General features: G+C 51.4%; 7 protein-coding genes across 24 annotated transcripts; 5 read left to right on the top strand and 2 right to left on the bottom strand.

Annotated features, from left to right (window-relative positions):
* Nucleotides 1–17,411: 17,411 nt before the first annotated feature.
* SAMD11 (sterile alpha motif domain containing 11) lies at nucleotides 17,412–35,472 on the top strand. 7 transcript variants are annotated; one of them, XR_014779891.1, is made up of 14 exons: nucleotides 17,412–18,296; nucleotides 19,348–19,439; nucleotides 22,482–22,663; nucleotides 23,227–23,277; nucleotides 27,584–27,708; nucleotides 30,481–30,570; nucleotides 30,725–30,859; nucleotides 32,278–32,440; nucleotides 33,324–33,439; nucleotides 33,560–33,638; nucleotides 33,719–34,209; nucleotides 34,372–34,483; nucleotides 34,651–34,761; nucleotides 34,879–35,019. XR_014779891.1 is itself a non-coding variant. In XM_084785336.1 (14 exons), exons 1-14 carry the CDS (start codon nucleotides 17,780–17,782, stop codon nucleotides 35,119–35,121), a joined length of 2,484 nt encoding a protein of 827 aa, XP_084641462.1. In that variant the 5' UTR covers nucleotides 17,412–17,779; the 3' UTR covers nucleotides 35,122–35,472. The 7 variants fall into 7 exon arrangements, 6 of the variants coding, with proteins under 6 accessions (XP_084641462.1, XP_084641461.1, XP_084641463.1 ...); XM_084785336.1 differs by having other exon boundaries at nucleotides 27,617–27,708; nucleotides 34,372–34,493; nucleotides 34,879–35,472; XM_084785335.1 differs by having other exon boundaries at nucleotides 34,372–34,493; nucleotides 34,879–35,472.
* NOC2L (NOC2 like nucleolar associated transcriptional repressor) lies at nucleotides 35,225–49,817 on the bottom strand. Its single transcript, XM_084785345.1, has 19 exons — nucleotides 49,659–49,817; nucleotides 49,396–49,545; nucleotides 47,852–48,026; nucleotides 47,636–47,764; nucleotides 46,183–46,303; nucleotides 46,006–46,096; nucleotides 44,566–44,644; nucleotides 44,363–44,473; nucleotides 42,747–42,860; nucleotides 41,778–41,966; nucleotides 41,479–41,618; nucleotides 40,314–40,425; nucleotides 39,220–39,333; nucleotides 38,708–38,809; nucleotides 37,486–37,629; nucleotides 37,254–37,367; nucleotides 36,846–36,981; nucleotides 35,839–35,937; nucleotides 35,225–35,624 (listed from the first exon to the last, which is right to left on the bottom strand). The coding sequence occupies exons 1-19, from the start codon at nucleotides 49,682–49,684 to the stop codon at nucleotides 35,524–35,526; spliced, it is 2,247 nt and encodes a 748-aa protein (XP_084641471.1). The 5' UTR covers nucleotides 49,685–49,817; the 3' UTR covers nucleotides 35,225–35,523.
* Nucleotides 49,817–56,202, top strand: KLHL17 (kelch like family member 17). 2 transcript variants are annotated; one of them, XM_084785347.1, is made up of 13 exons: nucleotides 49,817–49,913; nucleotides 50,458–50,675; nucleotides 51,605–51,864; nucleotides 51,951–52,072; nucleotides 52,219–52,440; nucleotides 52,852–52,968; nucleotides 53,162–53,375; nucleotides 53,612–53,756; nucleotides 53,841–54,008; nucleotides 54,379–54,467; nucleotides 54,583–54,656; nucleotides 54,872–55,053; nucleotides 55,289–56,202. In XM_084785347.1, exons 3-13 carry the CDS (start codon nucleotides 51,654–51,656, stop codon nucleotides 55,515–55,517), a joined length of 1,773 nt encoding a protein of 590 aa, XP_084641473.1. In that variant the 5' UTR covers nucleotides 49,817–49,913; nucleotides 50,458–50,675; nucleotides 51,605–51,653; the 3' UTR covers nucleotides 55,518–56,202. The 2 variants fall into 2 exon arrangements, with proteins under 2 accessions (XP_084641473.1, XP_084641472.1); XM_084785346.1 differs by lacking the exons at nucleotides 49,817–49,913; nucleotides 50,458–50,675 and adding an exon at nucleotides 50,833–51,060.
* Nucleotides 56,203–56,327: 125 nt separating this feature from the next.
* PLEKHN1 (pleckstrin homology domain containing N1) lies at nucleotides 56,328–65,060 on the top strand. Of its 2 annotated transcripts, none has more exons than XM_084785349.1 (16): nucleotides 56,328–57,115; nucleotides 57,208–57,307; nucleotides 59,886–60,032; nucleotides 60,135–60,215; nucleotides 60,296–60,368; nucleotides 60,517–60,644; nucleotides 60,724–60,837; nucleotides 60,943–61,023; nucleotides 61,644–61,719; nucleotides 61,863–62,011; nucleotides 62,143–62,277; nucleotides 62,497–62,643; nucleotides 62,802–62,942; nucleotides 63,108–63,320; nucleotides 63,736–63,784; nucleotides 63,865–65,060. In XM_084785349.1, exons 1-16 carry the CDS (start codon nucleotides 57,033–57,035, stop codon nucleotides 63,966–63,968), a joined length of 1,821 nt encoding a protein of 606 aa, XP_084641475.1. In that variant the 5' UTR covers nucleotides 56,328–57,032; the 3' UTR covers nucleotides 63,969–65,060. The 2 variants fall into 2 exon arrangements, with proteins under 2 accessions (XP_084641475.1, XP_084641474.1); XM_084785348.1 differs by having other exon boundaries at nucleotides 63,105–63,320.
* PERM1 (PPARGC1 and ESRR induced regulator, muscle 1) lies at nucleotides 64,452–79,143 on the bottom strand. Of its 4 annotated transcripts, none has more exons than XM_084785341.1 (4): nucleotides 78,722–79,143; nucleotides 66,820–69,177; nucleotides 66,098–66,223; nucleotides 64,452–65,878 (listed from the first exon to the last, which is right to left on the bottom strand). In XM_084785341.1, the coding sequence occupies exons 2-4, from the start codon at nucleotides 68,891–68,893 to the stop codon at nucleotides 65,766–65,768; spliced, it is 2,313 nt and encodes a 770-aa protein (XP_084641467.1). In that variant the 5' UTR covers nucleotides 68,894–69,177; nucleotides 78,722–79,143; the 3' UTR covers nucleotides 64,452–65,765. The 4 variants fall into 4 exon arrangements, with proteins under 4 accessions (XP_084641467.1, XP_084641470.1, XP_084641469.1 ...); XM_084785344.1 differs by having other exon boundaries at nucleotides 66,098–66,220; XM_084785343.1 differs by lacking the exon at nucleotides 78,722–79,143 and adding an exon at nucleotides 78,505–78,709.
* Nucleotides 79,144–79,298: 155 nt separating this feature from the next.
* Nucleotides 79,299–83,543, top strand: ISG15 (ISG15 ubiquitin like modifier). Of its 2 annotated transcripts, XM_084785351.1 has the most exons (3): nucleotides 79,299–79,715; nucleotides 82,127–82,350; nucleotides 83,012–83,543. In XM_084785351.1, the coding sequence occupies exons 2-3, from the start codon at nucleotides 82,348–82,350 to the stop codon at nucleotides 83,492–83,494; spliced, it is 486 nt and encodes a 161-aa protein (XP_084641477.1). In that variant the 5' UTR covers nucleotides 79,299–79,715; nucleotides 82,127–82,347; the 3' UTR covers nucleotides 83,495–83,543. The 2 variants fall into 2 exon arrangements, with proteins under 2 accessions (XP_084641477.1, XP_084641476.1); XM_084785350.1 differs by lacking the exon at nucleotides 79,299–79,715 and having other exon boundaries at nucleotides 82,114–82,350.
* Nucleotides 83,544–85,361: 1,818 nt separating this feature from the next.
* Nucleotides 85,362–117,791, top strand: AGRN (agrin). Of its 6 annotated transcripts, XM_084785333.1 has the most exons (39): nucleotides 85,362–85,672; nucleotides 87,436–87,697; nucleotides 96,929–96,976; nucleotides 103,184–103,399; nucleotides 103,470–103,694; nucleotides 103,784–104,008; nucleotides 104,137–104,343; nucleotides 105,285–105,503; nucleotides 105,575–105,769; nucleotides 105,855–106,055; nucleotides 106,138–106,286; nucleotides 106,372–106,477; nucleotides 107,594–107,710; nucleotides 107,788–107,952; nucleotides 108,088–108,231; nucleotides 108,321–108,445; nucleotides 108,518–108,623; nucleotides 108,707–109,036; nucleotides 109,140–109,277; nucleotides 109,703–109,830; nucleotides 109,947–110,061; nucleotides 110,144–110,263; nucleotides 110,378–110,722; nucleotides 110,820–111,012; nucleotides 111,168–111,383; nucleotides 111,771–112,000; nucleotides 112,091–112,225; nucleotides 112,392–112,488; nucleotides 112,573–112,737; nucleotides 112,910–113,021; nucleotides 113,233–113,244; nucleotides 113,473–113,589; nucleotides 113,740–113,932; nucleotides 114,016–114,103; nucleotides 114,290–114,313; nucleotides 115,084–115,116; nucleotides 115,354–115,578; nucleotides 116,034–116,137; nucleotides 116,374–117,791. In XM_084785333.1, the coding sequence occupies exons 1-39, from the start codon at nucleotides 85,466–85,468 to the stop codon at nucleotides 116,529–116,531; spliced, it is 6,195 nt and encodes a 2,064-aa protein (XP_084641459.1). In that variant the 5' UTR covers nucleotides 85,362–85,465; the 3' UTR covers nucleotides 116,532–117,791. The 6 variants fall into 6 exon arrangements, with proteins under 6 accessions (XP_084641459.1, XP_084641455.1, XP_084641456.1 ...); XM_084785334.1 differs by lacking the exons at nucleotides 85,362–85,672; nucleotides 87,436–87,697 and adding an exon at nucleotides 95,914–96,468; XM_084785329.1 differs by lacking the exons at nucleotides 114,290–114,313; nucleotides 115,084–115,116 and having other exon boundaries at nucleotides 85,364–85,672.
* Nucleotides 117,792–118,317: the final 526 nt, after the last annotated feature.

The raw sequence follows: 118,317 nt of genomic DNA, 5'->3' as shown, positions 1-118,317 counted from the left end.
GGTACTGGCAATCTCATTAAAAAGATCGAACTAGCGCTGGAGAGTTGCCTCAGAGGTTAACCGCACTGATTGCTCCTCTGGAGATCTTGAGTTCAATTCACAGCAGCCACATGGTGGCTCCCAGCCATCTATAGTGTGATCTGACACCCTCTTCTGGCCTGAAGGTGTACATGCAGGCAGAGCACTACATAATGATAGATAAATAAATCTTTAAAAAAAAAAGAAAAAGAAAAAGAAAAGAAAAAGAGCGAATTATTTCTTGGTGGAAAAACTCTTTCCACATCCCCAGAGAAATTGGAAGTCTTATCACAGGAACCTGCATGCTCCTAACATTCCCGAGGGAGAACCAGGGACTCTGGGGTTCATTTGGTTTCACCCTGAAGCACATGGACTTCCAACCAGAGAAGCGCGTACTTCCAGCAGCACTTGGCAGAGGCCACAAAGGGGGGTGGGGGTGCTGGTCCTGTGTGATAGTTCACTCTGACTTTGTAGTAGCCAAGAGGAGTATGGTTCACTGTAAGTCTCTCAAAAGTCAGGGAGAGGTAAGGGTTGGGGTGTCGTTTGCCTCTACGTGCTTTGGGACATTTCTCTGGATCTTGTGCTTGGACTTAATTCTTCACACATGGTGTCCATCAGTTCAAGGCCCTGGCAATTCTGAGGTCACGTTCCCCCACAGGCAAGTCATCTCCTTGTACAGTCTGCGTGGGGGAAGAAGACATTTAGGGAAGGGGCAAGTCTCTCTGCAAAAGCTATAGACAAGCCATGGCCTCTGAAGCCTCAGGACCCTGAGAAGGCAGTGGTCATTGACTTCAGTTTCTATGTGAAGACACCCGTGGGGCACCCAGCCCACTAATAATCTGAGCAGAAACCAACAGTTACCAGTTAATCATCTGAATTCTTCTGCCACAAGAAGAAAGGAGAAGGACTGACTACAGGGAAAGGGGAAGAGTGACAGCATCCTCAGTGAAAAGGAGCCATGTACCTGCAGCTTCTATAGGTCTCCATGGCTGTACTACATAATACTACGAAAAGGCCCTAACATCGTAGAGCCCTATGGTATTCTTCAACCATTTGCAGATGAAATAAAACTATTTTTTTAAAAATTTATTTATTTATTATATATACAATGCTCTGTCTACATGTACACCTGCAGGCCAGAAGAGGGCATCAGATCACATCATAGACAGTTGTGAGCCACCATGTGGTTGCAGGGAATTGAACTCAGGCCCTCTGGAAGAGCAGACAGTGTGCTCTTAACCGCTGAGCCATCTCTCCAGCCCCTGCAATAAAACTATTATTAAGCTGGGCATGTGTTACAATAAATTTGTATCAGTACAGCCTAAGAAGGCTAAATAACAATGAAGAGTCTGAAGCGTACTTTAAAATGTCAGCACTATGTGCTGGGCAGACTCTAACTAAAACAAATCTACCCGTAAAATAAACAAACTACTCAAAACCTCATAACGTACATATACCCGAAGCACTTGCTACTATGATGGTGCTAGGCAATTTCTCTCCTTATCCTTGTCCACTCTCTCTCTCCCCTAACCATCCTCTTCCTCCCCTTCCTCCTTGGAAGTCCCACCTTCCACTTCCTGTCCCTCTGCCCAGCTGATTGGCTAAACAGCGCTTTATTGACAGTTGTTACATACACTCTGCATTCCTCCACAGCCATGGTAGCGCACACCTTTAATCCCAGCACTCGGGAAGCAGAGGCAGGTGGATTGCTGCGAGTTCGAGGCCAGCCTGGTCTACAAAGTGAGTCTAGGACAGCCAAGGCTACACAGAGAAACCCTGTCTTAAAAAAAAAAAACCAAAAAAATCAAAACTATTTATTAAAGAACCACTTCACCCATTAACAACCTCTACATCGTTTTTGTTGTTGTTGTTGTTTGTTTTTGGTTTTGTTTTGTTTTGTTTTCAAGACAGGGTTTCTCTGTGTAGCCTTGGCTGTCCTGGACTCGCTTTGTAGACCAGGCTGGCCTCGAACTCGCAGCAATCCATCTGCCTCTGCCTCCCGAGTGCTGGGATTAAAGGCATGCGCCACCACGCCCGGCTTGGTTTTTGGTTTTTCAAGACAGAGTCTCTCTGTGTTAGCTTTGGCTGCCTGGACTTGCTTTGTAGGCCAGGCTGGCCTCGAACTCTCAGCAATCCACCTGCCTCTGCCTCCCGAGTGCTGGGATTAAAGGCGTGCGCTGCCACACCTGGCAACATCATTATTTATTACTGCCCCCACCCTATCTCTAACACAAGCCTTTATTTAGCCTGTGAATCCCACTACCTGTACCTACCCCCTAGTCAATCTAAATCTAAGTGTATTATTTATTTTAGCATTATCAAGTCTCTCAGTCTAGTCTATCCTATGATCAGGATGATCATCAAACTTCAAATACTACCTATGGAGCCCAAACAATTTCCTACAAAGTTATGAAAGCCATTATTCTACTGTGAGTACTTCTAATAAATGGTTCTTTCTCACTCCGAACTGTAATTATAACCCAAGAACCAATCAGACTTATCATTCCAGCCATAATATGATTTATTTCAACTCTAGCAGAAACCACCCAAGCCCCTTCAACCTCACAGAAGGGGACTCCAAACTGGTCTCAGACTTCAGTGTTGAGTATGCCACCAGACCATTCACAATATTTTTTATAGCAGAGTCCACCAACATTATCTTAATAAATGCTCTTTCATCAATTGTATTTCTAGGCCCACTTCACAATATAAACTACCCAGAACACTACACCATAGATTTTACAATTAAAATATTACCATTAACCATCCTGTTCCTATGGATCTGAGCATCATATGACTCACACATCTCCTATGAGACAATTTCCTTCCACTAACACTAGCACTCTGCACACGATACATTTCATTACCAGTTTTTCTAGCAACATGCTCCCTTGCACTTAGAAATATGTCTGACAGAAGAGTTACGTTGATAGAGTAAATTAGAGAGGTCTGAACTCTCTTATTTCTAGAACAACAGGAATTGAACCTGCACTTAAGAATTCAAAAATCTTCATGCTACCCATGCACTCTAATCTAAAAGGTAAGCTAACTAAGCTGTGGGGCCCACATCCCAAAAATGTTGGTTTAAATCCCTCCATACTAATTAATCCCTCAATCCTTCCTATTATTTACTTTACTATTTTTCCCAGCCCAATAGTCACAGTACTTAGCACCAACCTCCTTCTTATATGAGTTGGTTTAGAAATAAGCCTATTAATAAATATCCCACTACTCGTTGACAAAAGAACGCCACAATCTACCGAAGCAGTAACAAAATACTTTATGACTCAAGCAACAGCCTCAATAACTATTTGACATTATACAACTAGGCATATGAAAATTTCAATCACAAACTAACAATATTGTTTGTACCAAAACCTTCATCTCACTAAGAATTAAACTAGGGTTAGCCCCGTCCCATTCGTGACCACCCAGAGTAACCCAAGAGCCCTCTCCTCACAGGCCTAAGTCTTCTCACATGACAAAGGCTGCTCCCTGTCTATTCTACTTCAAATCCACAGACTCCTTAATATTAACCTACGACCATCACAGCCCTCTCAGATCTCATTGGAGCATGAGGAGGACTCAACCAAACACAAACACAAAAAACTATAGCATACTCTCCCTTACAACCCTAACCCTTACACTCTCAACCTATTTATTTACACCATTCTTACAATCTCAGTATTCATTATTCTAATAATTTTTCATTTATATCAATTAATTCAATTTCACTTTCATGAACCTATATCATTACTTACAACACCCCTAATTCTTCTATCTCTAGGATGTCTTCCCCCACTAACAGGGTTCATACAAAAATGAATCATCACAGAACTTCTAAAAAACAACAGTACAATCCTAGCAAGCCTAACAGCCCTAATTGTCCTGCCGAACCTGTTCTTTTATACATGCTTAATCTACTCCACTTCACTTACTGTCTTTTTAACAAATAGTAACTCCAAACTATATGCCCAACACACAAACCTCAACAACCCCTAATTATCTTAAGCATACTCACACTTCCTTTAACACCTCTACTCATTTTATTTTTTAATTTTTTTCAAGACAGGGTCTCTCTGTGTAGCCTTGGCTGTCCTAGACTCGCTTTGTAGACCAGGTTGGGCTAGAATTTACAGTGATCCACCTGCCTCTGCCTCCTGAGTGCTGGGATTAAAGGCGTGCGCCACCACGCCCGGCTTTCTGCTCATTTTATAATAAATTTAGGATATAAAGTCCAAGAGCCTTCAAAGCGCTAAGAAAGCCCATTGTTTAACTTCTGATAAGGACTGTACAATTTCATCTTACATCTCCTAAATACAAATCAGTCACTTTAATCATTTCAATTTTATTAAGCTAAATTCTCAACTAGACTGGCAGGACTTAAACTTACAAAAATTAAGTTAACAGCTAAACACCCCATTTCTGGCTTCAATCTACTTCTCCCGCCTTTCAGAAAGGGGGTGGGAGAAGCCTCAGTAGAGAATTGCTCTATACTTTCGAATTTGCAATTCAATGTGAATATCACCTTAAAGTTTGGTAAAAAGAGGGCTTAGTCTCTGTGCTTAGATTTACAGTCTAATGCTTGCTCGGCCATTTTACCTATGTTCATTAACCACTGATTATTCTCAACAAACCACAAGGACATCAGAACCCTCAACCTAATTTTTAGAGCTTGAGCAGGCATAGTAGGCACACTGGGTATCTGCCTGATCCGCATTCAGACAACCTCAATGCAACCAGTGGTGAAAGGGTTAATCGGCTGTGGCAGTGGGAGCCCTGGAGAGTAAGTCAGGGACAGGCCTAAGGGCAGCTGTGGGCAGGCAGCCCAGATGGGCCTGGCGCCACAGCTGAGCGGCACCAGCCTCAAGGGGAAGCTGCCCAGCTGCCTGGGGACAGCTCCACTCCTGTACCAGCATCCCCTGGTGCCGCCCACAGCCTTCTCACAAACCAAGATGACGGCACTGTTGGCTATCGTCTCCGCTGGGCACTCACCAGCCACACAAGAAACAGCAGAATCACTCTTGCAGGCCTGAATCTGTCTGACCCTGTGAGTAGCCCAGAGATCACCTTCCTGGCTGCATGGATCTGGCACTAAGAGGCTTTAATTTGGTAGAGATGGGACCTGGGCTGGCTGACCACACCTGAGAAACTTGGACTTTTTTACTATGGGTAGGCAGGGTCTACTTAAGCATCCAGGACCCACGAAGTTCACAGGCAAGAAACAGATCAGAGCCGGGAGGTGGTGGCGCACGCATTTAATCCCAGCAATGGGAGACAGAGGCAGGCAGATCTCTGTGAGTTTGAGGCCAGCCTGGTCTACAAAGTGAATTCAAGATCGCCAAGGCTACACAGTGAAACCATGTCTCCAAATACAAGAAAGAAAGAAAGGAAATAGACAGATCAGATGCTTGCTACTTGGTTATGTGACCTAAGGCCTGGTGAATGTCTTGACATTTACCATTGCTTGGGTTTTAGGGGAAGACGGGCAGGCGCCCCCATGTCCCCTGGCCATGGTTCCCTGATGGAATGAATCGAAGAGGCTCCTGGAGGCCAGGGCACCCACACCCAAAGGTTAAGGCAGATTTGCCTTTGGCTAGTACGGGTGAGACAGGAAACAGACATTATCACACCAATTTGTGAAGCCGCTGAGGGAAAAGAGGACACCCTCATGGTTTTCTTTTGTTTTGTTTTTAACGGGGAGAAAAAACACACCTGTTGGCTGGTCATGATGGTGCACACCTTTAATCCCATCACTTGGGAGGCAGATTGTTGTGAGTTTGAGGCCAGCCTGGTCTACAAAGTGAGTCCAGAACAATCAAGGCTACACAGAGAAACCCTGTTTCGAAAAAAAAAAAAAAAACCAACCAAACAAACAAAAACAGAAAAAAAAACCACCTGTTTGTCCTTCATCTTCTGCCTCTGGACCTTGGCCCTGGGCATATCTGTGAGACAGCCATGTCTCCTACCTAGTCAGGGCCCTGCCTCATGACACGCTCCTATAGTACACCGACAGGAAGGCCAGAGCTGTGTCTTCTGTCTCTCCACTTCCAATCACTGTAATGCAGCTCCTTGTCCTCTTCCTCCCCATCATCACCCCTCTATACAAGGCAAGGGGCCCCCTTGAGCATCCCTCTTCAAGCAGGAAGTAGCCAGGCAGGCATCTGCCCCAGCTCCCTCATCTATCACCCTAAACTGCATTTCATGATAAAAATTACGCATACCCAGCCAGTGATAAATGAAATCAGTCTCAAGGCTACCACACAGAGTGTAAGTGGAAGGTCCCCACTAAGAGACTCCAGGCATAGGTGAGGGAAATACAAGTGATTTATGTTTGCATTAATGCACAGCCTGTCCAGGCAATATTAATGGATCTGTATACATCTGCTATGTGTCCTTCCTGTGAAGTATGTATGTTTGCAGGGACTGGGGAACAAACCCTGGAAGAAAAGCTACATGAAATGTGTGGGTGTGGGAACCATGACAGTGCAAAGCATGGTGCAAAGTGAAAGGCCGAATCATCTTAAGAGGGCCAAGCCACAAAGAAAGACCCTCTGAGAGCCCCAGCTGGTACCCAGTGAGAGAAGAAGGCAACTCTCAGGCACACAGGTGAGCGGTAGTGACCTGTGTCTTGAGGCAAACAAACAGATAGAAGCCATTAACATTTCCAGAAGGGTCCTAGGGCCGGGTGTGGTGGCGCATGCCTTTAATCCCAGCAGGCGGATCACTGTGAGTTCAAGGCCAGTCTGGTCCACAGAGCAAGTCCAGGACAGCCAAGGCTACACAGAGAAACACTGTCTCGAAAAGCAAAAACCACAAAATATGCCCATCTACTGATGGCTTTGGGTGCAAGCTGACTATCACACTAAAGAAATCATGTAGGAGTTCAAGACCCAGGAGCATCTCACACTGCTGACTCCTCTGCTTATGTATCTACACAACTGGGAGCAAAAGCCAGAATCCACCTGCAGGTCTCACCTCATCCCAGACTGTACACTCAAGTACAGCTTCGGGTGCTTCCCAGGTCTCATGTGCAGCCAGCTGTATGCACGTCTGTAGCACATGTGTATGTATGTTCAGCCTCAGACACTTCCCTGGTCTTGTGTGCAGCCAGCTGTATGCACGTCTATAGCACACATGCATGTAAGTTCACCCTCAGATGCTTCCCAGGTCTCATGTGCAGCCAGCTGTATGCATGTCTGTAGCACACGTGCATGTATGTTCACGCTCAGATGCTTCCCTATAGCCTACAGAGACCCCACTTTCAGGGGAAAAAAAATAGGTCCAGCATCAGCAGGCTTCATCCCGTCCAGGGACATTTCTAAGATTACCTTCTCACAATGGGGCACTGGTACTAAGTCCTCTTCAAAGATAGGAACCTAATCCAGGCCAAACAGGGGTCTGATGCGTTCAGTATGAAGTAGACTCCCCCCAATCACAGTTAGTATGCTTCAGCAAACATGTACCTCCCGAGACATCCCAGCCAAACTGAGGTCCAAGCTGAAGGACTGCAGGTACTGCAAGTGACAATGAGGTCCCTCTGGCCCATTCCTTGGGTGAAATTTGGGTAAGATTTGCTTAACACTGAGGCAACTAGGCATCTGAGGCATCCTGTGACCTGCTGCACCACATATTACTGGAATATCCATATGCTACAACCCAGCAACATTCAGAAAAGACTTCCAAGACTCCTTTGTGCCAGGCTGCACCTCTGGTGAACAGTGATACCAAAAGATACCAGTCAGGACAGCAAGGAGCCCAAGTAATAATACAAATGTAAAGCTCTGACTCAAAAATACCCAGGATATAGTAACACAAGAAGCACCCAGAATAGAGTGGAAGGTCTCTCAAAAGGAAAGAGGTAGGGCTGGGAGCCCTACTGCCATCAGCAAGCCCACATCAGAGATGGCAATACTGAAAAGCCCAGAGACAATCAAAGGGTAAGAGAGAGCCCTGTCAGGGACTGCGCAGCTTCCACAGCCAATCTGTGGAACTTTGGCCCACAAAAGGGACAAAGCAGAACCTTTCACACAGTGATGTGTTAAACACAGTTTAACCTAGATGAAATGCTCCTCTGGCCTCTCAGCAAGGCTTCAGAGCAAAACACAACAGGGCCAAATAGTTTCCAAGTACCTTCTTAATATCCAGAGCAAAGTGAAAAAATTTTAAATTAGTGTACACTAAACAAAGCCCATGGTTCCTGTTTCCCCATCAAAACTCACCAAGCAGGGGCTGGAGAGATGGCTCAGTGGTTGTGAGCACTGTCTGCTCAAAAACTTACGGGGGGGAGGGGGGGCGAGGGAGAGAGAGAAATACAGAGGAAGAAAGGAAGGAAAAAGAGAAGGAAAATCAGTCAATGAAAGATGAGCCAGGAACAATAAAAATGATGAGATCAGAGACATACAAGTTACAGTATTTGTTGCCACTGCATTCAGGTGTTAAGGTTTGATGGGCTATGTCAGGCAGAAACCTTTGGGAACACTGCTGTGAGAAATGGTAAATTATGTGGCCCAGAAGATATGTGCTGAACTGTCTACATACCCTGGCATATCTGGGACCTATACAACTCACCAAACACCAGAATTTGCCTCTTTTAATAGTCAGTCCCATTTTACAAATAGAAATCAGGGTTAGGGCTGAGTGTCTTTTCAATGCCACAGAGCCAGAAAGTGGTGGACAAAGCGCCCTGGGCAAGTTAGCGCCAAGCCTCTCTTCCATACAACATTGAGCACCAAACATCATCATCTGTACAATTTCTTGGGTAACTCCCAGCAACCAGGAATTAAAGGCTCAGATAGAGATGTGTTGAATGATTATTAATATTAATAATAATTTTAATAAAATCAGTGGTTACTCCTTAACCAGCTTTATACCCAAATAACCACACAGAGAGACCAGGATCTATTTAATTTGCCTGTAGCTCAATGCTGCGCAATAATTACTCCATCCTAACCCTCCATGCTAGCATAGTTCCTCCCATTCAGATTTCCCACATTATTCCTGCTTTTAAGTCACCTCCTTGTCCTGGGTCATTCCTCCTGATGTTTCCTGGTCTTCTCCTGGCTCCATCCAGTCCTTCCTTCTTTCGCCTCCCTCACTGGACTTGGATGTCCCACCCTATTCTCCGTATTGCTCAGCATTGGCTAGTTGGTTTTTATTGGCAATACAGAGAACAAATGGTGACATGTTTACACAAATTTGAGACAGGAGATAGTTAGAATTAACATCACAATGCAAAGTCAGGATTAAAATCAGAGAGAGGGGGAGGAGAAGTCAACACTTGAATGAACAAGGGTAAACTGTACACAGTCCATAAGAACACTATGACTTCAGAGAGGAGTTTAGCTCTAACAATCTTCCTGGCAGAAACCAGAGGCTATCATCATCTTTTCTTCCCTCCATGCCCACTCCTGACCTTTCAACCTTGCTTGAGCCTTTCTTTCCACAGTTTTACCCCAGGCAGCCTGAGATCCTGCCTGCCATACTTCTGTCATGGTCTAGGGCTAGAGCTCTCCGAGCCTTTACATTCAACCACAGACCTCACTCACCTCTGCCCTCTTCTCTGAATGCAAACAAAGAAACCGAGAAACAGAACTCTTTTGTTGTTGTTGTTCTTGTTTTTGTTGGGTGTTTTGTTGTTTTGTTTTTCTGAGACAGGACTTCTCTGTGTAGCCTTGGCTGTCCTGGACTCACTTTGTAGACCAGGCTGGCCTCTAACTCACAGTGATCCACCTGCCTCTGTCTCCCGAGTGCTGGGATTAAAGGGGTGCGCCACCACGCCCGGTGGAACTCTAGAAAGGTACCAGAACCACAGAAAGCTCCTGTTGGCTCAGTTTATTAACAATTAAACTTTATTATACAACCCAACTAACATATACAAGAAGGAAAAAAAGGTTAAAGGAACAAAAGATTAAAACCTCCTAGAATCCGTTCGGCAGGACGGGTCCTTAGGTGTCTCAGTCCCACGAGCTGGTCCGGTCCTTTCCTCTCTCTCCGCGCCTTTTCCTTCTCTCTTTCTACCTCTTGTTTTTCTCTCCCCCACCTTCCCAGTCATATGCAAAGGGCGGTCCCTTCTCCCTTTGAGGGTCAATTAGAAAAACAATAGCCACGGTGAAGTTCCTAGGTAGGCTTCCTGAATTCCAAGCCCAGGAAGGCTCCAAACAGTCTCTCACAAGGTATTCATGGTGTGCCCCAAGGGTAAAGCCCACCAAGACTGCTTCCACCTGAGACAAAGCTTAATCTTTCCTACAAGCTCCTGCTGCTCTACTTGAACCTGCTCTTCATGAGGACCAAGGTCTCAAAATAGCACCAGTATTGCTTTCTTTGCTCAATACTCCAAGACCAGGAGCTGGTCCAGAAAGACACATAGACATTCCCTGCAGACATGGAAAGTCAAGTACAGGTGCTCTGAGCCATATAGCTGGACAACTTAGACAGAGGCTGGTCTGTGAGTTTCTGTAATGAGCACATGGTGACAAAAAGCCCTGTCTTTCACTGAGCTGGTGTGTGCTTGGGCTTTGAGCTTTACAAATGGAGGGTTTGTTTTCACTTAGGAAGGATTGGAGGCCCAGGGAACAAGAAACAAAGCCCTACCCCCATAGTAGCCACAGCCCCCAACTCTGGGGTCACAGCCTGAGGTAGTAGGATGTTGGTTGGAGGGACAAAGGGTCCAACCCAGATATTCCAAGACAAGCAGCCACTCAAAGCAGACGCTGAGTCGCAGCCCCCATCAGACCGTGGCAGCATGAGCAATGGCAGGCCAAGCGATAAGAAACTAATAATTTATGTTTCCAGCTCCCACTGCTGGCGCCAAGGGACGGCTGAGCCACAACCTCCCCCTGACTGGAGCAGCCTCAATCCTTTATTGCACAAATTATTAACGACCAGAAAATGAATGACTGTAATCAGATCAGAGCTGCCAGCACGCTTTATTTCATTTACTCGTATAAATCCTGAAGTCAGGGTCTGCCCTAAGCTCAAAGACCCAGCCCCCTGGCGGCTAAGCTCCCAGGCCATGACAGAGCCATCTTTCCACAACCCTCCCCTAGTGGTGGAGGGCATAAAAAGGCTAGGGAGCTAACCTGGACCCACAACAAGCCCGTCTGAAGATGGACCCTGAGATCTGAACTATGCTGAAGCCTGATCTCTAAGGCAGAGCTACCTAGTGGGGAGGTAGGAGACCAGAGTGATGAGCTTCTGGTCCCAGAGTGTCCCACCACCCCAGCACCATTGTCATCTTCATCTTTCTCCAGCATGAATAGTTATCTTCCTAAGCAGGAATGATCTAGGCCAGCTCTGGGTGAAACCCTGTGACAGTCACAGTTCTCTTCCTGCTTATCCCTTTCTGTATATGCCTCCCCAGCGGAATCTCACCTGCCCTTCCCACCGTCTTCCTGCTGGGCATCACGCCATTGGTGCAGGAGTCAGGACATGAAGATTTCTACGCAGCACTACAAGGAGCCTTCGGTGATCCTCTCACAAATCCACCTCAATATCATTGCCCTCTTGTTATACCAGGGTGTGTAAATTCAGATTTGGAGATCTTATGTTCTGTCATAAATTGGGCTGGCAGACTTCCGATCAACAAGATAAAGCTGTCTCCTTTGAGGTGGGTGTTTTATTAGTCTTAACCTCACTGCTGCAGCAGGGGTTTGGGTAGGGAGTGGAGTCTTCCTGCATTGTAAGGGGATAAACGGTGCTCAGAATAAAAGGGACATAGGTAACTCCAGACTGGGCTACTGGGCTACCTCTACCCAAGGACCAAACAGCACCAGAGAAACCTTGCTCCCAAAGAAAAAAGCCATGCTGGGCCCCAGGCTGGGGACCCAAGGAAGCCTCGTGGGCCATAGTCCTAACGTAAAACCCATGTACATGCAGATTCTGAGTGTGTACTGTGAATATATATGCCTTTCCTCCAATAGTAAACTGGTGGAACCCAGACCACAGGCTCTGTGTACATTTTGTGCAAGGCCTCTCCACACACTCATATCTGGAGCTACAACAAAGGGTTGAGTACATGGCTCCAGAGTTACATAGCACATAGTACCCAGAGTTACATAGCACACAGTACCCAGAGTTACATAGCACATAAGTATCCAGAGTTACATAGCACATAGTACCCAGAGTTACATAGCACATAAGTACCCATAGTTACATAGCACACAGTACCCAGAGTTACATAGCACATAGTACCCAGAGTTACATAACACACAGTACCCAGAGTTACATAGCACATAAGAACCCAGAGTTACATAGCACATAGTACCCAGAGTTACATAGCACATAAGAACCCAGAGTTACATAGCACACAGTACCCAGAGTTACATAGCACATAAGTATCCAGAGTTACATAGCACATAGGTAGGCATTCTTATTCAACAGTATCAAGGGATAGCCTATTTTGACCCCTTGGCACAACACAGGAAAAGAGCTGAGCACAGGTAACTTTGTCCTGACACCCAGTATCCCTCATGGGATAACAAGACATCAGTGGACTCCAAAAGCACCCACCAGGAGGGAGGCCCATTGGCGATGGGAGCCCAGCAGTAACCTAGACAACCCCACCATCATGGCAGGTATTATACATAAAGTAGTGTGTTCTGTGTCATACCCATGTTACATGTTCTGACTGCATTACTGTTCTGTCACATGCTTTTCCACACACTAATGTTTTATATCATGCTACTGAGTCTTGCCCCAAGGCGTATGTCACACTGGGACAAGGGCGTGTGACACACAGAGGGATCTTGGTTATTCTGAAGTCACACCCTGACCACTATTATCAGGCTCTCTTGAGCTGGTACTACCTTCCTGCAGGTGGCCTTCAGTTTCTTCCCGCTCAGTGGACATTACTCAGCCAGTGCTGCTACCAGGCAACTCTAGCTGGTTTTTATTTTATTTTAGAATTTATTTATTTATTATTATGTATATAGTGCTCTGCCTTCTTGTACCCCTGCATGCTGGAGGAGGGCATCCGATCACATTATAGATGGTTGTGAGCCATCACGTGGTTGCTGGGAATTGAACTCATGACCTCTGGAAAAGCAATCAGTGCTCTTAACCTCTGAGCCATCTCTCCAGCCCTCTAGCTGGTTTTTATATATTCTGAGGTTCCATTGGTTTGCCCTCATCCTGAGTTTTGCTTTCCAGAGCCCCAGAAATCAAAACTGCCACAAAGACTTACTGCACACGGGGAGCCCGCGGTAGATGAAACTTTGCCAGCATCAAGAGACCTCAGCCAAGCACCTGGAACTTGGGATACAGGGTCTTAGGTCAATCTGTTTCCCCCCAGCCATGTTCTTGCCTATGCACTGCCTTTACAGGGCCCTCAGATAAAAACACCACACGTACCCCATACACCACACCCCTGGACTACCAATCGAGGTAGTATCTGCTAATGGCAAGGGTGTCAACCCTGATTATGCCAGAATTTTCTCCCACGTATGTCTCTGGGAGAATACCTATAACCAAACTGTTTGTAATATTCTGGAGACAAGAAAGTATGTAAAATCCCACCGGGACAAGTGGCAGAAGAAGGGAATAGGTAGGCAGTGGGGCTACTGTCACACTGGGAAAGATGCCACAAAGCAGGGGGTACATCATTCCTATGGGAGCCAGAAACAGGCATCTCTATCCTCAAGGGGAGGCTGAGCATGCAGAGCAAGTAATGGCAGAAGATCCCTGCTAATGAAACTAGATCAGGATCTATGAGTTGTGTTGGGGTCACTGCATGTCACATGAACATGGTCAGTGAATGCCAATGCACAGAGAACAGCAGTTGGGGGCTACATGCCCCTGAGGCACCCGCTACAGTGCATCTAGCAAAGCAGTGCTTCCCACACACCCACAGGATGGTACTAGTCTGAGCTCAGGCTCATCTACATTTCTTTAGGTGAAAAAAGGCTTAAGGTCAGTAGACAGACCAGCCTCAGAAACATCTTCCTTTCTCCTGAACAACATAGCACAGCCTATAGGCAGCTCATAGCAAGCCCCAGGCCAGGCATGTCCCAATAGGTCAGCTTCTCTGTATCTAAATAGGACCAGAAGTGAACATATTCCTGGGGGGTCTGACACTTTGCAGAATGTCTGAGGGCGCCCCAGCTAATTTACCGCTAACCTCTAACCTTGCAGGTTAACCCATTCCTAGGAAGTCCAACAGCACTACCAACTACACACTTGGACAAAACATGTTGTCTTGGCAGAAAAACATGTGGAACAGAATTTACTTGGTAGTAGTGACTGCAAGTCTGGTATTTTATGTATAAGTTTTGGTATACCTGTGATTGGTCTGTGTTGTTTGTGGTAAAAGCCTATGCATTGTGCACAATCACGCACGTTCAAGTTCAGGAACTTTAGAAGCAGCAATGTAGATGCAGGTTGAAACCCACCTGTGTTTACTATATGCTCTGAGCATGTATATATTTGCTAGTGGTTAAACATATGTGTAAGCAAGGTGTGCTCGCTCACAGCTCTATGTCCACTGAAGGCTGGGCCTCCGTCTGTGAACATGTAGCTCTGAACTTGTCTGTCTGTAGTCTGGGAGGGTCAAGGCCTGCATGGCATGCAGCTCACTGCCACAAGCAGTCTGAGTGATGGGCTGGGACTTTGTTCTCAGTGCCTCTTCTGATCACATCTGTGGTCTCAGACATTTCTCTTCTTACAGCCGAACCTCTGGTTCTCTCTTCCAAGGGACTCTACCACATCTGTGCTTAGTAAACAAATAATTGATGGGAAGATGAGTAAAAGAGAGAAGAGATCTTAAACTGACAGGCAAGCCTTCTTGGGACAGCGGGGTCTGCGGCCAGACCAAGCCCCTCCTATACATCTCAGGTCACAGCCACCAGGGTTATTTATGACTCTCCTCCCCCTCCTGCAGTGGCACTCCAGCTTCAGCCTGAAGCAGAGGGCCCCCAAACAGGGGGCCCGGGAGCATCGACCAGGCCGTGCCAAAGCCAGTGGGTGGGGCCTCCGGGTGGAGGAGGGGCTGTGGTCTAAGGAGTACAGAGGAAGCTGTAGGCCAGGTGGCCCAGCCTAGGGTACAGGTGTAGAAAGCATAATGTCCTCAAAGATGACAGTGATCTTCATCCCAGGAAAAGGAGTAGGTTGGAAGAGATTTCCTTGCCAAGCCCAGGAATGGCACAAAGGACAAGGGGAAGAGTCTTCCAGCCTGAGACCTAAGCCAGGGTCTTTCTTTTTAGGAAGGGAAAAGTACTAGTACTCCCAGTGTGACTGGACTGGTGTGAGGTTAGGCTGGGTGTTTGGGGCAGCCTCCTACACACACACACACACACACACACACACACACACACACACACACCACACACACACACACACACATGCACACACACACACCACACCACACACCACACCACACACATACACACACACACACACACACACACACACACCACACCACACACACACACCACACACACACACACACACCACACCACACACACCACACACACACACACCACACACACACACCACACCACACCACACACACCACACACACACCACACACACCACACCACACCACACCACACACACCACGCCACACACATGCACACACACACACACCACACACACACCACACCACACACACCACACCACACACACCACACACACCAAACACACACCACACCACACACACCACACCACACACACCACACCACACCATACCACACACACACACACATGCACACACACACACACACACACACCATACCACACACACACACCAAGCAGTGGCATTCTAAATCTATGGGTTATGTCCAGACAGTGAACACAGGAGGCCCAACACCTGATCTCAGCTAGGAGCCCGGACAGTCTCTCCACGTGTGCCACAGCTACTCACTAACACAATGGCCTCCCCAAAGCAACAGATCACAGGCAGCGCCTATATGCATTAGACATTGCAGCATCATACCTTAGAAAAGGCACAGGCCACAGAGACAGAGACGATGTTAGGGACATGCTAATGTCCAGGATCCAAGCAAGGTAATGGAGCCAAAGTTTGTGAAGAAAGGAGTGAACACACACTTCCATCTAGCCCCTGTGGCAACAACAGACCATATATGAATAACAGCATTATTAGAAGGATGCCTAGCGCATTCCTCATATGAACGGAGCATGTGTAGACCTCACTCTCCAAGTCAGCTTGGCTGATGGGTGGAGCAGGCCCATGGTTGGTGGGGGAAATAGAATTGCCCCAGTAACCAGCTTCAGGCAAGTGGGTGCTGGGTCACTAGGGGACGCAGGAGGCACTGTTTCCTCACTCCCAGACCCTACTTTGACACTTATCTGTATTTGTACAAATAAGTTGTGACCCAGCTCAGCCTCCTAGGACAAAGTCAGAGGAGGCCAGGTGCATTCCAGAAGCCAAAGGAAAACAAGAGGTGGCTTTCTAGTGGCCCACATGACACACCAACAGCTAATGACGAAGTCACGAGATCTCTGTCTCTCTTCACCGTGCTCTCAAGTCTATACAAACATGCAGAGGAAGGGATCAGGGTTAGTCACACCGCTAGTCCGCTCCCTCCAAGGTATCAAGGTGAACACAGATGTGGGGGGCCCTCTTTCCCAGATTTGGGGATCTTGGGGATAAGAAGTGTGGACATTTGTTAAACCCAATGCCACATCCCCTGTTCCCACGCTGATTCTATTAAGGCCTTCTTGTCCCATTCCGTACACTGACTCTGCTTGTCCTGGAAGTACCATCATAGTCTACACAGCTATGTGTCATCCAAAGACTGCTTAACCTGCCTCAGGTGCTCAACTGCAAAATGAGAAAAAAGAGTCTTCAATATGTGACCAAGTGTACCAACTCTGTGAGAAGTGGGTAGTGAGGGGAAGCTGACAGAGAACCGCTGCTCTTAAATGTTTATAAGAACTCAAGGCCTCCACAACCCAGCCCCCGCAGAAGCATAGAGACAGCCGGGGAAATGGGACTCCATTCCCGTGGAAGCCAACTCACTTGTCCTGCAGGCTACCCCACTTTCCCTTAGGCTCACAGTTGAGGTCTTGCACTCAGCATCCACACCCCAGGGGCTCCTTTTCTCCTGCCCTACTCGGGGTAGCTAGGGGCTGCAACCCTGCTCCGCAGTGTTCATGCCACCGGAGTCTAGTCGGCCTTCACGCACCCCCCACCGGAGCCCGCGCCGGCTGGCCGCGCCAGGGCGGTTTAAATGGGCCAAGTTGTGGCGGCAGCAGAGGCGGCGGCGGCGGCGGCGGCGGCGGCGGCGGCGGCGGCGGCGGCGGCGGCGGCGGCGGCGGCGGCGGCGGCGGCGGCGGCGGCGGCGGCGGCGGCGGCGGCGGCGGCGGCGGCGGCGGCGGCGGCGGATCTTCCAAGTCCTACTGTGAACTGGAGTGTGTTCCCGGGCAGCTGTGGGGCGGGGAAAGGCGGGGCTGCGGCTTAGAACGCCTGCTGAACTACGAGCAGGACTGGCGAGTCCACAACTTCTCACTGGAGGAAAAGACTGGCCTGGGTTAGTGCGGCTGGACTTCAGATGCTCTGCAGAGACCTAGGACCTGGAGCTGCAGACCAAGATCTTAGGCAGTTCCAGGAGCACCATGCCGCCAGAGATTGAGGCCAAGCTAGTCAGCCAGACAACTGTCCAGGGAGTCCCGGCAGCCAGCAAGGCAGCTGCATCAGCTGTGAGTACTGAGGCACAGTAGCCAGCCCAGTGAGGCTTCCTGGCCCAAGACCCAACTCCAACCAACATAAATTGAGCAGGCGACAGAAGCCTTCCATCTGAGTGCCATGCCGGCGGTGAAAAAAGAGCTCCCGAGCCGCGAAGACCTGGCCCTGGCCCTGGCTACCTTCCACCCGACCCTGGCCGCTCTGCCGCTGCCACCACTGCCCGCCTACTTGGCGCCACTGCCCGCTGCAGCAGCCCTGCCCTCGGCCGCTGCGCTGCCCGCCTCAGCCTCCAGCTATGAGGCGCTGCTGGCTCCTTCACTCTGCCCCCCGCGCGCTTACCTTAACCTGCACGAGGCCGCGCCTCATCTCTACTTGCCCGGAGACCCGCTGGCTTTCCAGTGCTTCTCAGCCACCGCATCCGCGGCACCGGATTTCCAGCCGCTGATAGACAATGGTGAGCCGTGTATCGAGGTGGAGTGCGGTGCCAATCGAGCACTGCTCTACGTACGCAAACTCTGCCAGGGCAGCAAGGGCCCGTCCATCCGCCACCGAGGCGAGTGGCTCACACCCAACGAGTTCCAGTTCGTCAGCGGCCGTGAGACGGCCAAGGACTGGAAGCGCAGCATCCGCCACAAAGGTGCGGCCGCGGCGGGGGCTCGAGCCGCCGCCTTCTCTCCAGGTTCCTCATTCCGCCACCTGGGACACCTAGCGTTAGCCCAGAGGGGGCGCTGCAGGTCCAGGGCTAGCCTAGGGGATTACCCTTCTCCCCCAAGCCCTACCTGTCCACCCACCCACGCACAGGCGATTTAGTGGACACAGCAGAGGTCTCTCAGCCTCCCACATCCCTTCAGCCCAGGCCACAGCGCGCAGGGGGTCCGGGCTACCCACGAACCGGCAGATCCCTAGCTGGGAAGGTCTCTGAGGCCTGAAGGCAGGGAAGTTTACGGGAATTCCGGAGAGGCCAATGGGAGGGACGCCCTTTCTCCGCGGGCGCCGAGCCAGCGGTTCCTGGCAGGAGTGGTGGGGTGCACGTGCGGCAAGGGTGCGCTGATGGAGTGGGCGCTAGAGGAGGCTGTGTAGACAGGTGGGGACGGCGGAACCTAACAACATTGGCGGTACTGCCAACCACAGACTGTTTGGACTGTGGGTCCAAAGGTGCGGTGTGGAGGCTCCTGAGCCGGGTTCAGTAAGTGCTGGAGCTGCGCCGGAGTTAAAAAGTTAGGGACAAGACTGCATTCGGTTTAGGGGGTCACGCTCCGCCCCCATGAGGCCTCCCTCTTCCTGCAAGAAAGGGAATGTAGAAGCAGGCCAGACCACCTCTCACCTCATCCGGGCTCAACCTATCTAGCCCCTGCCAAGCTGGGATCCCTTGGGACCAGCTTGAAGAGGTTGGAGTGCTGAAAGAAGGCTGCGAGGCGGGGGTGGGGTGGGGGCAATACTCCCTTGGTCAGACAGGGGCACTATCTTGGAATTTGAGTTTCAGAGCCTCCGCATTTCCCAAGCAGCTGCCGCAAAGGGTGGGACAGGAGAGATTGGACAATGGCGGGTGTGAGAGATCTTTGTGAATTTCGTGCATCTTGGCAGGGAGGAGGGAGGTCTGGCCTTGCTCTGACTATGGCCCTAAAAACCATGCTAATGCTACCTGCACCTGGCCTCTCCCTCAAGTATTTTGCTTGGTCTCCTGGCAGGGAAAAGCCTGAAGACGCTTATGTCCAAGGGGATCCTGCAAGTGCACCCCCCGATCTGCGATTGTCCAGGCTGTAGAATATCCTCGCCTGTGGTGAGATATGAGTTAAGCTGGAGCTTGTTGGGCAGAGGGCTGGGTTTCTGCTTCAAAACTGCTGCTGTGCGAGGGTAGCCTGAGAACAAATAGACCAGGGGGCTACTTTGCACTCTCCCTGACTGTTCAGGGTCTTAGGGCAGAAGTCCCTCCCAAGTTTGATACAGGGTGAGGCGTGTGGTTTGTTGTTGTTGTTTGTTTGTTTCGTTTTTTAAGATTTGTTTATATTTTATGTGTATGTCTGTTTGGCATATATGTGGGTAGGTGCAGCATATGCATGCCTGATGCCTATGAAGCCAGAAGAGGGTGTCAGAGACCCTAGAATTAGAATTAAGTATTAGGTAGTAAGGTGCCATGTGGATGTGTTTTGTTTTGTTTTGTTTTTGAGACAAGGTTTCTCTATGTTATCTTGGCCATCGTGGATTCCCTTTGTAGACCAGGCTGGCCTAGAACTCACGGAGATCCGCCTGCCTGTGCCTCCTGAGTGCTGGGATTAAAGGCATGTGCCACCACGCTCGGCTCCATGTGGATGTTTAGAAACAAACCTGGGTCCTCTGCAAGAGAAGCAAGTGTTCTGTTGTTTGTTTGTTTGTTTGTTTGTTTGAAAGAGGATTTCTCTGCATAGCCTTGGCTATCCTGGACTCAACTTGTAGACCAGGCTGGCCTCGAACTCAGAGATCTGCCTGCCTCTGCCTCCCAGAGTGCTTGGATTACAGGCATATGCCACCACCACGCTGCTGAGCAGCAAGTGCTCTTAAACACTGTGTCTCTACAGTTCTTCCTCCACCCTTGGAACTGTTTCTACTTAAATCGTGGGAATGGTCCATAGCCTTGTTTCTGGATGTCATTCAGCTTGGGCTTTGGGACTCTCTTGGCCCAGATCTGGAGGTCACCAAATCATCTGACACACCTGGGAGTGATGCTGATTGTGGGGTTGTGCTCATTCTGAGGCATCACAGTACTGATTTATTTTGTGATCTGGAATAGTCCCAGGCTTGAGTGTAAGCAACCTATGTCTCTGGGGTGCTAGGTTGGAATCCTGCCCAGCATGGGCCTAAATGTCTGAGTGTCTTGAGAGAATAACCTGGCCAGGGCAGACTCTACCGTACAGGTGTACAGTGAACTGAAGTTTGGGGCTTAGTTAGAGATTCCCACCAAAGGCGGACAATGTATTGACTACATGAAGAACAAAAGAGATTAGGGATCAGGCATGCATGCCCCCATACAAGAAGAGTTTGAGGGATTCATTCGAAAAATATATTACCTCCAGAGGGGGACTAAGGGCACCTGGGGGAGGGCAGCAAGGGTCTTGGTGCTGAACTTGGGCTATACCTGGCTTCATGCAGCATCCCTTCTACAGGGGCAGAGAGAGGCAGAGATGCCCTGATAGGACCCAGTTGACCACCTTGAGTTTGTTTCATTTGGGCTGGTGGTGGAGTATCTCTATGGACTCCTTATGGGTCCTGAGGGTCATGCTGGAAAACAACAGACTCAAAGGGGAGCCACATGCCTACCCCACCAGATCTAATACAGGCCAACAGCCTCAGGCTAGCACATACTAGGTTCATAAAACATGTAGGTGAAAACAGACATCAGTAGGTACAGGGACCAGAGGCCAAATCTCTCCACGGCTGCACCTGCATGTAGCTGGTGCAAGAGAAGGGCCTTCACCAGGCTAAGGTTATGTTTTCTGTTTGGGTGGGAGGAGCCATGCTGCTTACAAACCAGTGCCTGCTGAGCACCCCCGGAAGATGGGGACAAGTAGCCAGGTGCCTCCCTGACTTCAGGTGGGAGATCTGAAGCTCTGAGATGGCACCCTGCTTAACTAGGGTTCCCAGTCCCTATTATGCATGGGAGGCCAACTTTCCCAAGCCTGGTCCTTTCTTAGAAAAGACTTCCCACTGTTCCCACACCATGGCTCTTTCCCTAACCCCACAATCAGGACCACAGTATGCATCAGTATCATAGATAATTCCAGTAGTTGAACCCGATGTGCACATCAATCAGAATCTCTGAATAATGGCAACCCTCCCACTGTATGAAGAGGGCCAGTTCTTGGTTAGGAGCCAAGGGCTGCCTAACAGTTCCAGTACATAAGAGAAGCTGTATTCTCAGTCCTTGTGTATTATCAGGGTGGCCACCAGGGTCCTTGGTACCATTTCTCATAGGTCATCTTTCAGGTATCACCCCAGACCCAACCCCTCATACCCTCAGAAGAGTAGGGTAGGTGTGGAGAGGTACGGAAGGGGCTGGTAGGTCCCTGTGCCCAACTCTGAGTGTGATGGGGCTGAGGCTGGCAACAGCCAGCTGGCTCTAACTCCTTTCCAAGTAGTAGTCTCATGACCCCTTTCTTCCCATTGTATGGAAAGGTCTACATACTTGGATGCAAGGGAGAGAAAAAAAATGAGTCTTATAAAAATTGTACCAATTGGGATAAATGGGACAAAGGGCCCTCCTCTCCAGGTGTCCTATAAACAGTAGGCCTGCAGTTTGCAAGGGACCAGCAGTTCAGGAAGCCACCAATTCCTCTAAGCCCCAGGTATAGGCCTCAGATTGTCCCTAACCGGGCTCTGAAGAGCACTGACAAAATGGAAAAAAGGCATGTGGGTGGCACCTGGAGGGCAGAGCACTCGCCCAGCGTCTCAGGGTTGGGTGGGGGGAGAAGAGTGGCCGCTCACTCGCCCAGCTCGCCCAGCGTCTCAGAAGTGGGTGGGGGGAGAAGAGTGGCCGCTCACTGATGTTTCTGCTTGTGAATGTCGGCAATAGAGAAAATGGACCGAGAACCCAGTCTTAGGTTGCATACAGACCCCAGCAGATTGCAGAACCCATGAAGGGAACTGCTTTGAGAGGCATCCTCTGAGTGTGGAAGGTGGGGCTTACCATATGTGGCTGACTCTACAGAGAAGAACTGGACAGGAGCATGTAGGTCCCACACTATCATCCTTGTAAGCTGCCTACAGCAGTGGGACTTCTGCACCTTGGCCTAGGTCGTAGAGGCTGAGGGCCCAGCCTAACCTAACCCTCTTCCTCCCACCTTCTCAGAACCGGGGACGGCTGGCTGACAAGAGAACAGTCACTTTGCCCCCTACACATGTCCTAAAGAAAGAAAGAAATTCCAATTTCTCAGCCAGTGATGGTGACAGTGATGGAAGTAGCCCAGCCTATGGGCAGCAGCCAGGCCTGAAGCAGGAGGATGACCCACATACCCATATCATGAGGAGAAGGTATGTGGCCATGGCCAGGGCAGGAGACTACTGTGGGGGCAGGGCATCAGAGTCAGGGGTCTGTAAGCATGGTGAGGTGCAGGTAGGTGCAGGGATCTTTCCTGACATCTTATCCAGGCACCTTACTTCTGTGCAGGGGTCACTTTTAGGGACTGCATTGGTAGCAGTGGGGACTAGGGACCTGCACCAACCTGGGCTGATGCTCCAAGTCTCCTTCAGGCAGCTGCTGTTAGGTTTCTCCTTGGAGTGATTTCACATTGGCTGAAGCGGCTCCAGCAACTAGATTCAGTAAACAATGTAGAGGTAGCCGGCAGCAAGGCTACTTTGGGTGCTCCAAGGGAAGCGATGTCAGGACTGTTATCCTCATTCGGTTCTGGTAAGTCCAGAAGCTGACTCTAACCTGGCCAGTGGGAGCTGCAGCACATTGAACTTGGCATGGGGCACTGCCTCTTAGCACTGCCCTAACCACTGGTATAGCAGGGTGCTAGAACCAGACTCATGCACAACCTTCTGTCCAGGTGTATTCCTGGAGCCATGCTGACCCTCTGCTTTTCCCTTTTCAGAGTCCACACCCACTGGGACGTGAATATTTCCTTCAGAGAAACATCCTGCAGGTAGGAGTCCAGGACTGTGAGGCTTCTGGTCACACATGACAGGCAGCAGGGAGGTTTATTACTCTACTTCCCCTTGGACTGTTTGTAAATTCTATGCTGCCTGTCTTTTCTCCCTCCTTTGCCTATGAACCCTTGTCTTATTCACTATCCTAGCCAATATGAACCAATGTGAGCTGAGTATCCACCAGGTTTTCTGTCCTTTTGCACAACCTGGAAGGTGGGTGACAGGATCCCACCTTAGCCTAGCACAGACCTATGCCAAGTGGCACAAGCAGTTCTGAGCAGGGCACATCTCAGTATGCACATATTGTCCCATGATGGGAGTGTCCATTTGTATCCATCTGCTACAAGATTGAGGCTGTAATGCCCAGATATGGACCTGGAGTTGAGAATGGTGATGTCCATGTAGTATCTTGAATATGTGAGAATTCACTGGGCAAAGGGTATCTGCAAAGTTATGTTAGAAGGGGGGATGAAGAGGCTGTGGTGGCACATTCAGGACAGAGGCAGGTGAATTTCTGTGAGTTCCAGAACGACAGCCAGAGCTGCACAGCTGCACAGAGAAACCCTGTCTTGAAAAATAAAACAAAGGAAGGGAGGGAGGGAGGAGAGAGAGAGAGAGAGAGAGAGAGAGAGAGAGAGAGAGAGAGAGAGAGGTGGTGGCGGCGGTGGCGCACGCCTTTAATGCCAGCAGAAGCAGGCAGATCTCCATGAGTTCAAGGCTAACTGGTCCACAAAGAGAGTTCTAGGATAGCCAATGCTACACAGAGACCTTGTCTTGAAAAACCAACCAACAGGGCTGGAGAAATGGCTCAGAGGTTAAGAGCACTGGCTGTTCTTCCAAAGGTCCTGAGTTCAATTCCCAGCAACCACATGGTGGCTCACAACCATCTATGATAAGATCTGGTGCCCTCTTCTGGCATGCTGGCTCACAGGCAGTCAGAATACTGTGTAAATAATAAATAAATACTTTTTAAAAAAAGAAAAGAAAAACCAACCAACAAAACAAACAAACAAAAAAGAAAGAAGATGTGACGAGCAGCAGGTCTGGCTAGGTGAAGGCTAAAGATATCTGGGCCTTGAATGCTAGACATGTTGGAGTTTGTCCTCAAGAAAGAAGACACAGAAGGCTCTTCACCAAGGAAGTGTGCTTTGAAAAGATCTTTTTGGGGCTCGAGAGATGTCTTAGCAGTTAAGAGCACCGGTTGCTCTTCTAGAGGTCCTGAGTTCATTTGCTGGCACCCACATGGCAGCTCACAACTGTCTGTAACTCCAGTTCCAGGGGATCCGACACCCTCTCACATACATACATTATGCAGGCAAAACACCAACACAAATAGAATAAATAAGGGGGTTTTTTATGTTAAAAGAAAGGAAAGAGAATCCGTCTGGAAAAGCAAAAACAAAAAAGCACTGGCTGCTCTTCCAGAGGTCCTGAGTTCAATTTCCAGCAACCACATGATGTTTTATAACCATCTATAATGAGATTTGGTGCCCTCTTCTGGTTTGCAGGCATACATGCAGGCAAACACTGTATATGTAATAAATAAATAAATAAATAAATAAATAAATAAAATGAAGTCATCAGATAAGGACGCTGGAGTTCGAGAAGATCAGTTTCAGTCTCCCAGCTCCTGAAGGACAAGTCTGTGAACACGCTCAGCTGTGATTTCCAGATGGTACAGTCCAACCTTACTCCAAGGAAGCACATCACTCAGGGACTACCCTCATATGACCAAAGCCATATATGAGATGTCTGTCCTGGCTTCTTGTCAGATATGTTATTATTTTATGATTGACAATGCCTGCATCCTAGGGATGAATTGGAGTTGCCAGCTCAACTGACGATTTTTATGAACCATCATGAACACTAATGACACTTTATATGGCTTTTACTTTACATGTTACAGGTTTTTTTTGTTTTGTTTTGTTTTGTTTTTGTTTTTCAAGACAGGGTTTCTCTTCGTAGCCTTGACTGTTCTGGACTCACTTTGTAGACCAGGCTGCCCTTGAACTCACATCGATCTGCCTGCCTCTGCCTCCCAAATGCTGGAATTAAAGGCATGCGCCACCACACCAACTACAACCTGGTACCCCTCAAAAAGCCCTTCAATCCCAACACTCAGGATTGAAGCAGGCAGATTTCTGAATTCAAGGCCAGCCTGGTCTATAGAGTGAGTTCCAGCCAAGACTACACAGAGAAACCCCTGTCTTGAAAAAAGAGGAGGAGGAGGAGGAGGCAGCAACCCTTAGTTTCGAGAGCCAGGATTCTACCAAAAGGGGGAAGAAGACAGACAGCCCAGGGGTACTGACAGACTTCGGCTTACCTACTGGTAGATTTAGTGTCTATAAAGGAAGGTGCAGGTCGCCGAGCCCAGCTCCCTTTTTTTCACCCCTACCTAGCTCTGTGTTCTGCCTTGTTGGCCTGCCAACTCTTTCTTCTGTCCCCAGTCTCCTGTCTGTGAATCCATCTCTGAGTGTTACTTTCCACTTGTCTGTTCACTTGTTTCCAGTGATCCATCTGTCTTTGGTTCTCTGACAAACTCTGTGAACTGCCTGCCGGCCTGCTTGAATCAAACAGAGGGCCTAACTACCCCTTCTGCCTGTGCAGCCTTGGGCAATGCCTCTGGCCACTCAGGGTTCCTAAACTGACAGGAAAGGGAACCAAAGGAACAGGGTGGAACCCCCAGAAGGCATGCTAAACCAGTCTTTTTCTCTTTGTGGCCTCCTCATGATCCTCCTCCTACAGCCTTTTGGCCCTTCAGTGCTCACACACCTCTTCATCCATGCCTCAACCTCCTGAGATACTCCAGGGCGTGGTCCATAACGTGTGATAGGGTGCAGAGGGTGGGTTGTGGCTTCAAGAACCACATGCCAGGATGCGGCATAATTAATTCATTTTCAGTAAGGGTGGGATTTTTTTTCAGATCTGTATAAAATCAGCATAATTTTTCAATGATTGGCCAAGCTATAGGAATAGGTTTTCAGAACTGAGTCTCCACTGGGCCCATAGAACAAACTACCAAGGCAAAATGGGAGATGGGTGCCCCAAATTCAATCCCTATTCTATTGTTATCCATTGCCAGTGACTCTGATGTTACCAGGCTTTTCCAGATACAGGTCCAAGTCAAAGATCTTACTTTCCTTCTGTGGGCCAGGCTGTATTCACAGAGAACAGACTTTCTGCCCTCCATGGGGCCTCTAGAAGCTGGTTCACCTCTTTACCAGTAGGAGATCCCCATGGGAGCCACTTGTAGCCACCGCAGCCTGTGCCTAGTCAGCCAGCAACTCCCTCGTGCTGAGATAGCAATTCTTTCTAAAATCCCCACATTGATGAGGATGCAGGGGATGAGCTTCATGCCAATTAATCCTATAAAGTACTTACGCCCCCACCTGCCCTCTGGGCATGTCGCGCTGGGGTGGGGAGAACACCACATGTGGGCTGGGGCCATCTAGGGTGTCTGCTGATGAAACTTATCGGCTTAGGTGCCAGCCCTGGATTAGCCCAGCTCCAGTCATCCTGGCCAGGGGCTGGGAGCTATTTAACGAGGTTCAGAGTTGATTCCCAGGTCACTTCGCAGACATTCTGCCAGAATCTGAGGCTGCTCTGTCACAGGTGGGCCACAGAGAGCATGTGCTGAGTGCTGGTACCACTGTTCCGGCCCTGGCTTTGGCTTCCTGTTTCTCCCTTCTCTCCTGATGTGGGGGTGCTTACAGAACTTCAGGGTAAGGGATCCCTTATACAACCTCTCCCCTATGGGGCTCTGTGGATGAGTATTCAGCTGACTCCACTAGAAAGAGAAACATAGAGTTAAATGCTGTTATACCAAGCCAAAAGGGCCTGACTAGAAGTCGTGACCCACCCATGGATGGTGTGCCACCTATGCCTGCTGGCATCTGCTAATGAACACGCATCTTGTCAGCTATAGAGCTCTGGTCAGAACTTCAGTCTCCTTATTTAAAAGAACTAGGAATTAGGGAGTATTTGCCATGTGCTTGGGGCCAGAGCTGACAGTACGTATGACAGCTTACCCTCTCTGCAAGCTGCTCTCAAAGGTAGGTCAAGGCACACATTTATCTAAAAAGTAGACCAGCTGGAGGTGTTTGGGTCTAAGTGCCAGATTCTGGCTTCCTTTTAGTGGGTTTAGTTGGCATGCACATATATGCTGTCATTATCCTCATACAGAGGTGTGCACCTGGCCTTGCATACTTGATGAATACTGTCCGTGGACCCTCATGCTGACAATGTGCCAGACTCCCAACCCATTAGGCAGCTCATGGCTTGGCCTGTCTTGCTCTGCTGCAGCCAGGACAACAACCTCCCCACCCTTATATCCAGTGTGCATCGAAGCCGCCACCTCGTTATGCCTGAGCATCCAAGCCACTGTGACTTCAAGAGAGGCAACGTGGAGATTGGCCTTGGACCTGGAGGTGAGGAATCTAAGGATATCAAGGGCAGAGTGGGATTCTGGGGCAACAGAAATCCTGACTGAAGACAGCCAAGTATCCTCCCCAAGTCTCTGATCAGCAGCTCTGGGCCCTGAGCACTTTGGCCGGCAGCCAGAGGCCAGCAGAGGAGGGGGAGGTGTGAGGCTGCCTTTCCCCTGGGGCTACATGTGATGGTAATTGTGTAAATCTCAGGCAGACAGGCAGACAGGGCTGCAGCAGAGGCTGCTCCATTACGGCTTTTGCTGGAGTGAGTTTAGAGTGACTGAGACCCAACACCCTTTCCTCAAAGGGGCAGATATGTAAAGCTCTCCTAAGCTCAGAACTACCCACTGCAGAATGGTTCGTGCAGCAAGAGCATGCTCACTCCTACCCACAGAGCATGTGCAGCCCTAGTTCTGCCTCTCTGGGGACCTGACCTTAAGCAAGGTGAGCAAACTATATATACTAGGGCTCCCAGGACCACAGAGGAAGCTCACCTCTAGAAGCAACAGGAGTTCAGAGAAAGAAGCAGCCTAGAGATCATGGCACTCTTCAAAAAAGCAGACCATACGGCTTCCGTGAAGGCACACTGAGCTTCAGAGGCCGTGAGAGCCTTTCTGTCCTGGGCTCCTAAATGGAAATGTTTCTGGCAGTGGCAAAGGCTGGGTGAGTGTGGTCCATCAAAGTGGACATCCTTATCAAACCCCCATGTGCTAGAAAGGCTTTGAAGGCTGGTAGGGGACTGCTTCTGGAACAGCTGGGGACCAGATGGAGAGGTCCAGCCTGATGGAAGCAGCTGAGCAAGCAGCTGATAAAAATCTAATTGCTCCATTGATTGGGTAGACTCAAGGGAGTCTGTAATGATTATGGTATGCTGAGCTCACAGGCCCTCCTCCTCGTTCCTACACATGGAGAGCGCTGTGTGTGTGTGTGTACTTGTGCACTTGCACACTTCCATGCTTGCTGTGATGTCTGTGTACTGAACATACATATGTCCCTCTGTGATGTTTAGTCATCTGTCAACTACTCCTCCCTTGGCACTGCACTCAGAGGTTCATACTGTGAAAACTGGGAGTGTGTGTGGTGCCCATGTCCCACATTTAGAGTCTTGTCCCTACTTCCTAGGGGCTTTCTTTCCGTCCTTGTAGAGGTTCACGTCTCCACTGTGCCACTGCCTCCTGAACCAGAGCGGACCACAGAGCTTGCAGCAGGTTTTATGACTTTGTGCATCTTTCTATTACACTTCAGGCAGTTAATTTTCCTGCGTGCTGTTAGGGGCACCCTAGTGTGCGGCAAGTGAATGTGGCTTCATTAAGTCTGCCACAGGACTGGGTCTTGTTTGAGGTGCCTCTACTCCATAATCACTTCCACAACGCTGTTACAAGAACCAAAATCCAGGAATACAAAGATATATTCTCTCTCTCCTACCCCGCCCCCTCTGGGTGTGGGGGTAGCCACTGTTAAAGTGGGAACAAACTGCTGTGAAAAGAGCCCTTGTCTAATCCTTAAGGGGATATGTGGGTTGGGACAAGAACAGGTACAGAGTGATTGAGATTAGGTCACAGAGACCTAAGGGACCCTGCCTAGATCAGCTGCTGCCTCTCCTGCCCACTAGTCTCTGATATGCTATTGATGGCTCCAAGTGCAGCCAGATGCTCTTAAACTGTCTGCTGGATGGTGGGACCCTTGTCCAGACAGTGGGTGCTGTCTCTCTCTTTGGGGTAAAGGCTGAGATGTGGCCAGCTAGACCAACAGCAGTGAGGTAGTTGAGATCAATAAGTTATTAGCACCATTCTGTCAGCCATAATGTTGAAATTGATCGGTGTTTTGGCTGCCACATTTCCCCAGCCTGTTAAAAAAATGACAGAGTAAGGAAATTGTTATTTTTTTTTAATGGAATTCAGCTCTGGTGCTGGTGGCAGGGCTTTGCAGGAGGGTGGGCTCACGTGTGGAAGCAGCACTTGCTGGGCATCATGGAGATTTTGGATTGCACAAGGACATTGTTCCTCCACACTCATAGCTGGTGAGGATAAGGGGGGCAGACAGCAACCTTAGCCTGGAGCCAGGATGGCATGGGCTGTTTAGAAAAGACCCTAGCCTCAGGGTCAGGAGCTCAGAAGGAAGCTAGGCACGGTGTTTAGGCTGGTCTGGAATTGAGCCAACTAATGTCTGAGGCTTGACATGTGGGGTATGATCTCTGGGTCCTATAGGGGATATTGGAAGCAAAGGCTGTGCCTGCCTTATATAGGCATAGCACACATAGACTGTCTCTATGGGGTGAGTTGCTCAGCAGTCCCTCAAGAGCCCAGAGTCTGGACATGCAGGTGGGCAGATACGGTCAAAGAGGGAGAAACAAGGACCTCCTTTCTGTGCTACAAGTGTAGCGGAGAGGTTACTTGGGGAAAAACCAGAATGAAGTAGGCTGTGATCTCAAGTATGCTTTCTGAATTTGCCTCTCCCACACGGGCAAAGGGAGGCCACTCAGCTCCCCCAAGGAGGGGCTAGGGAAGCATATGGACTTACAGGAGATTGCCTGGTGAAACCTTGGCATGAACTTCATTACTAGGGCCAGCATCAGGGTTGCTTTGTGTCCTTGCTATACTCCACACCTACTTGTCATCAATGTGGAGTCTCTGGCCTGAGACACCAGGTTGGGCAAGGTCTTAACTGCCAGGGAGAATATGGCGGTGGCTGCGTTTCCAAGCTGAGCTAAGGCAGGGTGGCCTTCCCTCCAAGCCATGAGGCACTGGATGGGGCTCACTCTATCCTCTACAGGTGACCTGTTGGGCAAGAGGCTGGGCTGCTCCGCTTACATTACCAGCGACTGTTCTTCAGAGAAAAAGACCCGAAGCAAGTCCCCTCAAGGTGAAAGCCTGACCCAGGAAAGGGAGACAGGACACAGGAGAGGGGAGGAAGCAGCCAGTTCCTGCATCCTGAAGGGTTCCCCAGACCTTGGGTGGCCTTGACTCCCCCCTTGGCACTCTCTGAAGAAGCCCTCACCATGTGCTCCTTCCAACAGAGACTCTGCTGATCCCAGAGCTGGAATCTACAATGGCCCCCGAGGACCACTACCATCGGCTCATGTCAGCCCTGGGTGATGCTGGCCCCTTTGAGGAAACTCAACGTCTCTATCACCTGGGTGTCCCCACCCATGGTATGTGCCACCCCCCCCCCCAGCACTCCAACCTCAGATGTGCCAATCTTCTGTTATCTTTCCATCCTGTGTACTAAGTTTACCCCAAGAAAAGGATCTGAATATTTGGAGGTCAACACCAAGACCAGTACTGGCTACACAGGAGGTATCCAGATAATGATACAGGCTAGCTGCCTAAGGACCTGTTCTCAGTCCTTCCTTCATTGTTCACCCCTGAGGAGAGCCCAGGTGAGACTGGGACAAAAAAGTTTGCTCACCTGCTCTCTGTTGAAGAGGTGTGGATTCTGTAGCCTATGCTAGGTTCTCCTCGCTCCCAGAGCAGTCAGTACAATGCCACAAATCTGTGGTCATGTTAATATTGTGTCAGACCTTTACAAGCTGATTTTGTTGTCTGGGGAAGGGGGCATGATAGGCAGGCAGCCCAGAAAAAGGTGGCTGTGTCACACGGGGATGTGGCCACTATGCCCCAGGTTGCTTGAGAGAAACTAAACCTGAAGCACGACCCAAGCTTGCAGCACTGTGGAGTCTTGTCTTTTCTAGCAGAAGTGGCTGGGGGCTCAGGGAAGGGGGTAGGATTTCTGATTCTTGTAGAAGGCACTGTCCCCAAGGGCAGCTCAGACACAAAGAGCCTGAATAATTCACTAAATGTTAATAATTTAAAAATCTTTCTAATTGCTTTCCCAGCTCTGCTGGCCTGTGCAGGAGAGGGTGTACAGGCAAGCTGGTTGTCAATCACCAGTGCACAGAGAGTAACTGGGGTGGGATGGGGTGGGATGGGCTTATGGAGCTCCGGGGGCTGGCTTCAAGCCCTGGCTAGACCCACCTCCCTTTCTTAGGTAATTAATTTGTGAACAGGCAGTAGACGTGGAGCTTGAGAGCTAAAGGGCAGAGGAGCCTGCTCCCATCCTGAGTGCAGTGGGGCACATATCACAACCACGTGGCCATGTTTTACTGCCAGTTAGTGGGATCTGATATTGTGACCATGCACTCTATGTATTGCTTTATGGGAGTGACAAATTCTCCTTGTTCTTGCCCCTACAAAGGAGTTACCTGGGCAGCCTTGTATTTGAGGTCCCCTCCCAACCCGATGCGCTGACCTTCTTACACACTCTACTTTGCGAAGGTTCCAGTCTCCACCCGCCAGCACCAATACTCACAAACACCAAGCTGTCCTCCATGGAGCCCTCCTCCCCAGCTCATCATAGTTACCGACCTCCTGATGATATTCCAAGTTCACTTGCCTGGATGCACCCTGTAGCCTTCCCTGCAGATTCACAAAACAGCTCAGGACCCGTGAAAGTCTCCTCCTCCCACTCTGTTCTTGGCTTCACTGGGTCAATGCCCTGCTCACCAAGATAGAAAGGGGAAATCCTAGAGGAGCTTAGCATCTGGGTCACTGCTGTTGCTTCCCTTCCCAGATCTGCTAAGGCTGCGGCAGGAAGTAGCAACTGCAACTTTGAGGAGTCCCAGTAGCTTGGAAATACAGCTGCCCTCATCCGCAGCAGGCCATCGACGGAAGCAAGGCCTAGCTCAGCACCGGGAGGGAGCAGTTCCAGCTACGAACCCATCGTTCTCTGAGAGGTACTAAGGTGGCGTTTCAGCAAGGCCCCATTTCCCCTGTGCTTGTTACTTAAGGTCTAACATATCCTGGAACTTCCTCTTGAATCTCATCCGTCACATGTGTGGGAACATGTCTCACCATGTTCAAGGTCCACCGAAGGAGACTCCTAAAACCACCTGTGCTGAGGAAAGACCCAAGAAAACATTTCTGGGGCAGACTATGCAGGAATGCCAAGAGCCATTTCAACATTCTTGTTGAGCGACTAGCAGAGGTGCCCTGAGACAGCAGAGGGCCTCCCCTCACAGGTAGTGGTGGAACGCAAGGAGTCAGCCACTTACCATCTGGAATTCCCACCCATGGGTCAGCCAAAGCACTCAGAGTTAGAGAGCAGAGAGCGCCACACTGCCTGCCTCCACACCCCACCACAGGCCAAAAACACCCCTCCATGGAGACATCAAAGCTGCTCACAGTACAGATTGTCTCCACAGCCAACTAGTGAAGCCAAGGAAAGTGCTGGGTAGGGGAACCAGGGTTCCTAACCACAAGCCATACCACCTCAACCAACCAGACTGCAGCAGCTGCAGCTGCCTGCCATCTCTAGACAGTGGCTAATTACCCTGCTGTGTGCCCCTCCCCACGCTGCTCAGGATGAGAGGTCACCCCCTCCCCCCAGTAATTACCACTGCAGCCGCCTCCACCTACAGGGTCAGCGCCTCTGTGCCACAGGGAGATTAATTGGTGCTGCAAGCTTGGACAGGGACAACACACAACCCGAAGCCATAACCAGTGACCGCCTGCGGGGTTAGCAATTAGAGGTGGCAGCAGGGGGTGCACCCGAGGCCAGAAAAGGGGGGTGGTGCACAAATGGAACCAGGCACGTGCTCACTATTCTGCTGTCCACAGGGAACTGTCACAGCCACCCCCTTTGCTGTCACCCCAGAATGCCCCCCACATCGCCTTGGGTTCCCATCTCCGGCCTCCTTTTTTGGGGGTGCCCACAGCTCTGTGTCAGACCCCAGGTGAGAAACAGTCGGGTATGTAAGCCCTTTGCGTCCCCGTGTGACCCGCTTTAGGTGCAGAAGGCAGACATACAAGAAGTGCAGAGCGTCCAGCTGGAATGGCCTGTTCTCTTTTCCCAGGTTACAGCTTCCTGCCCCCTGCCCAAGCTGAGATGCTAGCTAGGCAGCAGGAGCTTCTACGGAAGCAGAGCTTGGCTCGGTAAGCACCTGGAAGACCAGTGGGAGTAGTTTTTTTAAGCATGCACAGGCTGACTCCCACTGTCTGTCCTTTTGGTCCAGGTTGGAGATGTCGGAGTTGCTTAGGCAGAAAGAAGTGGGCAGTGCTCACCGCCCACAGCTTCTGGCACCAGAGGTGGCTCTGCATATGCCTGAGGGTCCTGACGAGCTGCAGCGGCATAGCTCCATGCTGGTTTTGAAACACAGCTCAGCACCACTACTGGCCCTGCCACCCCAGGGACCCCCAGGCCCAGGACCCCCTACCCCACCCAAGGAGTCTGCCCGAAGCCACTCCCAAAAGGGGAGTCTTGGTGCTGCCTCAGCCCGGCCCAGCAAACCTAAGGAGACTGGCCTCTGGGCTCAAGATGTCTCTGAGCAGCCATCCAAGGATTCAGATGGAGAGGACCCTGAGATAGCAGCTGCCAGGGGCGGGGCCTCTACTCCCAGCCAAGTCCCATCAGGAGGGACCAGAGCAGAAGGAAAGGGGCTTCTCTCAGAGTCCACACTGCCCCTGGGATTCCCCTGTGGAGCAGTCAGCCCCTACTTCCACTCAGGTGGGCAACTCTAGCCACCCACTGATAGTGGGTTCCATGGGGAAGAAAATTCTTTGTCACTGAGGCAAGGACTTTAACCAATTAAGAGAAAGGTCAACCCATGGTAAAGGAGGCATAGGAACAGAAAAGCACAAGCCCTAGTGACACCCTTTCTATCTCCAGGAACCATGGGGACACTCTTGACTGATGAAGAGACCACAGCCCCTGACGATGTCAACAAGTGGACTGTAGATGATGTCTGCAACTTCGTGGGGGGCCTTTCTGGCTGTGGCGAGTATGCCAGGGTGAGGGGAGTGGCAGGTCTTTGGGGGCTAGGCCGGGAGGACCAGCTCTGGGCAATATCCCAGTCTCCACAATCAACAAAAAGAGACTTTCCTTTTGCTGAGTTATTTCTCCGTGCAAGACACACAACTCTACTTTATGGGCCTACCTTGTCCCCAGGTTTTTAGAGAACAAGGAATAGATGGAGAAACTTTGCCTCTATTGACAGAAGAGCACCTTCTGAATACCATGGGACTGAAGCTAGGGCCTGCTCTCAAGATCAGGGCCCAAGTAAGTATGGCCAGTGTTTTCACAGTCTAGAGAGGGCATAAGGACTCCTTGTGACTGGAGATGGTCTCCCAGGCCCCTTTACCTAGCAAGTATTCACAGAGCCTCATCTCTTTGTAGGTGGCCAAGCGCCTGGGCCGTGTCTTCTACATGGCGAGCTTCCCCGTGGCCCTGCCGCTGCAGCCACCAAGCCTGCAAGCACCTGAGCTCAGCCCAGGACAGCAACCCCTGTCCCCAGCAACCACCACCTCCCCATACGAGGGGGCCTACCTGCCCACAGGCCGAGCCTCACCCAAGCAGGAAAATGGGTCAGGGACCATAGCTCTGCTCCCAGGGGCCACAGATGCTTCCCAGCTTCTCTAACTATCATACTCTCTGATAATCATGAGACTGCCCACACCCAAAGTATCTTTCCTTTTGATTTTAGATGCAAAAATACCAAGAACATTAAACACACACACGTGGCTTAAGAGGAAAGTAATGAATTTACCTTCTAGAGGTTAACTGCAGAGGTCTGCAAACAAACCAAAGACAAAGTAGAGAGGCCATGGAGCCACCCTCCCCACTATCAACTGCGACTATTCTGCAGGTCAGGGTCAGCCTCCTGCTTAGGGCAGCAGAAGGCTCTGCAGAGCCAGTTCCCTTTCAGGGTCAAAGCAGCTCTGAGTACACTTGTTCTGCTGTGCTGTAACAATAAAGCCCTGTCTAACTGTCTCCTGCTGCACAGTTGTTGGCCTCAAGGCCTCCAGGACCTGGCAGGAGCCCTCAGTCCTCTTCTGAGAGCTGAAGATCCTCCAGCTCATCTTGTGGTCCCTGAGCCAGTTGCCACAGTTCACTTGGGTCCACCCCTGTGTCTGGGTCTCCATCTGCAGAGAAAGAAGAGGCTATGTAAATCCTGCTGTATCATGAAGAAGCCAGTCTTATAGGTTACTTACTCATCACTAATTAAGCACAGTATTAATTAAAATTATCAGTATGCGATAGCTGGCTGCCAGAGAATACAGAGCAGCTGGCCTGGTACCCCAGGGAGCGGCACAGGCCTGGCTTAGAGCAGTCTATTTCACAACAGAAACCACTTACCCTCTGAATTGCTGGTACCCTCTTCTTCCTCCTCTTCCTCCTCTTCCTCCTGGTCCTCTTCTTTCATTCCTTGGTGAGCACCTCGGAGCCCAGGTACCCCTGCAGAGGAAGAACCACAGAGGCACATACACCCCACCCCATCCTGACATCCAACAGCAAGGCAGCATGAGCAGCAACACAGGAGAGCTGGCTAGCCCTATAATCCCATGTGGACACCCACCAGGGCCACAGGTCTCAGCAGTGGTAAAGGTGCCACTGGCCCTTTCTGCCACCTACATGGAAGCCCCAGCATGGTGAAAATTGCCAATATTGAGTCCTCAGCTTAAACAGAAGGAAAGGGCCAATGAGTGATATAAGCCGGGCGTGGTGGCGCACACCTGTGATCCCAGCACTCAGGAGGCAGAGGCTGGCGGATCACTGTGAGTTCGAGGCCAGCCTGGTCTACAAAGTGAGTCCAGGACAGCCAGGGCTACACAGAGAAACCCTGTCTCGAAAAGCCAAAAAAAGAAAAATATAATAACAAGAAACAGGTATAAAGCTGGGCGTGGTGGCGCACACCTTTAATCTCAGCACTCAGTGAGGCAGAGGCAGGCAGATCTCAGTGAGTTCAAGGTTAACCTGGCCTACATACAGGGTTCCAGGACCGCCAGGGCTATTACACAGAGAAATCCTGTCTCAAAACAAAAGAAAGAAAAAAAAAAAAAGAAAAGAAAAGAAAAGAAAAGGAAAAACAAACAAACAAACAGGTCTAGGGCCAGAGAGATGGCTCAGTAGTCAATGGTTTAAGGACCTGGGTTTGACTCCCAGCACCCACATGTCATAAGGCATCTGACGCTCTCCTCGGTGGGCACCGGGCACACACGTGGTATAGACATACTTGTAAGCAAACAACACATAAAAATTAAAGTCAACACTACCAACAACAACAAAAACCAGGTCTGCCGACTAGCCAGATATGAAACACAAGCACACACAGAGCTCTTAACCATTCCCACCCCAGGCCTCACCTTTCTCAAAGAAGTCTGTGCTGTCCTCCCCCTCAGAACTGTCCAGCTCAAACAGGTCTTTTAATTCCTTCCTGTCTTCATCCTTCCTGTCTTCCACTTTCCGCCTTTTGATCTCCGGGAAGTTCAGGTCTTCTAGCTTCAAGGACCAGAAAAAGAGAAAAACAGATGAAGGAAGAGGCCAAGAGAGCTGCGCAGAGCTTAGCTTTGCCCAGTCTCACGGGAGCCATACATGGAACAGGTGCCCTGCAGGAAGCAGCAACTTGCAGGCTTCACACAAACTCACTGCCCCGTTTTTTTCCCTCCTACCTCTGTTTCCTTTTCCAATTTCACTGCCTCTGCCCGACCCCTTTTACAAGTACCCTGCTTGGCCATTTTCTACCAGGCCACCTTCCCAGACCCCAGCCATACCCGCTCTTTGCCACTGATCTCCAGCTGGATCTCACGGTCCCTCAGTTTCTTCCAGTGGCTGTAGTACCTGGTGAGAGGGGTCCCCTCTTCACGGGCCTGCTTCTCCCAAGCATCCTAAGGATTGGGTAAATTCAGGACCATGCTCATCCTGGAAAATTCTCAAACACATGCAACACCCTAACTGGTGACCTCAGGTAGCGTCACTCCAACCCAGATGCCGAGCCCAACCCACCACTGCCCGCTGGTCAGACACACTGAAGGTCACTCTCTGGCGAAGGGTTTGGATGTGCTCTGAGTTCTCTTGCACCTTCTCCAGCAGCTGGCGCATTTGCCGGCAGTAGTTGGCCACTTTGCACTCCCGGAGAAAAGATTTCAGCTGCAGAAAGGAAGGACAGACTCAGTACAGCCCCAGTGACTGGACTATTCCCAACCTCACCGGGGATCCAGGCAATGAGAAGCCACGTGGCAAACACAAGGAGACACAGGGCCCGCTACCAGCCTCTTACCTGGGTCTCACAGGCATAAGGCCGTTCACTCATGTGCTTCTGAGTATTACTGCAGCGGCCTGAGAGGTAAGCAGCTGGACGGTTGTGAGAAGCCACAAAACCTTGAGCCTATTTGCTATTTTCATCTTAACTGAAACGCATCTGCTAACTCCTACTCCAGATTCACACATCCATATTCCGAGGACCTTGAGCCCAAAACCAAAGGTGTCCTGACTACCTGACATCATCAGCCAAGAGGACACAGGGGGAGGGCACTGCCACATTATGCCACCAACAGTGATGGAGCACATGTCACTGCTGTATATGTGACTTCTGCCTTCACATTACCTGTGTCTATATATGAGCCTGATCCAGGTATGAGCAGCACCCTCACCACAACGAGCCTGTGAGTAATGGAGCTAATGATCCCTTACCAGTACCAGACAGGGACAAGAGCCCCCTCCAACGAGAGGTGTGAAGATGACTGGGCTGAGGGCAAACAGATTTTCATGAGGGACACAGAAAGAGCTGAAAAGAGGGAGGGCTACATTTGACCTCTATGACCATCTAGGAAAGCAGAATGGGCACCAGACCAACCCAGGCTTCCAGACTTCTATAGGTAGCCCTGGGCCATAGTACGTTCTAGCCAGCCTAGGGAAGGGTCTGTAAATTCTTGAAATCACTGTTAAGTTACCCAGGCCTGGCCCAACTTTGTCAGTGGCTGATAACCCTTTACAAGTTAACTCCACGGTACCCAGAGAGAAACTGCTCAAGCAACCAAGACAAATGAGCACCCTCTCCTGCACTGGTACCAACAGCTCTGGCTACTGTCTTGTAAAACTAAAAGAAGCTTCCCTTTTGTCCCTCTACACAAAGGCAGATAACCTACTAACATATTGTCCAAGTTAGCCACAAAGAAGATGCCAAGGTCTGGACGGGGAAAGAGAGTCAGGTGTTAAGCACACATACCTGTAGGACAGTGGGCAGCACCAACTCTGGGAAAGCGATGCTATGGGCCTGGCTGTGCAGGTATTCCAGGATAAGGTCATACAGCTGCTCCAGCAGACCATCCTGAGGAAGCAGGCCCCATTTCATTGGACGAAGCAGCCCAAGAGCCCATGATCTTATATTTCACCCTTGCTGCTCAATCTCACAGATCTGGGCTATAAAACAGTACTCAGTCTCCCCCAAGTCACACCCACCTTTACAGGGCCTGAGATTAAGGAGCCATTGGTCTATGACTGCAGAAACCTCAATCTTAGTACTTGAGAGGTGGATCTCTGTGAGTTAAGGCCACCCTGATCTGTATAGCAAGTTACAGGACAGCCAGGGCTATATAATAGAGATCTGGTCTCAAAAGAAACCACCGATGTTGTGTAATGGCAGTCCCTACCTTGTACCCCAACAGTCTCTGAAGTCCTTGTAAGCCAACTAAAACACAGCCACGGGCCTCACCCAGAAGGCCTTGAGGCCAGCCTCACCCGGTATGCCTTCTCCTGCAGGTTGGTGTTGGAGAGTTTTAAGATCACAGAGAAGTTGATGGGCCTGGAGCTCATTCGGCCTGGCCGCTTATTGAAGTCCACCTGCTGGAAAATCTACACACAGAGAGTCAGCCCAACCCAGTGAGACCCCTCACGACCAGGCTATACAACTAAAGATAGCTCAAAGCCCACAGACGCCTCCAGGCCCTGTTCACCTTCCAGAGCCCCAAGTACTCTGGAGAAAAGTTATACAGGCCTAGGCCTCAAACCGCTGCATCCCAGGACCGTGGGTATAACCAGCAACAAAGAAATACAGAACAAAGAGACAGGTCTCAGGGGAGAGACTGTGTTTTCCAAAACCCGGGAGTAGTCTTTGCACGCTATACACTACTGCCTTCCCAGGAAAAGACTGAAGTACGATCCTAGCCTAGCAGCCTCTTGGTCCAAGGCTGCCTCCCCAGCTCCCAGAAGCCCACACACAGAGAGCAGGCAAATCAAGGAGACACATGTGCTGCAGAAGCACAGAGGCCTTCTACAGGAAAGCCCCCACAGGAGACCTCATGGAGCACCATGTTTCTGGCAGCTGAACCAGCTACAACAATTAATGATAAATTGGGGATGGGGGATGATCTTTATCTGAGCAAAGGGTGCTCACTAGTATTACTACCTATAAATTAAAGAAAGGGCGGAGACACCCTGTTGGCAGAAAGCTTGGTCTCAACCCGTGTGGTTCACTCTCTCAGGAAACAAGCATCATGCATGAAGAGCCCAAGGACAGTGAATCAGACAGAGGTCAGAATGAGAGCTATGCTGGGCATGGTGGCACACACCTGTAATCCCAGCACCCAGGGAAGTAGAGGCAAGTGGATCTCTGTGAGTTCAAGGCCAGCATGGTCTACAAACACAGAGAAACACCACTACCACCATCACCGCCACAAAAAAAGGGCTATCTAGGAAAACATGGTAATTGTGAGACTTAGAGAGACTCAGGGGGGCCATAGCATTCCAGTCAGAAGTCACTACTGGCAGACACAGAGAAGATGTGGTTTCCAAAAGACACGTGTAAGTCTAACCCAAGCTGTGCCTACACTCACCTCAAGAATGAAGGGCAAAACGGGGATGAAGGTGGCAATGCTCTGGGACAGCAATGTCAGGGCGCGCACACAGTGCATGCGCAGTGGGTAAAATCGGGCAGTGGGCAGCAACCTGGAGAAAGAAAGAGCAGAGCCTTGTTAGGTAGCCAGCCCTAAGCAGCAGCAGCAGCTGCTGACTCCTCTCAAGTCACATGCTCTAAGTATAGGAGGGTCCTAGCCACTCCTACAGGGAGAGCACTCAGAACCCACGAGAACAGCAGTGTAATAGTCACCAAACTCAACGTGGCTCGACAAATGCTTGGACTTGGGCCCTGCCCCCCACCCCCCCCCACGCACCCTGCCCCCCCACCCCCCCTTCCCGCACCCTGCCCCCCCCCACCCCCCACCCGCACCCTGCCCCCCACCCCCCCCACGCACCCTGCCCCCCCCCCGCACCCTGCCCCCTCCCCCACCCCAGCTTTAACTCAGTTTCATTCACTCCTGCCACTTTTCTTCTCCACCCTTTGCTTTCTTGTACCGCCTGCCTCTTTCCCTTCCCAGCCTGGTCTCAGTGTCAGGAGAAAGCACAAGAGGACACAGAGGCCCCTCCTGTCCAGAGAGGTACACAGCACATTCGCAGCACGCCAAAAGCACTAAGAACTAGAACGTCCTTTACCTGCACAAGGGCCCAAGCAGGCTTCAAACAAACGGGCGTTACACTGTGGGCAGATACGCTACTTACCTAAGTGGAGAGTGACCGCAAAGCCCTGTGACTTAAAATCTACAACCACATCATCTTCTCAGGCCCTTCTTCAAACACCACTAAAACCCAGACACAAAAGCTCTAATATTTAAGGTGCAGCCACCCAAGAAAATCCTCAGGGTTAGGGTTAGGGTTTGGTTTTTTGAGGCAGGGTTTCTCTGTGTAGACTTGGCTGTCCTGGACTCCCTTTGTAGACCAGGCTGGCCTCGAACTCAGAGATCCATCTGCCTCTGTCTCCTGAGTGCTGGGATTACAGGCGTGTGTCACCATGACCAGTGCTAAGAAAAGTCTTTGTACAACACAGCTCACAGAAGCTAGCCAATTAGAAACCTCTGCTCTATACCAAGAGTACTGTCAATATCCTGAGGAACTTGCTGCCCCCAACCCACAGGATAATCTAACAAGCCCTATCCTTGAACTCACTTGATGCAGCCAATGATGATCTGTGAGAGAGGGTAGATCAGGGGCTGCAGGACCTCGCTGGAACCAAGGGTACTCAGGACTCGGCACCATAAGTAGAGGCAGTGCACATACTGCCAGTTGTACACAGACTGGTATGTCTCCTGGTGAGAGTGGAGTCCACTTTAAGGGCCCGTTCTTCCCAGCCAGAATCACCCAAAGCTCCCCACAGAGTGCTAAGCACTTTCCCCCATAAAAAGTGGCCTTGGCATGCATTAAGGCCCTGGGTGTGGCTACTGGCTTGGAAAGGTCTGATCATGTACCTTCTTGCCTGTGGTCATGGCATTACGCAGGTGGACTGCAAGCTGGCGGATGTAGAGGAAAGCATGCTGATAGGAGACGCTGGGGTCCAGGGCAAGCAGCTCAGTCAGTGTCCGCTGCATGAAGCTTATGAGAGGCAGGGTACTGGGAGAGGTGAACTTGCAGTTTCTCACATACATGATGTACATTTGCTAACAGACAAACCAAAGTTAAGAGCCACCTGAGCAACCATTGCTCAGTTCCAAGCCAACGCCTAGGCTTTTCCACCAGAACTGCTGTCCCAAACGACAGCAGAGTCATTCCTTGTATGGTTCCCAGCACCCAAAAACTATGATGTTTCTCAGCCGACACACTTTCACCCACCAGACTCAGGCATGTAACCTAAGATGTGCAGAAGAGAGACAGGTGTATGATCAAAGAGGGACAAGCTAAGGACTAGGCGAGGGCAGGTGTGAGGCCTAGAAAGGACGCAGAGGAGACTGAGTCTACACAGCAGGGCTCCAGCGTTGCCCACGTGCAGGAGAGCCACCCCAGGCCTGCAGCTGGACATCGGGGTCTAATCTTGGTTGTGGACTCAGACCTGTTCCTATTTTCTAGGTATAACACTCTCATCCCTAGGGGAAAAGCGCCTCCTCCCCCCAGTGTCCAGAAGACCATGGATGCTTGTCCCCATCACCACCCTATTTTCCTAGTAAGGAAACTGTCATCAGTTTGGTGTCAGGTCCCAATAAGGACCATAAGACACAAACACCATTTGCCAGGTGCTCAGGCTGATTGATTCCCAACACAGACCTTAATGAACAAGACAGAAGACCCAGCCGGGCGGTGGTGGTGCACGCCTTTAATCCCAGCACTCAGGAGGCAGAGGCAGGCAGAGTTCAAAGCCAGCCTGGTTTACAAAGCGATTCTAGGGCAGCCAAGGCTGCACAGAGAAACCCTGTTTCCAAAAAAAGACAGAAGACCCACACTACCTTCAGGATGGGACCAAGGAAGGATTCCTTCTTGTGCCGGCAGACTCTAATGAGTACCAGGAAGGCCAGGACCCGCAGAGACTCTTCACCTGTACTCCACAGAGCCACCATTCTCTGAAAAGAGATACATCGCTGCTTTTCCTGGCCCAGGGCCCTCCATGGCTAGCTGGCATGCCTCAGTGGACCTGCTGCTACTAACTGTTTAAGATAATTACAATTGTGTATTAGCAGTTAGACAATTAAACTCATGGCAATGTTTGACACTAGTTAATATGTTTCTTAGATTGACAAAAACAATTCAGATAAGATAGATGGTCTTCAAAATCCTCAAAGACCTACAGAATATGGCTTTTAAAGTTATTAAATTAAGGCCTTTTCACAATAAGATAGGCCTGATCCTGAGAGCACCCTATTCTACTTCAAAGAGCATCAAAGGCTTCATATGTGGCAAGCTAGCCACTAGGTAAAAAAATGGCCTTGCATCAATTACAGACAGAATACTGTCCAGACTGGACAAAATGGTTGCAAGGAGGTCCATTGCTGAGCTTTGTCCCCCTCGTCTCCCTCCGCCACCCCCTGCCCCCAAGACAGTGTTTCCTGCTGAGCTTTGTAAGGACAAGGTAGGCAAATCCTTTATAATTTCTGCTCCACAAAAAAGTCTGTCAAATATTCTGAGCCAGAAGGCTGAAGATGATGCTCCAACGTTAAGGAAAAATCTGGGGGACCTGTCCAGGCAGCCAAATATCTCTGTCCTATACTTTTGGGGCTACTTGCCTGCATTTCCTATATATTTAGGTAAGATTTATTCCTTCTTATGGTTGAAGACTAAATAGTTAAACTTAAATTGTTTAGGATAGAAATTAATAGATAATACTTTATCCAAGGGTTTACAAATGTAAATCTTACATAATAATTTTAATTTTTTAAATTACATATAATTTGTTATTATAAGAAAAAGAATTTTTTATTAGACTAAAAGGGGAGAGATATAGACATAAGGTTATTTTATAATTCAAATTTGATTTCTGTACCCTCCTCACCCATATTTGGTTGTAATCCTTGTTCTGAGAATCTCCTGTCTCAGTATAAACTCTGCCCCCCAGCTATCCCCTGATATGCCAATAAAGTAGCTTACAGCCAATCACTGAGTAGGGAAAAGAATAGGGCTGGACTTCCTGCCAGCCAGGGGAGGAGTAGATAGAGGAGGAAGTAGGGGATTCAGCCATGGAAGAGGTCCAAGAGACATCAGGAGAAGGAGCTGGAGCAGGAAATCTACAAAGTGAAGGTATCTCTGGTATGTACACTGGGAGGAAACCAGATTATCTTAGCAGGTAGTGGTGGTGCACATCTTTAATCCCAGCACTTGGGAGGCAGAGGCAGGTGGATTGCTGTAAGTTTGAGGCCAGCCTGGTCTACAAAGCACATCTAGGAAAGTCAAAGCTACACAGAGAAATCCTGTCTTGAAAAAACAAAAAAGAATAGAGTAATAACTGACCAGTTATTGTGTTGTAAAGCTTATTATTAAACAAATATGAGTCTCAATTGTTTGTGTGATAGTTGGGTTAAGAGAGAAACTGAGAAACACAGTTTTATAAAAACAACCTTAACAAACATACCTTGAGCAACATTCGGCACTGCTTAGGAAAAGTGAGGTAGTAAGGAACCAAGCTGCTGACATGTTGCAGGACAGCTGCAGACACTGTGGCTTCAGCCAGACAGGCCACCAGCTGGAGGAGAGAACAATGAGGCCCGACTCATTCCGGCCTAAGAGAGCACCCGGCTATCAGACCCTGGGGTTCCTTACCCACCGGAACAGTACCTGCACAACTACGCTCAGGTATGTCTTGACATCCACACGGAGCTTCCCCCACAGTGGGCTACTAGATGGCAGCAGCATCCTGCAGGGAATACACCCACCCCATCCCACAATCCAGATACAAGCCTGCCCAGGCACAAGGGCATATAACCTAACCCCACATAAAAAGGCCGAGGGGCTCCTTACAGCTGGTAGATGCAGAGGCTTAGCTGTACTTTCTTGAGCATGGCCCAGAGTGACAGCAGCAGGAAAGCAACACCCAACCCTTGCACAGGTCACCAACTTGGCCAGAGTTCATAACAACTGCCCTCTAAAATCCTAAGCTATCTTCCCCAGGGCCTTCTCAGATCTATTCCTCTTCTGAGACCCTGTAGCCCCAACCCTACTACCACAAGCATCCAAACTCGCAGGCAGCATCCAAGACCATGGGGCCTAACCAGTCAGCCCTTGCTGCTGCAGGCTATGTGTCTTAGGCCTACACATGCCACTCACCATAAAGAATGTGCTTATGGCTGGGTGGTGGTAACAAGATCTCTGTGAGTTCTAGGCCAGCCTGGTCTACAAAGAGAATCTAGGACAGGAGTGCTACACAGAGAAAGCCAGTATCAAAAAACCAGAAAAACAGGACTGGAGATGGCTCAGAGGTTAAGAGCACTGGCTGGCTGCTCTTCCAGAGGTCCTGAGTTCTATTCCCTGCACCCACATGGTGGCTCACAGCCATCTATAATGTGATCTGATGCCCTCTTCTGGCCTGCAGGTGTACATGCAGGCAACACTGTATACATAATAATAAATCCTAAAAAGAAAAAAGAATGTGCGTATATATTCAATTTCACCCTAAAACTCCAGACCTGTAACTGCTAAATAACTGGACACCTGGCAACAGCAATAATTCCTGTGAGCTTTATGCCTTATTCCTCAGTGTCTGAGTACTTAGCACGTAAGTGTTTACCAAAAGAACAGGGCCCACTAAAGACACCCCACTGTGTAGATACTCCCTCCAGGTATCTAACCCTAACCACCTCATCTGTGGGACACCTCAAGCACCTAATCCAACTTAGGAGGCAACGCTTGTTTCCAAAATCTCACTTGTCCCTTCATAATCACTGCTCCCCAGAGTCTGGCTACATTAGCCACTGACAGGCCACTCAGGCTTCTGCACAACCATCTGGCTTACTCTCTACCCTGCCCACCTGTGGGTGTCCCTGCTGCTTCATTCTGTGCTGCCTCCATATGCACACGTCCTGTCAACGCATCAGCCAAGTGCCCCTACCTGTCACTCGGGTTTTGCTCTTCTGTACTGACTACCTCAAGACCCAGCGGCGATGTCCACCCTCAGCTCCACCATGCCCTCTCTACTGACTAGCTGCTGTCTGTGCTTCCTTAAGACCCTCTGTGATCTCTTCTACCCCACCAGTGACAGAACCCTGCCCGTCCCCTCACCTGCTGCTATCCTTTAGTGTCTTTCCAAACAGCAGCTTCTGAAGGCAACCAAAGAGGTCTCTAATGCAGAAAGTAACCAGAGCATTGAACACTGTAAGGAATAAAAGTGTCACTTGCCTGTATAAGGGACATAGGAGCCACAGTGGAGGCTGCCCAGGTCCCCTGCCCCCAGCTCACCAGCACTATCTGTGACCTGGAACCTGCAAGTCTCGGCAGCTTCCTGGTCTCCTTGAGTGGTGGCTACAGCTGCTCGGAATGCCTGCACAACTTCATGGAACAGTTTGGGAGTAAGGTGGCGCTGAAGGGACAAGAGATCAAGATCACTACGAGAGCAGTACACAGCACCTGGCTCCAGCAACCTGCTCCAAGTTGAAATGATGTTCCTAACCCACGATGTCAGACCCAGAGCAACAGTGGGGCTAAGATCACTGAACCCTGAGCCAACAAAAAAAGGCTTTGAGCCTAGAACCCACTTAGGTAAGCAGAGCCCTGAGCCTAGAACCCACTTAGGTAAGCAGAGCCCTGAGCCTAGAACCCACTTAGGTAAGCAGAGCCCTGAGCCTAGAACCCACTTAGGTAAGCAGAGCCCTGAGCCTAGAACCCACTTAGGTAAGCAGAGCCCTGAATCTCAGGAGCCTGGGAGGAAGGAGGGAAAACCCGTATTACAACCCTGCTCTAGGAAGTACATGGGATTCTCCCTTTTCATCCCTTCCCTGAGAAACCAACGTGAGAGCTGAAGTCTGGGAAAGCAAAGGCAAGGGAACCGCAGCAAGTTTGGAGGACAAACTGCTCTTCATAGAGTTCAAGGTCAGCCACTAGGGTGATTTACACAGTGGTCTCCTGTTGTTTAAGAAAAAAAAAGAAAAATCCCAAAAGGCTGGGTGTGGTGGCATATGCCTTTAATTCCAGCACTTGGGAGACAGAGGCCAACCTGGTCTACAAATCGAGTCCAGGACAGCCAAGGCTACACAGAGAAGTCCTGTCTTGAAAAAAAGAAAAAAAAAGGGGGGGGGGCTGGAGAGATGGCTCAGTGGTTAAGAGCACTGCCTGCTCTTTCAAAGGAACCGGGTTCAATTCCCAGCACCCACATGGCAGCTCACAACTGTCTTTGACTCCAAGATATGACAACCTTACACCAGCACACATAAATTAAATAAAATATTAAAAAAAGAAAAAAGGTTTCTTTATAAATTACCCAGTCTGGGCTGGAGAGATGACTGTTCTTTACGATGACCTGGGTTCAACCCCCAGCACTCACATGGTGGCTCACAACCGTCTGTTAACTATGAATGTGGTACACTAACACATATGCAGGCAAAACAAACAAACACATAAATAAAAACTAAAAAACAAAAACCAAATTTACCTAGTCTGTGGTATTCTCTTACAACAACGGAAAATGAAATGAAACAAACTATGGACCCACCAATAACACGCAGGATCCTGAGAGAGACTGAGAACACTGTAACTAAGGAGATTCAGCTGGAGGACCCTGGCACTCAGGAAGACCCTATTTTGTACTTCCCAGAAACGCTCTCCTTTCACCCACAGTCTCAGGTACCTCAAATGAGGCTAGGCTAGAGAACCCCGCTTGTGGAGATGCAGCCACCCAGATCACACTGCCTCTCACCATTGCCCCCTGCTTCCATCTCTCCACCATGGCCAGGGTCACAGGTACAGGCTCATTCTTCTTCCTCTGCAATCCTCTGGGGAATGTGTCACTGTCCTCTCCTCCATCCTCCTCCGTCTCACTTGCTTCCTGTATCAGATACAAAAGGATGAAGCTGGGGCAGGGTACAGAAGTCATAGGATAGGTGCCACATTGCCCATGTCTGCCACGTTTCACCTCCAGCATGTCTGGCAGGGAGTGGAACTGCTCTTCTTCCTCCTCAGAGCTGTCTGAATCACTGAAGTCCAGTAGGCTCTGGTCATTCTCCTGCAGGAACTTGTAGAACTCGGGGTCTCTGTCCTTCAGCCGAGAGAGCTGGGTTTTGTGCTCAGAAGCACGCCCCTTACGCAGGCTGAAAAATGAGTGTCAGTAAGGCCAGCAAAAAACCAACAAGGGAAGGAGTTTTTTCCATATAGCAAATGAAGCCATAGTATTAGTATGTTCCCTCCACAGTAGGTACCAATGGACAAGCAGGAGAATTTTCTGGAGGTTAAATCATCCATACTCCCATACACAGAGCACCTCTGACACTGTTTCAATACAATCATTTCAAATTCACCATGTGATCAGAGCACCCCCAGACCACGCTCACTCCATTGCTGTAATCTTCCATTACTTCCTAAGGGAACACCTCCAAACCATGTGTGTGCTGACCCTTAAAACTCTCCATTGGCAACACTGCAGCCCACAAAGCTTCAAATCACAACAGCCCTGGAGACCCCCTCTTGTATGTTACCTACTATCACTTCACTGCTCAACCCTGAGGCAGCATCAGACGCCCTCAGTACCACTCTCAGCAGCCTAATCACTTGCCACCTTCCTAGGTTTGTTCTACCACAGCCGCGCTCTACTCTAATTCCTCAAAGGCTGTCCACTTTTTTGTTTGTTTGTTTTCGAGACAGGGTTTCTCTTTGTAGCCTTGGCTGTCCTGGACTCACTTTGTAAACCAGGGTGGCCTCCAACTCTGAGATCCATCTGCCTCTGACTCACTGAGGGCTGAGATGACAGGCATGCGCCACTGACTGGCTGTCCGCTTTTCCTTTGCAGTTCCCACTCAAGCTGTCATCATTTAATATCAATCCCCGCCCCCCCCCCATCTCTGCATCCCACCCAGAGACCTTGTCTGCTCTGGCAAACATACCCTCCAAACTCCATTTTCCCCTTCCACCCATAGTGACTTTTCCTCCAATGCACGCTGGTTTATCCAGGACCAAGTGCTTTTCTTGGTTTAAAGAAAAAAAGAAGAAGCCAGGCGTGGTGGCGCATGCCTTTAATCCCAGCACTCAGGAGTGCTGTGAGTTCGAGGCCAGCCTAGTCTACAAAGTAAGTCCAGGACAGCCAAGGCTACACAGAGAAACCTTATCTCAAAAAACAAACAAACAAACAAACAACAACAAAAGCCAGCCAGGCAGTGCACGCCTTTAATCCCAGCACTTAGAAGGCAGAGGCAAGCAGATCTCTGAGTTCGAGGCTAGCCTAGTCTACAAAGTAAGTCCAGGACAGCCAAAGCTACACAGAGAAACCGTGTGTGTGTGTGTGTGTGTGTGTGTGTGTGTGTGTGTGTGTGTGTGTGTAAGAGAGAGAGAGAGAGAGAGAGAGAGAGAGAGAGGCCTCCGACACTATCTTCCAACGCCAAGACAGCTGACCCATAGTCCTGTGCAGCAACGTGGGACCGAACAACTACTGGAAGTAGATTGCCTTGCGGCGGGGCGGGCTCTCACCTGGTGCGCGTGCTCCCCTGCTCCTTACAACGGACTCTTCGCTCTTCTTTCTCCTGCACAGCAGCCTCCTTGGTGTCCTCCAGCTCCGACTCCGACCCGGACTCAAAGCCCGAGGCCAAGAACTCGTCTACTGTCAACTCCGCCAGTCGCCTGCGGGTTACATCACGTCAAGACCTCTGGCCGCCCGCCAGCCACACTTAAAACGTAGAGAACTCCGAGAGTGAGGGCTGCCAGGGGTCCGGCCGCCCACTTAATCAACTCACCTCCTGGGACAGCCAGACACAGCCATGATACTCAAAGAAGCATGCAGCCAACTTCCGGGCCCAGAATGCCTTGCGCCGCCAGACTTCCTCTAGCAAGCCCCGCCCATCGTAACCGTGCGGGTAGCTTTAGGGTTCTCATGCATTAATTCTGGCAGTCCCTAAGCGGAAGGGTGCCTTTGTCCTCTTGGAGCGACAGGTGTGCTAAGCAGCGACTTCCGCACGAATTAACGAGTACAGGCTGATCGGCTGTCACAGGTCAACGCCCTTCATAAAACACAATAACAACAGTTCCCACCAGGGAAATACAAGGCTGGGCTCTGCCCACTACAAAAAGAAAAAAGAAAAGAAAAGAAAAGAAAAGAAAAGAAAAGAAAAGAAAAGAAAAGGGGGAAAATTTTTTTTAACTAGGGACTGGCCTTTAATCCCAGCACTCAGGAGGCAAAGGAAACTGAGTCTCTGAGTTCGAGGCCAGTCTACAGAGTGAGTTCCAGGACAGCCAGGGCTACACAGGGAGACTCTTGTCTCGAAAAGCAAGATACATACATAGGTAGGTAGGCAGACAGACCGGCCAGGGGCTGTGGATAGAGATGGCTTGGGCTTAAGCGCACCTGCTGCTCTTCCAGAGGACCGAGTTTCAGTTCCCAGCATCCACAGGATGCTGTCTGTAACCTGAATCCCAGGAAATCTGATTCTCTCTTCAGGTCTCCACAGGCACTGCACGCATGTAGTTAATAAAATACACAAACAGCCAAAACACCCATACACGTAAAATAAAAAAATATCTTTTTTCATGTCAAAGGATGCCTAATCCCTTGGCGAGCCTGGGTTGTCCATCCCGACCTGGCCGACCCTAATCCCCTTAGTGCTCAAACACGTATGTGTAGGAGCGCCGAACCAGGAGGGAAGCTGCCTTTCCACACGATTGTAAAAGAGAGGCCTGAGGATAAGACTCGAGGGCAAGCACCCAGCGCGCCCCGAGTGCTATGGAGCTTTGTCGTCCACAGCAAGAGCTAGCAGGTGAGTGCTGCGGTACCCGAACTTGAAGTTAGCTGTTCCTTGGAGGAGGGCAGGGGTAGAAGTGGACGGAGCTCCCCAGCACAGGGAGGCGGGCAGCGCAACGCTGGGGGGGGGGGGGGGGGCCTGGTCCTGCAACCTTGTGTGAAGCTGGGCGGGCGGCGCCGAGAAACAGGGGCTGCGGAGACCCGCCGGCGCCGGTGTGGACGCAGCGCTAGCAGTCTCCCTGCGGTCCGATTCAGTCATACTGCATTTCGCGGTCAGCCGCGGGTTTGGCGGCTGAAGTTATGCAGCCCCGTGGCGAGCGGCCTGCTGGCAGGACGCAGAGTCCAGAGCACAGTAGCCCGGGGCCCGGGCCCGAGGCGCCACCGCCGCCCCAGCCACCGGCGTGAGTGGGGTGGAGGGATGGAGGGAGGGATGGCTCCCTGCAAGAGGCGGTGCAGGGTCTCAGCCCTTTGATTCTCCAGCTGCAATTGAACAGATCTGCAGAATGGGGCAGAAGGGGCTGCTCCCAGGGCCGGGTGAGGCCAGCCTGGTGAGTGGGATCCGGGGATTCACTTCAGAGGTACAGCGTTGGCCAACTTCTCTCCAGCGCCTACTGCGCTAACCCTGAGTGCTGAGGACACCACTCCCTGGGAAATGCCTGCTTCTCCCGGGGCACTAGAAAGGGTGGTGAGCAGAGGAAGGAAGAGGGACGTGTGCCAGCCCAGAGTAGGCTTAGGTTTGGGAAAGAGTCTGCTCTGGCTCCAGGGAGACTCCTTGACAGGAGAGAAAACTTGAGCCCTGGAAAGTGGCAGTGAGTGACAGATGGTCCCTGGTGACTAGACTACTGGGGATAGACTGCAGCTGGCTTGCCTGTGCCCAGAGTTCTTAAGGGTGGATGAGTGGCTCCCGACAGTGTATAAGCACTGACCTGCCCCTGCGGCCTGCAGCCCTGAGACAGATCGAGCTCGGCCCAGGCAGGCCCGGCCTGCAGCCCCCATGGAAGGTGCGATGCAGCTGCTGAGCCGAGAGGGTCACAGCGTGGCACACAACTCGAAGCGGCACTACCACGATGCCTTTGTGGCTATGAGCCGCATGCGGCAGCGTGGGCTCCTGTGTGACATCGTCCTGCATGTGGCAGCCAAGGAGATCCGTGCTCACAAGGTGGTGTTGGCCTCCTGTAGCCCGTACTTTCACGCCATGTTCACAAGCAAGTACCACAGACACAGCCTGGGCAGCCCTGTGGGGGCTCTGCAGGTCTCCCAGGGCAGGCTGCCTGACCCACTGTCCTCACAGATGAGATGAGTGAGAGCCGCCAGACACATGTGACGCTGCATGACATTGACCCTCAGGCCTTAGACCAGCTGGTGCAGTTTGCATACACTGCGGAGATCGTGGTGGGCGAGGGCAACGTTCAGGTGAGGCACGCCATCCCCTCACTCATTACCCTTCGGGGTCTCCAGCCCCAGATCTGTGTGCCCTGGCCTCCCCGTGCCTCTCCTCAGTATCCGGTTACTCTGTGCTCCTCTGGCCCCCTCCTGCCTCACCCATCTTCGTGCCCCAGACTCTACTCCCAGCTGCCAGCCTGCTGCAATTGAATGGTGTGCGAGACGCCTGCTGCAAGTTCCTCCTGAGCCAGCTTGACCCTTCCAACTGCCTGGGCATTCGAGGGTTTGCAGACACACACTCATGCAGTGACCTGCTCAAGGCAGCACACAGGTACGTGCTGCAGCACTTCGTGGATGTGGCCAAGACTGAAGAGTTCATGCTGCTGCCGCTGAAGCAGGTAACGTGTCAGGTGGGGCCCAGCCGACCCTGGTAGCCAGTGTTCTACAGCCCGCATCCTCACGTTTTCTGGTGCAAGTTTCACCCTGTGGTCCGTTCCCTGGCCGCCTCCCCCCAGGCCTGGCTCCATCTTCTCATTCCACCCACTCATTTGCTTTAGACTCCTGTCTTTACCACATTCTAGGACCGTGATTCCCCAGTCTCTGATTCCACGCAGGGCCTAGGGTACCCTAACCCCTCTACCCATCACCAGCACTACTGGAACCAAAATCTGTGAATCTTGACTCTGCTTTGTCCTTCACTTTAAGAACGTTGACTGTGTGTATTTGTGTCCTCTGCCTGATACTCTCAGACAGGGTTTTCTGGGCCCTTCCCTACCCAGACGTCAGGTCTGAGGACCTTTCCCCCCCAGGTGCTGGAATTGGTCTCTAGTGATAGCCTGAACGTGCCCTCAGAGGAAGACGTCTATCGTGCAGTCCTGAGCTGGGTCAAACATGATGTAGACACTCGGAGACAGCATGTACCACGGGTGAGGCCAAGTCCTGAGGCTCCCATGGTATCCAGGAGGCAATGGAGGTGGTTAGGCTGGAAGCGTACTTCTTGGAGTCCGTCACATCTTCCGCTCAGGGACTCCTTTGGGGTGCTACAGGCACCTGACTGGGTCTTAGTGCTGGGCTGAGTGTGCCCTAGGGTCTTGCCTTACCTAGCACCTCCTGCCCTAGCTGATGAAGTGTGTGCGGCTGCCTCTGCTGAGCCGAGACTTCCTATTGGGCCATGTGGATGCTGAAAGCCTTGTGAGGCATCATCCTGACTGCAAGGATCTACTCATTGAGGCTCTTAAGTTCCACCTGCTTCCTGAGCAGAGAGGTGTTCTGGGTACTAGCCGCACAAGACCCCGACGCTGTGAGGGTGCTGGTCCTGTGCTCTTCGCTGTGGGTATGCTGGCCCCTTCTTCCCATTCATTCCTAGGCCGCCTACCCCAACTCAGAAACAAACACAACCCATTACACGTATGCCTTGTGTGTCTCAAAGACCCTGTGGTATGGGGCCCACCAGTGTGGCCCCATCTGTGACCACCCCTGGAGCCTTCATATGTTTGTATTTGGGTTGCACTAGAGCCCCCTGCCTTGCCTTCCTGAGCCCCTTTACTTATATTGTCTACCATCTTCCAGGTGGTGGGAGCCTGTTTGCCATCCATGGAGACTGTGAAGCATATGACACTCGAACTGACCGCTGGCATGTGGTGGCCTCCATGTCCACACGCCGGGCCCGTGTAGGAGTCGCTGCTGTTGGAAATCGACTCTATGCTGTCGGGGGGTAAGCGTAGAAGCTGGGCATGGGTCAAGAGTTTGTCATATGCTTGCCAGGCCATCCTTGATCAGTAGCGGACTCTTCTCCTAGCTATGATGGAACCTCAGACCTGGCTACGGTGGAGTCCTATGACCCTGTGACAAACACATGGCAGCCCGAGGTGTCCATGGGCACAAGACGAAGCTGCCTGGGTGTAGCTGCCTTGCATGGGCTCCTGTATGCTGCCGGTGGCTATGATGGGGCTTCCTGCCTCAACAGGTAGTAGTTTGGGTTAGGGCCCCAGTGGCCTTGCAGGGTTGGCTCAGCAGCAACAGATGAGGCTTGCTTGAGTATGAAGTCACATGATTGAGAGAATAATGTCCTGCCTAACCCAGACTACCAGGTCCCCAAGGCCTCTTCACTCAGGGCATCAGCAGGGCCTTGGCACCATTCTGTCCCTTTTTCTCTCTGGGGCCCTCCCTCCAGTTCAAGCAGCCAGGGGCCTTTGCCTACCCAGCATGCCTTGCTATTCATAGAATCTGTGGTGCTCAGGATGTTAGCCGCAGCATTGTGGGGATGAGGGGACAGTCCTGGGAAAGAGTCACTTGACTGTCGTAGTTGAACATCAGCATCACTCTGGTGCCCACAGTGCTGAACGATATGACCCACTGACAGGAACATGGACATCCATTGCTGCCATGAGCACCCGGAGGCGATATGTGCGTGTGGCGACACTTGGTGGGTGACAGGACCTGCTTCCCGTGGTACCTGCTTTCCTGCCTATCCCCTTCCCACCCACCCCCAAAGCCCCTACACCCTGCAGGAGCTTCGTGGGTATATTGCCTTCCCACAGATGGGAACCTGTACGCCGTGGGTGGTTATGACAGTTCATCACACCTGGCCACCGTGGAGAAGTACGAGCCTCAGGTGCATAACGCACCCCTATCACAGTTTCCTCCTCCCACGTGCTGGGTGGGAGTGGGCATAACCCCATCTTCTGGCCACCTGTGCCACCCAAGGGGTCTGCTTTCCGTACCCCACCCCTGACCCTCAGATACCCAGCCAAGAGTAGAATGTGTGTTGTGGCGGGGGTGGGGTGCCCTTGGTGGGTCTGCCTCCAGCCTGTCCCCTTGTCTCTGCAGGTGAATTCATGGACACCTGTGGCCTCCATGCTGAGCCGGCGCAGCTCAGCAGGTGTAGCGGTGCTGGAGGGTGCCCTGTATGTGGCAGGAGGCAACGATGGCACAAGCTGCCTCAACTCAGTGGAGAGATACAGCACCAAGGCTGGTGCCTGGGAGAGTGTGGCACCCATGAATATCCGCAGGTGTATAAGGCGGGGGACGGGTGGTGAGTGGTTCTGCGGCTGCCGCTGGTTTACTCCAGGAGCCTAGCTCCAGGGGTTGTGCACACAGTACCTCAACAGTGCAGCAGGGCCTTGGGCTCCTCCTGGGCACCTGAAGCTCCTTTCCTGGCTCTGTCCCTACAGTCCCTCCTCTGTGCCTCACGTATGTGGCTTATGCCTTGCCTTGCGGGCTTACTCTTGCCTATCTAACCCCCAGGAGTACACATGACCTGGTAGCCATGGACGGCTGGCTCTACGCTGTTGGGGGCAACGATGGCAGCTCCAGCCTCAACTCCATAGAGAAATACAACCCGAGGACCAACAAGTGGGTGGCAGCATCCTGCATGTTCACGAGACGCAGCAGTGTGGGTGTGGCAGTGCTGGAGCTGCTCAACTTCCCACCACCTTCCTCACCCACGCTGTCTGTGTCCTCCACCAGCCTCTGACACACGTCAGACTGCACAGAGGCCCTGCAGCCTCCTACATGCCTTAAACCCTACGGGGTGGCCCTACCACCTCTGTCTCCTCCACCAAGTGTTAGGGCAGATCACATATCCCACCAGAAAGTTCCTGCTCCTTCTGTCTTGGTCTCTGTGTTCATTTGTCCTTGTTCATTTATTTGTGTGCTGTTTGTTCACTCACTTATTTATTGATTCACTATTTATTGACGGATGAGAACTGCTGCAGCTACCAGTTCACACATGTACTCTCAATTGTCAGCTCCCCTGCATGTAGGGACCACGGAGCCCTTCAGAGTGTCCTCCTGCCTGTCTGCCTTTGTGGAGCAGCAGAGCATCCTGGGGGTGGACACTCACTGAGGGAGGGTAAACAGCGTAGCTAGGCCTTGCAAACAGTAGGGGGCAGAGCAACCAGAGCAGAGGCAAGGGCTTTCTAAGAAGATGCAGACCCCTAGCCAGCGCTTTGCACACAGCACTTACCTGTCTCTGCCAGGGACTGTCCCTGAAGGGCACAAAGCAAATTTATTTCTTTTTGTCTTGTGTATACAGTGTGATGTCGTTTCTGGGTCTTCTGTGGAGCTGGGCACACAACATGCACTTAGATCCTACACAGCAATATGAGCCAACTTGAACAATAAACATATTTCTTGGGCCTTGTGGGCCTGAGGCTGAATGTCCATCTCTGGCCCCTTTTGTACGCTCTGCTTCTGGGCCTTCAGCACAGCTTTGGCTCCTGTCTGGGCAAAAAGGTGAAGGTCGACAGGAAAGTGTGCAGCCAGGCTCGGATGCCACACTAATATCTGGGACTGCAAAATGGCAGAGCAGAGACTGGTATATGGGTTAGCCAGCAGAGACTGGCTGTCATCCTAGTCCCGAGGCTCCCATGCTCGGGGCTGTGGAGGGCATGAGAAAGATCAGCCCCAACTTTATCGTTCCTGTCTTAGGAACCTGGAGGCATGTGGCCTCTTCCTTTCATTTGGTTACTTCGGTCTCGGGGAGGGTTCTGCCTCCCATTCTATGATACTGCACTCCTTGAACAGCCTAGAGTGCGCACACACACCCTACAGTCACCAATGACTCAGGCAGCTGGGATTCATGTGGAAACAGGACGTGTGAGCTCCAGCAGGGGAGGGACAACTGGGAGGAAGGATCCCTGCGTTCAGAGAACCTCAACATCCAGCCACCTCCAGCCTGAACACGGACAGACAGGGTGTATACACACCAAGCCCTCCTAGCCAGGCCTATACAGAGTGTGAGGGCTCCTGGCCCTGTCATGAAATGTCTACCTACCACAAGGCTGCCTGCCTAGGACCTAGGAAACCTCGGCACTATCTAGAAGGTTTCCCTCAGAAAGGGGCCAATCTGGGCGGAGAGGAACCTCCTCCAGCCCCAGGGTAGGGGCAGGGTGTCCTGTAGCCACGCCCACCGGCGGGAGGTATTAGCCGACAGAAACAAGTACCCAGACTTGTCGACCTGCCCAGCCCAAGCCAGCAGCTGCCATCCATGGGGAACAGCCACTGCATCCCTCAGACCCCCAGAAGGCTACGGGCCTCCTTTTCCAGAAAGTCCTCGCTCAAGGGAAACAGGTGAGGGGTGTAGCGGGGCTACAAGGGGACAGGGTCTCCCTGTACCTGCTGCCTGGGCCAGGCCTTGAGCCCCCGGTTTCCCTTGTTCCCAGAGAGGACAGCGCCAGGAAGCTGGCTGGCCTGTTTGGCACCGAGGCTAGGCCTGATGGGGACACCGCAGCTAACAAGATCTTCCACTACATACCTGGGACGGTGAGCGGAGGGGCGTGTCTGGCTGGAGCGGTACGGCACCGGGCCTGGAGTCTGAGTACAACCTTGTGCTTCCCCTGTGTGATTGTGTGTGCCGCAGTATGCGTGAGGATATGGGCATCACATCTCCCAGCTACTCAGGGTCATCCTTGGCGGGCTTGGAGGGATTCAAGTCCAAAATAAGATAAGGAAGTTGACACTGCCCCTCCCTGGGGAACTCACCCAGAAGTCTAGGCTGAGAGTGAAACCAAGACCAGCACTGAGTCAGTGGTGAGCAGGCAGAGCCTGCCCAGTTTGTTGCACACCCAAGGGGTCAGTGGCCACCCTCAACCTCCACTGCCCCAAGCTGGGACTTAGGCCCAACAACTGTGTGTGGCTACAGGCCTCAGTCCCCAAGTGTTACCCACCCCAGCTGTTTCTGGTTATGTGCAGCTCACAGCTACCGTGTTGCCATCTAGGCAGGCACCCATCCCATACAGCAAGGAGCTGGCTCTTGAGTACCTTTAGAGGTCCTGTCATGAGATCAGAGGGCTAACCATTCTGTGGGTCTAGTGGCTGGCTGAGGAGGAAGACACCTTTCCTTTCCCCTTTTCCCAACTCTCGGGCAATACTTGGGAGGAGCCTAGGCTGCAGGTCGGACAGGAACGCCTCCTACTGTACTGTTCTTGGAGAACCACACCCACCCCAGTGGGCCAGGCTTGTTATATGTGCAGCCTCTACCAGAGTTGGGGCAAGGCTCCTACTCTGTACTCTTGGGTGCTGAAGCTAATGTAAACTCCTGAAGTATACCTTTCTCATAGGCTTCCAGGAAGCTAGGAAGAGTGTACCACAGCCTCTCCTGGTCTCTGAGGTCCCAGGGCTCTCTGCAAGCAGGTGCCACCTTCAAAAATCTTGCTGCCTCAAAAAAGTAGAGGAAAAAATGGAGCCTAAAGTGACCAAGGGTGGTATCTCTCCCTATGAGCACATCTCAGATCCCAACTCCCTCTAGTCAGGCCCAGGACATAATTCTGGGAGGAAGTCCCAAAGTTCCAGGGTAGTTGACCTCAGCTAGAACATAACTGGGAAAAGCTAAACATGACGCTCAGGAAATAGAGCCAGAGGAAGGGACCCTAGCCAGGCATGGAACCAGTCCTCCTGAGTGCTGCACCCGAGCTGTGGACTCTAGGTATATTCTGCACTGAGCTAGAGCTGGCCCTGTCACAGCTCCAAGCTGAGCCCTCAGGGGGACAGAGCTCGAAGGCTGTCTGTGCACCAGGACCAGCTTCATAGCCCTTCCAAGCCATGGCCTATTTTTCAGAGCCATCCAGCATTAGTTTCAACACTGGGTGTAGGTGCAGGAAGCCCCACCCAAAGCCAGTAAGATTGGGAGTTGTTTTTTGTCTGTTCGCATTCCTAGGCCTGTACTAAAGTTAGTTCAACTCAGTCAGTGCACAGCAGCCCATACAGGTGGTCTTGGGCAGCTCCCAAAGGCAACATAACCCCTGTGCTAAGCCTGTGGCTCACTGCTTACTCCAGGCCATCACTACCCATTCCTGCCTGGTCTCTAATACAATATAGAGGACTCTTCCAGGACTGGCTAAGAGTTGTTAGATGCTGGGTCTATATCTCTCCTTGCCTCCCAGAACATCCCAGGTCATGTCCTAGGCTCTATGGAGTCAGTCATGAACAAAGTAAAACAAGATTCCTGTTCTCACCTTCTTCCATTCCTATGTCAAAGACAGTCAAGACAAACTAGAGAAGATAGAATAAGCCATACTAAATCAATACTAAATTAAAAGCAAAGGCTGGAATTTTAGGACATTCAGAAAGAAGGTAAAACCTGAACAAAGCTAAAAAAAAAAGGGGGGGAGGTGGGGAGTTAGAGTGGCCTCAGCAGAAAATCACACAGAGACACATATCAGCCTTATGTAATGGACAGGGCCCCAAGTTCAGTCATAGACACCGCCTCAGGTCATCGCCAATGCTTTACCTTCTACTGTAAGATAAGTAATGTAGAGCTGATGAGCTGAGGCCACAGCAGAGACTCACGAAAGCTGACTAGTATCTCTTTCCAGTTCCAATCTCGCAGACATCATGCTGATAACTCAACTTGGGCGATGTTGGGAGTATTTACACCAAAGAAATTAGCAAATATTATAAGCCAGGACCCTGTTGGTTTTGTTTTGTTTTATTTTGTTTTTCATAGAACCATTGCCAGCTCCCGCTGAAAACCTGAGAAGGTCCTGAGCATTATCTTATCCTTATGATATAACTCAGAACACTTTGAAAAGTCCGTGGTGTTGAATGGCCAAAGTCAAATTGTACAGTGTAGGAGGTAAAGAAGACAGGCGTTGAACCCTCCATGTACTAACTACAGTCTGTACCACAGAGCAGACAGCTGTATGGAGAGTTAAATGTATGTGTGTGGTGTGTACATATCCCACTTTTCATGTGAAGCTTAGGTGTGTGGAGTATGCTTGTGTGTGTACTTGATGAATGTGTTCTGTGACCGTGCGTGACCAGAGCTCTATGCCCCAGCTGTGTGTATGTTGCCTGGGGAACTGGCCCCCTCTGGTCCTTCTCTTGAGCCCTGCTCCCCCAGGACATCCCGGGCCTGGAAAATCAGCCAGAAAACCTGGAACAGCCGTTCCTGAGTGTATTCAAGAAAGGGTGGCGGAGGACACCGGTGAGGAACCTAGGCAAGGTTGTGCACTATTCTAAAGTTCAGCTGCGGTTCCAGCACAGCCAGGTAGGGGCAATACTGGGTTGAGGAATGCTTGGGAACCAACATCCATGCCGTCCCAGGGCTGTCCCTCCAGCCTCTGAGACTAGTGGACCTGCTCTCCCCTAGGACATCAGTGACTGCTACCTAGAGCTGTTCCCCTCGCACCTGTACTTCCAAGCCCATGGCTGTGAAGGGCTTACATTCCAGGTGAGTGACACGGATGGAGGGAGGGAAGGACTCTGTTCCCTAGGAGTCCCTGCAGCCTCTCCTATACTGTCCTGTGGCAGGGGCTGCTACCACTGACGGAATTGAGCATCTGCCCGATTGATGGGTCCAGAGAGCATGCCTTCCAGATTACAGGTGTGTGGAGAGTGCTTGGCCACCACTGGACCAGGACCTCTGAACCTGGCCTTGGAGGTCTACTTAGAGCCCTTGGAGAGGAGACTTTTCTGTGGGCTTCTGTGAGTTCTACGCTTAGCCCCTAGCCCGTTTGACTCTTCTGCCCTAGGCCCACTGCCTGCCCCGCTCCTCGTTCTCTGCCGCAGTGAGGCTGAGCTCAGCCACTGGCTCTACCACCTGGAGAAACAAATGGCTCTCTTGGGGGGTCTGCGACGCTGCCACTCAGCACCCCCACAGGTCAGTAGCAGGAACCTGTAAGTCTTTCCCCATCTAGACTCTTTGACCTGCCTTTGACCTGCTCCTCCCTTCTCCCCAGGGTCCTCTGGGGGATGAACTCCCCTGCACCCAGCTATGGAGAGGATCTGAGCGTGAATCCATGGGCAGCGCAATCTGTGCCTCAAGGGTCAAGCTGCAACATTTGCCCTCCCAGGTGGGTGGGGAAAGACCTGAGGTTCAATGAGATAGGAAAAGATCCGGGAGCAGGTAAGGCTGGACTCTAGGTGCCTAACCCCACTCTATCCCCGACTCTATCCAGGAGCAGTGGGACCGGCTTCTGGTACTATATCCAGCATCCCTGGCCATCTTCTCTGAGGAGCCAGAAGGGCTCAGCTTTAAGGTTGGCAATCCCCACGCATACCTGTCCAGGAAGGTGCCTTTTGTGGGGTGGGGGTGGAGACTCTGAAACCTGTATTTCAGGGCCTGTTGGGACAGAGCACAGGGATCCACCCATCTGGCCCCACTGCCCTGGTCAGTCTGGTCTCTGCTCTGGCGCAGAGGAGGAATCTCCACCCTCTAAATCCCATCTCCTCCTGGAGGGATACCCCTAACCCTGGAGTGGGTGGGATGAAACAGGCTATTTTTATGAATCCCGGGTGCGTGCTCCTCCCCCTTGTCTCTGAGCACCTTCTGTGCATCACGTGTGTATATATGTGTGTCTAGGACAAAAACACAACACTGGTGTGTGCTCACAGTCACTGGAAAACACCAAGAGGGCTGCCCTGACGGGGGCTGGTCCCTATAAGCATCTATTACAACTGGCATCAGCTGGTGAAAATCCAACAAGGAAGTAGAGTACAGATGTCCCAGAACAAACAAAGCAGCCTGACCTTTCTTGGAGTGTCATCCTCAGTGCTGGGTGGTCTGGGTTTCCAACCCAGCTCTGAAAGGCGGGATGGAAGGGTAGGGCCAGGGAGAGGCTGAGATGACTCAGGTAAATACCTCATCCTCACTCTACAGGGAGAGCTCCCACTAAGTGCCATCCACATTAACCTAGAAGAGAAGGAAAAGGAGATCCGCTCCTTTCTTATCGAAGGTAGTGTCTTAGCTAGAATCTACCCACTGTTTGGCTGGGCTTCGGGCAGGGGTATGAATTCAGTGGATGCCCCAACTCTTTGCTCTGTGGGGTGAGGAATGTATCTGTCCTGTCAGACTTTAGCTCACCTATCTGTGTGCTAGGCCGCCTCATCAACACCATCCGTGTGGTATGTGCCAGTTATGAGGATTACAGTCAGTGGCTGCTCTGCCTCCGGACTGTCTCTCACAGGGATGGAGCTCATTTGCTCCCTGGCCCAGAGAGTTTCCCAGGATTACATAGACCCACACAGGTAAGGAATAAGCAAGGTTCCCCGTAACTCAGGTTGTGGGCAGTGGTACAAACTAGGGAGCCGAAGGGTAGGTCCAAACAGGGGTCAATAATGAGACGGATCCAGCCACTCCCTTTATCTCTGCTGCTTAGGTTGTGGGTCAAGGTTCACTCTCTTCCAATGGACGAACCAGCTGGAAATTAGAGTGTCCAGTGTTCCCCACCAGCCAGTCCCTCCCTGATTCCTCGGGGCCAACCACTATAGGCTTCCCTGCCCAGCCTGTATCTGTAAGTACCTGAAGGAACCGTATAGGATGGGAGGGGGATAAGAAAACCTGGGATTCTGTCTTCTGGGGAGCACAGGTCCCACTCTCCCTCAGCACTGGTTACTGGACCATAGTTAGTCAGGGCGGGCAAGTGAACTGAAGAAACCTCCATACAGCCTCATAGGAAGTCTGTGGGAAAGAAGCCCCAGAGATCTTCCTGAGTGGTGCTTGGTTTCCACAGAGCCAGACCAACTCAAACTGTGTCACCACTGGCCGAAAGAAGATAGAGTTGAGGCGCAGCGTCAGTAGCCAGTCTCCCAGGGGCAAAACACGAAGGGGAGTATCTGGTTCAGCTGTGCCGCTGCCCCTGCATCTGGACCTGACCAAGGTGAGCCCACCACGTTCCCCGACCCCAGGTCATTGTCCCTCCTGCCTCTACTTCCTTGTTTGTCTAGGTGTTCCTAGAACCCAGAGGCATCAGGGTCTGAGGACAGAAGGGTCTCTCTGCATCTAACTAAGGGACCATTTATGCCCTTCTCCTTGCAGACAAGTGCACTGGACCCAGACAGTGGCCCAGAGGCTCAGGATCACTCTTCGGACACAGCACACTCTCCGCTCTATGCTGATCCCTACACGCCACCAGCTACATCTCACCACAAGATTACAGACATCCGAGGCCTAGATGAGGTCAGTGCCCTAGTAGGTGGCAGAAATGGATATCTATGCTATAGTGAGATCGGCAGATGTCAGAAGCCTGAAGACTATGAAGGGAGGGTGGCTCTGAGCAAGGGATACCCAGGCCTCACAGTGGTCACAGACAAGGTCTTCAGATAACCCACATTTCCCTAGCAGTTCCTCTGTGCGATGCAGACGTCAGCTAGACCTGACCTACCAAGCCCGTTCCCCTCAGTCTCCGTGTCTGTGCCTGTCTCGGACTCCAGCTCCCCTGGGCCTCTGGGCTCCCACTTGCTCTCCAGGAAAGGTGCCCCACAGTCCAGAGCTTCCCAGAGACACCGGGGTTCCATCAAGAGCAGAGGGCCAAAGCCCTCAGATCTCCCTCAGTCTGTAAGTTACATCCTCCACTCTGGTGTGAACGCTCTTGGGTCAGGGGATGTTGGGTAGGGGGTTCTAGGACTCTAAGGAGAATATAGGGCAGAGACAGGGTGTTAAGACAGGAAGCTAGGGGGGCTGGAGAGATGGCTCAGAGGTTAAGAGCACCGCCTGCTCTTCCAAAGGTCCTGAGTTCAATTCCCAGCAACCACATGGTGGCTCACAACCATCTGTAATGTGATATGGCGCCCTCTTCTGGCTTGCAGGAGTACATGCAAGTAGAGCACTGTATACACGATAATAAATAAATAAATCTTAAAAAAAAAAAAAGACAGGAAGCTAGAAGGTAAGGGGAAGAAAGTAGCAAAAGCTTAGAAGGCCGGGTGGGCTTATCTGTGATGGCTTTAAGACTTGTGTCTGTGGCTTCCAGGTCACTCCTGCCAAAGAGGATACACCCAGTCCCCTGCCGCCTCTCCCAGGTGAGTGAGGGTCTTCTGTTCTTCAGGGAAGCGGTACAACTTCCTAAAGGCTGATGACTTGTCTCTGACATCCCTCCTAGATGAAGAGGCTCCTGTCTGGAACAAGACTTCCTCTCCCTCCCACCAGAAGTGGCCGCAGGTCAGGAAGCCTGCAGTGGAGGGGGGATTCATCCAGTGGATCTGATGACCCCCAGGTGGGCTGCTTCTCAGAAATACAACCAGCCAGCACCAACCTGGATAAGAGCATGCAGTTACGCTAGTCCTTTGACCTACATTAAATACACCAGCAGGTTAAGGATGTCTCTAGAAATCTGAGGATAGAAGCACCTCTCAGTAGAGTCCTCAGCTTTAGCAGCCAGAACACTGGGAGGAAGTAGCTCTCCCTAGGAACAAACCCGTAAGGGACATCAGTGTGACTCTGGGTAACCCTGGGGCCTACACCTCTAGCAAAGAAAAGGTGAGCATGCTAGAGCAGGTTTCTACTTAGAAGTGGGGAGCAGCATGAATGTGAAATAGAGTACTGAAAAAGTCAGGTTGTCAAACTCAACATGTGAAGTCAGAGGACATGAGAGTCAGAGGTCGGTAGGGTGAGAGCTGGCACAAGACACAAAGTGACCACTGTTGGGTGCATAGGGCAAGGCTGGCCAGAAACACCAGAAACACCATAAACAAGAAAGAGATTTTATTGGTGCTGTGTCCCTGTGTTACCCTGCCATCCTAAGGACCTTCGTGTGCTGTCTTGCACAGAACCCACCCTGCATTCACTACTGCTGTGTCACTTCAGCCCCAACACCTACCTTCCCACTCCACTATTTCTCTCAGCCTTGGCTTTATTCAAGTTCCCTATAGTGTCAGGAGACAATCCTATGGAAATAGGATGCTATCAGATTTTGTGTATAACCTGTCAAGGGCTCTTGGAGAAACTCCAACCCTACCCTATAGATCCCACATTGCAGGGGCCTCAGAAGCCACCCCAAGAGTTATACCCAGAACAATGGTTCTCAACCTGTGGGTCATGACTCCCTGGCAACCCTCTAGCTCCAAAAATATTACATTATAATTCATAATAGTCAGTAGCAAAATTACAGTTATGAAGTTGCAATAAAAATAATGTTAAGCCAGGTGTGGTGGCGCACGCCTTTAATCCCAGCACTTGGGAGGCAGAGGCAGGCAGATCTCTGTGAGTTCAAGGACAGCCTGGTCTACAAAAAGAGTTCCAGGACAGCCAGAGCTGTTACACAGAGAACCCTGTCTTTTAAAAAAAAAAAAAAGAAAAGAAAGAAAGAAAAATAATAATTTTATGGTTTTATGAGAAACTGTATTAAAGGGTTGCAGCATTAGGAAGGCTGAGAACCGCTGCCCCAGAACATATTTACTGACTTAGGCAGGGCCTAGGCAATAGGCAAGCTGTGCTTGTGGTGCCTTTGGGATCAGGGCCTTGGAGGACCTTGCCAGCTAAGTCTGCCTTTCAATAGGGCAGAGTGCAGGCATGTAGTAGCCTCATCTTGACCTAGACATACCTAGAAGGGCCTTGTTGCTTTAGCACTTTCTGTAGAGCCCTCTTCTGCTGCTCATTTTTCACTTATGACTAGACAAAAGGCAGGGTGCCTAGTGAAGTTGGATTTCAGATAGCAACATAATTTCTTCATACAAGTACATCTCAAAAATTTCATGTAAATTCAAATTTAGCTAGGTGCCCTCTGGCTTTAATTTGCAAATCTGAAAGGAGTCTATTACCCAGCTCCTTGCTCAGAGCCCATTCATCAACAATCCTGAATCTCTACCCTCTCAGGTAATGGCCTTGACCTTAGCCACTGGCAGGACTCTTATGTTGAGTCCAGGAAATTCAGCACCAAGGATACTGGCTCCTTCCCAAATGCCTTAGAAGACAGGTATCAAAGGGTAGAGAGAAGAGTGTCATCTTGTCCTTGTCACCTGGATTCATCCCCATGCTCCGTGCCTCACCAGGCCAGCCTGGCTCCTAGCAGCTGGGGTTTGAGCTGGAATTGGGACTTGATCTTCCACTCTGCCCTCTGCCAACCTGACGGCGGAAGTAGCGGATGGCAGAGATGGTGCCAATGTTGGCCAGCAAGACTGTAAGAGAAGCAAAAGATATCTTGAGTGCCAGCTCTGGCTTTTTCGCTTCCTTCTGCCTACATAACCCAGCCTTCAAAGGACAGTATGTTGGAGGTAGGTTAGCAATGACAAAAGCAAGGTCAAGGAGAGCCTGAACCTCCCATGTACCCGTCATCCCTGCTGGCATAGCAGAAGAGGTAAATTCCTATAGCCCCCTCTATCCCAGGACCTCCAAACCTGTTTTCCAAGCATCTGGGGCATGCAGGTCTGAGGTCCTCACAGCCCAAGTGGCAAAGGCGACAAACACCAGGCACATGTCATTCTGGCTGAATGTCAATGAAGTAAGAGGACTCCGTAGTTCTGCTAGGAGAAAAAAGTACATTATGTGCTCCTTTCTGAGACATGCCTGCCATAGAAAACCTTCTGTCCTAGACAAATCTTTTGAGTCAGATCTTCCCCCATGACTTCTCTTCCTTAAGAAACTGGATAGCATGTGTCATAGTTGAGTCAGAACAATTTGGGAGATTTCCCTTTTGGGTCTTCTGTTCTCTGGTCTGTGAAATGATTTCCAGAAGGGAAAGGAAATATTTTCCCACATTGCCTCAAACAGCATGACTTGAGTAGGAATGGGCCCCTACTACCTGACCCCTAGAAGCTAGAGCAAAGTGCCTAGGAAAGTGATGGCACCTAGGACTGGACTTAGGACAGTGGTCAGTGACAAAGGCAAAACCCTCAAGTGTCTGACCTGAGCTGTCCCATCTCAGTGGTGCCCTGGGGTTGCTTAGGAGCTTACCCTCCCCTCATATAGATACCAGAGCATGCAAGAGTACCCATACAAACACACGTACGAGCAGATGATCAGGGTCATCCCCTGCCCCTCTCCCATGTCTTCTTGCCCTTGCTTCCTGGACAAGGCGTTCTCAGCCCCTGGATGGGACTGGGACATGATCAATCCTTACCTCCCTCCCTGATTGCCAGGCTAAGATGTTCTGCTGTAGCTGGAACAGACTTAGAAGACGCCTCAGGGCCTACTTCCCTGGGAAACGCTGAGGTCTGCAGCTGGTTATGCATGGCTGGTGGCTGTCTGTCCCCAAATCCTTCCTCGGTAAAGAAGTGTTCATAGACCTCAGGGATGGAGATAGGCACTGAATTTCCAGGGGGAGCAGGTACCACAGCCTCTGCTCTTGGGGATGGGACTGGGGAGTATCTCCTCTGGCAACTTGACCTTTGGGTTCTGCTTTCCCGGAAAAAAAACTCGCATGTGTCAGGCCATTGCACTTCATCCGGGGCTTGGATGGCTGCCTCCTCATCCTCTTTATCTTCATCTTCCTCCTCAATGGTATCACAAAAGAAGAACTCATAGGCCTCAGGAAGAGTCACTGCAAAGCAGCTTCCAGGCTCAGGCTCTGCTGAGACAGAGGATATAGGAGGAGGCGGATGCCTGAGGATCCGAGGCTGGGGGAGTCGGGATCCAACCGCCACAGCATCCCAGGCAGCAGATCCCCCACGGCTCCCTGCTGCTGTCCTGGGAGCTGGAGGCCAGTCTGAGGTTAGGAAGGGTGGTGGGCCTTTAGGCTCGTCTGACCCTGACTCTTTATGGCTGGGCACAGCCATGGAGAATCGTACTTTCTTCTTCTTGGGGGCTTGGACAGGACCTGGGCAGGGCTTCCCTGAAGAGTATCCTGAGGACCCTTCTAAGAGCTGCCCTACTGGCTTCTCACAGCATCCCCCTGGAGGCACAGTCACTTCTGTGTCCACCATGGCAGCTTCAGCCTGGGAAATAGGGGATAAAGAAGGCATAACGGGTATAGACACACTTTCTTCAGTCTCAGGCTTTGAAACAGAATGGGGCGGATCTGTACAAAGTACAACCACTGAGGCAGGCATAGAGGGATAAACTTCTGGCTTGATCTCTGAGCCTGCTGCAGATAGGTCCACATGCAGTCCAGGTATGCAAGCAGATGCAAACTCAGCCTTGTCCAGTTGAGACATGGAGGCAGGTGTAGACAAAGCCATGTCAGGCTCAGAGGCAGGTGTAGATTGATTTGAATTGGGTTGACATTTGAAGGCAAGTGTGGACAAAGTCGTGTCAGATATGGAGGCATGTGTAGACAAAGCAATGTCTGATTGAGGCTTGGAGGCAGGTTTAGACACATTTGATGTAGCCATGGAGATATCCAGATGAGCTTCCTGGACAGGTTTTGATACCATCTGTTGCACAGCTCTGGGTGTCTTTCTGATCTGGTCTGTATCTTGTAGACCAGGTGTAGAAAGATCCAAGCCTGACTCTTGTCTGGCCGTCTGTTCAGGAGCACCTATAGAGTCTGACTGTGGCTTATCCTGCTGTGCTTTTGTCCTTAGTGTCCCAGACATAAGAACCTCCTTGGGCCTGGTGTCTGTAAGCTGTGGGGAGCTCATCTGGACAGCAGCAGAGCCCAGAGATCCAGAGCACTTGGTCCCCTTGGCACCCACAGCACGCCTCTTCTTACGACCAGGGTTCTGCAATGGAGCTTCAGGGTTGTCAGGAAGACTCTGGGGGATGGCACTGTGGCCAGGGGTCTCAGAGCTATGAGGGGGCTTACCAGGAGAGTTGGGGGCAGGACCCTGCAAAAGCCTATGCATCTTGTCTCTGAAAGTTGGTGACCCTAGGGAGGACAAGGCCTGGCTAGGACAGATACTGTCTGAGCTGGGGAACGGTAGAGCTTCTGACTGTGTGGACGTGCTAGCTACCTGATGACTGGCCTCCAGAGCCAGGACAGGCTCACACTGAGACCTGCTGACCAATTGCTGAGCAGCCACGTCCTCCAACTCACAGCCCTGTTGTTCCCTCCCTTGGGGATCCAGCTGCCCAGTGAAGAGAGGTGGGGGCCCAGGGGGGCTGCTTCCACTGCTGTCCTCTTGGTCAATGTCACTGGACAAGAGCTCGTCACCAGAGGCCAGGCCAGCCTGCAAGAGGCCACACTCATCAGCAGTGGCTGAGAACTCGGCCCACTCTCGATCACTGAGCTGAACACTGTACTGGAAGTTGTCCATTGCACATCAGCAGAAGTGCTGGAGTGACAGCAAGACTTTGGGCCAGGCAGGGTCTTCACAAATCCAGGCTCCATGCACTAAGTAGCACACACTGCCACCATCCTGTCTGACCTTGTAGCACCTGCTCTCTCCCTGGCAGCCCATTTCAATCTGGAGGAACCACAAGACAGACTCCGCTTCTTCCAGATTCTTCTAATTCATTCTTCTGAGTTAGAAATCTACTTCAGTTTCCACTATTTTCAATTCAACTCCAAATAACATTACTGTGACATCTTGTCACAGTCCTAAAATGAAATATGATTTCATATTAGTGAAGTAAACTAAAGACCAGTGTTAGTCATGTTTGGATGGTGTTCCCTCACATCTCTGAGATCTTTCAGTGGGACTGACTTCTCTTCTCCACCTCTGTACACAGGGCTCTGCATCAAAGACCACCCATCAGAGACCAGCTCCCTTCGACAGTCATTCCTAGCCTCCCCAGCTATCACCACTGGAAGCTAACCTCAGAAGAAAATCTGTAGTATCCAGCAGGTGACTAGCCTTCTGGATGGTGACCTTCTACCAGCCTTGGCTGGAGCAAGTTTTCTAAGCTTACCAAGGTCATGTTGGTACTGGCCAGAGCTTGCTCAAAAGTTTGTAAGAGGATCCTGGGCCAGAGGTCACAGAACTTAAATGAGCCCCCCGCCCCAACCCCAGCAACCCTCTTTGGCTGTCCTCAGGGTCTGCACACCCATCTATACTCCTACCCTGCTATCCAAGGCCCAAATTTGTCCCACCGCAGTGAACAAAGATAACCAGAGCTAGCCAAGGCCTCAGCTTCTGTCCCCTAAAGGGGCCACTCTTTGGAGCCTTGGCCAGCTATGTCTAGAATGACGACAGTAGGAGGTCACTATGACTGGAAAAATCCTGAGTGGGAAAAGCCACTGAGGGCTTCCTACCTACTTTCTCTCCTCTCTAGACCCATGATAAAGCTTTCCTCGATTAGGACCCCTGGACAGAACAAAAGGCTAAGTGTCTCTTACCTGGTTCTCAGCAGCCAGCTGGGGCAGTGGAGCTACGCATCTAGAGACCTGTCCCCAAGCAGCATGGTGCTAGGCTTCTTAATGCAAGCTCCGCCCTGCTTCTAAAAATATCCTGTCCCTGGGATCACTTATGACTCGTGCCAGTCTCAGAGCCAAGTCACAAATAGATGGCATTTGAGGGCCCTCCAGCCATATGAAGGACATTTAGCTGGTGTGGGGCCAGCACTGGGGGCTGGCATCAACTAAGGTCACATCAGATTCCAATGAGAGAAGACTGCCCTGTGATCAGCATTATGCAGGTCTCTCCTCCCAAGAAGAAGGAGACCTGTGGCTTCCAGCTCATTGTGAAACATCAGTCCCACCCCACCTCCCACCTGAATGTCTCTAGCCCAATCTTGTAGACAACACAGCAACCTAGATCTGACATCCAGGACTCATGGGAGCCTCCTTGGCATTGCTAAACTTGCCTATGGGACTAGAGGAAAGTGGGTGCATTCATTGCTCTTGTAAAGGGCTCCCCAGATAGGCATGGACCTTGGGCCTCAAAAAAGGATTGAGCAGGGTCAAGGGGGCAAAGTATAGTGGGAGAGGAGTGTGTTTGGTGGGATAACCTTAATAGTGGTAGGGTGGCCACTCTACTTCAAGAAGACATAGGCAGAGCAACCAGCCTCTGTGCTGAGCTCCTTGCTAGGTCCCTGAACAACTTTCTGTAAACTCACTCATCTTAAGATGGGCACTGGGAGACACTTCTTTCTGAAGAGAATGAGACACAGAGAAGAAATTTGGGGGGGTTTTGGGGGAGGGGTTGTTTGTTGTTTTTGTTTTTCAAGACAGAGTTTCTCTGTGTAGCCTTGGCTGTCTCTGGACTCACTCTGTAGACCAGGCTGGCCTCAAACTCACAGAGATCCACCTGCCTCTGCCTCCCTAAGTGCTGGAAAAGGTGTGCACCAGCACCAGCCAGCCAGAGAGGGAATTTCTACACAGCCAATGTATAACAGGGCCCTTAAGCTCTCTGCTTGTCTGTTAACCCTTCCCAGGCTGACCTCAAACTGGCTTTGTAGCAAGGCTGGCATCGTCTATGTCAGCCTCCAAAGCTCTAGGATAACAAGCATGTGCATCTAGATACTGCCTATCATCTTAAAGAATTATTGCTCTAAACCGGGCATTGTGGTGCACACCTTTAATCCCAGCACTAAGGAGGGAGAGGCAGACAGATCTCTGTAAGTTTGAGACCAGCAAGCTCCAGGACAATCAAGACTCTCTCTCTCTCTCTCTCTCTCTCTCTCTCTCTCTCTCTCTCTCTCTCTCTCTCTCTCTCTCTCACACACACACACACACACACACACACACACACACACACAAACACACTCTTGCCTTAGACGTGGTTGTGCATGTCAGTAATCCCACTTAGCAGATAGAAACAGAAAGATCAGAATTCAAGGGCATCCTCCACTATGTACCAACTTCAAGGCAAAGTTGGGCTATATAAGATCCTATCTTTAGGGGCTGGAGAGGTGGCTCAGAGGTTAAAGCACTGCCTACTCTTCCAAAGTCCTGAGTTCAATTCCCAGCAACCACATGATGGCCCACAACCATCTACAATGAGATCTAGTGACCTCTTCTGGCCTGCAGGCCTTATATCCAGGCAAAACACTGTATACATAATAAATAAAAATATCTTTTTTAAAAATCCTATCTTTAAAAGGCGTGGGGGATACATGTCTTTGCCTGCTTCAAAACCCATGAAAAAAAAATTCTTGTTTTACTTTGCCAAGCCACTTGGTTTTGGTGTTGCAGCACACAGTTTAGTTCCCATATGGGTCTAGGGCACCCAGCATCACATCCTACAAAGATAGTAGTGTTACTTTATCATAGCTTAGAAGATGCACATATGTGGGGCTGAGTCCAGGGAAATGGACTTCATGAGATAAAACAGCTCTGCACGTCTGGGTCAGAGTGGGGGACGGTATGATCTGACACAAGCATTCAGACAGAAGCTTTGGCTTTCCCACGTAAGGAGCACAGGGTCAACAAGAGGGAAGCGGAAGTGGTAGGTCAGGGGGCAGATGTTCGTCTAAGGGAAAGGCTCTGTAACTATTCTCCGTCTAAGCAGGAAGATGACATGTTCATGGCACAGCTATTTTCTAGCACCACAGTTATTGATAGTGACAGCAGCCTGGTCAGTAGGCACAACAAACAAGTTGGCAAAAGGAAGGATGGCCTTCGTGGTCTTTTCGCCAGGGAATAAAGCGCTCTGCAGAACAAGCGGAAAAGGACAAAGCTTTGCCTGAAGTACCACAAGAGGGCACCAAAATTCTACTGTCAAATGAAAAGACCAACTTTCAGCAAGTTGTCCTTTTGCCTACACACACACACACACACACACACATACACACACAAAAGTAAATAAATGTGGGTTTTATTTAAAGATTTATCTTAAAATAGTCTTTCTGAAGCTGGGCGGTGGCATTGCTGGGAGTGGTAGCACAAGCTTTTAATCACAGCACGAGGGAGGCAGAGGCAGGTGTCTCTCTGTGAGTTTGAGGCCACCCTAGTTTACAAAACAAGTCCAGGAAAGCAGAGGCTATCACAGAGAAACCCTGTCTGGGGGGGGGGGGGCAGGGGGGAAGTCTTACTGGGGGGAGTCTTACTGAGCTTAACATCGGATAAATTGCAAATGCAAATGTTTAAAAGTATACAGAGCTAGACTCTGACATAGGTATTCAGTGTACAGGTACCCAGGTGTACAGAGAGTCAATAGCCTGTCACCCAGGGCCACTTTTTGACCTGGTGATTCTTTTCTGTCACTATGAAGTAGGTCACTTTGTCCAGAATTTTATGTAAATGGAATCATATGTTGCAACAATCTTTCTGAAGTAAGCACTCCAACATCAATGAGAGTAAAAGAGAGATGAATTCACCAGTGGACCAAGCCACCACAGCTCACGGAAGAAGAAGGCCTCACATCAGGTCCAGTTTGCATTCTCAATGTTGTTATTGTTCGCTTGTTTGTTTTTATTTGGGATTTTGGGGGGTTTTGTTTTGTTTTTTGTTTTTTGTTTTTGTTTTTGTTTTTTTGAGACAGAGTTTCTCTGTGTAGCCTTGGCTGTCTTGGACTCACTTTGTAGACCAGGCTGGCCTCAAATTCACAGAGATAGCCTGCTTCTGCATCATGAGTGCTAGGATTAAAGGTGGGCGCCACCATGCCTGGCTTCAGCAAGCAAGATTTTGTAGAAGCATATGGTCAGCAGGGTGTTCAGGCCAACAGTCCACTGCGTCCACTATTTCTTTAAGTCAAGTCATTCTTGGCAAACAGGCAGTACAAACAGTGCTTTAAGTAAATTGCTAAATAAATCAGGAAAGCAGTATCTACTAACTGGTCTTTTTTACCTTATTCTACTTCACATACAGAATATATGTGTTTGTACTGTGTGAAAGAGTATAGTTTTTTTCAGGTTTATCCACCCTGTTCATTCATCAAATTTGTTTTTTAAGACAGGATCTTAATTGTAGAGCACCATGACCTCAAACTCAAAGGAATCTTGCTGCCTCAGACTCTGGAGTTTTGAAATTACAAATGTGAATTACCTTACCACAGCAGGTTTACATTTATCATGTTTAAAAATTGGGGGCCAGATCTGGTGATGTGTACCATTAATCTCAGCACTCAGGAGGCAGAGGTTAGCATGTCTCAGTGAATTTAAAGCCTGACTGATCTACATCAGTTCCACGCCAGACATGGCTATATAGTGACCCTCTGTCGAAGAAGAAGAAGGAGGAGGAGGAGGAGGAGGAGAAGGAGGAGGAGGAGGAGGAGGAGGAGGAGGAAAAAAATTCTAGTTTCTTTTAAAATTTATTTTTATTTTATGTTCATTGGTGTTTTGCTTCCATATATGTCTGTGTGAGGGTGTCAGAAGCCTTGGAACTGGAGTTACAGACAGGTATGAACTGACATGTGGGTGCTAAGAATTGAACTCAGATTCTCTGAAAAAGCAGCCAGGGCTTTTTCCACTGAGCCATCTCTTCAGCTCCGAATTCTATAGTTTCTAAAGACAGGGTCTCACTGTGTAGCCCTGGTTAGTGGAACTCACTATGCAGATCAGGCCAGTGAATTCAGACAGCTGCCTGCCTCTGCCTTCTTAATGCTGAGATTAAAAGTGTATACTACCATCGGGTGAGGTGGCACATGCCTGTAATCTCAGCCCTTGGGAGGCAGAAGCAGGAGGAATCTCTGTAAATTTGAGACCAGCCTGGTCTACAAAGCGAGTCCAGGACAGCCAAGATTACACAGAGAAACCCTGTCTCAAACAATAACAACAACAAGCAAGCAAACGTGTGCCACTACCCATAGCTGAAACTCTTAGTTTCTTCTTTCCTTTTATAAAATATTTATTTATTTATTTATTTATTTATTTATTTATTTAAATGACACAGTCTCACTATATAACTCAGACTGACCTGGAACTCAATAAATAGACTAGGTTTACAGAGACTCCCCCTGCCTCCTGCTCCCAAGTGCTGGAATTAAAGGAGCGTCAACATGACCAGCTAAAGCTTACTTTTTTGTTTTCTTTTTTTTTGTTTGTTTTTGGTTTTGTCTTTTGTTTTAAAATAGCCTTAGTTAACCTGGGGCAAGGCAGACATTAATCCCCTAAACTACTTCCCATAGTAGAGCAGGTATCCCATGCCACCTGCTTTTAATAATTTCTATCAAGCTACCTCCCATCCATAATCCCAAATACTTGCTAACGTTCTTCATCTGGGCCAAATCTCCATCCATGCCGGCCATGTGCTTCTCTTCCATATAACCCATGATGGCGCCACCTTCTTCTCTCCTCTCTGGTCTGCTTTTTCCTCCCAAGATTCTCTCTGTCTCCCCAAGGCCAGGAACCTTAGCCATGCCTATCTCATTTGCCCCTGCCCAGGTGTGATGGCTTTTTGTTTGTTTGTTTGTTTGTTTGTTTTTTGAGACAAACATACAAAATGTAGTCCTGGTTGTCCTGGAGCTCACTATGTAGACCAGGCTATCCTCAAACTCACAGAGATCTTCCTGCCTCTGCCTCTGCCTCCTAAGGGCTGGGATCAAAGGTGTATACCACCATACCTGGTTATAACTCCCTTTAATGAAAATGGTATGCCCATTTTCCTGTTCTACAGAGGATAGATGGGAAACTTCCTGTTGACTCAGGTGTGTACTTCATTCTGTGAACGCTTTGCGAGGTGTGATGAGGGCAAGTGTAGGACCTCAAGCATCCAACCGTCCCCCTTCCACCTCTGTGCTCACACATCAGGCCCTCTTGCTAGTAGCAGCCCAGAAAGTGCATCTGAACTAGCTACCAGTGCGCTAGAGTCCAGTCCGGATGCCACAGACATCTCCGAGGTAACTACACAAGAGTGGGCCCTTCTTCTTTATTCTCCAGTTATCACAGACAGAACTGGAGCTGTTCCCAGATTCAACCCCTCTGACTTCCGTCATACCCCAAGACCTCTGGTGATCTTAGGCCTGTAATATAAACTTCAGGGACTATATTGGTGTTTACAGCTTCTGTTCTTTACATTTTATCAATGAATTACACAGAAATTATCTTCATTCCTAGGTGTGGTGGCACAGACAGAGGCAGGTGGAGATAGGAGTTCAAGGTCAGCCTGGCCTACAAAGCAAGTCCAGGACAGCCAGGGTTCTGTTACACAGAGAAACCTTGTCTCAAAAAGCCAAAAAAGAAAAAGAAAAAAAAAATCTTCATTGCTACACAAGAAAAACTAAGTCATTGGAAATGGAAAACACTTATGATCTTACAGTTCCTGAGGGGCGCTATCAAGGAGTGGCTGAGTTGACAGTTATTACTGAGTCTTTCAAGACAGGAAGACTGAGCCAGGCGTGGTGGCGCACACCTTTAATCCCAGCACTCAGGAGGCAGAGGCAGGCAGATTCGCTGTGAGTTCGAGGCCAGCCTGGTCTACAAAGTGAGTCTAGAACAGCCAAGGATACACAGAGAAACCCTGTCTCGAAAAACCAAAAATAAATAAATAAATAACAAAAACCCTCAAGACAGGAAGACCTACTATGACTTCAACTTAGACTCATTGTCACTGATATAGACAGGAGGCCTCTGGTCTGCTCACAGTTCTGTAGAAAGAGGTTCTGGGATCAAAGCAACGGCTCACCTCTTTGCTGCTGTGAGGAATCCATGAGAGGAGACCACTAAGACATGTGTTCAAGCCAATAGAAAGTCTTATTAGCTGTCCAGCAACTACACTGAATGTTCTGAAGCCCACTGCACTTCTGAGCCTTTATCAGACTGAGCTTTTAAACACAAAAACCACATCCTGGGTGGACACACCTCAGCCAGGAGCAGAACTACAGAAGCCAAAAAGCAAGGTTAATAGATTTAGGGACGTTCCAATAACTAAGGAATTTGGTGGACTCAGTCTTTGTGTTCATTTTTGGCAGGTGGCAATGCCTGTGTCCTGGCTTTTGTGGCTACTTCTATTAGGGCACCAATTGTGCTCAAGTCTGAAGTCCCATTACAACCATGCCTGGCATCAGCTGGTCCCTCTGGTCAGAGTATCCAGACAAACTACAGAAGACGGTACGTAGGGCAGGTAGGCCAGAGTCTGGTCAGGGGCCAATAGGACCCATCTCCTAGTGATTCTTCTCCCCCTGGCCACACAGAAAGTACCTCTTTCCTCCCCAAGCCTGAAGGTGAGGCCGAGATCCAAACAGGCCCTCCCCTCCCCCTCCCCCGTAGACCTTTCTGCACTGAGCAGTTCTCTACCTCCCACACAGACTTTCCTGCCGAGAAAATGCGCCAATCGGTTCCTTGGTCCCATTCTTCTCCCTCACACAGGTCCGAAGAGTCCAACACCTATCCCACATGGCACATACTGTTCAAGGTCACGGACTCCAGCCCCTGGAAGTTCAGGAGGATGGAACGCAGTGCAGCAAGCAGAGGTGACGACTTCAGCAAAGACCTGGAGATTTCTTCAGTGTGTGTATAGTTCAAAGCAAGAGCACACAATAGAGTTACTTGCCTTACTTCATGGTGGCCTGGGTGACTCACAAGATACTCTGCAGGCTGAACTTGTGATGAGGGCCACCCCCTTACACAAGGAAATCTCTAAAATTAAGGTTCTTTTCTAGTTCCAGAATAAGACATGGAGACCTATTTTTTTTGTTAAAAGCTTCAGGCACTAAAGCTGGGCAGATATTGAGCTATTCTTACCCTGGCCTGACCGACATCCATCCACATGGACAAACAAAAAGGAACACTTCTTCCATAAGCATAAAGAACTGAATCCAAACCCCCATCACTCATGTAAAAAGCTAGCCATGACTGTACTGCCTGGACAGGGGACAGGGACTGACCTATTCTGAGAGCTCACTGGCCACTTCTTTTGTTTGTTTGTTTGTTTTTCAAGACAGAGCTTCTCAAACTCAGAGATCCACCTGCCTCTGTCTCTCCAATGCTGGATTAAAGGTGTGCGCCCCCTTCACCACCACAACACCGTCACACCGTCACCACCCCACGGCAGCAGAAGACATTCAGGGTCTTGCTCTGTCTGCTCATGGATGCGTACTAGTACACACACACACACACACACACACACACACACACACACACTTTTATTTATTTAGAGTTTCAAGACAGGGTTTCTGTGTAGTACTGGCTGTCCTAGACTCACTTTGTAGACCAGGTTGGCTTTAAACTCACAGACATCCACCTGCCTCTGCCTCCCTGCGTGCTGGGGTTATTCTCCCTAATCACTTTCCAATGCTGAAACAAAGCTTGGTGACTGTCACCTTCCTGGCTGTCTCTCCAGGGGTGCCTACTATATCCGAGGATGGTTGCAGACTCCACTTCTGATCAAAGCAAAGCCAAGCCTGGAGTATGAGGGGGTACATCCATATCTGCCCTGGCTGGATGAAGGGCTTGGGAAATAACTGGGTCAGGGTTGTCAGGGCTAGGACATGGTACTACCGACTACACCTTTCATTAAGACAAAACAAAACAAAAATGTGACAAGACTCTGTAAATAAGTATTCCCTGGTACAGTTCAGATGTCAAGCCTGCAGCCCTAGGACAGGCTACACTGCATGCCCCACCACAGCCTCCAGGATCAGCTCTGGCCCTGAGGCTCTGTTCCCAGAGCAGAAGGAGGTTACTGGAGTTAGCAGTAGTCAACATGCACTGGGGTGGAGCAGTGACTGCAGCAGTGGGCACATGTGTACCTTGAGCTCCTCAGCCTCTGAGGCTGGGAACACCTCTGAGGTGGTGCCTGAGTTCCAATTAGTACAGTCACCAGGTGGCCAAGTAAGTGGGAGCACACGCTGGCTGGGACACCCTCACAGCCAGCCAGGTGATCTCACAGATCACCTCAGCAAGGATGGCTCAGAGGTTAAGAGCAGTGGCTGTTCTTCCAAAGGTCCTGAGTTCAATTCCTAGCTGGCTCACAACCATCTACAATGAGATCTGGTGCCCTCTTCGGGCACGCAGGCAGAACACTGTATAATAAATAAATAAATAAATAAATAAATAAATAAATAAATCTTTAAAAGATTAAAAGAAAAGAAAATATCTCAGTACTTGCCCAGATCTCAGGGTCGGCGCTGGGTGGGAGTTCCTGCAGTGACTCTACACATCTCTCACCTGCACAGTGTCGCCCACACACCACCTGTCACTGGGCCATGTAGGTTCCGCAGCTATCTCACAGTAATCTGCAGGATGTCAGCTGTCTCTAGTTTTGTGCGCTGGGAGCTCTGGAGGCAGGAGTGCAGAATGGGTAGCAAGCCAGAGAGGTATCCTACCTTTTTGGGTCTTAGGCTCTGAGAGCCACAGTAAGCCTTGAGAACTTGACCCTTTGAGTGCTTCATCTCAGGCCCCGCTCACATCCTTCGCGAGGGCGTCCTTGATGATTGATGCGCACTGGCCAGCCCTTCTCCATAACCACCTTGGAAGATTATTAGGTGGAGCAGCGGCTGAGGCCTGCGTTTAGTTGTCCCTCCTTCAACCTTTAAGTTTTTGGCTGCGTTGTCCCACTTGTCTGGAATCCAGCTTGTGCTGGTCAGAGCTCCTGCAAGTGTGAGGCGTCACCTTTCCTGGGATGTCCACAGTGCACCTGAGGCCCTAGTAAGCAGAGTTGGAGAGCTCCTACAAGTTTAACCCTGGAGTCCCCCGTGCACTAAGGGCTTAAATAAGGCAGTGGAGCGTCTGGGCCTGTGACTCCTTCTTGGCTTCAGTTCCCACACTCCTCCCAGCCAATGGGAGGGCCAGCCTCTGGCCCGGCCTGTGACCCGCCCTCCCCAGCTGTTACGTGCAGCCAACCCCACCCCCTCCCGCTGCCAGACCAGCGACAAAGGTGAACCCGATGCCAAAGTCCTCTACCAAGAGGGCAGAGCACTAAAAGGAGCACTCTGGTTAGATTGGTGATGAAAGTGGGCCGGGCGGGGGCTCCTGGCTCACTTCCATTCGGACAGTTCACGATCACCTCGTAGGAAACCCAGAAGGAAATTTCTCCAAAGGCTAGAAGACAAATTTTCAGGACTGAGAAGCTTGCAGCCGTTGATCTCCTCTTTCTAGCAGTTTCAAGTCTGCTCCTTGTCTGCTCAGCTGAACAAGTCTTGCTCATACGCAGTGTAGTTCCCAGCTAGGAGCCTGTAACACAAAGGCCCTGGAACCAGCTCTGGTAGAAAGATGAACACCAGGCACAGACACTAGAGGGAGGTCGACTGATCCCTGTCAGCTGTCTGACAAGGGACACAGCTGATACCACAGGGCAACGGAAAGACAGCTCTATGCAAGGTAAGGATATCAGTGATGACAGAAACCAGAGGAGATGATGTTGTCGAGCTAATGATGTATTATGACTACCCCACTACCAACTACGTCCAGCAAAAAAGAACTTAAAAAAAAAAAAAGATCTGTGTGAGTTCAAGGTCAGCCAGATCTACAGAGTTCCAGGACAGCCAGGGCTCCATAGTGAGACCTTATCTCAAAACACACCCCTCTCCCTGCAAAATTATGGCAAATTCAAAAAAATTTTTTTTCAGAGGAGGATAAGAAAAACTGGGCCATTATTATTTTCATAGTTACTACTGTTTTCACTCTAAGTTACACAGCAGGACATAAAGACATTTAATAATCAGGTTCCCAAGCACAGCATAGCTTGGCAGCTGCCTGTATGTGTTTATTCAATGGAGACCATAGTAGGGGCTAGACACTACTAGTATTTCAAATTTGGCTTAGTAAACTACAGAAAGTGGCTAGTTTGTTGGGTTAGAGAAATTGCCACATTTGTTTATTTATATTCATTTTTTTATTTGGTTTTTAAAGACAAGGCTTCTCTGTAACCATGGCTGTCCTGGAACTCACTGAGATCCACTTGCCTCTGCCTCCCAAGTGCTGGGATTAAAGATGTGCACCATCTCATCCAGCTTGAAAATGCCACTTCTGGGGGCAGTGGCTGGAGAGATGGCTCAGAGGTTAAGAACACTATCTGTTCTTCTAAAGGTCCTGAGTTCAATTCCCAGCAACCACATGGTGGCTCACAACCATCTGTAATGAGATCTGGTGCTCTCTTCTGGGACACAGGCACACATGCAAGCAGAATGCTGTATAAATAATAAATAAATCTTTAAAAAAAAAAAAGAGCACTGTCTGTTCTTCCAGAGGTCCTGAGTTCAATTCCCAGCACCCACATGGTAGCTCACAACCACCTATAATGAGCTCTGACACCCTCTTCTTGCCTACAGAGGTACATGAAGGCAGAGCACTATATACATAATAAATAAATAAATCTTGAAAAAAATCTGAGGATTAATATATAACTCAACTGTTAGAGTACTTTCTTAGCATATATGAAGCTCTGGGTTCTATCCCCAGCACTGCAGAAATTGGCACAGAAAATGCATAACTGTAATCTCAAAACCTGGGCAACAGAGACAGAAGGACTAGTTTAAGGCCAATTTCATAGTGAGTTTGAAGCCAGCATGGGTAACACTGAAAAACTCTCTCAAAAAACATAGCCATCAATCATGGGGTTTTTTTGTTTTTGTTTTGTTTTGTTTTTGAGATAAGGTTTCTCTGTGTAAGAGCCCTGGCTGTCCTGGAACTGCCTTTGTAGTCCAGGCTGGCCTCAAACTAACAGAGATCCGCCTGCTTCTGCTTCTTGGGTGCTGGGTTTACAGGCATTTGCCATGGAGCCTGGCCCTCAATCATTTATCTTTATGTAAGCAATAAGATTAGACACACCTTTAATCCCAACACTTGGGAGGCAGAGGCAGGCAGATCGCTGTGAGTTCGAGGCCAGCCTGGTCTACAAAGCAAGTCTAGGACAGCCAAGGTTACACAGAGAAACCCTGTCTCGAAAAACAAAACAAACAAACAAACAAACAAAAAGATTAGGCTAGGTTGGCCTTGAACTCAGAGATCTATCTGCCTCTGCCTCCTAGCATTCCATGCCCAGCTACAATAAGATCTTAAGCCGGGTGTGGTGGCATGCCTTTAATCCCAGCACTCGGGAGGCAGAGGCAGGTGATCCCTGTGAGTTCGAGGCCAGCCTGGTCTACAAAACGAGTCCAGGACAGCCAGGGATACACACAGAGAAACCTTGTCTCGAAAAACCAAAAAAAACAAAACCAAAATACAATAAGATCTTAATAAACTGTTATAGGATAGAAATGCTTCCTACAGCCTGGTGTGGTGGCGCACGCCTTTAATCCCAGCACTTGGGAAGCAGAGGCAGGTGGATCGCTGTGGGTTCGAGGCCAGCCTGGTCTACAAAAGGAGTCCAGGACAGCCAAGGCTACACAGAGAAACCCTGTCTCAAAAAACCAAACCAAAACAAACCAAAACAAACCAAAACAAAAAAATGCTTCCTACAACCTTCCCCTGCAACTATTATCCTAAACTAATAACCATTAGTAGCTGTCTTTGGGCAGTTCTGATTGTCACTACATTATACAGTCTCTGAGTTAATTATTGTGACATGTTTCAAGATAACTAGTTTCCAAGCTGACAAATGAAAAAAATGTTTGTTTGTTTTTTATTATTATTAGGTCTTGTTCTCACTTCTACATGCCTTGTAAAAGAACCCGAAGTGCTGGATGTTTAGGGAGTTTCAGAGCACACAAGCCGAGTTGTGGCCCTAACCCCTGAGAGCCAGGCCTCTCCTTCACAGACACAGTTTCTTTTCATTCAGTTTTGTTTCCCAGAGCCCCCGCACCCGCCTCCATTGACGATATGCCTTGGGAAAAGGAAACTGAAACAGAAGGCAACTCTGGCGTCAGGAAACTCCGCCTCCTGATACCCACAGCTCACCCTTAAATGAGCTGGCCCCAGCCCTTGGCTGTGACAGCAAGCAAGCAGTCAGAAGCTGAGACCAACAAAACCCCCTCGAGTTCCTGCACGGGACCTAGTGCTCACACCTACAGCCATGGTGAGTCCAGTCTGGGGCAGAGGCAGGTGGGGTCCCTTCTAGTTGAGTTTCCGCTATTCCTTGGTAGGGTCTTCTAGAGGCAGAAGAGTCACAGTGTGGGAACAGAATACAGTTGTTCAAAGTTCGATTTCTAGAGAAGGACTGGGTTCCTTGTCTGCTCAGCTACCAGCCCTGGCTCCCTTCGGGCTGGACCCAGAAGGATGTCTTGATGGGTGAACTGAAACAACTGATGGTTGTGGGGAGCTGACCCTTCAGAACTGGCTCCTCTGTATCATCCATCCTGGACGGCCCCCCTGATGGAGGAGAGGATGGGGGTGGGACATGGGGGCCCGGCCCTGTGACCAGCGCTTTGCATGTAGTAATTCCCAGTACCAGTGACAAAGAAGGCTCTAAACCAGTGGTTCTCAACCTGTGGGTCACGAACGCTTCAGGAGTCAAACAACACTTCCACATTAGCTGAACATCAGATATCCTGCATATCAGATATTTACATTACGATTCATAACAGTAGCAAAATTATGGTTATGAAGTAGCAATGAAAATAATGTTATGGTTGGGGTCACCACAACTCAAGGAATTGTATTACAGGGCTGCGGCACCGCATTAGGACAAAGCATTAGGAAGGTTGAGGACCACGGCTAAACCCATGTGATGTTTGCAGGCCTGGGACCTAAAGGTGAAGATGCTGGGGGGTAACGAGTTCCTGGTGTCCCTGACTAACTCCATGATGCTGTCAGAACTGAAGAAGCAGATCGCCCAGAAGACTGGCGTGCCCGCTTTTCAGCAGCGCCTGGCCCTAACAACTGGGGAGATGCTACAAGACAGTGTCACCCTTCTCAGCCAGGGCCTGGGCCCTGGCAGCACAGTCGTGCTAGTGGTAGACAAGTGCAGCGCCCCTCTGAGCATCCTGGTGAAGAACGAAAGGGGCCGCAGCAGAGTCTATGAGATCACGCTGACACAGACTGTGGAAGTGCTTAAGAGGCAGGTGTCCCAGCAGGAGCAAGTGCGGGAAGATCAGTTCTGGCTGAGCTTTGAGGGAAGGCCCTTGGATGACAAGCAGCCCCTGGGGGAGTATGGTCTAAAGCCTCAGTGCACAGTGATCATGCATTTGCGCCTGAGGGGCGGTGGGGAGCACTATGCCTAAGGCCCCTATCCAGAGCCAATATTGGTAATAAAAGATGATGCAATAAAAAGTCCTGCCTTCTGTTTGCTTCTGCTCCTTCGGAAAGGAGTTCCTTTCCATCCATGGTGAGCAGGTCCTGGGTTGGCAAGTTAAAAGACAAGGATTTCACAGTTAGAGCCAAGTGAGGGAATTCTCCTTCCAAACCCTTTGGGTAACTAATCCACTTCTAGAGAAAGACACTTTTGCCAGGACCCAGTCCTGAGCCTCAGTCAGCCCCCCAACAGATGTTCCCCATCTCTACATATGGCTCAGGGCAAGGCAGGTCCTACCAGGGACCAGGATGAGGCTCCTAGTGCGACCAGTTGCTCCCCAGATCCTTTGGAAATAGTGAAGGCATGTTCTCGGACCTGCCTAGGTAGGCTGTGAAGGAGGGCGACGGGTTGTTTTGTGGGTGTTCCTCATCCCACCCCCTAGTCCACAGAGGGTAGGACAGGGTCTCACCACTGACATCAGTCAGTTGCTCTTTAGAACATGATCGTTAGCAAGTACACCTCATCAAGGCTGTAGGGAGGCCACAGTTGGCAGGTAAGGGAGCTTACCTGTCCAGAAAGGAAGTCGTATGGCAAATAGGAGACAACTAATTTGGAAAAGCTCCACCCCCTTCCTGCCTCACAGTTCTTTCTCTTGTCTTTTCCTCTTTCAACTTTTCTTTTCCTTTGCTTTTTGTTTGTTTCAAAACAGGTTTTCTCTGTGTAGCCTCGGCTGTCCTGGACTCACTTTGTAGACCAGGCTGGCCTCGAACTCACAAGAGACCTTCCTGCCACTGTCTCCCTGATGTGCCGGGATCAAAGGCGTGCCTGGCTTTTCCTCTATCAATTTATTCAGGCTTTGAGTCCGCCTAAGGCACAAGCAAGTCAGGACAAGTAGCACCTCCTTATGGCCCTTCAGACCTTTTAGAGAATTTGAATGGAGACGCAGAAGCCTCCTTTCTGGTTGGTGTGTTTGTGCTTATCCCGATCAGGTGACCCCAGATGTAGTAACGATGGTGCCCACTGTGTAGATGTGACCTCAAAGCCTCATTGACTTCTCCCTTCCCTGAAGCCTGCAAGGAAGACACTGCTACTCACACTTCACTCTGGCTCTCCCAATCTTAGGAAGACAGCAGTGTCTTCTCTTTTTTCTTCAACCTTCCGTAGATCCGTCGCTAGTTTGGCTCCCCTGGGCCTCAGTTTACACCCTGTACCTAGCAAGGCCAAGTTGGGTTTGTCCACAGTTGGAGAGAGGGAGGGGGCGGGGCCGTGGTAGGTTCCCCAGCAAGACTAAAGAAGGCAGCCATAGACCGGCGAGGGGCATCCCACCGCCCTACTCAGCTAAAGGGTTGGTAGGCGGGTCTGAGCGCAATTCAGACCAGTCATCACCGACCGGCCACCGGCAGGGGCGTGGCCCTGCTGGGTCGCCCCAGAGCCTATGGCGGGCCCGGTGCTGCTGCGGGGAGCTCTGTGAGCAGTCCTAGCACGGGGCGGACCTAAGGGGCGGGGAAACGGGAGGTCCAGCTTAGCTAGCCTCTCCTGTCCAGAAAGCCCTGCGGCTCTCGGCTCCCCGGCGAGCCCCTTGGAAGTCCCGGCACGTCGCCCCTAGATTATACATTAACCTGATTTCAGCTGCATTTCCTGGTGGGAGGACAGTTTAGGCGGACCGGGGGAGGGGCGCCCGGCGCCACACCTTCCCCTCCCCCAAGGCAGCCAGCCACCCACCCGGCCGAGGCCCCCGCCCCAGCTAGGCGCCGCAGTCTCCGGGCTTTGTTCGCTGCCCGCGCGGGTCCTGGGGAGCGGGGGCGGGCTGAGCTCCCAGGGGGAGGGGCGGTGCTGCCCAGTTCCCGCCCCTGGCCCGCCCCCACGGCGTCCGACCTCCCACCTCCACAGCCTAACTGCGGTCCAGTTCTGTCCTGCCCCCTGAACAGTCTGGCCCGCGCGCTCTCCGCCGCCTTCCGCCATGGCCAGCCTGCGGCTGTGTTTCCCGGCCCGGCTGCTACCACTGCTGCTGCTCTTGGTGGTGGCCGCGTGCACCCTGCCCGGCGCCAGCGGGACGTGCCCGGAGCGTGCCCTGGAGCGGCGCGAGGAGGAGGCGAATGTGGTGCTCACCGGCACAGTGGAGGAGATCCTCAACGTGGACCCGGTGCAGCACACGTACTCGTGCAAGGTGGGCCCCGACAGGACCCCACGAGACCCCAGCCCTCTGGAATCTCAGCCCACGGGCCCTTTTCTCCGTGGCTCCCATCCCTGAGGCCCGCCCGTGGCGTGCCGGCCGCCCTGCTGGGACCCCGGCCCCAAGCCGTGGGAACGAGCCCGAAACGCTTTCTGCAGCCCCAGCTCGAGCTCCCTTGGCGACAGCCAAGCCCCCGGGTGGGGCACCAGGTCCCGGAAAACTCTGCAGCTCTGGGCGAAAGTTACTGCGGAGCCGCTGTGGTTCTTCTCACGGTGCCCAGGCCCCAGCTGCGGTAGTGACTGCCCCCCGTCCCCCTCCCCCCACCCCCCGCTCCTTGTCCAAAGCCCGTCTCTCTTGTTGGAAACAAGTGTACATCCTCGCCAAAGGAAAGGAATAGGGTTTGGGGAGGTGTGAAGTGGGAACGGACTGTGGCGAGGCCTCTACCAGGGCGAGAAGGGGTGGTCCGCAGAGAGGAAGGGGTGCGTAGTCTAATCCGCCAGTCCAAGGAGCCTACGTAAGGTGCTGCAGGGACTGGGTGTCTGAGGAGCGGGAGCAGAGGGCTGTGGCTGCGTCTCCGGTGCACGAGGACCAGGGGCAGGTGCTTCATTCTACCCCTGGAAGAACCGGCTTCCCCTACCGTACAGTAAAAGAGTCAGCTCTGCCTCAACTAAAGCTGAATTTGAGAGCACCTTGGAATAGGTGTGGTGGGTACGCTCAGAACACCCGTTGCTGGGTCTTCTAGCCCCCTCAAATCACTTCACTGGAAATAGGATTATCCTTGCTTTTGGGGATGGGAGTGATGGTGACTTCTTGTAGAGTAGTGTGTGTTCATGGAATCCCCCGCCGGGCCCCCTCCTCTCACTGCCAAGGCACTTTGCCAAGTCCCTGCAGGATTTTCCCGACTTCCTCCCCGCTGCTCCTGGGTGTGGCTGAGGTGGGGGAGGTGTGAAAACTGTGAGCTTCCCCCGTTTGGGTTATCTCCCACAATGGGGGGGGGGGGCAGGAGGGCAGGTAGATGAGGTTCTTCAAGTCCCTTAGGTGTTGCGACTCTTGGGTGTCCAGCAGGAGCAGTCAGGTGGACAAGCTGCCCATCGTCTTTTTTTTCATCTCTCCATTCCAATAGTCCAAACCCCCCAGAGCACCTGAAGAAGGGGCCCCTTCCTAGAACTCCTTTCCAAACAGTGTTTGGGCTCCTGGACTTGTCCTGTGGGCACTGCAGGCTATATCTTCCAGCCATAACTGCCAGAGTGGGTGCCCTCGGGGCCCCAAAGGAAAAGATGGAGGGTGGGGCCGACTTGCGTTGCCCAAACTTGACTTTGTGGTTCAGAGCTGCCTTGTCTGCACAGACTCAGGCAGACTATGGAGCAAAGAAGTGTGTCTTTACTTCCTGGGAGAGAGGGTTGTGAGGGTTCCAGCTGGGATCCTTTTCACCTAAGTCCCTTCGCCTAAGGTGCTGGTCCTGAGTGGTAAGTCCTAACTGAGATGGGCCCTTGGAGTTGGCGTTCGGCTATTACACTGGGAATATGACCAGGTGGTATGCCGTTTGTGTGTCATCTCATATCCGGGAGGTGTCGGCTTCACTGTAGCCTTTGCTGAGGGGCTGACTCACAGAACTTTGAACATCTCTGCCCACGGCTAGAGTCCACGGTGGACATTGGCTTGAGCTAGTGAGACCAGAGAAGAGAAAGGGCCCAGGTGTTGAGTCTGGAACCCTAACCCCGTAGGACCAATGCACTTTTACCTCCGTGTCTGCCCAGGTTCGAGTGTGGCGGTACTTGAAAGGCAAAGATGTGGTGGCCCAGGAGAGTCTGCTGGATGGTGGCAACAAGGTGGTAATTGGTGGCTTTGGAGACCCTCTCATCTGCGACAACCAGGTGTCCACTGGGGACACTAGAATCTTTTTTGTGAACCCAGCACCACCCTACCTGTGGCCAGCCCACAAGAATGAGCTGATGCTCAACTCCAGCCTGATGCGGATCACTCTGCGGAACCTGGAAGAGGTGGAGCTCTGTGTAGAAGGTGCGTGGTGAGGGCGTCCCTTTAGGGGCTAGTGGCTCGCTGACGGTGACAGAAAATGTATGGGATCTCATAGTGGGGTACAGAGGAGAGCTTGCCATGGGCAGGAGAGTGGACCATCGGACTGCTTACCTGTGATGCAACCTTATTGCTCCTGGCTCCATCTTTAGCCACACAGTTTAGACGCCCCAAAGTCTGATACTAGCTGTCTTTGTTTGGTCTTGGAGGCAGCAACAGGCTGCTGCCCTGCAAAGAGACAGGTGTCTCTGCTTTCTCTCCCTTTTTCCTCAGCACTCCACATTGCCCCTTGAAAGACCCTTTTCTATGGAAGCTGGGACCAGGTGAATGGATACCACTTGTCTTGTCCCTACAGAAGCCTAAACACCTGCCTGGATTGGACCCATACATTTAAGTAAACCCCTGAGGCTAGGCACAGGGGACCGGAAGGTGGGGAGCTGCCTGAATGTTTCAGAGGCCCACAGTTTATAGCTCTGTGGGATTGGGCTGCCGTCCTCTAGAAGGTGACCCTCCAGGTCTCTCCTCAGGACAGCCCCTGTTGGTGACTGAAACCCTTGAGGGTAAATGTGATAAAGAGTGCTTTTTTTCCTCTCATTGCTACTACATCCTGTCTGTTCCCTCTTGGCTAGCTGGAAACGGCTCGTAGGGCTGGGGACAGAAACTTCCTTCTCAGGGTAGTGGCAAGGGTCATGACTTCTGGTCCTCTGATGGGATATGTTTGCCAGCCCGGAAGACTTATCTCCTTCCTGTCTGTCTTTCTGCTTTGATGCTGCCTTGGCTCTTGAGTAGTGTCTCTAGAACCCTGTCCCCATGCTGGCCTTGGGGACACCAGTGTAGGAGGGGCAGGGCCAGAATGGGAAGCCCTGTGGCCTCTCAGCCAGCTTGTGGGCTCTGAGACCTTATCGAGCCAGAGGTCCTAGCACCGGTGTGGAAATTTGTGATTTGGGAAATTGGAAGCGGGAAAGGAAAGGGAGGGTGTGTATGTGAGGCCAAAGGTGTATATGTCAACTTTAGGTTGAGTAGGGGGCCGGGGAGGAGCTGCAGTTCCTCGTCCCTCCAAGATCAAGAGGGTGAATTATTAATAGCCGGGTGGATCTAGTAGCTCGAGGGTCCATGACTCAGTAACTGAGGACTTCCCCTGAGATCAGAGGTCATGGTAGGGAGTTTACCCTGGACAGAACAAGGCTTAGCATCTCACCAAAGCCATCTATGCTCATGCTACACTCTGGCTTTGGTGCTGGCAGAGCCCAGTTTGGAGCAGGAAAGCTGGGGAGAAGGCCCCGCTTCCTGTGTTCCTGTGCACTTGTGTATGGCTGACACTTAGGGATTCTTAGCTCCCAAGACTCACAGACCAGCGTTTTACCAGTGGAGAGCCCAGGAGTAGCCGGGGGCGGGGTGGGGCCAGCGCACAACAACAACAACAAGGGACAGGACAGAGACTGAAGGCTCCTAGGTAGTAGAGCCAAGGAGGCTGAAGAGATGCCTTAAGGTGTGTGGAAGGTGGGGTGGGCTGGGGCAAGGAGCCCGGACACCTCTGTAAGAAGCTTGAAACGACACATTGGTTCTGTTGTGAAAGCAGATTAGAGTGCAAAGTTGGGTGCTAAGACAAGGTCAGAACACCCAAGGAGCCATCAGGGCTTCTGGTCTAGGATGGGAATGGAGACATCCTGCCCCTCTGAAGCTGGCTGTTTCCTGAACTGTAGGTGATGAGGCTTTGGATCCTCACGTTTGAAGCAAACCATCCCTCCAACCTGACTTCCCATTTGCCTCCAGGTCCCCTTCTCTGCCTCACCCCCACTGGAAACTGGGTGAAATCTGGGCCACTCCTGACCTCTTATTCACTCCAGGAACACCCCCAGCCAGCCAGCCTTCCCCCCCTCCCCCAAAGGCTCCTCTGGTCCTCTGCTTGCGGAGCCACATTCCTGGCATAACTGGGGCAGGTATGTGCCCTTCCCTTTGCATCACCTTTGGGCATGAGTGACTGCTGCTCCTTTTGGAAAGGAACCCTTCACGCTGACAAATTCTCTCTACTGCAGATTAAGGGTACTGAGCATAGGCCTAATACTGCCCTAACCTCATCTCTAGAGAAGGTTGGATTAGCCGCTCCCTGAAGCCCCCACGAGAGAGAGACACAAGCCTGGCTGGGGACCTGCACTTGCCTACTGAGAGCCAGGAGCAGAGAAAGGAAGTGCTGTCTGGAACAGACAGCATCTGGCACAAGGACAAGGCAGGGGGCCAGGGTTGAGTGAGCCTGGCACCAGACCAGCCTGGCCCCTCCCAATTCCGAAGCTGGGGTCCTGGTGACTATACTCCCAGGCCTAAGCTGGCCGGATAGGTTCTCCCCTCACTCTTTGCTAGGTCAACTATCCAGGGCTCTCAGGACAGAGTAGAGGAGCTCCTGGGGCCAAGGCCCTGGATGGGAGCAGCCTGACCCCCTAAGGCTGGTTTCTGGCACTGGCATTGCCTAGGGTATTGTGACGGTCCCTCGGCTGTTGGGAGGGCTGCCCTCCGTGCAGACTTACACTCCCATTGCCGTGTTCTTTCCCCACACCTCCCCCACATTCCTCCTGCCGAAGTGGGAGGTGGCTCTCCCTTTGGACTACCACTCTGCAACCCAGAGTCCTTTGAGGGCCCTCCCCCTAGGCAGGTCCAGGCTGGAGGCTGCGTGGTATCCCCGCTGCTTTTTGCCCAGAGAAAGGCCTGGCCAGGGAGGGAAAGGCCTCTCTCCCACACCAGGGAGTTCTGGTAAGAAGTTGCTGCAAGAGTGGACTTGTCTCACCTTTGGGCTCACTGAGGCAGCGTTGGAGGGTGGGCTTTGCTTGCTGGAATCAAAGGTGCTTGCTTATAGGTGATTGACAGGCAGGGTACTATAGGTTCTGTGGAAGCAGCCTCCCTTTAGTCAGGCGCAAGCAAGACTGAGCAGGTGGAAGTTATTCTTGGCCTTTCCCACGCCCATCCTGAAGAAGATGCTCTCTCCTGTCCCTTAGAAATAGGGAAGGCAATTTTGAAACCACTTTTGTGTACATGGATCTTTCTGGACAAAGCAAATTCTGCTCTCACATGCTTGAGCCCTCAAAGCAATGTTGTGGGCATGGGACCTGAGGAATTGGGAGAGTGGGACACTGACCCAGGTCTGTGGCTACTCACCAGTCCCTACAAGAGAGAAGGAGTGGAGGACACACTCAGGACCATAGGTTCAAGAGGGTCCTGTATCCCTGATTAGTAAGGACCCTTTGTTGCTTCCTGTGCCTGCCTGGCTGCTCTGCACAAGAGGCAGAGGTTACAAAAGGGTGGGAAACGCTGTCTCTTGCTCCTTTTGTGAGACGCAGGTCAGTTGTTTACCTCAAGGTAGAGATAGAGTCCCAAGCCATTGAAGCCCTGCTGGGCACAGCAGTTGTCATAACAAGACTGCTCATCTGGAGCATTTACCATCAAGAGGAGGGCTCTATGACCCTGTCCCTCCTGGGTGGGGGTGGGGAGGGGCAGGCAGACAGTGTCCGTGTCCCATTTTGGAAGCTGGAGGAGTTGTTAAGGTCTATGGTGGAAGCCAGGCGTGGTGGCACACACCTTTAATCCTAGCACTAGGGAGGCAAAGGCAGGCGGATAAACTGTGAGATCGAGGCCAGATTGGTCCACAAAGTGAGTCCAGGACAACCAAGGCTACACAGAGAAACCGTATCTTGAAAAACCAAAAAATTAAAAAAATAAAAAGGTCTATGGTGGAGGAAGGGGAATGAAGGGGTCTCACCCCTCCCCTCCTCAGCACCAACCCTGAGAATTTCCTTTGAGGAAGGCCTCCTGCAGGGCAGTTTACCAGGGAATCTGCTGTGGCCCCTTCCCAGGAGGCAGGGAAGTCTGGAGGCTCTGTTCTCCCGAGTGAGGGATGTTCCCAGCTGTGTGAACTTTGTATAGATACGGATGCCCAGGCCCACAGTTGGGGGGTGGAGGAATTCTCACTATCTTGATTTTCCTGGGTTTTAAGTGGTCAAGTCCTGGCTGCAGTTCTCCTGTGACTGTGATCTCAGCATCTGTTTGCTGTTGGTTCTGTTGGGTCCACCTCAGCCCCCTTACCTGATGGAAAGGCACGGGCACCATTTGTGAGCTCTGCTTCTAGGAACGGGTGAGGTGGATCGCAAACATTTAAAATGAGGGATCTGAAGCCGGGCTTGGTGGCGCACGCCTTTAATCCCAGCACTTGGGAGGCAGAGGCAGGCGGATCGCTGTGAGTTCAAGGCCAGCCTGGTCTACAAAGTGAGTCCAGGACAGTCAAGGCTACACAGAGAAACCCTGCCTCGAAAAACTAAAAAAATAAAATAAATTGAGGGAATCTGTTTGAGCTGCTGTGAAGACAAGAGACCAGAGACCTTTGTCACTGACCTTTGCAAGCCTGCCAGATCCTTCCCCTCTGCCCCCTATCTGTTGCTAGCCTGAGGTAAGTTTGAGAGCTTCCTGGACCAATACGTCCTAGGCCCCAGAAGATGTAGACTAGCATTATGCCTGTGTAGGCCTCTATACCTACTAGGGAGGTTTCAATGCATATGGAAGAGCAGAGCACAGATACCATAGTGGCAGAAGGACTGAGGTATCTGTCCCCTACTCTGGGAAGGAAGCCATCGGGTGTGAGAAGTGACATGTGTTCTCACCCATCATTAGTTCCATCAGTGCTTTCTCGCGTGTGTCCAATCACCACCACTCCACAGCCATCCCCTGTGGGGCTCATGGGGCATCCTGTATGCTGTTGCTACCACCTCAGAGGTTGCTGGTGTTTTTAGTGGCTTCCCAAGGAAGGAGTTGACTGCCCTGGAACTGGAGTTACAGACAGTTGTGAGTTGCCGTGTGGGTGCTGAGAACTGAACCCTCTGGAACAGCAGCCAGCTATAACCGCTGAGCTGTTTCTCCAGCCCTGTATCCCAATTTTCTAACTTAATTCAGCCACCCTGCAGAGCAGGATAACTGGCCCGAAGCTGGCAAGAGGAACCCTGGAGGCCCCTTCACGCTGGCAGTTGACCAGGGCTGAGTGCTTCTGTCCTGCTGTGAAGTGCTTATGTCTAAGGCCGAGGAGGGGAGGAGGGGAGAGAGAGAAAAGGCAAGGTGCAGTTTGAGGCCAGACATACTAGGTCCTGAGCAATACTGCGCTGTCCCAACCAGGGCAGCCAGAATTGAGCCCATCAGGTACCCCTATTAATCTGAGCCTAGAAATGCCCACAACCGAAGAGAACAGATGGGCCTTACCCTGGCTTGACTAGAGGCCGGAGAGCGGGGGAGCCTACTTGCTGGGTGAGACCTGTGCATTGGGGAATTGAGTGTGTGCTGAATGTCTGGAAAGGTCTTTCCCTTGGGCTCCTCAGTCATCTAACCCCAGCTCTTTACCTTCTTTTCTGAGGGAGCGGAAGGCTATCTAGAAAGGCAGAAGTGTCATCTGCATGAGAATGGGACCAGTGAGCTGACAGTAGCCCGGCTCAGTACCTTCTCCAAGCCCCATCCCCCAACCTCCCCTGGTCCCGAGAAGAACCAGAACCTAGGGCCACACCCATTATGCCTGGGAATGAGGGACACAGAATGGCTGGTGTGTGTGTGTGCTGTCAGGTGGGGGATGCGATGCCTGTAACCCTGAGTGACTGCTGGGAAGCCGGGGTACTTAGTGTCTTGGCTCATGTAGGGTTGTGTGTCGATAGGGTGTGAGCCCAGAGGGGGTAAGCTTGGATCAGCATCCTGTTCATTCTTGGGCTTGAGCCTGCTGGGGCAGTCTAGGCTGAATAATTTTGTCTAAAGATCCCAAAATAACTTCAGTAGCCTGTGCTCCCCTCCCCCACTGGCCTGGAGCCTCAAAGGCTCTTTGTTTTTTGAAGGCATCCTGCCCCTGCAGGGGGCTCAGACACTGACTGGGGTTTGGTGGGGCCAGGCTGCCTGCCTAGTTCCCTTTCCCATGGCTGGGCCCAATAGACCTCGAGCCCCATTTTAATGTTGCCCAGGGCTGACTAGAGCCTCATATGAGCACTGAAAAAATTAGTCTATTGAGACCTCTGCAGTGGCAGATCTCAGGGCTTCTGCTTAGGGAAAGGTAGTGAGCACAGGCTATATAGCAAATTTTCCAAGATCACTTGAGGCTTCTTCTGCCAGCTCTTGCCCAGAGTTCCCACTAGCGGTGGGGCCCAGTCTTCTGGGACCCTGGTTCCTGTGTGCCCTGTAGAGCACACTGGGACAATCCAGGGCTGAAACACCACACCCAGTAGTGTCGTGTGGCCTGCTGGGTATTGCCTAGGGTACTTGGCCTCTGGCGCTATCTGTGGGGCAGTGAGACAAACAAAAGATGTATATGACCTGTGTTGGGCTCCCCAATTCTGCGTTCTTTTGCCTCTTTGGCCAAACCCTGCCTTGGGAGCTGAGAACTCAAGACTATTCCTGGTAATGGGGGAGCTAGCATCACAGACTTCTGTGCCACAGGTGCATTTAGGGCCAGAGCTCCCCTGAGGAGAGGGTGAGGCCATTTGTGAGTGGAGCTTTCCAGTAGTTAGATCTGACGCTGTCCTAGTCTGCAGGCATTTGGAGTTTCCTCTAATATTTCAGTAGAAGAGTGAGTTTGGGACCACAAAAGATGGAAAACCTCTTATTATGGGTGATGAATGAATGACCCAATGGAGGATGGCCCTTCGTACAGGGAATGGAAAGGCTTGGAAACAGAGAAGATACATTGTTATCGGTGAGGGTACCAAGTGTCTGGCCAGCGAGGCCTTGGAGAGGTTTCAGCTGTAGGTAATACTGCAAGTAGGGCCCTTTCCAGTGAGTGTGCAGTGAGGGTAGGGAGTCAGGGCCCTGGGAAGGGCAGGTTGAGGACAGGAATGGAAGAGCTCCACAGACAGGAGATGGCCCCTGGTAGAGAGAGAGATGGGGCTGATGAGATGGCAGAGAAGCTGGACTTCCTGACAGGTACAGAAGCCTGACGAGAGCCTTGCGCCGTGGGCACTGTTAGAACAGGAGCTGCTTGTGTGATTTCAGCTGAGATGAGGACTTAGCAGGAGGGTGGCTGTGTCAAGTAGGGATGGTGTGGAACCGGCGTATCCCTCAAGCTTGTGGACAGCTCACCAGAACTAGGTAGGCTGCGCCTCCATCCTAAACCCTTTGCTCCTGGTGGCCCTGCTGGAGTTTGCAAAGTAGCCTGGGGGCAGGGGAGTGCTCAAGGGATGGCTGGAGTTCCACAGCTGTTTGCATGGACTTATTTGCATGTTTTCTCATTGCTGGGGAGTTGAGTGAATGGGTAGATTAAAGTGTTATTTTCCATTACAAGGGGAAATGTAGGTGGGTGGTTTCTGAGCCCATCACCTTACTGTCCAGCTTGTACCTGCTTAAGCATTTTACATGCCCCTTGGGGATACACACACACACACACACACACACACACACACACACACACACACACACACACACACACACGGCAGAGCCTGCAGGAGCAGGAACAATACAGGCACTAGCACAAAGGCACACTGAAGCACAAGCAGACGAAATCCCAGAACTTAGTCCTTCCTGCAGGCCCAAGTCCCCTGTGGTGGTGACTCAGGAACCTCTCAGCCCAGCCAGGCACTGAGTGATAAGGGAGGACTGCTTCTGGCTGCTGACCCTCTCACGTGGCCGCCTCCTACCTCACCTTCCTCAGCAGCCTCCATAGGGTGGGGGCCCAAGCAGCTGCCTCCTCTCCAGGCCCAACCTCTATCCCCCTATGACAACACTCAGCCCACTCTTACTTCTCCCTCGTCCTCCAATTTCTAGCCCCACCGCCCGGTCACCACTTGCTCCTCCCTTGGTCCCTGCCCTCTTACTAGCAGCACCACCACCCCTCCCCAGGCTCTGCCTCTATCCAGAGCTGCTGTGTCCCCTTTGTACACCTTGCGCCCTGGTCTTAATCCACCCCAGCCTCTTCGCTCCCAACTGCGACTCCCCGTGGACAGTTGAGTCCCCAGAGACATCTTCCTTTGTCTCTGCTCACCGCCACACACACACACACACATACACACCCGCCCCCTAGACTTTCCTCGCCCCTCACTCACTGCCCCAGCCTAGCAAGGAAGAGAAGAGCTGCACTGCTTGCTGCCTTGGCTGCTGCCGCCGCCGCCGCCGCCGCCACCGCTGCTACCGCTGCTGCTGGAGGTGGGCAGGCGCCTCCGCGGTTCTTTATTCTCCGAGGCTGTTGCTCCTCCCGCTGCTGCCATCGTGCTCCCGCCTCTGCTAGACAGGAGCAGACAGGCCCTGCATCGGCGCTCCTGGTCTCTGGGGCCTTTTCTGCAGTGCAGACTCCAGGGGCTACAGAGAGCACCACTCGCTAGTGGGCAGAAGAATTGTAGTCAACAGGGGTTGCCTTGGCTCTCTTCATCCTTTGCCTGCTTCTGAGCTCACATTTGGGATTTCTGCTTGGAGAGAATTCTGCTTATTTCCTACCATGAGCCTGGAGGGCTGGGGAGGGCCTGGTGCTCCCCTAGCCATAACCGGCTAAACTTTGAGATCACAGCTACCATCTGCTGCTGCAGGGCACCCAGCATGGGGGGAGTAGCTCCGAAGAGGCCTAAGGGCACTCCGTAAGAACCCCCACATCCAGGAAGTGGGCTAGGATTGTATCATGCCTCCTCTACCACTGGAACACAGACCCAGGCAGCAGCCTGGTGCCTCCACGCTGGTTCGGTACTTCATGATCCCCTGCAACATCTGCTTGATCCTGTTGGCTACTTCCACGTTGGGCTTTGCGGTGCTGCTTTTCCTCAGCAACTGTACGTGGCTGCTGGGTGTACCTCCGTCCTGATCACTGAGCCCTCGTCTCAGTTTACTGAGGATTTCGGGGCAGTCGGGGTCATGTCAAACCCAGGGGTTGTCGTGGGCAGGCATCTTTTCCTTCTGGGTATTGGATAGGTCACACTAGATTCCTAGGCCTGTTGTGACCTGTTCTTCAGTTCTTAGTGGTGCAGACCTTCATCCTGAGCTGCAGAACACCAGTGAGAATTGGCAAGGGTGTGTCAGTGTTGGGGGATAGGGAGCAGGGACGAGATCTGGACTTACCCAGAGAAAATGGTTGGAGAAGAAAACGGGCTGTGAAGTTGGAGGGGCAGAGAAGAGGCCAGGGCCTCCTCTGTCTGCCCTGCCTTGGTCAGTGAACTTTTTAGCCTTGCTGGTTGTAACTGGTGGGTGGCTAAGCGCCTGCTGAAAGAGGCCCTAACTTCTTTCCTCCCCTAGACAAACCTGGAATCCACTTCACACCAGCTCCTCCTGCGCCTCCTGATGGTGAGTGTGGTGGTTGGGGCCGGTGGTTGGCGAACTGATAATGGGGCGGGAGTGGACAGGGTTACCAGAATTGGAGCTGTTTTGTATTATGTACATCAGGTCTAACATTTGGAATAGTAGGCTGGACGAGAGGGTATGGACCCCTTTCATGGAGTCCTCGGTGGTCTTTAGGTGCTGGCTAATACTCCCGAGCAAGACCAGTCTTAGAACCTACAAGTTGGGAGACATCAGAGAATTTGTATGAGGTTTGGATGGAGCACTAAAGTCAGTCTGTTTGTAGAAGGGGGTTCCTTTTCTTTGTCTTTTTCCCTATTCAGGAAAGGGTGGGGCTGGAAACAGACAGAAGCACAGAAGGGAAAGTGGGCCGGGTAGTGGGGGAGGGCCCAGTAAAGCCAGTGACAGCTGTGTGAGGGCTGGAGGGCCTAGGTCTGCCCCTGGGGTGGGGGAAGGAAGCAGATGATGGAAAGGACAGGCTAACTAACCTTTTTCATGGCATTGTGGGCTGGGGCCAGCACTCCCAGAGGGCCTGCTAGTGTGTAGGCTTCTGTAACTAAGCTAATGATAAAGAGAAGAGGAACTGAAGGTGTTACAAAAAAAGCAAAGACTGGGCATAGACTGTTTCTGCTAGCCCAGCCAGGCTTCTCACAGCAAGTGGGGTCAGTTCCCAGCTCTGTTCTTGGAACCTATTACCCTATCAACTCTGCTGCCTGGGCACCTGGCTAGTTTTGTAGAATTATATGTCTAGAGATATCTCATGTGGGACAAAGTGATGGCTTCTGGGCTTTTTGGTTTGGGAACTAGGGCTTGAAACAAGACTTCTATATAGCCTTGGCTGTCCTAGAACTCACCATGTAGACCAGGCTGGCTTTAAAATCATAGAGGGCCTTTTGCCTATACGTCTCAAGTGCTGGGGTTAAAGGTGCATGCTGCTGTGCCCAGCCATGGTCTCTGTTTGGCCAGGATATGGGTCATGGGGACATCAGAGAACCCTGGGATTGAGGCTGTGGGTGTCGTTCTGAGAACAGACCCTGAGTTGTTCTCTTTTTAGGAAGCAGTGTTTGGGTTACATAGATAGTCTGGGTCACTTCCTGGATCTTGAGAGTGGAGACAGTACCCTGGCACTGTCGGGGCCTCTGTCCTATACTGGGAGGTTGGAGCAAAGCAGTCTGTAAAGCCAGGTGGGGAGGGAGCCCAGGCATCCCAAAGCAGGAACTTGATGCACATGCAGGGTACCAGTGTCTATCCTGCCTTTTGATGGCCAAACGGGGAAGGGCCATCTGTAGCCAACTGCTCTTTATTCCCAGTGTCTATAGGGTTAGCAAGCTGGCATTGACACACTTGGCCAATAGGCTTGTGGTCCCTAGTTGGGCAGTGGTAGGGGCAGTGGGAATGAGGCTGTCAGTGAGTGGTAGGTGTGTCTAATCTAGCCCGGGGCTCTGGTTTTATGACCCCAAGTTTTGGCCCCTGGTACTTGTATCCTTCCTAGAAGGCCCTTTAGAGTACTGAGCCTAGATTGGGTTGTGCTAAGGTGAGGCTGTGTCCCACCAGGTGCCTCTTCCTGGGAAGTTATTGTCAGGGCGGTTGAATATCACCGTTTGCTCTATGACTTTCACTATTCCTAGAGTTAGAGACTATTTGGCTGGGTTGGTGAGTGAGTAAGCAATCTGCCTATTGGGCTGGGAAGCAGGAGGAAGTGGCTCTGCTTCTCAGTAATTTTTTAAAAAGGGGCCAAATCCAGTACTTGGGAGGCAGAGGCAGGTGGATTGCTGTGAGTTCGAGGCCAGCTTGATCTACAAAGTGAGTCTAGGACAGCCAAGGCTACACAGAGAAACCAAATTAATTAATTAATTAAATGGGACCAAATCAGATCGCTGTGAGTTTCAGGCCAGTCTGATCTACAAAGTGAGTCTAGGACAGTCATGGCTACACAGAGAAACCTAAATAAATAAATAAATAAATAAATAAATAAATGGGACCAAAACGCTCCCAATGGGGTGGGCTGTTAGTGGGTAAAATGTTTCCTTTAGTATGGTGCATAAGGTTAGGCCTGAGTGTTCACATACTAGGGGCAAGAGGCCTACAGCTTTCTATGTTCAAGGGAGGCTCAGGAGTGAAGAGATCTTCCTTCTTGGCCATTTCAGTTTCTTCTGAAACTCCCCAACCTGCCAATGTCCTCCTTCCTTTATATTTATGCTGTATTCCCCACAACTGTGCATGCAGTCCCCTTATTGATACCCAGCTTTCTTTTGTACACTTTAGACACAGGACGTGGCCGTCATACACACAAACGAATACCCACACCACGCACAAATGGACACAAGCAGGCTCACGGGCATCCATATGTTTCATCTCTCAACCTACCAAAGACTAGGAAAGAAGTTAAATATACCCTCTACCACTGTGGTAGATATAAAAAGTACAGGACGCCTCCAACATCACGTGGAGAGATTGCCTGGGTAAGAAGCTAGGAGGCCAGGGAGAAATTCCACAGGGGCTGAGAAGCCAGATGTGATCCCTTAGAGACTGTTGGCGCACAGGTGCCCAGGTTGGCCACTTGTTTTTATAAGAAGCAGTGTGAGGAAGTGACTAGGAGCGCAGGTGGGCTCAGCGCTGGTGTTTATTAGGCGTGTGGCTTTGTCAGTAAACCTTGCTGAGCCTCTGCTTCCTTCCCTGATACATGAACATTGCATATGATGAAGTCTGGTTGTTAAAGTAGCTCTCCCTGCCATAGTGATCCGTGTGTGTGTGTGTGTGTGTGTGTGTGTGTGTGTGTTTACATTTACTTCATCCTCACTTGTCTGCAGGTGGCCTCAGATTGTGTCTGTTCTAACATTAAGAAATTTAAAAAAAAAAAAAAAAAGAAAAGAAATTTATCAAGCCGCATGGTGGTGGTGCACATCTTTAATCCCAGCACTCGGGAGGCAGAGGCAGGCGGATCTTTGTGAGTTCGAGGCCAGCCTGGTCTACAAAGTGAGTCCAGGACAGTCAAGGTTACATAGAGAAACCCTGTCTTGAAAAAAAAAAGAAAGAAAGAAAAGGTAAGAAAAGCAAGGAAAAAAGAAAAGAAACTTATCAGAGGGTGATAGCAAGCACCTTTAATCCCAGCACTGCGGAGGCAGAGGCAGGCAGATCTCTGATTTCATGGGAGACCAGCCCATTCTACAGAGTGAATTCCAGGACAGCCAAGACTGCACAGAGACACCCTGTCTCAAAAAAAGAAGGAGGAGGAGGAGGAGGAGGAGGAGAGAAGAAGAGTGTTGTCTTGAGCTTTTGTGATCTCTTGGTCCTGTGGGGAAGGGACACATAAACTTTGTTAAAACAGGAATCACCATGGATCATTCTGCATGAGTTTAATGGTGTGAATGTAAGTGTAAGGCAGGGGTCTATTGGAGGTGATAGATGGTTCCCAAGTTGCTCTCTCCTTTTTGTTTTTTGAGACTCGGTTTCTCTGTGTAGCCTTGACTGTCCCGGCCTCACTTTGTAAACCAGGCTGGCCTAGAACTCACAGAGATCTGCCTGCCTCTGCCTCCCGAGTGCTGGAATTAAAGGCGTGCACCATCATGTGTGGCTCTCTCCTTTTTTCTAAGCATTCATTTGTGTGTGTGTGTGTGTGTGTGTGTGTGTGTGTGTGTGTGTGTGTGTGCCATGACACAACATGTAGAAATTAGGACAAGGTGCTGGAATCACTTCTCGCCCACTATGTGGGTCTTGAGAATCGAACTCAGATGGTTAGGCTTGGTAGCAAGCCAGCCGCAAGTAAACTTTTAATAAGTGACTTGACTGCAGAATCAGGATGGGTACCATGTTCTCCAAACCTTATATTTGCCACAGAGCCTCAGTACAAGTCTTTTGTTGTTACTGTTGGTTTTTTTTTTTACAACAAAATCTTAGACTTGTAGAGCTAGCTACACCTGGCTTTGGTGTGTGGGTCTTAGTGGGTGAAGCTACCTTGGCTGTGGGTTTGAGACCTGGGGGAGGTTGGCTAAGCCAGGTACTCAGATAGAGAGACCAAGAAGCTCAGACACCATCAGTCTGCCAAAGAATGGGTGCTGGGTGCAGACCCAGAGACTGGACCTAGAGGAAGCCTGGTCAACAGCCGAAGAGCGCAGGCAGCAAGCATCAGCTCAGCCTCAGAAAGTGCTTGTCGATTTGGTATGAGACCTTCAGGGGCTTGGGTGAGAGAAGGCCAACCGTGAGAATGGCATGACTGGGAGAGAGAACGCTAAATGGGAGAGAGGTGTTGACTAGGCATGAAGAGAAGCCACTGGTGGACATAACATATGTTTGTTTTGAGCCAAGACGGGGAAAGCTGTTTGTGCTAACAGTCCAATTATTGTATGCTCTACACAGTACTTGTCTGGGGCCCCTTCTCTTAAGTTTTATAGACATTGGAAAACCCATAGTTCTGGGAGTAGGTACTTAGTAACCCTATTTGTAGAAAGGGAAGAGGACACTAAAGCACAGTGTGGAGTACCTGTCTCTAAGAGCTGATGAAAGGTTAACACACACACAAGCAGGTTATATGTCAGGCAGGTAGATACTCCCATAATGCCAGCCTTCTAAGGTGGCGGCTACCCAGACAAACAAACAAACACGGGAGGCCATTGCTCTAGCCCCCAATGCACCCTGCCGTCCTAGGAGATGTCCAGGATGGCTTCTGCCTCATTTCTGAGCATTATGTGAGGCGATGATAATTACACCCAATTAAACATTTAGTAGATCTAAGGAACTTAGGGGCCCACCAAACTCAAGGTTCATCTTCTCAGAGGGTGTTGGCCCCAATACTGTGCTTAGGAAGGCTTCCCATTGGTTATCTAAACTTTAAATATTCCAGTGTCTACTTGTGGTCTTCGTGAACAACACCTGGCTCTTCCTCTGGACATTGCTGTTTGAGTCTACAATGTTAGAAAGCTCAGCCAGGTGTGATGGCGCACGCCTTTGATCCCAGCACTCAGGGAGGCAGAGGCAGGCGGATCTCTGTGAGTTCGAGGCCAGCCTGGTCTACAATTGAGTCCAGGGCAGCCAGGACTACACAGAGAAACCCAGTCTTGAAAAACAAAGAAAAGAAAGAAAGAAAGGAAGAAAGCAAGCTAGCTCTTGTATGAGTGTGTGTGTGAGTCTGAATGTAGGGAGCATTCTCACTGAGAGGGAACTCAGAGGACTTGGATGAAGATATTTCCTGAAGTCAGGGCCCAGAAGGACAGAAAGGGAGTTACCTGTGTGAACCCAGAGAGACCTGTGCCACCGCCAACTTGAGGCTTAGTGGAAAGCAGTATATGATTGTAAATGGGAGAAGCTTTGAAAGGTTGGAGAAGTAGAGGAAAAGGTTTGAAGGAGAAAAGACGGTGGGAACAGGGTAAAGGTTGGGGCAAGGCAGGACAGTGTGCTTCTGGAGGTGAGAGACCTACTACAGAGCTGGCATGGCGGCGGGCGGCGGGTGCAATGAAAGAAGAAAGCAGGGTATGTGGGGAAAGTTCCAGACTCCTAGTCGTACGTAGTGCCCATCAGGCCTGCAGGAAGGTGAAAGAGCTTGGTGGGGCCACAGGGGGACCTCAGAAGATTTTGGAGCTGGTGTTTACTGTGAGGTAGCAGGAGTCAGATGGATACCGAAGCAGCTCCCCAGAAAGGAGCCACAGAAACCTAAGGTGGGGTGAGTCTGAGTTGTGGAGTAAGATCAGACAGGTACAACTCTTACAGCCAGCGTCTTTCATTCACACCGTCCAGTCCCCCAGCAGTGGCAAGGCTCTCCCTGATACACACACGCACCCCAGTACATATTTTACTCAGATCCTTCAGGGCCCTTCCAGTGCAACTACCTCCGAAACCCAGCCGCATAGGAGCTGAGCCCTGAGGCTTATGTGGATGGAGCTAAGGCATCCATACCTGGTGTGTTAGGGCCCATGGAGTTGTTCAAGAAGAGAAAGCTTTGTCCTATTGTGGGGACATAAACTCTCTACAGTTGAAGGGTATGAAACGAGGGAAGCCTTCCAGGGAGGGGTAGGGTTGGACATACGCATTGTGTCAGGTGCAGGGTGCAGGTGCTTGTGTGTTTGGGTGGCATCTTGGTCATGTGAATATTTGGATATGGATCTCCCTGTGAAATCTGGGCACAAACAGAATGTGATGCAAGGGCTCATGGGTGTGTGGACCTAGGAACAGATTCCTGGTAGCCTGCCTCTGAATACTCTTTCTCTGGTCTAAACTCAGTATGCAGGGGGATGTTATGTGGCTTTGGTGCTGTGTGTGAACCCAGTGTTGAGGATCCAGGCCGGGCCTCCTGTGTGTGCAAGAAAAATGTCTGCCCTGCTGTGGTGGCTCCTGTGTGCGGCTCGGATGCTTCCACCTATAGCAATGAGTGTGAGCTGCAGCGTGCACAGTGCAACCAGCAACGGCGCATCCGCCTACTCCGCCAAGGGCCATGTGGTAAGTGAGTGCGCGGTGGGGGAAGGGGGGGCAGTGAACAATCAGTGTGACCCCACTTGTATGCCCACAGGGTCCCGGGACCCCTGTGCCAATGTGACCTGCAGTTTTGGTAGCACCTGTGCACCCTCAGCCGATGGACAGACTGCCTCATGCCTGTGTCCTACCACCTGCTTTGGGGCCCCAGATGGCACTGTGTGTGGCAGTGATGGTGTTGACTACCCCAGTGAGTGCCAGCTGCTGCGCCACGCCTGTGCCCGCCAGGAACACATCTTCAAGAAGTTCAGTGGTCCTTGTGGTAAGCAAAGCACTCTGCATGGCTTCTCTCATATGTGACTCTTCAGTGTACGCTGGCGGCAGCTCCTGATTACTACTCTCGGACCCTAGACCCCTGCCAGGGCAGCATATTAGACCTGAACCACATCTGCCGTGTGAACCCGCGTACACGGCACCCAGAAATGCTTCTGCGGCCAGAGAACTGCCCTGCCCAGCACACACCTATCTGTGGAGATGACGGGGTCACCTATGAAAATGACTGTGTCATGAGCCGTATTGGTGCAACCCGTGGCCTGCTTCTCCAGAAACTGCGCTCTGGCCGATGCCAAACGCGAGGTTGGTGCTCCTAGAGGATGGATCCAGCCCTGCCGTTGCGGTCCTGCGTACCTTGTACCCCCACCCACTACGTCAGGTGCCCAGTTGGTGTGATGTTCTGCCTATCTGATCTCCTTGCCTGCTCCCAGACCAGTGCCCGGAGACCTGCCGGTTCAACTCTGTATGCCTGTCCCGCCGTGGCCGTCCCCGTTGCTCCTGCGATCGTGTCACCTGTGATGGGGCTTACAGGCCTGTGTGTGCCCAGGACGGGCACACGTATGACAATGACTGTTGGCGGCAACAGGCCGAGTGTCGACAACAGCAGGCCATTCCCGCAAAGCACCAGGGCCCGTGTGGTGAGCAACCTGGGATTCAGCTGGGACTAGCTGGTCTTGCGTCATTCCTCGTCCCTACCATACACCATCTCCATTTCTTGTCATGTATCTCCTGGGCTCCTGGGCTGGGGTCACTGGAGAGGGTGCTGGTATGTGGTGGCTGTGAGGAGGGGAGTTGGGAAACCTGGAAAATGAAACAAAGGCAGTGTGCACGTGGCCTCGCTACACCAGCAGGCCCTCTTGTCCGTTATCATCAGGCTCCGTACTGCAGGGGGCACAGACTACCAGGGTGGGCAGGAATGGATGTGATGCTGGAGATTCCTTGCTCTAGGAACACAGTGCAGTTCCAATCTTAGAGGTAGATCCTGCTTTGGAATTTGAGGGACCAGTGGAGAGGGTGGAGGAAATTGGGCAGTGGCCTCTGCTATCTGTCTTGGTCAGTCCTCTGTCCATCTTTCTTTCTGCATCTGTCTGTTACTTCTCGGTCCTTCCTTCCCTCTCGGCTCCGACTCTTGTGTCTTCCAGCCTGACCTGCTGGCAGGATGAGGTGCTGCGCCTGCCCCCCTGGAGCCCACAGCCCGAGGTCTGCCCCCCGGTGCGGCTGGGGGGAGTGGCTTGCTACTGCCTGGCCTTCTGGTCCTCAGAGCAAGTTGACAGACACCTTCTTCCCTGTGTAGTCTGTGATTGTGGGGAATAGTGCTTTCCGATCCACGGGGGGAAACGTTTCAACCCCCGTGTGCATGGTATCCTAGGGCTGCTGGTGGTCCAGGGTCAGTGACCTGCTATGGGCAGTCAGAAACTCATATGTCCCCCATCTACCTCTGTTATGTGTCTGTCCCTTTCTCTGCTGTGTCCTGTGCATCTAGCTTTTCCTCCACCATTCCCACCCTGGAGAGGGGCTATTGCATGGGCTTGGTCCACAGCTAGAGGAGAAAGTAGACTGAGTACCACATCCTCCCCAGACCAGACCCCATCCCCATGCCATGGAGTGCAGTGTGCATTTGGGGCAATATGCACAGTGAAGAATGGGAAAGCTGTGTGCGAGTGCCAGCGGGTGTGCTCGGAAGTCTACGATCCTGTGTGCGGCAGTGATGGTGTCACTTACGGCAGTGTGTGCGAGCTGGAATCCATGGCCTGTGCCCTCGGGCGGGAAATCCGAGTGGCCCGCAGAGGACCCTGTGGTCAGTGGTGGGCAAGTGGGTGGGGTTGGAAGGAGGCTCTGGTCAACGTGCTGATAGAATTTCCTCTCCAGACCGATGTGGGCAGTGTCGTTTTGGATCCCTGTGCGAAGTGGAAACCGGGCGCTGTGTGTGCCCCTCTGAATGTGTGGCCTCAGCCCAGCCCGTATGTGGTTCTGATGGGCACACATATGCTAATGAATGCGAGCTGCATGTCCACGCCTGTACACACCAGATCAGCCTACATGTGGCCTCAGCTGGACACTGCCGTGAGTGGGACCGGAAGGGATAGGTCTCCATGGTTCCCTCAATAAGGGAATCGTGTTTATTCCTGCTTCTTACTCTCTCCTGCAGAGACCTGTGGAGACACAGTTTGCACCTTTGGGGCTGTGTGCTCAGCTGGACGGTGTGTATGCCCCCGTTGTGAGCACCCTCCACTTGGCCCTGTGTGTGGCAGTGATGGTGTCACCTACCTCAGTGCCTGTGAGCTACGAGAAGCTGCCTGTCAGCAGCAGGTACAAATTGAGGAGGCCCGTGCAGGGCCGTGCGAGCACGGTAAGCTCAAGCAGCTCATGTGAGCCCCCTGGACCCCAGGCTCTGGTAGAGACCTCAGGGTGACGGCTCCCCTTTCCTGCAGTTGAGTGTGGCTCGGGGGGCTCTGGTTCTGGGGAAGACAATGAGTGTGAGCAGGAGCTATGCCGGCAGCATGGTGGTGTCTGGGATGAGGACTCAGAAGATGGACCGTGCGTCTGTGACTTTACCTGCCAGAGTGTCCTGAGAAGCCCAGTGAGTACCCCAACTTTCCCATGGCTCCAGGGTGGATGTTCTGAGGAGGGGCTCGGGGTCGCCTACATTGACAACCCTCCTCCAGGTGTGCGGCTCCGATGGGGTCACCTATGGCACTGAGTGTGAGTTGAAGAAGGCTAAGTGTGAATCGCAGCAAGAGCTGTACGTTGCCGCTCAGGGAGCCTGCCGTGGTGAGTGGCACATCCAGCATGTGGTGGTGTGTTCTGTGTATTTGTGCTTCTGATGATGGTGGTGGCTTTGTCTTTTATATTTTCTTTTATTTATTTTGGTTTTCTTTCTGTTGTTGTTTTATTTATTTTGAGGCAGGGTGTCTCTACATAGCCTGGATGTTCTGGAACTAGCTATGTAGAGTAGGCCAGGCTGGCCTTGAACTCGTAGATCTGCCTGCTTCTGCCCCTTGAATGCTGGGATTAGAGATGTGCACCAAGCACTCACTCTCTTTTTTTCTTTTTCTTTTCTTTTCTTTCTTTTTTTTTAAGATTTATTTATTTATTACATATACAGTGCTCTGTCGGCTTGTACCTCTTCAGACCTTAAGAGGGCATCAGATCACATTATAGATGGTTGTGGGCCACCATGTGATTGCTGGGAATTGAACTCAGGACCTCTGGAAAAACAGACAGTGCTCTTAACCTCTGAGCCATCTCTCCATCCCCCAAGCACTCCCTTTCTATAAGACAGATTTAAGTTTCCAAATGGGGCTGCCACTAGGGACTTTTACTCTTGTAGATTTGTTTTTTTAATGACAGGCTGGGTGTGGTGGTGCATGCTTTTAACCTCAGAGGAAGGTGGGTCTCTGAGTTTAAGGCCAGCCTACAGAACCAGTTCTAGGGCTACAAAGAAAAACTCTCAGAAGGAAGGAGGAAGACATTAAGTGAAATTGTACTGATCTGTGTGTTGTGTGTATACACAGATGTTTCTGCATAGGAGTAAATGTTCTGTAAGAATATGAGTGACTGATGTAAAGGCGTCTTCACATATTTGTATACACTTGTTTCTGTACGCATGTCTGTTTGTGGCTCCGGTAATGTGTGCATGTGGATATGTGTCCCTATCTGTGAATGTGGTTTTATATGTTTTGTGCGTTTGGGGTTCTGCATTTACTATATGTCTTTATATGTGATATGTTGATTTCACTTATGACAGCCTCAGATTTTTGGCTCCCAGTGGAACTGATGTCAAAAGGGGCGAGTCATGTGGCAGGAATCATTGAGGCAGAATGATTGGGCTTAGAATAAACAGCTAGCGCTACATCTAATAATGAATTTCTGTGCACCTCTCCTCAGGCCCTACCTTGGCTCCACTGCTGCCCGTGGCCCTCCCACACTGTGCCCAAACCCCCTATGGCTGCTGCCAGGACAATGTCACTGCTGCCCAGGGTGTGGGCTTTGCTGGATGTCCCAGTGAGTACCTGAACAGCCCTGACCATGGTCTAGCAGAGCTGTGCAGCTCCAGTGACCAGTGCTTTGTCCTCTTGTAGGCACCTGCCACTGCAACCCACACGGCTCCTACAGTGGCACTTGTGACCCAGCCACAGGCCAGTGCTCCTGCCGGCCAGGTGTGGGAGGCCTCAGGTGTGATCGCTGTGAGCCTGGCTTCTGGAACTTCCGTGGCATTGTCACTGACGGGCACAGTGGTTGTACTCGTGAGTATTGGCGCTCCAAGCGGTCCTGCCTGTCACTGCTCATGTTCGGTCTGAGCAATACCTGGTAGGGCTCTGGGGCAGGGACGGAAACCTCCCCGGGTACGGACCATAGATTCTGCCCTCCCACTCCCTCAGCCTGCAGCTGTGACCCTCGGGGTGCTGTGAGAGATGACTGTGAGCAGATGACTGGACTGTGTTCCTGTAGGCCTGGTGTGGCTGGTCCCAAGTGTGGGCAGTGTCCAGATGGTCAAGCCCTGGGCCACAATGGCTGTGAAGCAGGTGAGGGCAGGGGCTGGTGCCGACCTTAGGACTCCCTATGCTAAGGGTGGGAGTCCCTGAGTTTGCAGGAATTTTTATGCCTACCCCAGATCCCGTTACACCTGTGACTTGTGTGGAGATACACTGTGAATTTGGAGCATCCTGCGTAGAGGAGGCTGGTTTCGCCCACTGTGTCTGCCCAGCTCTCGCATGTCCAGAGGCTAACTCTACCAAGGTAAGGACTGAAATGGGCAGAGAATGACGGGGTAAGGAGGCCTTTCCCGAGCATCCTTTCCCTGTATCCCAGGTCTGTGGATCAGATGGTGTCACATACGGCAATGAATGCCAGCTGAGGACCATTGCCTGCCGCCAGGGCCTGCACATCTCCATTCAGAGTCTTGGCCCGTGCCAAGGTAAAGCCCTAGAGCAGCCATCTAAACCAAACCAGAAGGACCTGGTCCCGTCCTGACTCCAGCCCCTAACATCCTTTTTGCAGAGATTGTTCTTCCTGGGGCTTCTCCAACGTCTGCATCTGTGACCACCCCAAGGCATGCCCTGAGCAAGGCACTGTCATTCCCCCACCACAGCCTTCCTCTGGCTCCCAGCAGGACCACCCATGAGTGGCCCACCCCACCACCCACATCACCTCAGACCACGGTCAGCATCCCTGGGAGCACTGCATGGCCTGTGCTGACAGTGCCTCCAGCAGCACCCTCTGACGTAACCAGTCTTGCCACGTCAGTCTTCAGCGAGTCCGGCAGCACCGACGGGAGTGGCGACGAGGAGCTGAGTGGAGCTGAGGAGGCCAGTGGGGGCGGGTCTGGGGGTGAGCAGGGCCTCAGGGACGTGTGGGCAGCTCTGAGGGGGATGTGGGGCAGAGCCCAAGAGTGGCTCCTACCCGGGGCTGTGCTTAGACTACATTTCCCCAGGACTTGAGCCCCCTGCGGGCAACATTGTGGTGACCCATGGGCCACCCATCGAGAGGGCACCCTGCTACAACTCACCTTTGGGCTGCTGCTCAGATGGCAAGACACCTTCACTGGACTCAGAAGGCTCCAACTGTCCTGGTAAGTGGACAGCGGGGAAAGGGATGAGCTAGAGGAACAGCGTAGACATGTCAGGAGTACTGTCTTCACCCTGTGGCAGCAGGTTGGTATAAAGTTGTGGTGCTCTGGCTCTAGCACTTGAGTGTGTGGGGGTTTAGAGATTTGGCACACATGCACTCTGGTCTCAGACACTGAATATGCGTGTGTGCCAAGGACCCTGTACCTAACCCATCTTTCTCCTTGCAAGCCAGCTTGGGGCACCTGCTCCTAGGAATTGCCTGGTAACTGACGCCAGCCCTACCCTGGGGTTCCCACTTACTAACCCCATGATCATCTGACTAACATCCCCTGCCCTGCGCCCCACATGGCTTGCTGTGGGGCCTGCTTCTGTGGCTGCTTAGGAGGCTAGAAGGCATTGGCAGGGCCTCACTGCCCCTCCCCCACAGCTACCAAGGCATTCCAGGGCGTGCTGGAGCTTGAGGGGGTCGAGGGACAGGAACTGTTCTACACACCTGAGATGGCTGACCCCAAGTCAGAGTTGTTTGGGGAGACTGCAAGGAGCATTGAAAGCACGGTATGAGGCTTTTGTGGAGTGTCCACTTAGGACAGACCCAGATGACTGGCTCAAGTGAATCGATCTTAACTGGGGTTAGGCAGTACCTTGTACCCTCACCCATTACCTGCCCACAGCTGGACGACCTATTCCGGAATTCAGACGTTAAGAAGGACTTCTGGAGTGTCCGTCTGCGGGAACTGGGGCCCGGCAAATCAGTCCGTGCCATTGTGGATGTTCACTTTGACCCTAGTAAGCTCCTGTTCCCCTCATGGGAAGTGATGGCTGTGGACTACACGGGGCCAGGTCATGCTCAGGACCCTCTCTTCTCTAGCCACAGCCTTCCAGGCACCGGATGTGGGCCGGGCCCTGCTCCGACAGATCCAGGTATCCAGGCCGTGGGCCCTGGCAGTGAGAAGGCCTCTGCAGGAGCACGTGCGATTTTTGGACTTTGGTGAGTGCTAAGTTAGGCTTCCTCTTGCCTGTCCTCCCTTCTCTGGCCTCCATGTCTCAACAGTACTCTGCGTGCCCTGTGCCTTGCATACCTAACAGTTACCCTTCCCTGCAGACTGGTTCCCCACACTCTTCACGGGAGCTGCAACAGGAGCTACAGCTGCTGTGGCCACAGCCAGAGCCACCACTGTGAGCCGACTGCCCGCCTCTTCTGTCACCCTACGGTACCCCAGTCATACCAGCCGGCCTGCTGGCAGAACTACAGCACCACTAACCACACGCCGGCCACCCACCACTGCCCCCAGCATTGAACGGCCTCGGACTCTCCGCCCTAAATGGCCCCCAAAGTCCTGTGATTCCCAGCCTTGCCTCCATGGAGGTACCTGCCGGGACCAGGATTCGGGTAAGGGCTTCACCTGCAGCTGCACCGCAGGCAGGGGCGGCGCTGTCTGTGAGGAAGGTAAGGTCACCCAATGCTGGAGGGTTTGGGGATATGGCCAGAGAATGTAGCAAGGTCTCAGGCACTCCTCCAGCTTAGATCTGTCTGTTTCCCGCAGTACAACTCCCCTCTGTGCCGGCCTTTGCGGGCCACTCCTTCTTGGTCTTCCCCACCCTACGGGCCTACCACACACTGCGTCTGGCACTGGAATTCCGGGCACTGGACACTAAGGGATTGCTACTGTACAATGGCAACACACGTGGCAAAGACTTCCTGGCTCTGGCTCTGCTTGATGGGCATGTGCAGTTCAGGTGGGCGTGGTGGGTGGGGTTAGTATGTGAGTGTGGCTTCTGTGGGTCCGATGGGCGGTGTGGTTACAGAGACCAATCAGACCTTCTGAATCTAAGGGCTGAAGTCTCTGTGGTGAGCCTGGACCAACATCCTAAACACCTGCTACCATGTCTAGGTTCGACACAGGCTCGGGGCCAGCAGTGCTAACCAGCTCAGTGCCAGTGGAACCAGGGCGGTGGCACCGTCTAGAATTGTCACGGCATTGGCGGCAGGGCACACTTTCTGTGGATGGCGAGACTCCTGTTGTGGGTGAAAGTCCCAGTGGCACCGATGGCCTCAACTTGGACATGAACCTATATGTGGGTGGTGTCCCAGAAGAACAGGCTGCCATGTGAGCAGGAACAGGCTGGGCCTGGCTGGGCCTCTGGTCTCTGACTCTGGGTAACAAATGATGGGAACAGAGGAATTGGGTGTGGATGGTAGCTGTAACTTTGACCCCAGCCCAGCCTCTGACCCTCCACCGGTTCTTGCTGCGCTATCTGTGGTAGCAGCCTTTGATGGGACCTGTGAAGATGGCTATCCCTGACCTTCGGCCCTGACCTTTGAACCTCATCCCCACCATCTGATTCTGTCTTGTTATTGAGCTGGCCACCCCGTGAACACATACGGAGAGTAGGCGTAGGGGCACCCCTGATCCCTAGCCCTGGTTTACAGGGCATGTTGGTATTACAGCTGATTGTGAGAGGGTGTCTCTGACTCTGACCCCTCCTGGTATCAGGGTGCTTGATCGGACCTCTGTGGGCGTCGGCCTGAAAGGATGCATCCGCATGCTGGACATCAACAACCAGCAGCTGGAGCTTAGCGACTGGCAGGGCGCCGTGGTCCAGAGCTCCGGCGTGGGAGAATGTGGAGACCATCCTTGCTCGCCTAGTCCCTGCCACGGTGGGGCCCTGTGCCAAGCACTGGAGGCTGGCATGTTCCTCTGCCAGTGCCCACCTGGCCGCTTTGGTGAGAGCCAGCCTGGTGACTGGGAAGGAATCTAGGTGTTGTGGGAAGAGTCTCATGTTTCCTGGAATCCCTTGCCCAATCTCCCCTCAGGGCCGACTTGTGCAGATGAAAAGAGCCCCTGCCAGCCAAACCCTTGCCATGGGGCAGCCCCCTGCCGCGTGCTCTCTAGGGGTGGGGCCAAGTGTGAGTGCCCCCTGGGACGAAGTGGTGCCTTCTGCCAGACAGGTGAGGTCAAAGAAGTGCTGGGGAAGGATGAGGGGTTAGAGCCAAATTCCTGGGTGGATTTGGAGTCTGGTATGTAATTCAGTAGGGTTGTATTTGATCATTTAGACACAGTAGTAGGGAAACTAGGGCCTGCAATCCTGTTTGACATCTGTTTGGCCCTCCATAGTCCTGGAGACTGCTGGCTCCCGGCCCTTCCTGGCTGACTTTAATGGCTTCTCCTACCTGGAACTAAAAGGCTTGCACACCTTCGAGAGAGACCTAGGGTTAGTAGGGCAGGAGGATTAAGGGAAGGGAGCCAGTCTGATGGGGAGACAGTGACGCATTCCCACAACCCCACACGACCCCAGGGAGAAGATGGCACTGGAGATGGTGTTCTTGGCTCGTGGGCCCAGTGGCTTACTCCTCTACAATGGGCAAAAGACAGATGGCAAGGGGGACTTTGTGTCCCTGGCCCTGCATAACCAGCACTTGGAGTTCCGCTATGATCTTGGCAAGGGGGCTGCAGTCATCAGGTGGGCATACGGGAGCCAGGCTGGGCATTGGCCGGGGCTGGACATTGTGCGCAGATAACAAGGAGGGCTGGAGGGCTACCCTGAGGTTGGGATGAACGTGTATATGCCAGGGGTGCATGACAGTGTCACTCGGAGTGAGCAGAGCCCAGGGCCTACTCATATCTTTTTACAGGAGCAAGGAGCCCATAGCTCTGGGCACCTGGACCCGGGTATTCCTGGAACGGAATGGCCGCAAGGGTGCCCTTCAAGTGGGCGATGGGCCCCGTGTGCTAGGGGAGTCTCCGGTGAGTGTCCAGGGTGTGAGGAAGTTCCAGGCCGCCCACACCCTATTCCCACCACTTCCCTTCCTCCTCCCTGGGGCTTCAAAGACCCTGATTGCCACCTCTCAGAGAACTGTTTTCTCTGTCTGCCCTGTGCCTCAATCTGTCTCCTTTCTGCCCCCACTGCTTTCTGGCTCTTGCTCTGCAAACCCCCCACCTGCTGTCCGGATGTCAGAAATCCCGCAAGGTACTGTTGGCTTCTTACCCAGCCCAACTCATCATCTCTGGTACCCATTCCTAGAGTAGCCTTTCCCACTAAGGCCCATGTCTGCCATTTCTGTGTGATTAATGCTGCCTCCTAGATAGTAAGGGGTGGACATGGGGCATCAAGCAGTTGGGCGTATTGACCTGGGATTCGTCCTGCTCTGGCCTAGGGGCATCGTACGTGACCTTCTGCCCCTTGCCTCTCTTATAGGTGCCGCACACCATGCTCAACCTCAAGGAGCCCCTGTATGTCGGGGGAGCTCCTGATTTCAGCAAGCTGGCCCGGGGAGCTGCAGTGTCCTCTGGCTTCGATGGTGCCATCCAGCTGGTATGGGGGCAGGCACCAGCCAGGGTTCTCCACAGTGGGGTGGAGAAGGGCTGTCGTATGTGGGGATTTGGTCCCAGGTGAGGGCTGGCTCGTCAGAGAAGGTAGCAGATGTGACTAAGGGGTTCTCTCTCTCTCTCTCTTCCTCTTCAGGTGTCTCTAAGAGGCCACCAGCTGTTGACTCAGGAGCATGTGTTGCGGGCAGTGGATGTCTCACCTTTTGCAGACCATCCGTGCACCCAGGCCTCAGGCAGCCCCTGCCTTAACGGGGGCTCATGTGTCCCGAGGGAAGCCACGTATGAATGCCTGTGCCCTGGGGGCTTCTCTGGGCTACACTGCGAGAAGGGTGAGCACTGGCAGCCCAGGGCTGAGACTTGACATGCCCTGGAGATCTCACCTGAGGCCCAGTTCATCCCGTCTGTCTCCCAGGGCTAGTTGAGAAGTCAGTGGGAGACCTTGAAACACTGGCCTTTGACGGACGGACCTACATCGAATACCTCAATGCCGTGATTGAGAGGTAAAATGAGTCAGGAGCCAGGCACTCCCTCTTCCCCGCAGCTGTCTTGTCTGGTCCTATCTGTGCATGCCGTGCAGAGTATGGGTGTTAGGGTCTCCACATCCCTGTCAGCTCTGGCCAGGAGAGGAGGCCGAGAATCTTCCCTACCCCCTTCATTCTCACTGTCTCTGTCTCTTTGTTTGCAAGCGAGCTGACCAATGAGATCCCAGCGTAAGTAGGCCCTTGGCTGTACTCATACCTTGGCACTTACTCATGTCCATGCTTTGCTCCTAGCATTATAATCCTGAGTCCCACTAAAGGAGGAATTTCTACCCTGGATGGAAGATGGGGTTGGGGCCTGTTTATGCACTGTCAGGCTCAGCTTCCTACCTTGGAAGTGGTTAGTCCTCTACCCAGGATACACCCGCCAAGGGCCATCACCCACACCACTGAGGCTCCAGTACAAGTGTGATTTTGTGCTTGTGTATACATGTTTCTACGTGTGGGTGTGTATCTGGGTGTGTATCTGATTTGTGGGTATATATGTGTATATTATATCTACATATGCCCATATGTGTATGTAACATACAAGTATGTATGTAAAGGTGAGCCTGTGTGGATGTGTGTACATGTATGTAGGAGTGTGTGTGCCTATGCGTGTGCGTGTGTGTGTGTGTGTGTGTGTGTGTGCGCGCGCGCGCGCGCGCGCGCGCGCATGCGTACAGGCATGGTCCCGTATGTGCTTAGGCATCTCCAGGGCTGCTGCCATCAAAAGGGCCTTTGTATCCATCCCATATCACCTATGCCTTTCTCCTTGAACTACCCACCAAGGCATGTCACCAACATATGCCTTACATAAGGGTCACTGCCACAGGCTCTTTCTGGGAAGGGCCATAGATGCTCTGGAGCTACGCTTGCCCTTCCTCTCATCTGCACATGTTGGCCTGCATCCCGCCTGTCTTGTCTCCTGCTTACTGCTTCCCTCTCTTCCTGCTTCTAAGCCCTGAAACTCTGGATTCCTGGGCACGTTTCAGGTAAGCACATGGCAGGACCTGAGACCCTGCACATTAGCTTGCCATGTGCCTGCCTCTTGTCTGCCCCTTCTCTGACCAACTTTATCTAGTTGTCCCACTGTGGGCGTCGCCCCGCGCTCCTAGCTGCCTGGGTCTGGTCCCCAGCCCCTGGTGTCTGTGGTAGCAGCAACACCCACACCTACACCACTCCATCACCTACCAACCTGGGCGCCCTTGAACAGTCCTTTCGCTTTGCAGTGAGAAGGCACTACAGAGCAACCACTTTGAACTGAGCTTACGCACTGAGGCCACTCAGGGGCTAGTGCTGTGGGTCGGCAAGGCCACGGAACGCGCAGACTACATGGCTCTGGCCATTGTGGATGGACACCTGCAGCTGAGCTTTGACCTAGGTTCCCAGCCAGTGGTGCTGCGCTCCACTGTGAAGGTCAACACCAACCGCTGGCTTCGAGTCAGGGCTCACAGGTCAGTGGAGCCCACTGAGAGCAACAGTAGGTAGTAACAGGACTTATTTAGCTGCGTCATACCCAGTCCTCATGGTCACTAGCAGTCTGACTCAAGGCCTCTTAGTGAGCAGGGGAGGAGGGGGCAACAAGAAGACACAGGAGGCTGCGTGTGGTGGCGCACGCCCTTAATCCCAGCAATTGGGAGGCAGAGGCAGGCAGATCTCTGTGAGTTTGAGGCCAGCTTGGTCTACACAGGGAGTCCAGGACAGCCAGGGCTACACAGAGAAACCCTGTATCAATAATCAAGGGGAAAAAGAAGAAGAAGAGAAACATTAAGCGCTGGCCCCAGCATAGCGTGTAGTATCACCCCCAGGTGTAGTACGCACAAGGCGTGTAGTAGAGGGAGTGAGGAGCCTAGGTCATGGAAGACGTAGGCAGGATGCTCTTGACAGCTTTGTCCCACCTGTCCCTCAGGGAGCAGAGGAAAGGTTCTCTTCAGGTGGGCAATGAAGCCCCTGTGACTGGCTCTTCCCCGTTGGGTGCCACACAACTGGACACAGATGGAGCCCTGTGGCTTGGTGAGTGTTCGGAGCTGGCCAGGGGAGGGGTACCCAAGGGTCTCACACTCTCTGGTGGGTAGACTGTCCTAGAGCTGACACCTGGAGCAGCCCTGTCTGGATAAGAGATGGGCTGGCCCTGCAGATTTTAGGCCACAGGAATCTGTGCACGTGTGTAGCACCTCCACTGTTATTCAGGTGCTGGCGGGCCCCATATGTTGGTGTCGCTGCCTGCTGATCTGTTATCTGTGTTGTAGGAGGCCTGCAGAAGCTTCCTGTGGGCCAGGCTCTACCCAAGGCCTATGGCACAGGTTTCGTGGGCTGTCTGCGGGACGTGGTCGTGGGCCATCGCCAGTTGCACCTCCTGGAGGATGCTGTCACCAAACCAGAGCTAAGGCCCTGCCCCACCCCCTGAGCTGCCACCAGAGCTCCCGCCCTCCCTACTGTAATTATTTTCTATTTTTGTAAACTTGTTGCATTTTTATATGATTTTCTTGCCTGCACGTTGGCCAGATAACTCCTGGCCTGGCCTCCTTTCCGTCCAGGCAGCTGTGCTGCAGAGATAAAGTGGTGCTGAGGGACTCTTAAGTAGACCGTGGCACCCTAGAGCCCTGGGCTTTGAAGGCAGCCTTAGGACACACTCCTCAGCCTAAGGTATCAGGCCTCAGCCTCTTGCACTGTATACCCCTACCTGTCCACTTGTATCAGTCCTTTGGGTCTCCTGGTCCATTGGCAGGCCCTGTTTGTGTGTTATTAATGTGTTATTGGATGAGAACTGTGTCCCTGAGCAGGAGGGGGTTGTTGGGGTTGAAAGGGCCCGTCATTATAGCAAATAACATTGGGTCCTTTGTAGGTTCCCGCTTAAGCTGCTCTCCTGCGTGTGCTGAGGGCCAGCCTCATCCCTGGCTAGTCTGGACCCCTAGTGCTCTCTGTCTCAATACTGTGATTTAGAAAAATTGGTAATATTGGGGCATTATTTTTACTTCCCCATATGTGTCTGCCTGTCTGAGGGGACTGGAAACAAAAGCCAGGCACGATCTAAGTGTCCTGACTGGCCTTCAGCTGGCCTTCCCCACCTACCCAGCCACCCTGGACATGGTCATCCTTTCCTCAAACACCAGGCCACTCAGGAGCCCCTAAAGTGTGTGACCGTGGGATGTGGTTGACCTCCACTGCTCACCTGCCTGAGCATCCAGCTGCATTTGTCTCCCGAAGGATATCTAAGCCGGACTCCTAACCATATTCTTCAAGCGTTGATTTTACTTGAGTTCTGATGTGGAAGTGTGGTCATTCCTGTTTTAACTCACAGAAACCCTTAATTGGTCTAACGTGAGGACAAACTCAGTTGGTCCATTGTGATGGTGGTCATCCTTGTCCCAGTGATAATTATCTGCCTGGGTGTCCAGCCAAAGGCAGGTACAGAAGTGGCAGAGATGGCTATGGAGCCAAAAATGCCTTAAACTGCAGCAACCATCCGTTTCTCCACTCCCTGTCCTTAGTGTCCAGCACAATCATCTTGGGAGACAGACCAGACAAATCTGGGGTGGGGGCAGGTGGGGGCAGCCTGGCCTTCCTGCTTCTGTTGTCCAAGGCTGGAGGGGGCTGCATGGTGTCTTGTTACTAACTCCAGTATGTGTTCATGTCAAATACCATGAAATAAAGTTTGAAAACCTTACAGTAGGGTCCATGTTTGTACTTATCAGCCTAGTGGCTCTTTGCTCAGATTCACGAGGCACAGACTTCAAGCTCTCCTGTTTCTTTTTTTGGGGGGTTTTGTTTTTTTGTTTTTTTTTTTTGTTTTTCGAGACAAGGTCTCTCTGTGTTAGCCTTGGTTGTCCTGGACTCACTTTGTAGACCAGGCTGGCCTCGAACTCACAGCGATCCTCCTGCCTCTGCCTCCCGAGTGCTGGGATTACAGGCGTGCGCCACCACGCCCACCTAAGCGCTCCTGTTTCAGAGTGGAGAAAACAGAACCTGAACTAGGCGTCTAGCTCATTTTGGCTGAGGTGCCTTATGCATTCAACATGCACACTGCTAGAAGCAGGATGAGGATGTGAAAGCTGACTCAAAAGGCACTGTCCTTGGGCACCAAAGCTACAGTGTGTCTCTGTGTGTACAGATACTCGTCTGAATACAAGGAAGGGAGCTAATGTTTGCACTGAAGATAAAACCAGGCAAATGGGGGTAAGGTTGCCTTGGTG

This window comes from Acomys minous, assembly GCF_964271855.1.
Source record: "Acomys minous genome assembly, chromosome: 6".
In the NCBI taxonomy this organism is placed as follows: domain Eukaryota; kingdom Metazoa; phylum Chordata; class Mammalia; order Rodentia; family Muridae; genus Acomys; species Acomys minous.
This window is presented reverse-complemented; position numbering and strand designations above follow the sequence as displayed.

Coding starts and splice junctions, on each gene's coding strand:
- SAMD11 (XM_084785335.1), top strand. CDS start 17,780: ATGCCGGCGGTGAAAAAAGAGCTCCCGAGCCGCGAAGACCTGGCCCTG. Junction 19,440..22,481: donor GTAGAATATCCTCGCCTGTG/GTGAGATATGAG, acceptor CCACCTTCTCAG/AACCGGGGACGGCTGGCTGA. Junction 22,664..23,226: donor ACCCATATCATGAGGAGAAG/GTATGTGGCCAT, acceptor TTCCCTTTTCAG/AGTCCACACCCACTGGGACG.
- NOC2L (XM_084785345.1), bottom strand. CDS start 49,684: ATGGCTGTGTCTGGCTGTCCCAGGAG. Junction 49,546..49,658: donor GTGTCTGGCTGTCCCAGGAG/GTGAGTTGATTA, acceptor TGTAACCCGCAG/GCGACTGGCGGAGTTGACAG. Junction 42,861..44,362: donor AGTGCCGAATGTTGCTCAAG/GTATGTTTGTTA, acceptor ATCTCTTTTCAG/AGAATGGTGGCTCTGTGGAG.
- KLHL17 (XM_084785346.1), top strand. CDS start 50,960: ATGCAGCCCCGTGGCGAGCGGCCTGCTGGCAGGACGCAGAGTCCAGAG. Junction 51,061..51,604: donor CCGCCGCCCCAGCCACCGGC/GTGAGTGGGGTG, acceptor TGCGGCCTGCAG/CCCTGAGACAGATCGAGCTC. Junction 52,969..53,161: donor GGAGACAGCATGTACCACGG/GTGAGGCCAAGT, acceptor CTCCTGCCCTAG/CTGATGAAGTGTGTGCGGCT.
- PLEKHN1 (XM_084785348.1), top strand. CDS start 57,033: ATGGGGAACAGCCACTGCATCCCTCAGACCCCCAGAAGGCTACGGGCC. Junction 60,838..60,942: donor TGCAACATTTGCCCTCCCAG/GTGGGTGGGGAA, acceptor GACTCTATCCAG/GAGCAGTGGGACCGGCTTCT. Junction 62,644..62,801: donor TGCATCTGGACCTGACCAAG/GTGAGCCCACCA, acceptor TTCTCCTTGCAG/ACAAGTGCACTGGACCCAGA.
- PERM1 (XM_084785341.1), bottom strand. CDS start 68,893: ATGGACAACTTCCAGTACAGTGTTCAGCTCAGTGATCGAGAGTGGGCC. Junction 66,224..66,819: donor CCTGGCAATCAGGGAGGGAG/GTAAGGATTGAT, acceptor TTTTTCTCCTAG/CAGAACTACGGAGTCCTCTT. Junction 65,879..66,097: donor CCCAGATGCTTGGAAAACAG/GTTTGGAGGTCC, acceptor CTTCTCTTACAG/TCTTGCTGGCCAACATTGGC.
- AGRN (XM_084785333.1), top strand. CDS start 85,466: ATGGCCAGCCTGCGGCTGTGTTTCCCGGCCCGGCTGCTACCACTGCTG. Junction 85,673..87,435: donor AGCACACGTACTCGTGCAAG/GTGGGCCCCGAC, acceptor GTGTCTGCCCAG/GTTCGAGTGTGGCGGTACTT. Junction 111,384..111,770: donor CCAGAAGAACAGGCTGCCAT/GTGAGCAGGAAC, acceptor TCCTGGTATCAG/GGTGCTTGATCGGACCTCTG.